Below are 121896 nucleotides of genomic sequence, written 5' to 3' on the forward strand. Positions count from 1 at the left end.
TTGTCTGCTCATGCTGGGTGAATAAGACAAGGACATGCGGAATTACTTGTTAAAACTGAGAGCAGCAAACATTTGTCTATAGTGCCACATCTGCAAAATGTAGTTGTTGCAGACATTTCTTGTTCTACAGTAATTTAGGGTTAGCAGAATCGCTTAAGCTGAACACCTGATCCACCAAACTCTTCCATACCTTTTGCTGCATAGGACTAATGATCAGAAAGCCACATGGCCTACATCACTGACTTGCCATGGCAAATTAGTTCTTTTTTACTTAGTTAGCATAGAGCAGAGGCATTTGTAGCTATGTAACAGGTTAGCGACTAGCCCCATAATTCCGGAACACAGAGACAGAACTGGATTTTGAAGTTGCCTTTAAACTGAAGGAAATCAACACGTGAATTGAGCGCTAAACCTTTGCTAAATTGATTCTGTTGATTTAATTATCTTGAGGCAGCATGACAATACAATAAAAGCTTTTAAGAGATTAAATAAATAAATAAGTACAATCATCAATATCTATTTATTTTATTAATAGTTCATATATATATTTGAAGGTTTCTTTATAAATATTGATAACTGAAATACTAATTTTACAAAATAAAAAAGTATCTTGAATAAACCTACACACATTTATTGAAGATGCTTTTTTATTTTGTAAGATTTGTATTATCACAATGATTCAGATAATTAAGAAGCAGTATAAATTAAGCAAGTGTTTAGTGTGCAATTCACATGTTTATTTCTTTCAGTTTTAGGGCAACTTAAAAACCCTGTCCTGTCCCAAAGCATTCTGGAATTATGGGGTCAGGTGGCAACCCTTATAGCATCAGGAAAGAGACTCGGAGGCAAAGAAGCTGCAGTTTAAGCGCTAACGTGCACTTTAATAAAAATAATAATAAAAGGGCACAAGGGCCAAAATAAAGGTTTAACAAAACACAAAAACATTTTTAGGCTGGGCATTCGCCTTCACTGAACAAAAATAAAATGCAAACACAGCAACAACAAAGATTCACAACACTCACCAACTCCTCTCCCCAAATAGAGCCCTGGGCTCTCCTTTTAGCACCAGTTATTCTACTGGGGGACAAACCCAAACCAGGTAACTACAGACCAATAAGCCTGACTTCTATTATATGTAAACTTATGGAAAGTATAATAAGATCCAAAATGGAAAATTTCCTATATGGTAACAGTATCCTGGGAGACAGTCAGCATGGTTTTAGGAAAGGGAGATCGTGTCTAACTAACCTGCTTGATTTTTTTGAGGATGCAACATCGACAATGGATAATTGCAAAGCATATGACATGGTTAATTTAGATTTCCAGAAAGCTTTTGACAAAGTCCCGCATAAATGATGAATTCTCAAACTGAACGCAGCAGGGATTCAAGAAAATGCATGCACATGGATTAGGGAGTGGTTAACATGTAGAAAACAGAAAGTACTGATTAGAGGAGACACCTCAAAATGGAGCAAGGTAACCAGTGGTGTACCATAGTATTGGGTCCTCTGCTCTTCCTAATCTACATTAATGAATTAGATTCTGGTATAGTAAGCAAACGTGTTAAATTTGCAGACAACACAAAAATAGGAGCAGCAGAGGTCATTCAAAATGATCTAGACAGCATTCAGAACTGGGCAGACACATGGCAAATTACATTTAATAGAGAAAAGAGTAAGGTACTGCATGCAGGTAATACAAATGTGCATTACAAATATCAATAGGAATCTATGAAAAGACCTAGGAGTGTATCTTGACTCAGAAATGTCTTCATTTAGACAGTGCGGGGAAGCTATAAAAAAGGCCAACAAAATGCTAGGATATATAGTGAAAAGTGTTGAATTCAAATCAAGGGAAGTTATGTTAAAACTTTACAATGCATTAGTAAGACCTCATCTAGAGTATTATGTTCAGTTCTGGTCACCTTGCTACAAAAAGGATATTGCTACTTTAGAAAGAATGCAAAGAAGAGCGACCAGAATTATTCCAGGTTTAAAAGGCATGTCATATGCAGACAGGCTAAAATAATTTAATCTGTTCAGTCTTGAACAAAGAAGACTACACAACGATCTGATTCAAGCTTTCAAAATTCTAAAAGGCATTGACAATGTCGACCCAAGGGACTTTTTTCGACCTGAAAAAAGAAACAAGGACCAGGGGTCACAAATGGAAATTAGATAAATGGGCTTTCAGAACAGAAAATACACAGAGAATTGTTGGAGTCTGGAACCAACTCCCCAGTAATGTTGTTGAAGCTGACACCCTGGGATCCTTCAAGAAGCTGCTTGATGAAATTCTGGGAACAATAAGCTACTAACGACCAAACAAGGAAGATGGGCCGAATGGCCTCCTCTCATTTGTAAACTTTCTTATGTTCTTATTAAGGAGCAGACACATTCTCACATGTATTTTGGCAGGGTCAGGAATTAACCCCATCCCTGTCAACCACCACCAAAACACAAAGAAAACACCAGAATATTTGCAGGCAGAACTCTTGCAGGCTACAACATACCAAACTTTGCAGAGCGCCAATTCCTCAGGTCACAGGTTCCTTTATACAGAAAAGATTATTCAATCATTCAATTTAATAACCCAGACATAGTCCCTGTCACAGTTTCCCTGAATAGGTTATAATTTCTTCAAACACATGCAAGCAGGGCCATCCTTAAGGCAAGGCAAGCAAGCCAGTCGTCTAGGGCCCCCAGCCTTCAGGGGGCCCCAAGCTTAACTGGACTGCCGCGAGATTTAATGTGTTTGTTAGGTGCACACAAAACGCTCAGGGGTACAAATCTGGGGTACCACATATAGTGCCAGCAATATAAAATTCTGGCGCCAGCAATGTTTTTTTAAGTGGTAGCAAACATGTTGCACTTTTACACAGTTATCAATTACATCTCAACAAGTCAAAAAGGTATGTGGGCAATAGTAGTCTTAAAAGATAACAATACATTGTAAAATAATGTTTCATGTTCGCATGCCTTTGCTATTTTAAAAACACATTTTGTTGATTAAAAAATGCTGATGCTTTGGTTAGATGCATTTAATCACGGATTTATGTTAAAACCAAATCAGTTGTTGTAGCTAATGTAAATCTAATCTATTATTACAATTCAATCTAGCTGAATTCACAAGCTATTGTTTCGTTCATATGTCAAACTTTTTGGGCTACTGTGGCAGGGCTGAAGAGCCCTGCACATAATTAAAGGGGGAAAGGCAAAGCCCTGCATGTAAATAAATGTATTGGTGTATTATTAGTTAAAATAATGTATTGTAAATACTGTATTGTTTTGGTTATTTAAACAGGTGATTTAATGTATTGTATGATTTGAATGTATTTAGTGTTCTTTGTTATTATTATTATTAATTTCTTAGAAGACGCCCTTATCCAGTGCGACTTACAATTGTTAGAAGATATCACATTATTTTTACATACAATTACCCATTTATAGAGTTGGGTTTTTACTGGAGCAATCTAGGAAAAGTACCTTGCTCAAGGGTACAGCAGCAGTGTCCCCCACCTGGGATTGAACCCACAACCCTCCGGTCAAGAGTCCAGAGCCCTAACCACTACTCCACACTGCTGCCCCAATTTGAATTGAATTTGAGATATCTCAAAATGACTTCCTGTCCAGTTTAAGATATCTCAAATTTAATTTGAGATATCTCGAATTGACTTCCTGTCTAGTTTGAGATATCTTGAAATGGGCCAGAAGTCCTCTCAAAACATAGAGCATTTTCACATGAAGTCAACTTGATTTTGGATTAAATGTGCCAGAGGCGGTGTTAGCAACTTGTGAGAATGTGGAAGTAGCCTTTTATTGATTTATTGTTTAAAGGGGGTTGCTATTTATGGAAGTTGCACGTGTATATAAGCATGTGGTTTTGTGTGTTGGGGGGGGGGGGGGGGGGGCACGAGTGTTTGAGAGGAGGAACATGTGTGCGAGAGGAGACAGGAAAATCAAGATCAAAAGTAAAAAGTAAACAAATGTTACGCCAGCTGGAAATGACCAGCACGGTACTTGTTGTTACTTTGTTTTGTGTTCTGCAAGACTATGTTTTTGTTTAAACCTCTGTGAGCAGTGTTTTTGTTTAAATATTGATTTGATTTTTGTCTGAATAAAAATGGTGCGCCAGAGCGCTCTTTCATCCGTATTACCTGTCTGTGTTTCTTTGTCAGCTGTCTGGTCTAGGAACGTCATCACTCGGCCAACCTATCACAACTACTCAGATCTGCTGTCTAGGGTTCTTAATATATATATATATATATATATATATATATATATATATATATATACACACACACACACACACACACTGCTAGGAGTCTTACCGTGGATGAGAGGGATGTGGCAAAATCTCCTTTTTACAAAATATTACAAATATGGGTGTAATTAGATATGGGGCAAAACTTTATTTATTTGATAATGCCCAGGGGTTCACTTGTTAACAATTTTTTGTAAAAAGTGATATTTGTTATTATTATTATTTATTTATGTATTTATTTCTACCTAGTTATTCTCCCCCGCCGAACTGTCAGAATCCATTATAGTCGGACATTACAGTATTTTTCAATAGGCCTATTTGAAGTAGACTGGAATTCTGAGTGCTTTGAAGTTGTGAATTATATAAAATGATAAAGTCTAACAAGCAAACTGAAACAAGTATTCATTAACATTTTAATATCATTAATATTATGTATCATATCTTAATTTTAATATATGTAGGTGAAGGTGCATGTGATTACATGATGCACCTATATATTAACTAAGATACGGTTGCTACTGTAGCATTAATTTGATGTTCTGGACCCTGCACTTAATCATCACCTAGGGCCCCCACATAGCCAAAGGCCAGCTCTGCATGCACGCTTTTCATGATAAATCTAACATAGTGGTACCCCATATATATTGAACTTGTTGGAGGGTAATGTAGGTCTATATGTTGGTGCTTTATGGCAGTTGAAAAAATACACATTATAGTTGTATTATTATTTAATTAAGTTATCTTCAAAAGGGTAGGGAATTGAAACTTGAGATTGGTTATTTCTATAATGATAAATTGTGTCTCACCGCAGGAGAAATTGATGGTGCACACCTGACTGACTGGTTATATTAGAAGAAATGATCACCTTCAGAATCCAATTGAATGACCTAACCAGACCTCACATAGCTATAAACAGAATTATTTAAATTCAGCCAGCTGCTGAGGTCTTCTGTGATTTTATAATTTATTACAGGAAAGAAAATTCCCTGAAAAATAAACTGACTTGGGAATATTTACGAATGTTATGATATGTTAGGTTGTCTAGGTATACGGATATGTCTATTCCATATAGTATTTATTTTATTTTTTTAAACTGGTTAAAAGAAATTTAAAAAAATGAATTGTATACACTATTGTGAAGATGAACAAATATGTATCTAAAATATACAGCCTGTTAGTAAATACATCTGAACGTCAATATATTTAAGATTTAATGTATTCATTTAGTTTATAACTTAAGTTACCTTTTTGGTGTTTCCTTTTCAAGTACGAAATGTAACTATTATCAAATGGGTATTTACCTCCTAAAGACCTGAATCCCAAATACTTTATACCAAAGCTGCTTTTTTTTGAGCCTGTGACACAGTCGTAACTCTGCCCTCGAGGAATCAAAAGTACTGCAGTCACAGATCTCTGCGCCATTTTTCCTTTCAAGACTCACCTGATTGGAGAGCCTTGTTCAGATAAGTACATTGCTGCTTATATCTGTATATATTTAGCATTTTATGTTTTTACACATTTTGTATGTGATATTTCAGCAAATTCCTGTAATAGTTTTTCTATTTACGTGTATTTGTGTGCACTACAGCCTGTCGCCTGAAGCCAATCGCTCCTTCCCAGGAACCCAGCAACATAAGTTGGCTGACTTTGTGCTGTCCCCCCAGGCTGCATAGCTCTGGCTGGAGCTTATTTTCTTTCTTGTTTTTGCAAATTAGGACCATACAAGACGTTTTATATTATTTATGTAATTGTTAAATTACTGGGTTTTTTTGAGAAAATCTTCTCATTGTGTTTTTTTCTGTCTTTCAGATAATCACGCGCAGGCCTGTCTAACGTAGTGCTTGCCCGTGTACAGTGACCAAGATACTCGCTTCTGCGTTGTTGTTGGTTTGCATTACAACCACAGTATCTCGCTGCCATTTTGGTGAACAGCTATTTTAGCATCATCGTTGCGAAGACTGTTAGTTCTTTCTAACAAGCAGGCTTCCCTCAGTCTCGTGTTGGTACTCACTCAGTGGCTTTTACAGGTGGGCATCCCTGTATGTTGCCACCCGTGGTAGCTGCAACCCGGTGGACCCATACCGAACTGGTACCAAGGTCACTGACCTGCTCCCAACCTGGAACAGAGGTTACTGCACCAGTACCCGGTGCCGAACCGAGTGGTAGCTGCGACCCTGTGGACCCGTAACAAACAGGTACCAAGGTCATCAACCCGGGTCTGATCCTGACCCAGTACCGATTCGGGACTGAGGCTACTGCACCAGTACCGACTCGGCTCCGAACCGGTACTGACACAGTGTTAAGTACACTAAACCGACCTGGTTCCAACCCAGTACCGACCTGGTCCAGAAGCCACTGGTACCAAACAAGTACAGAACCAGTACTGAAGTCACTGAAATGGTGCCGAACCGACCGGTGCCAAACTGACTGGTACCGAACCGGTGCCGAAGCCACCGAACCGGTACCGAACAGACCAGCTTTAGCAGCATTGCACATGACCGAGATACTCGCTTCGGCGTTGTTGTTGGTTTGCATTACAACCACAGTATCTCAATGCTGTTTTGGTGAACAGCTATTTTAGCATCAATGTTGCAAAGGCTGTTAGTTTATTCTAACAAGCAGGATTCCCTCAGTCTCCTGTTGCTACTGACTGAGTGGTTTTGTCAGTGGCTTTTACAGGTGGTCATCTCTGTACGTTGCCACTTTCGGTAGTTGTGACCCGGTGGACCCGTACCGAAATGCTACCGAGGTCAGACCCACTCCCGATCCAGACCTGGTACTGAACTGGGACCGAGGTTACCTCACTGGTACCCGGTGCCGAACCGAGCAGTAGCTGCAACCTGGCTAAATGTCGTGAATCCTCAAAACCTTTGATAATGGAATGGGCGGCTTCCCAGTCGACCCTTACAACACAGGCATAACACTTCTACCCCAATTATCCATCAATTTTTCATCCTACCTACTTGTTACTGGGGTTTTGAATGATAACGCACAGGACTAAGCCGAGAGGCTTAGCCTTGTAGCATTCCGGTCGTTCTGCAATCATGCCCTTGCCACGGCTTGGGTATACTCACGCTGAAATAGAAATGTAACCATTAACCTTCAAGGTCGCTGTGTCCATTATTCGCAGCAGGCTTGAAGGAAAAAAGACGCAAAAGACCTGAGACTGCAGTGCTTTTTTCCCTCGGGGGCGGGGTCACGACTGCGTCACAGGCTGAAAGAGGAGCGTTGGTATAAAGTATTCAGGATTTGGGTCTTTAGAAGGTAAATACCCATTCTGTAATGGTTACATTTCTATTTCAGGGAACCAGGGTTATAATAATAACCTAACATTTTATATCCAGTGAGGACATTTAAATTATTCTATAGGCCACTTTATGCAATCAGCTTCTGGGAGGACTCTCTACCTGTAGTGTAGTGTACCTATGAATTACTATTTGTACTACCCTGCTATCATTGGCTCCTTCAACTGGCAGTCAAACGTTAGAAAGATATAATAGGCTAAATTGCTCTGTTTTTATTAATTATTATTATTATTATTTTTAAATGACACTCTATTTAACTAGTCAATGGTAGAGGAGTCTGGTATGTGCGGCAAAGTGAGAGCACAGGCACCAGTATGTTGACAAGATCATTAAAAATAAATAATGTAAAAGTTATAAATAAAAAAATAATAATTAAAAGAGGAAACTGTAAAGTGTAGGGACCGGTGGATGTTAATTGTTTTATCCCTTGGTGGTTTGTTTAGTTTGCCTCGATCATTGATTAGTGCTCAGTCATGTCAAGGTATCCTCAATCACTTTTGAGTATGTAGCGAACAGACAATCAGAGAGTAAGATTTTTTTGGTAGGCAAGATACTTTTTTATATATTTTCTGCTCAATAAATTACAAGTTTACTGGTATGAATGTTTTTTTTTTTTTTTTTTTTTTTTTTTTTTTAAATAGAATTCATATTTGATATGAAAGTTTAAACATACAAGGGCCAAACCAGAATAAAATTTCTGTGTCTGCCTGAAAATGTGCTTAAGGACATTTTCTAAATACTCCTGTTTTGTTTCCCACCAGCCATAATATCACTTCATTAAATGTTTTTCTTTCCACTTTGTGCTAATATGGATGTCCTGGTGGTAGAGGAATAAGAAGAATCTGTTCTCTTAAGGTCTTACTGTTTTATTAAAGGCTTGCTGCCACAAATACAAGATTAAAAAAAAAAATATTAGATGCCTCTTCCAACTGTACTTTAGATAAACCAGAGATTTATAAAGCATCCTTCAGCAAACAAAATGGTTTCAACCTGTACATCTTAACAGCACAATGCAGGCAGTTCCGAGGAACTGACTCCTCTCTGCTGTCAGATCAGTTAATAGATTTATATGACATGGTTCAACATGATTTTGACATTCATTCTATGCAAACCTGGAAAAGTTTCAATCTGTAGATAATACCTAAATGCATCGGGCAAATCGCTTTCTTCAGTGTGCATGAGGCTGGTTTCCTTCATCGTTATCATCATCCTTGAGTTGAAAACAATATTGAATTATTATGGGATGAATAAGAAATTAAGGTTGGGATACATAATCCAACACATTTTACATATTTATACAGTACACTGATTGAGATGTCCTTGGGGATGTCATTTTATCAGTTACTTCTATTCATACAGGCTTTCTCATATTTTTAAGGCCCGGCTAATAGTTTGTATGCATGTGACATTTTAAAAAGAACAGAACCCCCCTCCCCCTAACTTTTGCTTTCTGCATTTTAGATGAATAACTGAATCAATACAACATATGTACCAATTCTACTGTGCTTTCTCCCTGCACTTGCCAAAGCACTTGCTTAAGCACTCCCAGCACACACATTGCATGGGAAAATTAGGGTTTAAAACCTTTAATGCACAGTGGTGATTGTTTTTAGAAGTGTCCAGATGGAGAAGATGGCTTGTGAAACAAACTGAAAACTGAATCTCTGGTCTTTTAACCAGCTGAACCACCTAGGGAGTAGCTGTCATTGCCCATTCAGTTCAGTTCACTTAACTGCCCACATCATCTCTTGCTGTGATTGACAACTAAAACGGTCTCAGTGATTTACTCAAGACGAGAGATACCATTTTACAATGCAGCTTGATTCTCTGAAGTTTAACCCTCCATGGAGAACAGAACATAAAGTCAGTTTGCAACTAAAAACAATGATATGCTGTTGGAAGTCAATTGCAATCGTTTTGCAAAACAGGATTTCACAACAAGCGTGTTTAACAGAAAACAATAGTAGCCTTCCTCCCTTTCTCACTCTTTGGGGAGATAGAGAATCTCATCCCATTGGCAGATCTGACAATCATGATATAGAGAGAGACACATTTTGTACAGTAATTAATTACTATTGAGTTGCGGCCATCTAGTCAACCAAGGCTTTCAATTTAATACAGTGATTATGAGCAAAATAGACATTACTTGTTTAACTTTCTGAAAAAATGATTTCTCGAGGCTACTAAGCGATAGGGTCCATGGATGAAGGCTCTGCCATGTGGTAATTGACAGCGACTGGAGTTGTGTGCCAGGCCGAAGGCGAGGACGCTAACGAACGTCAAGGTCAACTGCAACATGAGAGAGCCTTCATCAACGGGCACTATTGCTTTTAAAAAACAATTTCACTCATTATTTTCTTATAAAAAAATTTAAAAAACAACACCACCACCACTTTAAAATCATTTACCTTGAACTTGTAATGCTTCGTCGGGTACCTTTCCACTGAGAAAAGTTTAAAAGAAAAAAGTCCCAAAAATTTTCATAAAAGATCACACACATAATTTGAGATAAAAAATTACATTATCAAACAAATCGCTTTTTTACTTGTCAAAGCTGCTTATAAATGGTCTTTGTCTTGGTTTGTTACACCTTGTAAGAAGAGATGTAAAGTTTCTGGAGGGTCAGCAATTGCCTAAGTGCAAGGCAAAATCCTTACATCACATTATAATGTTTGCACCCAACCCATATCCCGCCCAATTCCATGCTCTTTCTTCATTTGAATGTATTTCAATATCATCTTAATGAATTAATGATGGCACAAGTGCAAATTTGATAGCGGGTGGAGAACGCCAGGTGAACATCATTCTTTACATGCGCCGCATTTTTAGTGGCTGCTAAACATGATTTACGGCAGAATTATGGGGGTTTTGCACCCACATATCACTTTGCACATATCCTTACATCACCCCCTAATATGTGTTGGTGACCATGACATTGACCTCTGACCAAATATTGCTTTTAAGGTTAAAGGATATACAGACAGACCACTTAGATTTTTCTTTCAGTAAAGTTTCCTTAGCTGTTCCAATACAAATTGACTTGTAACTGTTACAACATTGCACAGATTAATTTTCTCTATTACATGATGAAGGAAAAAAAACTTTACCCTTCATCATAATTGCAAAAAACAAAAACAAACAAACACAAAAAAAATGTAAAAAAAATAATTCATAGAACAGTAAAATCATTGTGTATTCACTACATTTTAAAACCGGTAATTACCTTTACTATCATCACATAAAGGGCAATCTAGTGGAAACACCATTGGGGGCTAGTGGGTGGTAAATCAGATATAACTGTGTAGATTTTAGTGAAGGCAGTAATGCAGTGACCCAGCAAGGGAATTTTATTTATTTATTTATTTATTATTATTTATAATATCTCCCATTACTTTTTAATCCATGAGCAACATATTAATAGCAATGATTTACTTCACTCTTGTTAGCAATGGGGATTATCAAATCTTGATCTTCATTCAGTCTGATTTCACACAATATAATATTAGGAAATTCCATTACTTGCAGGTATGGAAAAGATTAAAATTTGCTCAAAAAAAGGAGTCCCTGAGTGGCTCATCCAGTTAAAGTGCTGCCGCTGTGAGCACAGGATGAGCCACACAGCTTGGACGACAGAAGTTCACATCCAGGCTGTGCAAAGAGGCCAAACTTTTCTGGGGACCCCGAGGAGGCGTCACATTGGCTCTGATGCTCCCGGGGTGGGGGATGGGAAACCGGCAGGGACTTATTCTCCTCATCGCGCAACAGCGAACCCTACTGGCCAGACATCGAGCACATTCAGAGTGGATAAGAAGCAGGGCTGATCTCTCTCTTCCGGGATCGGTAGCCCGCCCACTTCTGCTCTGGATTGGCTTAGGCTTGTGAGATCGTAGGACGCTCATACGCCTCAGAATGTCCGTGCTATATGGAGCAATATACTTGATTTTATAAAAGAACAATTAAATGTTAGCCTTTGGTGTGAAATTTGGAGGGTGATTGCTGGGCAGCTTAAATCAATTAACACCTATCATTATTAACCTCCTATTTATTTATTTATTTTTTAATAATTTAGTCGTTGCCAGTTATTTTTTATTATTTTCTCTCCAATTTAGAATGGGCAATTATTTTTAGGCTCAGCTCACCGCTACCACCCCTGCGCTGACTCGGGAGGGCGAAGACGAACACACGCTGTCCTCCAAAGCGTGTGCCATCAGCCGACCACTTTTTTTTCACACTGCGGACTCACCACGCAGCCACCCAAGAGCTAAAGCATCGGAGGACAACGCAGCTCTCGGGCAGCTTACAGGCAAGCTTACCCTGGCCAACCTAACCCTCCCTCCCCCCGGGCGGCGCTCAGCCAATTGAGCACCGCCTCCTGGAAGCTCCCGTCCTCGGTCAGCAAAGGAATAGCCTGGACTCGAACGTGCAACATCCAGGCTATAGAGCAGATCCTGCACTCCACGTGGAGTGCCTTTACTGGATGCGCCACTCTCGAGCCCCCTTTAACCTCCTATTTAAACCCCAATCACACTCCTTCTCTGTCTAGTGCTTTCTGTACTTTAGCTAGAAAGCTTTTGCTTTCTAGCTAAAGTACAGACTGTTAATCGTGTTTCAAAACTTTGAACCATGGCTAATCCACGTCGCCTCATTCTTTCATCCAACTCTGACACATCTGATCAGGAAATAATATTTCCTACCTGCTCTCGTGATTCGCTCCATCCGGATGCAGCTTTCCCCATGGCTTCAGAGGCTCCTTTACCAGCTGCCACCCCGAATACTCAGTCTCTAGCCCAGCGACCGCATCGCTCAAAATGCCAGTCCACTTCGCAGCTCCCTTTACAGCTCCGTTATAAAGATTGGCCCATTGCCAAGCTCTTTTCGATAAGGGAATCAACATTCCAGTCGGCTTTCTCTTTTTAACATTTACTGCAAAGCAATGTCTGCGGTGCCTGTATTCCCTCTTCTCTTGCAAGTAGCAACAGGCAGATGCCCCTCCCCTGTTCCACTCTCTGCATCCAACATCCCAGAGCCAATTCAGTGTTCCACACCCTCTTTTGCAACTTACACATAACGCAGCCGACGCTTTTTCTCGCCTACAAATATCCCGCTTCCATCAACTGGTCCCTTCAGCCTCCCCATTCCCCCTAGAAACCCCACCTTTCCAGCTGCTCCTGCTCAACTGAACCAATCAATCTCCAATCTCCAACAATCTGCCCGACACTACATGGCTGCAGCTCTTACCCTAACTATTAGATCGTCTTACACCACCGGCTGGTCAACTTTTTCAACATTCTGCGCCCAAAACCACATTCAACCCATCCCCTTCAACCAAGACTGCATCTTGCCTTCATTGTTCACGCACAAGATTCTCTTCATCTGACTCACTCAACAATCAAATCCTATATGTCAGGTATCCAATACTCATACCACTTAAGGTCAGTTCCCTCTCCAATCCTCCTGTCCATACATGCAGCTCACCTAACGCTTCAATGAATCCTCAAAAGCTCACCTCCAGTCTCCACCTCTCGCTTACCCATCTCAAACGAATTCCTGCTCTCCCTAATCACGATTCTTCTAAAAGGCTGCTTTTCCCCCTTCGAGGATCTCATTATGGAAGTACTGTGCATATCTGTTTTCTTTGGCTTTCTAAGATGTTCAGAATTTACAGTTCCATCAGTTTCCAGCTTCCCCACATCTGGCATTCGTTCCCGCGCCTTCTACAGTTTCTTTCTCATCTGGCTCCGTACCTCCAAAACCGACCAACTCCTGCAAGGTCATTTCATTCAAATGATCAAAAATCAACTCTCCAATCTGCCCCTACTCCTCCATGACAAGGTATATCTCCCTCAAACAACATTTTCTTCCTTCAGACTCATTATTTATCGATTCCTCCTGCACCATTATACCTCGTTATTGGTTCGCTTCTCATCTCACCACTCTCGTGTCCAGAACCAGCCTCTCTCCCCAATCTTCTACTCCACATTCTTTTCGGATTGGAGCAGCTACCTCAGCAGCTAAAGCCAACGTTAATCTTCATTTAATCAAAAACATGCGTCATCCCCTACCAACATAACAACTAGCAAGCATGCCCGGAGTGGGGGCCACCTGACTGCCTGGGCCAGCAGAGGTTTTCCCTTTCTAGCAAGGGTATTTTTCCTCTCCACTGAGTGGCAGGTAATCACATAAGCATATCACACTAACTCTATCTGAACCTCGCCAGTTTGTTTTGTATGTCCCTTCCTTTGCAGCTGTTTCTTTTATGTTATGCACTGGCGTGACACTTGTTTGACTCACGGTGTGGGTCTCTGCGGGGAGCCAGGGGTCCATCCTTTCAGGGGGGTAAGTGCAGATCCACTCCCCCAACCTCAGGTCAACCGAGCTACCTCGCACTATGGGGTTTCTCATCGAGTGAGTCAGAGGGGACCCCCAGCCTCACTATCCTTATGCAGCTCTTGCGCTTTTTCTAGCTCACTACGTGAGGCACTACCCTTCCTTCGCTTGGGATGTGGCCTGCTTTACGCTCTCAGTGCCCGAGTCCCAGACTAACCCATCTCTCTGTTGTAGGTTCCCTGCGGGATGCCTTCCCGCTCCTGGCTTCGGAGGCCTGTGCCTCTTCTCACATGAGGGCAGCACCAGACCAGTCAGGGAACCCTTTACTATCTTTCCTTTCAGTCCTAAGTTGTTGTACTATTCCTATCGTCCCGAGAGGCGCCTCTGCCGAGCAGAGCCCTTTTATAGGTTTTCAGATCCTCAGGAACGTGACCTTCAAGCTCTGTCCTCGGCAATAGGAGAGCTCATCGTTTGGGATCTCTTTGCTATCCTAATTTCAAGCCTGGGCCTCTCTAAGCCCACACCCAATTCCAAGCTTCAGGCTTGTCACACTATCCTTGGCCTAGCTTCCTACTGCTTGATTCTGCTTCCTCTGCTCTATCCTTACAGCCCAGCGGACACCCTGTGAATTGTATATCAGCAGGTAGTATTGCAAAATTATATTGGTGTCAAATTATGATTCAGACTTCTAATAGGTCTGGTTACCTGCAAAAATCTACTATTTACTATTTCTAATGGAAGTTTATTATGATAGAGCAGTATTAGAGGGGAAGTGGGCTTTGTTTTCAGAAGGTTATAACAAGCTGTATCACCAAATAGATTGTTTTCCCCAAACAAACTTGTTTTATTAACAAATTAAATTAAGGGTTTTGAGAAACTGAATTATACAGGGCTTCTGTGGATATCATGTTGTTCAAATCCACTGTTAGAGACTAATAATAAAGTTGACCTTTAAAGGCCAAGAAGGGGGAAAAAAGGCAATTTGTTGTCAGTCTTATCCTAACTTCAGCATATGCTGTCCATAGGTGTCCGCTGAGAACAGAAACACATGTCTCGGCTGACAAGCAACGGATGTTTGCTGTCAAAGTTCCTTGACTGTGCTTAACAGGTTGTCTACAGGGAGGCTGTCCTGGCTAGGATTGGTTTGTGTCTTCTGTATTTATGGGAATGTCTGGAGACAAGTAGAGAGCATTAACATTCTCCAACTTTCTTGTCTCATTTTTGTGGCTGCCCAGGCTCCACGCATCCATGAGTTGTTAAGAAATTCATTACAGAATGTTTCTTTCATACAGAATGAGGAAGCAGAAAGAAGTTCTATTTAATTCTGGGGGGTTCTGTAATCAAGGTTAACAGAGTAAAAACAAGGAACAAAGCATAGCCTGTAAAGATCTTTTTTTTTTAAAAATAGTAACAAACTTTTCATCTGCACAGTGAAGTTGTATTTTAATATTATTATTATTTATTTCTTAGCAGACGCCCTTATCCAGGGCAACTTACAATTGTTACAAGATATCACATTATTTGTACATACAATTACCCATTTATACAGTTGGGGTTTTTTACTGGAGCAATCTAGGTAATGTACCTTGCTCAAGGGTACAGCAGCAGTGTCCCCCACCTGGGATTGAACCCACGACCCTCTGGTCAAGAGTCCAGGGCTATCAGTGTTGTCGCAGTCTAAGTGACATTCCATCCAGGAACTGGCATGTCATAAAATCACACCCAGTCAAAGTGATGAAAGATCTGTGTACCAATAGTTATTAGCAAACAGGGTAATCCAGCAAGTAAAATGGGATTTCAGCAAGAGAAAGTTTTTTTTTTTTTTTCAATATAAAGATTTTGTATAAAAAATTGATAGAGCACAGTTTGTGTTGGTGAACGGAGAGATTTTCTCATTATAGTACAAATACCTCCCTATTCAATGGCAAAATTAATTGTCTGATGCTGAAGTGTTTCATAAATTTGTTTCTTTTTTTATTAAGAAGTTTTTCCTTAAGACAGCAGTATAACATACATCTTAAATAGAAACATTTATTGTCTGGTGGTAGTGTTCTTTTTTTCCGTAAACTTACAATGAACGTGCTTAATAACAGCAAGCTGTCAGATTATCAGTCATGCAGTCTCACGTTCTCCGTGAAGAGACTGCTAAAATTAGGTGTCCGTGTCTATTTTATTTATCTATAGTACAGTAACAGTGCCCAAATTTAAATATGTACATACACCGAATAGACTGTTGTGTATTACTAAGACACTGGCAGATCTAATGAAGCCTATTAGCGTTGCTCAGGCATCTGTGTCCAATGGATCACCTGTGGGCTTCAGTGCACAAAACAATGCTAGTATGCTTCCCCATCTCACTTCCTGCAATCAGACTTGGAGAATTTCTCTTTCTGGAATACTTAAGAACATAGTAAAAAAAAAAAAAAAAGTAGGAACAAACAGAGACTCATACAGAGCACATAAATAGGTGAATAAAAAGTTAAGAAATTAATTAGGAAAATGTAGATGGCAAAAGTACACTAACTTGACCTGCTCTAGTCTGTATTACTCTCAAAGCTATTCCAAGCCTGTGGATCATTTCTCATCAAGTACCACCACACATTGCACTGTATGTGAAATGTCAAGCAGAGGTTGATTAAGTAAGCCTATGACATTTCTAATTGTGCTGCTTCTTGCAGACCAGGCTCCTGATTTAAAAAGTCACACCAATGCCAACTGTTCCTTGTTCCTGGCCATACATGTAAAAGTGGAAATGAAAAGTTAGATAAATGATGAATTCTAACAGCAGGGGAGTTCTGTTATCCTCACTGTTTTGCATTATTGTCACTGTTAGATCCACCTCCCTGTAGAGATTGCCAAGTCTGGAATCCATCCAGTTTATTCCTGCACTGTTCATTACATTGAGATGTTGCTGAAGACAGAAGTGCCTCTTGTCTTTTCAACGTTCTGCATGTCAGGTTTCACCCCCTCACAAGTAATGGCAAGCTCATTTAAGCCTCTAATTATTAATGCCCTTCCATAATGCCTTTAGCTGTCACCAACCTGTTGGATGACATTTATAAAGAGAGAGATGGTATTATTTGAAAACAGAAACTAAACTAGTCAAGTGATGGACAACAAAGATTGCATTTGTATTTTTATAAATGTTATGGGACATCTAAATACTACTAGGCAAATAAGAGCAAGGTAAAATACTTCTGGAATACTACAAGACACTTTGGGGCTGATGTAAGGATACGTACAAAGTTATCTGCGGCTGCAAAACACCCATATTGAAGCCATCATTAATCAAGTTAAATGATATTGAAATGTATTCAAATGCAGAAAAGAGCATGGAATTGGGTGGGATCTGGAATATTGAGCGGGTGCAAACATTATAAATGAAGTGTAAGGATTTTGCCTTGCACTTGCTGACCCTCCAAGAACTTCGTACCTCCTCTTACAAGGTGCAAACCATTGTAGAAGTGAATAATTAAGAGCAGTATAAAACCACACACCTATAGAGAGCTGGCATTGGCCTTAGGGTGGCTGCTAAGGTACACTTCCTGATGCAGCGACACTTGGCTGTTGTTGAGGACAGGCAGGAAAACCTTCAGAGAAGGGCAAGATGGAGAAGACATATTCAAACCCTGGGTCACTTTGTTTAGGATGCTGGAGGATGCGGTGATAAGGCGTTATCGCTTCACTCCGCAGGTCATCCTAGACCGAATAGCTGAATTTCACCTTTTCATCACCTGATTGACTGTCCTGGTAACACAGACATCACTGACTTTCTCCACTATAGAGGACCATATGGCTTTTTTGGTAGCATAACTAATGTTGGCTGAGGCCTTTTCATGTAACTCAATTTCATGCAGACGTAAGGAATCTCAGCTCCTCAGAAAACTTATTTTCTTTTCCATGCACCAAGAGGACTTTGCTGCCCTTCATCCAACATATTTTTTGTTTGGTTTGATTTTCGTGCTAATTAGCCTGATGCACAGGCGGCTCTCATTGCAACCCTCATTATCATGATTACTGCTCATTATTTGTGCGTGTTGAGTAATTTGCATTTGCTCTTAAGCTTACATAGGCCGCAGTACAAAATAATTGCCTGGCCGCTAGGAAATTTGTATTTTATAGCTGCAATTGTTTGCACTATGCCTGTGCTTACATCAGCCACTTTCAAATGGTCAAGCAGTATACATTGTATATAGACAATACAAGAAATCTAAATATCTTTGGGTTACATGAAGGCACAATACAAATATATGAAGAAAAAAATATATATATATAGATTGCAATCATATCTTCTAAGAAAAGGTTGTAAAAAAAAACAAAAACAAACAAACAAAAAAAAAACACTTAAGGTCACCTTTTTATCTTGACAAAACAACAAAGAGAACATGCAGTTGTACAGTTCCGTGCCCAAGCACACCTGAGATGAGAGCTGCTTGTAGTGGGTCTCAGTGAATCAATAAAGCTGTATAAGAACTATTGCAACCAAATGAAGGAATAAACAAATGTGGTTTTTTTTGTGTGTGTGTGTGTGTGTGTGATATTTTGCTAATACCACATTATAATTGATGTCCCGTGAATCATAGCAGTCACACTAAGAAAATGTGGTTTACTAAGATTTGCTCAATTAAAATGCATCAACCACAAACACATTTCACGATATACAAATTTGTATACAGTGCTAAATTAGCTGTAAATAAAATGCAAAACCCAGTCACTTGTGGTGTCCCTCAACAGCTACATGCTTCCCTTGGGTCACCCCATCCACCAACATAGCCTCATGTTTCACTCCTATAACGATGACACCCAGCTCTACTTAAAACTGGACCTGGAAGCCCTTCTGCCATGGTCCGGCTCCCAGCTTGCATTCAAGACATTGAGGCCTGGATGTCTGCTAATTTTCTTCATCACTAGCAAATCTGAACTCCTTTTAGTAAGCTCCAAAACTCAACTTAAGAATCTCAATATAGCTGTCCTGAACTTCGGAAACCGTCTGCCGTTGCCTTCCCCTCCACTATACGAAACCTTGGTGTACTTCTGGACAGCAACCTCTCCTTTGATGCCCACATCTCCTCCGTGGTCAAATCTTCCTTCTACCACCTTCGAAACATCTCCAAAGTCTGCCTCTACCTTTCCCTCCCGGATGCGGAGGTATTCTGTCATGCATTTGTCTCCTTTCGACTCGACTACTGCAACTCTCTCTATGGTGGTATTCCGGCACACGCCATCAACAGACTGCAGCTAGTTCAGAATGCCGCCACCAGGATCCTTACCAGATGTAAAAAATGTGAACACATCACCAGAAGTTCAGGATTACTTTCAAATTCAGCTCATTCTTGCATTTTAAGATTCTGTCATTGCTGCACAGACACAGAAAATGTGAATTGCGTGACAATGGACCATTAGTTGTATATGGTTAAAGAATATTAACTGAAATTTGATTGTGTTAAACTGAAAATGGCATCATGAAAATGATATATGCCACAGGCATATTGTGAAATCAGGCATTTGTGAAATGACTAAAAAAGTTTCAGGCATTTTCAAAATGACTGCTTTTACAGGCATGCTATTACACTGTTTGACTGATTAAAGGTTTTCAGTCATTTTGTGAAATGACTGTTTCACACAGTCATTACATGAAATGCCTAAAGGTTTCATTGCATTTCATGAAATGACTGGCGATTAAAGGTTAATGAAGAGTGAGGAGAATCTGTAATTTTTGTATAAGGATTCATTACATGAATTTCTAGAATGTTCACTGCATTCTTGTGGTTTATAATAAGAGATTATAAATCAGTGGTTCACATAACTTATTACGTTCTCACAAGTACCAGCAGAAATGGTTTGGTACTCACCAAAATAGGGGTCATTACCTAAGTCGCTGTCTAGCTCCACCTCCTCCTCCAACAGTTCAAACAATGGGATGTTAAGGCTCAGGGGTGCAAATTTGTAGCTAGATTCTAGAGCCAGGGTATCTCATTACCCAGGAGGGGGGTGGGGAGTAATGGGAAAGGTAGATTCAGCCGAGGGTTCCTTCGGCTCCACTCTGGGCGGTGGGATATGTGACAGAAATACAGCGATTCTTGGAGTAATTCAAAATCACTCATTTGAAACCTTTTTTTTTTTTAACCACTCTTTCTTATTTAACCAAGAAGCAGCAATCCATGGTTTCTGTGTGAATAATAACATGGCGAACCTGAAGAGAACAGAATTGTGCTGACAGATATGAAAAATATCAAGCTGAAAATTACATAGGCTGAATGTTCAAAATGCTTGCTGCCCAAAACAAACAAACTAACAAATAAACAAACAAACAAACACTTTATGGTGGCCCCTTTTGTTTGGCTTTTTTTTTTTTATTTTGAAATTTTATTTTGTTGTATTTTGATATTTTAATCCTTATACCGATTTGTAGAAATAGTTCAAAATAAGAACTTTTGTCATAAAACCAGGTTCTGTACCAGGACAAATGCATCCAACGTATTCAATAAATCAATTAAAACCAACAATTAAAACCCCTAATAAATGTTACAGAACCATTGGATAGAATATGGAAACTTTGGCAAATGTTAAGGAAGCCATTGCATTTTTCTCTATCAAAGTTTGAGTAAATAATGATGTAAATATTAATATCAGGGTCTTATCCGGCGCACGGTTGCTGGGTAATGAATCTTTTGTCTGATTAGCCGAAACAATCTTAAGCATTGTATATAAAGCCGTCTACTAGGTTTTTTAAACCTTCAAGGGTTTGTATTTTTTTTTTTTTTTTTAAATCAGGATACCTTTGAGCTGGATTTCAATAATCCATACCCACTTTTATCTCTCTTAGATAAAGTGCAATTGAGTTTTCAAAAAGAGCAGGATTACTTTTATCTAAAATACCAGGATACCCCATTTGGAGGATGGACTTTTTAATTATTCCACACATTTATTTTATATGACTTGTATTGTAACACTTGAATGTATTTGTATTTGCTTGCGATTGTAAGTCGCCCTGGATAAGGGTGTCTGCGAAGAAATAAGTAATAATAATAATATATACACACACACAAACAGTGCTGATTTTTGATTTTTATAAGTGGATGACTCTTAAAAACGGACCGATATGATTACTGTTGTACAGAATCAAACTTTGTATGAGAATAAGAGCTTGTTCCCTGGCTGTAGTGTAATGGGTTGACCACTAGATGTCACGAGTTCCCTCATGTATGCACGCCCACGAAAAATCCACAGCTGCTTTCCTTAACTAATTATGGATAATAGTCAATTGGTTAACTGCTTGTTAAAGTTAATGACACCTCGATAGAAATGGCTTAGCCGATAGCTTTGTGATGGAGGTATAGAGACGTAAGGAAGCAGAAGTAACAAAGAAACCAAAACTCGAGTAAGAGATCTAGTGTTTGTTCCACACGGAGTACTATTAGTTAGCGCTCCAGCTGAGAGCTAGGTTTATTTTGTTTGTTTTATTAGCGGTTGTATCGCCACTGCAGTGCAAGAAATAAAACCAACACTGGTTTAAAATTGTAAATCAAGACTCCAGCCTGATAATTTAGACTGTCCTCGGCCACTCTGTCACATTACAATTAACAAAAGCGTGCCATCAGCAGTTTAAATATAGTATACAGACATCAGTGGTGCTCAATCACTGAGGAAAATACATCAAAACAAGTCCTTGTGGGTAAACAGCATGTTATATGATCACGATTATGACTTGTTTACTCAAGGTTGCAGAATCCTATTTTACTACAGTATACTTGAGAAGCGATCGTCTCATGAGGGTGCCTAATTTAACTGCCATGCGGTGTTACGTGTAATGGCCTTTGAACTAAAAGGACAGTACGGTATTTGTCAGGACTACCACTGCATTTAAAAATCTGTGGCTTACTTATTTTGTTACAGTTTTTCATTAAACGGAGATGCAAAGCGCTGCAATCCCCTCTTCCTCACCACGCCGCGTCGTCTACATGCATATCACACAGTAACACTGCTGTACTCGGTATATATTCAATGAACGTGTATTCACTTTATTGAAACACATTTTCACTAACAGAGAACACAAAAAACATACCGGCGCAATGCAGTGTTTCCTGCATCATTGCAGTATCCACACTGCATACATGCAAGATGTGATCTAAAACAGCTTTTATTGGCTGTACACGTAATTGCACTCGATCAAGTACAGTATTACATGTAGTCAGTTTGCCCCAAAATGATTCTTATAAGCAGATTTCTTGATTCTTACAAGTAGAGTATTTTCCATTGGTTGGTATAGGAATGATTTGGTCCCAGTGGTTCAATCACTATACTTTATTAAACGGTCTGCGCTGTATATACTGTATATACTATATATATATATATATATATTATATATATATATATATATAAATTTAATATTGATATGAAACACACTATGTATATTCACACAATATTTCTCTCGTTCTTCGTGCAACAGCTTTGTTTTACATTTACAACATGATGTCCTTCACCACAAATATTTAACACAATTGGTGTATGACAGTTGTGGTAAAGATAACGTGGGGACTGTTATACATCATTAACCATGAACATCACAAAACTATTTCTGGCATTTCACAGGAGATGCTGTGTATAATCTCCTCTTTTCCGCTATGTTGTGTAAGTGTTGGCACTATCTGAAGTTTTTCACAAAGACACCCTCACTGTACCATTGTGTCTATGTGGTTTGCATACAAACTTAGTAGGCTATATGTACAAATATATCGTACATGGGTAGTTACAAAAACCTTCCTTAGAAATTAGACTAAATTAGGATGTACAAGACAATTACAAATAAAGGATTAAAAACAATGTGGTATGCAAAACTTTATTACAGTATGTGCATTTACAAAGTCTAGATTACTTTAAAATATATATATATATATCATTATCAAGTATACATTTTTTATAACAACTCATTAATTTAATTAATATATTTCAATATGTAACTTACCCTCAACCCAGTCCCAGTGACTCAGATATTTAAAAATGTGGAAAAATCACAGAACAAACAAAATATACTGTTATAATAGAAGCTATCTGGCAGTACTTTCAGTAGCAAGTACTACTTTTTCTTGGCCATAGAGGGTCGCAGGGGCAGCACTGCTTCCACCCAGCCATTGGGTTTTGAAATCATGCTCCTCCAAACTTCAATTTCCTCATCTACGGAATCCATCCAGTCCATATTTCTCCCATAGCTTTTACCTGCAATACAAAGGTAATTGATTGCTTATGTTTCAGTAACATAATGGATATTCCCGTCTTGGTGTATGCTTGTTAAAGCAAGTCACAAGAGGTCGATTCAATCCACACACCCTCTTTTTGTTCCTCCTGGAAGGGAGGATTTGTTTATTTTGTTTTCATCCATGATTCTGGATTGCCTGTGCTTGGGGGGTTTGTTGATATGAAAACATAAAACAAGTGCAGTTTATTTAAAAAATGTTTTATTTTTGTATGGTTTTTACACGTTCTCTTTAGTCTAGATACATATATGTCACTCTTGTCTTATGTAATTTTGCACACCCACCTATCCTTTCTGTACAAAATGATTTAATTCATGCTGATAGACCTTTAGTTTTCAGTTGTGCTAGGAACTATTGTGTAAAATATTTGAATTTGAAATTATGAAGCAAACTGCGAATGTTAAATATGAACACACTTCGTGACCCATCACTGACAGGCAGCAGTTTTTCCTAGCGGAAACGCAGATTTTGTTAATTATACAACCTAGCTCTTTCAGGCTCCCTAGTCAAGTTGTCTAATTATCTCATCTGTTTTAAATACCAGTATACAATATGATTTAAAAAGACAATGTGCTATCAAGGTAAATTAGTGCATTGTACATTTTGATGAATTACAATGATCACGAACAGTTTAATTTGGTGTGATAAGACAGGAAGCTACAGTACTGAAAATGTGCTTGTTATTCAAAATCTAACAGGGAGTATAGATACTGCTACAGTACATGAGTGTATAACTATAGTGAGGGTACTAACTAGCATGTTATTTAAAGTTATGAAGATGAATGTGCTCCTGGGATTATGTTTAAATGAGATGACAAATTTTAAAGAAAACTTGGGAAGGAAAAAAAATAAAAAATCGACAGTCATCGAATATTGCTGCAGTTCTGGAGAATTATAGTTGTATGCATATTAATGACCTTGAAACGTAAACCTTAACACAGCAAGTTAGTGAAAGTTTTGTACAGCTGGTATGATCAGATATTGCTTTTCTTCCTGGATTCAAAACCTTTTTGTTGGAATTAAAGCATGTGTCAAAACCCTTTAGTGACACATTGGTTTGTGATGCGTTCAAAGGTAACACCACTAATTAGGTGTGTAAGACAAATAAGGGATTAGTTAAAAAGTTTAAAATAGCAGTTGTGGCGAAAACAGAAACAGGAGAAAGAACTCCATTAAAAAGGTGACGGTTAAAAATGTCAATTTGTAACTAATTAGTACTCAATTTCACTGAAGCTTTTTTCAACTTAAGATTCACTTTTACAGTGCCAGTAGCAATGTAATTCAGTCTTATAAATAATTAATTTATTGTTCATTAAAAAACATTAGGGGCAATCTACCAAATCAATTATATAATAATAAAGAATGCTCATGAGAATACAGAAATTACTCTGGGGGGGGGGATCATTATAAAAAGCTAAAAATATAAATTCATATTAAAGAAATCTTTTCTTTAGTTAATCAGCCACTATTTTAAATCACTTACAGTATCTATGTTACGTATTCAAGCCTATTTGAAACGGGTATTCCAGAGTGCTGCCCTGTGGAACAATACACTGGGGACACAGCTGGACAAAGTGCACCGCCATAAGAAATTGAAAAATTATACCTTGGGGGTGGGGGGGAACAAAAAACAAACGAAAAAAAAACCTGAAATGTACTCCTACCTGTCCCCAGGCTGAGCCGAACCCCTCCCAGGTACTGATTTGAGAAGGTGTCATGGTCCCAGATTGTCAGCTCGCAACAGGCCTCTTTAATTTCCTCGTGCCTAAACCCATCATAAACCATAGTGTGGTTGTAAATGGGGTTCAGGCTTTTCTTGACCACCCGGGTCTTCTGCCTGCCCTTCTTACTTGTGTCGGGTAAAATGTAACTGTAAACAAAAAGATTATGGAATAAGACAAATAAAACATAGGGCAGTCAATGTAACAGCCACACATATTGGCAAGATCAAAGTAAATCATTGAGGTCAGGTCATTTCTGCTGAACACACAAACAAATGCTCCCCAGTTACAAATGCTGAAACTTTTCATATGAATGAAATTCTGTAACAAGACACTCGACAGAGACAGACTGAACTGTAGACCTGCGTAATTGGGGTTTGTTCAGCAGTTAAAGGAGGTTTATTACCATGTCCCAAGGCCCTTGGCTATTTAAACACATTCTATGAAATGTGCTTACATTTCTGGCATTGTCTCTTGTTTACTTACTGGTATTTTTATTCAACAAACATTAAGTGATGTTAGAAGACACCAGCCAAGACAGTGGTTGGTTATGAACATCTGTGCTGGCCGTTAACCCCAAATGACATAATTCCAAAGAACAGTGGTGTATAAAAAAAAGCCATAAAATAAGTTGCACTAGTATTATTTAACTTCCTGCACTATGACAAGATTATGATTTCCATTACACGAGAGTAGATGTTAAAACTTCATGCTGATTTGAACTCGGCTCTCGCCAAGATAAGCACCAACTAAGACGTAGCTTTACAGTAAACTAATGTGATCCATATGCGTCTCCATCCATTTACGTTTCCTTCCATATGATGATGTAGATATCCTTCTGTCTGGTGTTAATGGCTGAAGTGTAATGCTGGCTCCAGGGATCAGCTTATTTTGCCTCCCTGGCGCATCAGCACACACAACGGCTGCGATGCTGGCTCCGGGGATCAACCAAAGTGCGGCCTCCCCAGCGCATCAGCATGACAACCGTCTGGATTGAGCTAAGTAGGGTACATCTCTGGGGTTTTCAAGTGGGCACCTTCCATCCTCAGTGTTTCGTCGACTAGCCCACAACACCTCAAGAGGGCTCGACGGTGATTCTGGCGTCCCAGCATCACCCCCCTCCGTCCCCCACTCAACTCAGCCCAGCTTACTTACCTGTCCCCAGCCAGAATCTTTCCGTCTCAACCACAGCCAGTTGCTGCTCCTCTCTGCTGCTTCATATAAGTTCTTCACTGTGCGACGCAACTCTTGGCCACTGAATCCGACGTCTGAGAAACCGGGTTGTAGAGTGTGCCACAAATCCTCGACAACCCACTTCCACTGGGTAAACCCGAACTCTCCATCCTCGCTGTTCCGCTTCAGTGGCTAGTTGAGCATACCGCAGTTTCTTCCTCTCATACGCCTCATCTACAGCGTCCTCCCATGGCACTGTTAACTCTACCAGGTGAACAAGGCGTGCTGATCCAGACCACAAGACAATATCTGGTCGAAGGTTAGTGGTGGCAATCTCAGGTGGAAAAATAAGCCGTTGACCAACATCTGCCAGCATATTCCAGTCTCTAGCAGCTTCCAGTTGTCCTGGGCGAGGATTGGTTTTAACACCTTTTCTTGGTGGTTGCTCTCCTGGGCGGAGGAATGTTGTCTTTTGTGTGTAATGTTTTGATGGAACAGGTGGCAACTTATTGGTCATGTTACGCTTGTCTTCCAATGCTAAGGCCAAACATCGCAGCACCTGGTCATGGCGCCAAGTAAACCGTCCTTGGCTAAGAGCCACCTTACATCCTGTCAAAATGTGCCTTAATGTTGCAGGTGATGAACACAAAGGACATGAGGGATCCTCTCCTACCCAGAGGTTTAGGTTCTGTGGTGATGGGAGAACATCATATGTTGACCTGATGAGGAAACTGATCCTGCTCTGTTCCATTGACCATAGGTCTTGCCAGCCAATCTTGCGTTGTTCCACACTCTCCCATCTCATCCATTCTCCCTGTTTGGCCTGGGAAATGGCCTTTATACACCTCATCCTCTCCTCCTGCTTTTGCACCTCGTTGACTACCAGCTTCCTTCTTTGAGCTGGGGCCGCCTTGTGCCATGTAGGAGGAGTTGAACTGAAACCAAGACCCCCTCTTCCATGCTGAACTTGCCCCATGATATCACCAATTCGAAGGGCAGCCTTTGCATCTTCCACAGCTTTCTTTGCCGCCCACTTTCTTCCAGTTTTTAACACAGGTGCTGCCTCCCTTACGCATTTATCGCGTGACTCTACTAATGTCATTTCCAGTCTGACCTTGGCGCACTTAAACTCCTCGGTTAGAGCAGAGACTGGTAGCTGCAGTGTAACACCTCTTAATCTGTCCATATTAGAAGTTTTCATTTAATGTGAATTTAGCACAAGTCCTTGTGTTTAACCCTTTCCCCTCTCATTAAACTGTTGCTCACATCAGCAAAAACATAAATGCAACGGTACACGTTTGTTACCCACATCAAGCAGCACCACACAGGCGTTATGCTGTGGGCAGCATGTCATAAAACATAGGAGTCAGTGCAGTATAACCCTAAAGAGACTGCTATTAAAAGAGGTTAATTGACCTGCATATTGCCTTTGGAATAAAGCAAGCAACTGGGTTCTTACACACACTCACAGTCATTGAACATAAGACTGCGAGATCAATATTATATTAATCGTACTGGGGCTTAAATCTGCACAGAAAGGTCTTGTTCTTACCACTTTACAAATGAGTCAACACCACTGGGCCTTACGGCTTTCAGGTTTCTTGCTTCTTTCAGCCAAATATGGAGTTCCCCAGTGGCTGGCTTGGCACCATCTGCACAAATTCCATTTTATAAATTAAAACTTCAAATACTTTGAACAGTTCTGCAATCATCATTAAGTAACTTGAGAGCGCAAGCTTGTTTTTCAACCTAAAAAACCTTAAGATCATAGCAGCAATCCTGCTATATAATATAATAGTACATCTTTAATACTAGTCCTCATAATACTAATAAAAATAGTAGGTGACACAAGGGAAGCGTTTTGTAGCAAATAATCCACATGAAAGTAGTGTTTAAAGGGTCTTTAAATTCTGTAAAGCTTCTGGTGTCATGTTTATTTTTTATTAAATTACATTGTTTTCCCCCATTACCAGCAGTAAGATGTTATCCAAGACAGGCATAATAGAATGTGTATTTTCTGTGGTGTACAACTAAGGAAGAGAAATGCATCTCAAGCAGAAACTCCTGTCTGACAGGAGTTTAGAAGAATTTGTATATACTGTACCAGCCATGCATTCTAATTACATTAATGAGAAACACACCACAGTTCTTATACTATCAGCATCCAGCAATTACCTATTGATCCAGTTGGCACATACTTCAGTGCTACAGTTAATTGTCCTTTGTTGCTGGAGGTTTCTGGAGCATCAGGATTCTGAGACAATAAAACCTATGCATTAGACAAACTAATTGCAGCACTCCTCAATAGCAAATCAAGTGATCTTATGGTACAGTAAAAAAGAATCAGTTGCTAACTGTACTAAAATATGAAATAATCACACCAGGGTGACCAAAATGTAACTGGTTGACAACTTTGAACAACTGGATTTGTATGGGGGCTGTAAAGCGATTAAAACAATTAAATCTCAGTTAATCTTGTTTTTATAATTGCATATTTAATTGATACAATTACTGCATCCATCTCATAAGTTTGTTTTATTACTGATGCTATTGTATGTTGGAAAATATTTTCTATTGCTTTGGCCAGGTTACAGTATTTGCATTGTTCAGATTATTGTTATTAAATGTTATTAGTGTAGACTTAGTACAGCAAAAACAATTTGTTGGTACTTTGTTTTGTATTGCACAGCTAATGCTACTGTAGCTGTAACTGGAAGACCTTGTGTACTGTGACATGGCTGCTGAACTGTGGGGAGTTTGCGGTGTCTTGGGACAAGGGGGAGAGCGCGTTACCACAGGGTACTTCAAGCAAGTTTCATTGAGCTCTATATATTCTAATGCTGTAACTAAAAGCAACAAATCTGTGCCAAGCAAATAAAGAATATTGAATGGAGAAATCTCGTTTGGACATTGTTTATACACTTCATGAACCCGTCCGGCTCCTCTGAAGAGAACACAAACTTTACTGGCTCACACTATTATTATTATCCAAAAAACAACCCAGCATAAAAACCTTGTTTTCCCATGTCTGGATTCTCTTTATAGTGGTGGCTTGAGCTGTAAAGAGGCAGGTATTTTTCTGTGTCAGGCTTACCTTGGGCTGCAAGTTGTACCAGTTTAGATCATTAAATCTCCAGTCCCAGGTCCGCAGGTCTATTTGAACTTCTCCAAGGAAGGCATTTCGACCCAGAGAGTCATTGTGCCACACCGAGAGATGCAGAGTCCTGGTCTGAAGTTCCACTTTTGTCATTTTATACTGAAGCAGAATCAAGAAAGACCTGATGTGAATGTTTAGTATTCTAGATTTATTGTAGCTTAATGTCTTATTTTAGTATTCTCTCCCTATAAGAATTACTATTTTTCATTTTTACTGTCAAGAATTCACATAATTTGTCTAAGTCTGCAAGTCCACATAACCAAAAAAGTGACCAATTTCAGTCTTAGAGAGACATTAATCTGAAACCTGGAAGAGGGTTTAATCAGTTCAATTGAACAATTTAGAATATGGTTGGAGCAGAGCTGGAAGTTATTTTAATGATCTAAAAAACAGGTGGCAGGAGCAGGATTAATTTTGACTCAAAAAAGGTCAACTTCAACCGAGCCACTGGACTGAAAGGGCCAACTTTGCCCACCCCTGTGAAAGCAATACATTATTTTTTTTTTATATATATATATATATATATATATATATATATATATATATATATATAGAGAGAGAGAGAGAGAGAGAGAGAGAGAGAGAGAGAGAGAGAGAGAGAGAGAGAGAGAGAGAGAGAGAGAGAGAGAGAGAGAGAGAGAGAGAGAGAGAGAGAGAGAGAGAGAGAGAGAGAGAGAGAGAGAGAGAGAGAGAGAGAGAGAGAGAGAGAGAGAGAGAGAGAGAGAGGAGAGAGAGAGAAACAAGGCGCAAAGAGAGTGTAATCCTGTGGAGCACAGGACTACATTCCCCAGAAGGCAATGGGCTGAAAAGCCTTAGTTGTCAACATTTGTGGGTTAAATATGTGAATTGTTTAATTATTTTAGCAGGTTGGCCTAAATCAGCCAATTACAAGATTTAGTATGGTATAAAAACCCCCACAGTTTATGCATTGTGGGCTGCAGTGTGAAAAGCCCGGTTGTAAGAGTGTACAGCCGTAACAGGAAAAAAAAATGTGCTTGATGTGTAAAACGTATGTTCTTTTACCCTAACTCAGCAACTGGGCAGCTACTCTGCTTACCTGAAATTGTGTTTACGAAGATCATAATAATAATTAAGGCTACGATTTTGTCAGAGGCCAAGGAAATCGTGAAATTGAATAAGTCAGTGAAATCTTGGAAATGGATGTAAAAACACTTTTGGTTAGGCACTTCCTTTATTTCCTTTAAAAATGCAGTATGTCATGCAGTGAAAATACGGACATGCGATTATCTGTAAACTATTTGGTTGAACACAGATTGTATTTTACTGTAAACTCTCGGTTGTGATCTTCACACATACAGCACTTGTTAATTTATTTTTTGAAACAAAAAAAGTGGGCTTGCATCTTAAAAATAATTACTTCCATTTTATTTCTTGAAACTTTTTCCATACAACATAGTGTACCCAAGTAGTCTTTTTGATTTTTTGCAAACTACATAAAAACGAGAGGTTTATCTTTTTTGTAGTCTTTTTTCTGATCTTTGTGATGCCCCGCTTCTTGGACATGGTGCCTACCTGTGTGATTTGACTTTATTTGTTTGTTCTTATTTTTAAAAGGGGCAGTACTCTGTAGGCTACTCAGAAACAACCAATTAAAGTCTCGTTCCTGAAATGTACTAAAATTCAGTGCCAAAATCATATCAATAATATTACTACTACTACTAGGGGCACTCTCGTAAATCACCTTATACACCAAGGTAAACCAAAATATTATTGAATAAATGAAGGTAGTTTAATGTAATACAAATCATATTGTTTTACTACTCATCTCACGGTAATGCTAAGTTTCTTCTTAGTATTACTTATAATATTAAAATAATACGTGTACCACAGTAAACATGGTGCTAGCATACCGTTAGCGGTTCCTTATAGACAGGGTTCACAGTGTTTTTCTTTACTGAAGTCTTCCGCTTGCTAAGGCGGGATTTTTCAGGGTACAAATAGGTCTTCACATACCTGTATTGAAAAAGAAATGAAAACAATTATTTCCATGATGTTTAGGTGGATATATTACGATTACTCTCTGAGAAAAAGGCTTACATTTCGGGGACTATTCATGAACTTGGATATATTTCATACCAATGGTTTACTCAACAAAGCACGAACCAGAAATGTATAGTAACTCATGATGTTGCAAGTTAGGGCTATTGAAGCAGGACAGTGGGAATGATTTAAAAACAATGGTTCAGTTTCAAGTATGAAATGTAACCACTACCGAATGAGTATTTACCTCCTAAAGACCCGAATCCTGAATATTGTATACCAAAGCTGCTCTTTGAGCCTGTGACACAGTTGTGACCCTGCACCCGAGGGATAAAGGACTGCATTCACAGATCTCGGGGCCATTTTTCTTTTCAAGACTGACCTGATCGGACAGCCTTGTTCAAATAACTACACACTATCTGTGCATTTCAATTTTTTTGTGTTTTTACACAAATTACATGCAATATTAAAACGCATCGCTGTAATAGTTTCTCTATTTATGTATGTGTGTGCACTACAGCCTGTTGCTAGTTACATCCCTCTGCGGCCTTGTTCCCCGCGTCAAGCCAGCAGCTCATGACGCTCCTTCCCAGGGATCCAGCAACATAAGTCAGCTGACTTTGTGCTCTCCCCCCAGGCTGCATAGCTCTGGCTGGAACTTATTTTATTTCTTGTTTTTGCTTTTTAGCACTATGAGACGTTTTATATATTACATATGTAATTGTTCAATTACTATTTTTTTGTTGACAAAGTCTTTTCTCATCGTGCTTTTTGCTGTTTTGCAGATACTACGCGCAGGCCTGTCTGCAACGTCGTACTCGGCCCACATGCAGCAAGAGCTTTGGTTGTTCAACCCCAGTGTCCTGGTACCATTTTGGCAACAGCTTTTTAGCATCATCATTACGAAGGCTGTTAGTCCATTCTAACAAGAAGACTTCCCTCAGTCTCGTGTGTGGTACTAACTGACTGGTTTTGCCAGAGGCTTTTACAGGTCGGCATCCCTGTAAGTTGCCACCCACGGTGACTGCGAACAGGTGGACCCGTACCGAACGGTACCGAGGTCACTGACCCACTTCCGCTCCCAATGCTGTTCAGATCCGGTCCCGAACGCAGCCAAAGCCATCGAACAGGTCTGGTGCCGACAAGGTTCCGTACCAGTACCGATCCGGCCCTGAACTAGTACCGACCCAGTGTTAAATACACCGAACCGACCTGGTACTGTCCAGGTACCAACATAGTTCCAGCCCGCTACCAAGGTCACTGGTCCGGTACCAAACCGGTCCCGCTCGGGTCTTGATCCACCCGGTCGATATCTATAAGTAGATTGAGGCAGCAACTGTACAACTGTACACTGCATTGCTTGCTCATTGCATTATGTCTGGTTTCTATCCTTGAGACATGCAAGGTCAGTCTGCCTACTGAGGACAAGCACGGCAGGTGTTCCTGCCTGGGGCCAGAGCATTCCAAGGAGGCACTGGCTAAATCGCAGCTTCTGTGAGTTTTGTGCCCCTTTCTCCAAGCGCAGGCTTGAAAAAAGTTTATCCCTCGGCTCTAAGGAGTGTTCTGCGTCCGTTACTTCTGCTCAGTGCTCTTCCCCATCACCCTCTTAGAGACATGGCCGTGTCCTCACCCCACGGCTCTGCGCCAAGGAAGAGTGGATGACGCACCCAGGAAAGTAGCTCAAACAGGAAACTGTCTTCACAGTCTGCCTCTCCTCCTCCCACCCAGAAGAGGAAGATCACACGGACGAGTCTGCTGATCGCTGTTCCAGGCAAGGAGCAGATGGAAAAGATCTGGGCAGCAGTTTCCCACCAAGGAACTGTTCTCGCTGAATTACTGCAGGAATGTTCAGCGCCATCTGCCCTGCCTGTCCCCTTGAGGCCCCATGAGGCTGCAATCACAGATTGGCCACAGGAAAACATGCTGTCCATCGCCACCTCTGAGGAGAGGGGCTAACAGGAGCCGATGTTCCCATCTGAGGACGTAGTCTGACGGCATGTCCCCTGCGGTTAAGCTCTCCCTGTCAGCAGAGCTCATAATGCTAATCAAGAGGGCCACTGCAATCTTGCAAGCGCCCTGGCCTACAGCAGGTGAAACTAAAGAGTCCATTTTTGATGAGGAGCCTCCCATACCACCACCTCACCACCTCAGTTCACCTAGATTTTCTCCATGAAGTCTTCCTTGAATCATCCGGCAACAGCTGCTGTTTCCCGGTCAATGAACACCCTATATAGGGTGCATAATCCAGAAAAGCTGGGCCTGGCCCATTTTCCACCAGTTGAGGCTTCTATTGCTGCCTTAGTCCAGGCATCTAATTTGACGCTTCTATCCTCACCACAACAGCTGGATGAGCTGCGCCTGGTAAATAAAAACCTGCTCCATCTGTCCAAGCTCAACGGACAGGCTATAGGTAGAAATCTGGCTGCGCTGGTAGCCACACGCAGGCAGCTTTAGCTTTCCCTAGCTACTTATTTTACTGGGGTTCCGAGCTTTGGCTTTCCCAAGCATGTGTGCCTGATGGGGACAAAGCACAGCTGTTGTATGCCACGATCACTCAAGGGCATATGTTCCACCAAGGAGCTGGTTCACCTGCTTCCCAAGCAATCGCCTCCAGTACGTAAACCAGCGGCAAACTGGCACCCTAGGCCCCAGCAGCCTCAAAGGCCGTATCACGTGTGACCCTAAAACCTTTCTTCCCTTGCACAAGGTGCAAGGGCCTTTTTGAGTGAAAGGTGTATGCGGCAGAGATGCATAGTTCTTTGATGGAACCAGCTTAATTTCTTTTACGGTTCCCCACTGATGATGGGAATGAGAATGTAAAGATGGGAGCCTGGCAAACAAGGTTTAAGTTTTTTTGCAGGCTTTTAAAGACGGTCACTCTTTAAAGTGATGTGCAGAAATAGAACAGACCCACTTAAGCAGAACCTGACCCAAGACTGTCACTCCTACTGGAAACAAGCCGATCTGTGGGATACAAATTGAACATTTGTGAAACTGCAACAATGTTGATGTTATAATATACTTGGTACTGTATTTTAAAGGCTATAAAGCCAGCAGAAAAAAAAAATATTGGAGACAAAGGGAGAACAGGCATTGACCTAATGTTAGAAAATAGCTTGTCAGTGTGCCTTTGCTTATTAGTTCTTGGAAACTGGCCAGACTTAAGACATGAGCTTTCCTTATCGGAGCGCTGCCGGTGCCAAGGCCTTGTAACCTTGGGAGGAAAGGCAGAAATGAGGATCTTATGTAATTAACTTGCAAATTTGTTCGCAGTTGAAATTCCTTATCAGAAAAACTTTAGCTGGAAAACATATTTTTAAACTATGCACAGATGCTTTTATAAGTATTCCGATGTAACAGAAATAGAATAAAACTCTGGAGAGAATTAATGTTTGGGTAAATTGAAATTGAATATTTGAACTAACAAGTGTTTACTTGTTTTAAGGTTTTGCTGCAATAGAGAACAGAAGTATTATAAAACAGGGAAACTTAAGTCTGAAAATGAGAATTCAGTGCAAAATGTGACCTAATTAGAAACCACTGGCAAATAGGCAGCATTAGACCTTCAGACGAATTTTGGCATTCAAAGCATGATTTTGCTGGTTAGACGCTGTCTTCATTTCAAGGTTTTTGCTTCATATAAACTGTTATTTCACTAATGAGAAGTATTGCATAGTACAAGATGATGATCTTATGCTCATTACATCATTATGTTATAAAATGAATAAGAGCTTAGTGGTAGAATTACGATGTATGCTTTTTCTTATCAGCGGACCTATCAATGTGGGCAGTTTAAGTCCGGCCAAGGCATGACTTCATGCAATGGATTTGGGAAAGTGATTACAGTCAAAGATTCTTGTTAATTAAATGTAACTCCGGTTAGAAAGTGGGCCTCTGAGTCAATCTTTGGGAATAGATGCCTTGGCACAACAGTGGCTGAGGCATCTGTTATACGCCTTCCCACCACTCGACCTGTTCTCACTATATCTGGAGAAAATCAGGCAGGACCGGGCCAAGGTGCTCCTAGTAGATCTATATTGGCCCAGGAGATTCTGGTTTTCAACCCTGATGCAGCTTGAGCTGCTAGCTGAGGAGACTGCCAAGGTGCCGCAACCTGCTCAGTCAGGCACGGGGGACCTTATGGCATCCCAACCCATCGAGCCTGCAGCTCTGGGTCTGGCACATGAACGGCTGGGTCTGTCCAATAGGGTTATTGACACCCTGCAAAATGCCAGAGCAGTGTCCATGCATTCCTAGTACGGGTACAAGTGAGTGGTCTTTCAGACGTGGCGTCTGCCTCGTGGGTTAGACCCCCACGACTTGTTCCATGGCAGTAATACTGCAATTTTTGCAGGACCTATTTGACAAAGGGAAAGCCCCCTCTACATTAAAAGGTCTATCTGGCAGCTATTTCTGGCGAGGCAATTTGGCTGCCTATGAATGACATTCCTCAGCTGAACTGAAATTTTTATAATTCAAAAGCATCTTTCTTGCTTGCTTTCACCTCTGCAAAGTGGATGAGTGATGCAGGCATTCTGTATAGCGAAGGCCTGCTTAATTTTTAGAGAGGCAAGGACAAAGGTCATGCTCCGTACCAACCCAGCTTTTTTTTCTGACGACTATCTGGGCGTTCCATGTCAACCGGTCTGTTGAATTGGAGGATTTCCGTCCTCCTCCTTTCCAGTCTGATAGAGCAACAGCTCCATACACACTGCCAAGTTCAGGCCCTGGTGTACTATGTTGACAAGACGAATACAATTTGACTGCTATGAGGCAAAGTCCTGTGGTCAAGCTCTGTCTAAGCAGCAGTTGTCCAAGTGGACAGCAGACAGACAGTCAGGACTGCCTATGAGCTGGCCAACTTGCCCCCTCCAGAAAAGCTCACTGCACATTCCACCAGGGGCATGGCAACTTCATGGGCTTTATTCCAGCGTGCATCTGTCAAGGACATTTGCAATGCAACAGTGTGGGCTACTACCCATACCGTCACTAGGTTCTACAGTCAATGTCGTGGATCCTTAAAACGCTGGCTTTGGAACTAGAGTTAAGGGTGGCTTCTCAGGTCAACCCTTACAACACAGGCATAGGAGGTGAAATTTTCCGTACATTTTTTCACCCTAGCTACTTATTTTACTGGGGTTCCGGATGGTAACGCACAGGGCAGACTTTGGCTTAGGCTTGTAGCACTCCAGTCGTCGGCAATCTTGTCCTTGTGGCTGCTTTGGTACACTCACCCATTCGGTAATGGTTACATTTTGTTTTTGAAAGGATACGTTCGGTTATTATCATAACCCTGGGTTTCCTGAAATAGAAATACAACATTAACCTTCAAGGTCGCTGCATTATTATTATTATTATTATTATTTATTTCTTAGCAGACGCCCTTATCCAGGGCGACTTACAATCGTAAGCAAAAACATTTCAAGCGTTACAATACAAGTAATACAATAAGATCTTTGCATCCTTGAAGGTTAATGGTTATATTAACCTTCAAGGTTAATATAACCATACAGCAGTGTGGAGTAGTGGTTAGGGCTCTGGACTTGACCAGAGGGTCATGGGTTCAATCCCAGGTGGGGGGCGCTGCTGCTGTACCCTTGAGCAAGGTACTTTACCTTGATTGCTCAAGTAAAAACCCAACTGTATAAATGGTTAATTGTATGTAAAAAAAAATGTGATATCTTGTAACAATTGTAAGTCGCCCTGGATAAGGGAGTCTGCTAAGAAATAAATAATAATAATCCATGGATTGTAGCAGGCTTGAAAGAAATGACGCAGAGATCTGTGAGCGCAGTACTTTTCATCCCTCGGGGGCAGGGCCACGACTGCGTCACAGGCTCAAACAATATTTAGTAAATACAATATATTTTTAGTAAATACAATATATTTAGTAAATACAATATTTAGTGGTTACATTTCTATTTTAGGGTTATAATGCTGTATCTACTGATTTGAATTGAAAGTTCAACTTTCCATCCAACTAACTTTAATTTGAAACAATCTAGCTACTTTAATTAACCTGGGTCCTAGAAAGATCAAGCCTTGTCTGCTTTTAAATCGATTCTGCTGGCATGATTGGCAGGAGAATTAACAGAGCAAATGAGGCCAAACTGAGAGTTGGTGGTGCCGTCTCATTAAGATTTGAAGAACTGCAGGATTCTTCGACATAAGGAAACAATGCACACAATTTATTTTTATCTATATGTTATGAATAAATATTAAATCTGTTCAATACACACATTTAAAAATGCAATTAAAGGCTGCTGAAAGAATGCATTGTCAAAAATCTACAAAAAAAGGTAGGCGTTGAGATTACCCGGATCCAGAGTAACATACAGCAGCACCCCCCAATTAATAAAACCTGTACAGAATTTAGCTTATTAAACGTTTAGAATACATGCCTTAGTGACTGGTTTCTTAGAATTTGAATTGTGTTTGAAGATATGGACAAATGTAATTTATGAACAGGTTGGGAAATATTTCACATAGGTATAATACAATGTGTGATGTCTATGGCTTTTTGGTAATAAGGAAAGAAAAAAAAAAGCTTCAGATGATATCTTAAGCAACAGAAAAATATCGCACTACACAAATTCTACATTAAGCAACTCAGAAGCATCCCTTTAGTTCAAATCAATGTGCTTATTTTGCATTACAGGAAACTACTGGTTTACTTGTTTCTTCAGGGCATGCATACAAAAGTTTGGCTTTTTACAGAAACAGGTCTAAAAAAAAAAAGGTATCTGTCAAATTGTGGTTAATTTAGCCTCCTAATTATCAAGGTACAATTAAGTGAAGTTAGTGCCGTCCTGTCAGATCTTTGCCAACCTCAAAATACACTAGACTTGCATTAAAAACAACTTGGTCATCAATCCTGGATCTCAGCACTGAACCTCAAACCAATGTACTATCCATGATGAACTTAAAGTGCTACTAATAGCACAACAATTAAACCTACAGTATAAAACAGAATAGCTCTACCAATGCCATTGGTGTTATAAAGAGCAAACATCCAGACTTAACAGGTCTGTTGGTAAAAACAATGACTTGTGTACACCAAAAACTACTAGAAGGAATCATTCTCAAAAGCATTCAAGAGCATCCAAGAGCAAGGGTTACTGCATTAACGGCTAATAGTCACCATTAATCTTATGAAGGGATTCCAATGTCAAGATCACATTAAAAACACACACAACTACAGATGGCACTTTTGTTTTTGCTAAGACTATCTCCAAGTACTGTTCAAAAAAGGCATTTTATTTAAAAAAAAATAAAGAATTATCCATTCTAATGGCATTAGAGCAGCTATGAATTTCAATGATAAACATGCCGTTAACTTATTTGTATTGTATACAGTTTCTCAGAGGCTCAGAGTTATTTTAGACTAGAAGCACTGTTAAATTAATTTATCTATCATGAAACGCTTCAAGACAAGCTCAAGGGTGCTTGTATTAAAATTAATAACAGCTCCCTAGTACGGATTAAATGATTTATATCTCAAATTAAACGTTATGCCATATGCAGTACTAGTAGTATAATCATTGCAGTTGGTTTTTGTAAGGTGTCTTCCTGGTGATGATGGTTTAAAGTCTGTGTACATTTACATTTTATTTTAATTGCTTATGTTTTTGAAAGGATGTCACGCGAGGGAAAGGAAAAAGATGTTTGTGAATTATTTAGGGTTACTGAAGCTTATCTGATAGAGATTCAGTAAACCCATCCAACATGAAAATATAAAATTGGGATGGACAAAAACAAAGCATCCCAAAACGGGCATAATTGAAGGGAATACAATGTCAGCTTGAGTGGCTTGTAAACAGGAAGTTAAATAGCTGTGTGAAAAAGGTCATTGCTACACCCAGAGGTTAAAATCAATGTGGCAGTGAAACAGTAAATGTTCACTAGACACCACCTATAAAGGAACATTAGAGAGAATCACATAATACTCCTGTGTACCAACTATAAAGACCTTATGTCGAAGTGCGTGCTCTGTATCCCTGATATGGCCAGTAGTTACAGTAAAAGGTTTTTTTTGTTTGTTTTTTTTTTAAAAAACACAACAGTAGCAATGTAACAAGTAAGAAATAATACAGCTCAAATTATACCATCTCCATAGATCATAAACAGAAACACACACATGACCTCAATATGGCAGCCATACACCTGACTGAAGTGCTTTGCAGGTGCAATTTCTAAACATCTGTCTCATTCCGTTACCAAATAATTTGTGTTTCAGGATCGCCTTCATCAATTTTTTTTAACAGGAGTATAACACAAAAAAATGCAAAATCCCCCTGAAAGTCAGGGGCCCCTTGAACTGCTTGGGGACCTTTGCTTAGTCTGCTTATGCCTAGCGCCACCACTGTTACAAGTCATTAACTGATGGAATAACAGCCTTATTAAATTTACAATTTGGGCTTCTGAGTTTGTGGTACCAGCATATCTTCATTTTCATTGTCTTTTTGATTCAGCTGTAGCTGTATGGCTAACAAGTTCAGTGTGGGTTCCTCCACTAACTCTCAACAGGTTCAGATGATCCGATTGCAAATTGCATAATACCTTGCTCAGTATCTATTGTTTTCACCCTCAACAGGCAAACTGAAGTAATAAGTATTCCTGAGTATAGTATATTGGAGAAACTTAAACTATTTTGAATCTAAATAGATTTCACCTTTCACCAAAACCCTTCACAATGTGTTAATTCCAGGAGTTTTTGTTCACTAGATATCTACAGTATGATCCCAATTTTTAACAAAGCCTCATCCCGTTCCCATTTGCTCACGGGTCTGTTCGCTGTTTCTTCACATTTGCAATCGCCAGGTCCTGACACTGCTCCACAAGGATAACCAGTTCTCTGTTCACATCACTGTACAGCAGGGCGAACTCCACTGCTCCCTGGACACAGACGTTGCCAAAATCCCCAGCATCACTGTACAGACTCATCCAACTACCACTTAGCTGAAACACAGAAACAGTTCTGAATATGCAATAGGTCTGGAATACTTAATGAGTGTACATGAGCCACTACTTACAAAAGTTTGTAAAACACACAAAAAAAACACACACACACAAGAAAACACCACATTGTAAACAAGTGTAAAAAACAGGCTTGACAAAGCTGAATGGGACCATATATTTAATATCCTCCATATAAAATTCAGGACACACAATGCTGAGATAACTGTATATTTATTTCCACCTTCCATGATTCAGAAAGGAAAATAGCCCAAGAAGTTTGGGGATGACTGATGAGTCATTTTTGTAATTTCCCTTTATAAAAAATTAACCAAATTATTTTATTTACACACACACATATTATATATATATATATATATATTATATATTATATATAGTGCCTTGCAAAAGTATTCAGACCCCTGACCAATTCTCTCATATCACTGAATTACAAATGGTACACTGAAATTTCGTTCTGTTTGATATTTTATTTTAAAACACTGAAACTCAAAATCAATTATTGTAAGGTGACATTGGTTTATGTTGGGAAATATTTTTAAGAAAAATAAAAAAACTGAAATATCTTGCTTGCATAAGTATTCAACCCCTGTGCTGTGGAAGCTCCCAGTTTACACCGATGAAAGAAATTGCCCTAACGAGGACACAATTACCTTACCATTGGCCTCCACCTGTGAACCATTAAAGTTGCTGTCACATTTTCTGGATAAAAACCCCACTGTTGAAGGATCATTGGTCAGGCTGTGAATCTGAAGGAAAATGAAGACCAAAGAGCATTCTACAGAAGTTAGAGATAAAGTAATACAAATGCATAGATTAGGGAAAGGGTACAAAATAATATCCAAGTGTTTGGATGTCCCAGTGAGCACAGTTGGATCAATAATCAGGAAGTGGAAGCTGCATCACACCACCCAGGCACTGCCAAGAAAAGGCCATCCCTCAAAACTCAGCGCTCAAACAAGAAGGAGACTTGTGAGAGAAGCCACAGAGAGGCCAACAATCACTTTGAAGGAGCTACAGAGTTCAGTGGCTGGGAGTGGAGTAATGGTGCATCAGTCTGTATGGGAGGGTGGCAAGAAAGAAGCTGTTACTCAAAAAGTACCATCTGAAAGCACGTCTGGAGTTTGCCAGAAAGCATGAGAGTGACCCAGCTGCGATGTGGGAAAAGGTTTTGTGGTCAGATGAGACCAAGATAGAGCTTTTTGGCCAAAACTCAGAAGCGCTATGTGTGGCGCAAACCTAACACTGCCCATGCCTCAAGACACACCATCCCTACAGTGAAGTATGGTGGCGGCAGCATCATGCTGTGGGGATGCTTCTCATCAGCAGGGACTAGGCATCTTGTTAAAATTGAAGGAAGAATGGATGGAGCAAAATACAGGGAAATACTGCAAGAGAACCTGCTTCAGTCTGCTAAAAAACTGAAGCTTGGGAGGAAATTCACCTTTCAGCAGGACAATGATCCCAAGCACAAGGCCAAAGCAACATTGGAGTGGCTCAAGAACAAAAAGGTGAATGTCCTACAGTGGCCCAGTCAAAGTCCTGATCTCAATCCCACTGAGAATCTGTGGCACTATTTGAAAATTGCGGTCCACAAGCGTCGTCCAACCAACCTGAACAACCTGGAGCAAATCTGCCAAGAAGAATGGGCCAAAATCACTCCGACACTGTGTGCAAAGCTGGTACATACTTACCCCAAAAGACTTAAAGCTGTTATTGCAGTGAAAGGTGGCTCTACCAAATATTAATGTGTGGGCGTTGAATATTTATGCAAGCAAGATATTTCAGTTTTTAAACTATAACTAGCCTGGCTAAATGGCGGTTGGGAGTTCAGTTCGAAGTGACAAACAGGAAAACCAAGTGTGAGAGGTATGAAACCAGGTTCGGATGCCGGAGCAGGGCTGAAGCGAAGCTGAAGGTCTCCTCTCCTGGAGAAAGCCGCAGCTCCTCTCGCAGCAAAAAAGTAAATACATTAGGAAAGATAATAGGCGTAATAGGCCTAATATTTAGTTATAAAACAAATGCTGAATAATAAGGGAGAGACAGAAACGATGGAAGTCAGACTGAGAAGTTGTTTGTTTGAACACCGGTACTGCATTTACTGTAGAAATATTGCATGAAATCACTAGTACAGGGAATTGGGGGACATGCTGTAGGAGCGTTATATCCGACAGCCTTATAGCGAGGGAGCACTGTGTATATTATTTTTATATATATATATATATCATAAGATTTGCAGATTTGGTCTTTGCTGTCCTGAAAAATTTCAACACACAGGCAAATGGTTTCCACCGATTACTCAGCCTTACCCCAGATGCAGACAGCAAGTTTAAGGAACGGCTTCGTTTCTGAGCTGAAATATCAGATCCAAAGCTGGATACAGAACTGAGATCGTCATCACATTCCAGGTAATTATCCTGAAGATAAAAATAATTGAGAAAATTAATGCACAACAAAGAGTCAAAAACTCTAATTCCATCTTGTTTCTACACTGTTAAAGTGAGTGATTACTGATCCTTTATTTGATGCTCTGCAATCACCAAGCTTTGCACTGTAAGCAGGGTTTACTACATGTTTTTGATGTTGTGAAACCAATGACTGAAGCAAATAGCTACAATACTATTGAGTTTTATTGCTGATGTGTTTCCATGTGCAATAAAAACCAGAATGTGGAGTCTATTTCAATTACTGTACATAACTTAGTGGATACTTATGCTTGCATCAGGGTGTGCTAGTCACAAAGTACAGCTTTCGTCATTTTCCTAAAATAGATCCGAATTAATTCCAATTTGTATGCAAGGAAGACCACATTGACCCACACTCATTATGTATGTATTATTGATAGGGTTTTCATTTTGGCAAAACACTGGACTGAAAGACTTTTGGTTTATATTGTTCAGCCTAGTACTATAGTTGTCTGACAAAGCATTGTAGTACAATGAATCAAGCAAAAAAAAACAAAAAAAACACAACATACACAACTTGCCTCCAGAATTGCTGGAATTGAAGCAGAGCATGGGATTTGTAAAGGGGCACAACCTTCAGGCGAAACATCTATCACAGCAGGCTGGCTCTGAGATCCTACAAGATAAATATCAGAAGGTAGTATAGAACAAGCTCTCATAAAATGCACGTTGTTGTTGCTTCACATTGTACTAATTGAAAAACACTATGCAGTATAATGACAAATCAAAACACAGAGGATACTGTACTTGGCGTATGAAAGGAATTCGGGCCAGAGAAGTTAGTTAAGAAGACTACCGAACATCCACCACCCCTGAAATCAAAGTATAAGCTTGTAACAAATCACTTTGCACAACGGAGAAGCAGTTGCACTGTCCTCCTGAAGGAGATACTACTGGCCCTATTCCTATAACTAAATAAGTCAGCAAGAGTGACAGAGAGTAAAAGCAGGGGCATCAGGTGTCAATTTCACAAACAACTGGTTTATTGTTGTGAACAATAATGAAATATGAATGAAATAAACAAAAACAAAAAAGGTGGAAAAAAACAGGCAAGTATAAAGATGGTACAGGTAAGTTGGTAGATGGAAAACAGAAGGGCAAAAAGTAACACAAAGGAGAAATGGGTGGGCCTCAAGTAAACCCCCACACACAAACACAACACAAACACACAATTAATGCACAGACAGACAGAGCAAGATAAAAGTGAATGAAATGACCACAGATGGTAACAATAATAATAACAGTCTGGATGGTAATGGATGGTGCATGAAAGTTAGGCCTAACAAGTCCAGCAGAGCAGCAATGTAATTGAAAACCAAACAAAGTAACAAAAAGAACAAAACCAAAAAATACAGGAAACAAGGTATGAAATGAAAGTAGAAAAAATCCAAACAAAAAAGGAATGATCTCACCAACAGATAAGGAAAACCAACAAAGAGTCCAGCAATGATGGTGACTGCAGAAGGTGGAAAAAATTGAGTATGTTGAAAATGATGAGTCTATCCAGTAGTGCGGAGTTGAATGTTGAACAGTGGGAAAAAAAATCAGGAAGGTCAGGAAAAAATTGAGGCTGAACACACAAATGGTTTAATAGATCAATTAAAAAAAAATATTTCAGCAAAAAAAGGCACTTTACAGAGCGTTTAAAAGGGACCAAAAACAAAGTACACAGAAAGAGTACTTGAAACTGCAAACACAAGTCAAAAAGGAAGTTAGAAAGGCCAAGAGAGATAGAAATCAACATTGCTAAGGGGGCTAAAACCAATTCCAAAATGTTTTTCCAATATTATAACAGCAAGAGAACATTCAAAGAGGAGGTTAAATGTCTAAGAGACACAAATGGCAAAATCATAGATGAAGAAAAAAAAATAGCAAATATATTACATGATTACTTTTCACAGGTTTTTACAAAGGACACAGACAACATGCCCCACGTCGACCTGTTCCTATCCAGTTTTAAATAACTTTAGCATAACAGAGGCAGAAGTGTTAAAGGGACTAGGAGCTCTTAAAATAAACAAATCCCCTGGGCGGGATGAGATCCTCCCAATAGTACTCAAAGAAATGAAAGAAGTTATTTACAAACCGCTAACCAAGATCATGCAACAGTCTCTTGACACAGGGGTTGTACCGACAGACTGGAACATAGCAAACGTAATACCGATCCACAAAAAGGGAGCCAAAACCAAACCAAGTAACTACAGACCAATAAGCCTGACTTCTATTATATGTAAACTTATGGAAACTATAATAAGATCTAAAATTGAAAATTACCTATATGGTAACAATATCCTGGGAGAGTCAGCATGATTTTAGGAAAGGGAGATCGTGTCTAACTAACCTGATTGACTTTTTTGAGGATGCAACATTGGATTATTGCAAAGCATACAACATGGTTTATTTAGATTTCCAGAAAGCTTTTGACAAAGTCCCGCATAAAAGATTAATTCTCAAACTGAATGCAGTAGGGATTCAAGGAAATGCATGCACATGGATTAGGGAGTGGTTAACATGTAGAAAACAGAAAGTACCGATTAGAGGAGAAACCTCAAAATGGAGCAAGGTAACCAGTGGTGTACCACAGGGATCAGTATTAGGTCCTCTGCTATTCCTAATCTACATTAATGATTTAGATTCTGGTATAGTAAGCAAACTTGTTAAATTTGCAGACAACACAAAAAATAGGAGGAGTGGTAAACACTGTTGCAGCAGCAAAGGTCATTCAAAATGATCTAGACAGCATTCAGAACTGGGCAGACACATGGCAAATTAAATTTAATAGAGAAAAGTGTAAAGTATTGCATGCAAGCAATAAAAATGTGCATTATAAATATCATATGGGAGATACTGAAATTGAAGGGAACTATGAAAAAGACCTAGGAGTTTATGTTGACTCAGAAATGTCTTCATCTAGACAATGTGGGGAAGCTATAAATAAGGCCAACAAGATGCTCGGATATATTGTGAGAAGTGTTGAATTTAAATCAAGGGAAGTAATATTAAAACTTTAGTAAGACCTCACCTAGAATATTGTGTTCAGTTCTGGTCACCTTGTTACAAAAAGGATATTGCTGCTGCTCTAGAAAGAGTGCAAAGAAGAGCAACCAGAATTATCCCGGGTTTAAAAGGCATGTCGTATGCAGACAGGCTAAAAGAATTGAATCTATTCAGTCTTGAACAAAGAAGACTACGCGGCGATCTGATTCAAACATTCAAAATCCTAAAAAGTATAGACAATGTCGACCCAGGGGACTTTTTCTACCTGAAAAAAGAAACAAGGACCAGGGGTCACAAATGGAGATTAGATAAGGGCATTCAGAACAGAAAATAGGAGGCACTTTTTTCCACAGAGAATTGTGAGGGTCTGGAACCAACTCCCCAGTAATGTTGTTGAAGCTGGCACCCTGGGATCCTTCAAAAAGCTGCTTGATGAGATTCTGGGATCAATTAACTACTAACAACCAAAACGAGCAAGATGGGCTGAATGGCCTCCTCTCGTTTGTAAACTTTATGTTCTTAACAAACACTAAACAGACCTTGAAAAAGTAGCAGTGAAAACAAAAAAGAGTTTAGACAAAGTGCAGGATGCAATAAAAAAAAAATGGCTACACTGGAATTGTCTAAAGATGCCAGAGGATTCATTGAGATTAAAGTTTGTAATGCTGTAGGTTTTGATGGATTCCTCAGAGAAAGGGAGTCACCCTTCTGGCCTAATCAGCCAGCTTTAGCTTTAGTACAGGTGCTGGCTTTTAAAGGAGCTCTGAGATTGGAGGAGTGGATATTTGAATGAGCCAATGGGGAGAGAGGATAAACAGTGTGTGGTTGCAAGGAACTGTGGGATAAGTTTTAACCTGGCCAGGCTACTGACCCTAATTAATAGGGACAGGTGGGTGAGACGTACACCCACATTATGTAGCATGGGAACTGCTACAAGCTGACACATCTTTTGACAAGAAAACCTTTTTTAAAATTTGTATTGGCTTAAGTGGCTTACTAACATAGACAATGTAAAAAATAAAATCAAAGAAATGTGCTTATGTCTGCTACAGTTGCAATTCACAAAATACCCACTACAATTGCATTCATTTTGTCAAGAGGTATTTAATTCACCTAGCAAAAAGCAAGGCCAAACACTACACCGGGAATAATTTTTTCCCTCCCCCCCCCCCCCATTTAATATTCTTGTGTTCAAGGCCTTTGAAAAATAACTTGCTTGCCATTTGTTACAATGCCATTTGTCTTTTCCCACAACACAAAACCTCAATTTAAACCTTTTTTCATTTATTTGACCATTCCAAGGTTTTTCACTGGAAAAACTTACAAGTGCGTTGTATGTATTTGTATTTTTTGTGGGGGACTGGGGGAAGGATCATCTTGCATTCTTTTTTCTTTTTGTGCTGTACGTATGTATGTATGTATGTATGTATGTATGTACCACCTGGAGCCCTTTTCTATTGAGCACCATCCACACTACCTCATGCACATTGATTTATTTAAGCAAGTCTTAACGGAACACTTAAAAAGCAACAGTAAATTAGCACCAAAGTAAAATTGATTATCTGGTGGTTTAAAAACAATGTAATTTATTCAGCTTAGGGGCAATTCAATCAAACCACGTTCCCTGCAAATTAGTACTGAAACTTCCCAGCACTAACTTACCCAAAGTTGATCAATGTTAGCAATACTGGGGAACTGTGGGGAATTCAGCAGGAGTTCAAAGTACTAAATCTATAAATTATGTGGGGTTTGGGAGTGGAGGACAACAGCCAATTGGTGGGCATATTTTCTCTCCAAACCACTTCCTCCATTTGAATAGACAGAGATATCATTGACACACAATTGCTTTATCAGGGAGCTGTTGAAATAGTGATGCTACAAACCCAATGACTTTTAAACAAATATACAGTAAAATCTGTGGCAGCAACCCACTGAAGCTTCTTGAGCCCCAGCCTCTACAGGACTGAACATGCAGGCTATTTGCAGCCTTTTATACACCTGCATCTGGAGCCAAATTCAATAAATTAGTTGGACCACCAATCAAGGTCCAATGTCTCTCCATTCCACCCACACTCTCACATGGAATTTAAGCATTTTAAACAAGGCTAAAAATTAACCCTTTCCTGGGTCCAGTTAATATATGCACATTTAACCGAACATAATATGAAACATTTAAATCACAAAAATAAACAATACTGTTGATGTAGCTGGTGGAATTATGCACACTTATACTGCAGAATGTGAGTGAAGGAAAGCAAGTACCACTACAGAATAGGGTAACAAAATAAAAATCACACAAAAAAAAAACAAAAAAAAACACTGGTTTACAAGTGAGTGGTTCTTCACTCCAACACACTGTCTTGATGATAAAGCTACGGATCCAATTATGTCAACGGAATGAAAACCTATGGTAAGATAAGGCATGCAAACAAAGCAGATACCAACAAAAAAAGGGGGATTTCTCTGTACTTTAACACAAACCCACTTACCAACTTTACCAAATACATGCCAGTGTCTGTGAGACAGCAGGTTTTATTTTTCAAATAGCAACAATATGGGCATTCAGGTCTCCTTAATCCTGCTGGCAGAAGGCTTTCAGAACAGTGTGAAACTGATCTTGAAAAGGATTCAGGTTAAGCAAGCGTGGCGGCCTGAATTTCGATCTTAACCTCGTCAGTCAGGACGAGACAAGAGCCAACTCTATTTGACCAAAGAGCTCCCCCTCAACCCTCTGTGTCAACTGGACTCGGCAGGGGATGGTCACTTTAATTCAAATGCTAGGACTACTACAAAGCTGGAAAACCTCCATTATAGCCCCCTGTCGGTAACAATGCTTTTCCACTATAGCCCTCCTCTCTAGTCCATATTATATATTGCAGCGAGCGGCAAGTACACCTCAATAATAATAACTGCGGCGACTTCTGAGGAACTAAATCGAAAACAAAACATCATAACATGCTGTTGGTTTACGTCAGTGATAACTCTGTGATCCACTAATAACCATGTGGCTTCCAATATAGAATGCTTTATCTACAGTTATTGTGCAGATACAGTTTCTTACCAAAAAGATAAAGTAGGTAGCCCTTATTTAAAAATAAATTAGCAAATAACTAAAATAAAAAATAAAATAATGTGGAGCACATTAAGTAAGTGTGCTTCCTCCTTTGAAAGAAATATTACTTTGGCAGAGTTTGCAAATTCCGTTTTCACCTGCTTGGTAAAGAAATTCCACCAAATGCTTTGCTTGGATGCCATTGTTATGTATTCACAAGACAGAATTTAGTCGCAAAGAATCCCGCAGCATGAAGCACATTTAACTTTTTTTTTTTTTTTTTTACTTACTATATTTCGATGTTTCCAGTACTGAAAAAGATTACACAAGTCTACAGATCTGAAGGGACTATATCACGCACGCAGAGTCATAAATAGAACCTTGGTGTATCCAAACTTAAATCTCCCGCTCCATTCAGTGAAACAAATTACTCATGTCCACCAAGGTAAGAAGAAACCAACTCAATTTCAAAGCCTACTTACAGTAATTGAGGGCCATCTAAATCAAAAAGCTTTTGATGGATCTATAAAACTGAACCAAAAAATTCTCTCTGGTCCAAAGCAAGTACAATTTCATTGTTCAAGTCAAGTAGGGTGGACTGGTTAGAAGGTGTAGATATAAAAATGAGACTGCAAAGGTGTCATCCATTTATTGCCTTCCACTGACTTTGTGACCTGTTTAGGGGGGCTTTTTCTCTACTAGTCGGAACAGGGTGGCTAGTTGGTAATGTTATGGCCTCTATCTAAATGGATATCCTTTGCAGTGTTTCAATACTGTTGGATAAGAGATGGTGCTGTACTCGAAACATCTTACTTTACTTTCGTCTGGTGCAACACCCACCCCTCTTGCAAATTAGAACACGCACGTTATTTTGTTTGCTGAAGTTCCACTCATTTCCACAGAAAAGCTACAGTAATTCATTTAAATAGTCTGGTAATCTGAGAATTAGTGAAGCAACAAAACAGCAATAAGGAGAATGTGTCGCATAAATCTGTTAATGGAAGTTCTGGGGCAGACCTACAATTGCAATTCATTACTCTAGGTCTATGTGACATACTGTAATTGAGTGTGACTAGTTTTATCAATATATACAGCCTGGGACTTTATTTAGTAACTTACTTTCACTCCTTAGGCAATATTTTCCTTCTCAGATTGGCTAGCAACTATATTACGTATATAATATTGATGTGTGTGTGTGTGTGCCAATGTTCTAAGAGAGAAACAGAATTAATATTATGAAATTGGCAGGAAAGTTAGGATGCATGTACTGTACAAGTCCAAACATAAAAATGTGTCTAGCTGTAAAAAATGGGAATTAAACTGAGATGCAGGAAAACTGCAATTATAACAGTTATTACTGTAATACACATTCACAAAATCACCTATAAAATCATGAAGCATCTGACAAGTCTGTATCCTTTTATCACAAATGTATTTTATATTACATTGCCAGCTGGTATACAAGCACATATTAAGAAAACAAGTCCAGAATGCACCTGACCAGACAACTTCCTGCCAAATGAAAACTCGGCTCTATGTGGAACAAGAGATGGTATAGGAAAAATGTTGCTGATGTTTCAAATGACGATAAATAACCAACTTCTGATAAGATCGCTAATAGTAGTAGTAATAATAATAATAATAATAATAATAATAATAATAATAATAATAAAACTTGATAGCAAATCTAAAGCAGCTTTATTGCCAAACTACTATGAGTTTGTTTTTATTCCTAGTTGTGTAAGTTACTTGTAGATTTGCAGAGAATTTGATAACAATGAAAACTTAACTGGTAGTTAAGATTGTGCTTTATGTTAATTAACCATGAGGTTTTCAGAATGCTCTGTACTCCAACACAAGCACCTGTGTCCAAATAACTTTTCCAAATGTATCAATTTTTTTTGGCCTTACACAAAATGGTATTGTGTATATCTTAGTACTGTAGTAAATATGAAGTAATGTTTAATATCCAATTAAAATATGCTTTTTTTTTTATTAAGTTTAGTTTTGTTCTTGCACCATCATTTAAAATAGTGCCGTTCAGCTTACTGCAGGTAAAAAAAAAAAAAAAAAAAAAAAAAAACCACACACACACACACACACACACACACACCACAACAACAACAACATAAACAAGGCAGCTTACTCATCATAACCCTGTTCATGTCTGAGAAAAGCAACCAATGGATATAGATATACTGAAAAAACGTAATAAATTCAATGACAAAAGGCTTGGACAAACAGTAAAGGCCTGTACATAGCGGGCGCGATGCGATGTGCGAATGTGTCGTACAACACACCGCACCACAGCAAAAAAAAAAAAAAAAAAAAAAAAGTATTTGATATAAGCTGTTCGCACTGCCTGCGATGCAATAGGCAACACCGAAGCGATGCGAAAACATTATGATAGGTGTCTCCGCTCCTCCTGCACTAGAAGACTGGCTGTACCTCCTCTACGCTTCCCAGCCTCCAGAGCCCGCTCCTTCTCCACCCTCGCCTCGCAGTGGTGGAATGACCTTCCTACAGATGTCAGTACTGCCCAGTCCCTGACCACCTTCCGGCGCCTCCTTAAAACTCACCTCTTCAGACAGCACCTGTAGAATTCCTCTTTTCCCTCTGGACACTATCACTCATCCTTAAATGCACTTTACTTGCTCTTATCTGCTCCCTATTTTACTGCATTTAATCCTGTACTTGAGTACTGTAATCCGTCACAAGTGTTATTTAATCTGTAGTATTTTTGTATTTAATTATATCCTGATGTAACTATCACTGACACTTATCTGCTCTGTTATTGAATCGTATTTTGTCATACTTGTACTTGCTAGAACCGAAGTCATTGTATTTTATCTTGCTCTCAATTGTATTAATACTTGTACTGTGATTCTTGAAATGTATTTGTTTCCGACTAAGTCGCCCTGGATAAGGGCGTCTGCTAAGAAATAAATTTAAAAATATATATATTTTATATTTTATATATATATATATATATATATATATATATATATATATATATATATATATATATATAATACAAAAGCATAAATAAGTGTTACATATGTATTTAAAAAAAAAGAAAAAAAAAGGTAAGTAATAATGTTATAAACAAATTGTTTTTTTCTCACAATAGTACTAGAACTGCTGTTTTTTTATCTGATGAGATCAAATGCAGTAGGTCCAGGGGGAGGAAAAAAAAAAAAAAAAAAAAAAAAAAAGTATTTCAGAACGTAGTGCAACATTAAAAATTGTCCATAACTGGTCGGCAGATTGTCTTCAAAAAATGTTTTAAAGCCACTCTAATTCTACTGATAGTTGTTAAATTGGTGACAAATAAAAAATAACTGAGTGTTTGTGCGACTCATAATGGTATTGGATGCAGAGCTCCAGAAAAAATACAGGGAGAGGACGTGATATACTATACAGGGCATCGTGGTGATTGAAGTTCTGCCCGGGTGATGACATAATCTAAAAGGATAGAAAAAAACATGCATGATAAAAAAAGCCAAAAAATAACCAAACCACTAAAGACATTTACCCGCTTTAGATGATTTCAAAACAAGACAAATTTGGCAGGAAAAACTGCAAATCTGGCAGCACCGATCAAGGGGTGGGGGGAAGCCTAAAAGTCCCAACCCTCGCCCAGGACAACTGGAAGCTGCTAGAGACTGGAAAATGCTGGCAGATGTTGGTCAACGGCTTATTTTTCCACCTGAGATTGCCACCACTAACCTTCGACCAGATATTGTCTTGTGGTCTGGATCAGCACGCCTTGTTCACCTGGTAGAGTTAACGGTGCCATGGGAGGATGCTGTAGATGAGGCGTATGAGAGGAAGAAACTGTGGTATGCTCAACTAGCCACTGAAGCGGAACAGCGAGGATGGAGAGTTCGGGTTTACCCAGTGGAAGTGGGTTGTCGAGGATTTGTGGCACACTCTACAACCCGGTTTCTCAGAGACGTCGGATTCAGTGGCCAAGAGTTGCGTGGCACAGTGAAGAACTTACCTGAAGCAGCAGAGAGGAGCAGCAACTGGCTGTGGTTGAGACGGAAAGATTCTGGCTGGGGATCTCAAGCACAATAGAAAGAAAGACACGCTGATGTACAGGTAAGTAAGCTGGGCTGAGTTGAGTGGGGGATGGAGGGGGGTGATGCTGGGACGCCAGAATCACCGTCGAGCCCTCTTGAGGTGTCGTGGGCTAGTCGACGAAACACTGAGGATGGAAGGTGCCCACTTGAAAACCCCAGAGATGTACCCTACTTAGCTCAATCCAGACGGTTGTCATGCTGATGCGCTGGGGAGGCCGCACTTTGGTTGATCCCCGGAGCCAGCATCGCAGCCGTTGTGTGTGCTGATGTGCCAGGGAGGCAAAATAAGCTGATCCCTGGAGCCAGCATTACACTTCAGCCATTAACACCAGACAGAAGGATATCTACATCATCATATGGAAGGAAACGTAAATGGATGGAGACACGTATGGATCACATTAGTTTACTGTAAAGCTACGTCTTAGTTGGTGCTTATCTTGGCGAGAGCCGAGTTCAAATCAGCATGAAGTTTTAACATACACTCTCGTGTAATGGAAATCATTTATTTTGCAATTGATGATTGGGATAATCTTGCATCGAATTCAAAACTGCTACATGTGGCAGTCAATTTCCAAGGATCTGGATAAAGCTGGTGTGCACAATTCATTTACCTTTACTGAAAAGTGTTCTGAAAAGCTATTATGTATTAAACATTTTTATTAGCTGTACACAAATCAGGAGAGTCGTCCATCACATCACTCGCACCTGTTGCCAATGCTGTGAAAGGTAGTGTCACAGCGAAAGTACAATTATGTGTTCAAAACTGATTTGTGAACAAGAATACTGTAAGTATTGTGTTTTGATGTAAACCCTAGACTAGAGCCTGTTCAGTGACACTTAAGCGCTGTACAACATAAACATCTCAAATGAAATGACAGAGACAAGTAGGAAAGTCGATAAGCAGCATTGTGTTTTCATAAGAGGACACTACTCTGTATGTAGCTCGTAAAAAACATATAAAAAATATCTGATATTACAAATCATGTCATAAAAGGTTCCATAATCCCTGATGAAATTTCACTGCATAAAATAGACTATTAAAAAGGTTTCCTGTGCGATTACTCTCATTGCTTGGGAAAATGTACAACCCACCTATGAGTGGAATATGGAAATCATTATATCAATTCTCAGAAAATAACTCTGTTGCATTTTATTTGATGGTTTCTAAAGACAGCCTCGTAGAGCAGTGTAACAATTATTAGATTTCATTTATGACTCCCAATGTACATTGGTCCAAGCACATTCCAGATGGTGTTTAAAAAAAATATATGCTCACTGTTAAAAGATTATAGATACATAACAATCTAAAAATAAATAAATAATCTTTACAAATGCAGGGAAAAAGACCCCACAATGCTCACATTTGATGATTTTACATATTGGCATAATTCTGTAAAAATTATGGGACCTGTACCAACTTCACAATAATATCATGTATCAATGTTATAATTAAACATAACCACCAAAATACCAAATGTGAGCAGATTATAAATATAAATAAATATAATTATATATATATTATATATATATATATATATATATATATATACACACACATATACACACACACACATACACAGTGCCTTGCATAAATATTCACCCCCTTAGACTTTTCCACATTTTGTAGTGTTACAACCTGGAATTAAAATGGATTTAATTAGGATTTTTTTGTCACTGATCTACACAAAATAGTCCATAATGTCGAAGTGTGGAAAAAAATCTACATATTTTTCAAAATTATTTACAAATAGAGAACTGAAAAGTCTTGATTGCATAAGTATTCACCCCCTTTGCTGTGACACCCCTAAATAAGCTCTGGTGCAACCAATTGCCTTCAGAAGTCACATAATTAGTTGAATGGAGTCCACCTGTGTGCAATTAAAGTGTCACATGATCTCAGATTAAATACACCTGTTTCTGGAAGGCCCCAGAGTTTGTTAGAGAGCATATCTAAACAAACAGCATCATGAAGCTATCAAAACAAGTCCGGGATGAAGTTCGGGAGAAGCACCAATCAGGGTTGGGTTATAAAAAAATATCCCAAACTTTGAACATCCCCCGGAACACTGTTAAATCCATTATTAAAAAATGGAAAGAATATGGCACAACCGCGACTCTGCCTAGAGAAGGCCTTCCACCAAAACTCAGTTACCAGGTAAGGAGGGCATTAGTCAGAGAAGCAACCAAGATGCCAATGGTAACACTGAAGAAGCTGGAGAGATCCACAGCTGAGATGGGAGAAACCGTCCATGGGACAACTATAACCCGGACGCTCCACAAAGCTGGGCTTTATGGAAGAGTGGCTAGAAGAAAGCCATTGCTGAAAAAAACCCATATCAAATCCCGTTTGGATTTTGCCAAAAGGCATGTGGGAGACACAGCAAACATGTGGAAAAAGGTTCTCTGGTCCGATGAGACCAAAATTGAAGTTTTTGGCCTTAGCGCAAAACGCTATGTGTGGCGCAAAGCCAACACTGCTCATCACCCTGAGAACACCATCCCCACGGTGAAGCATGGTGGTGGCAGCATCATGTTATGGGGATGCTTTTCATCGGCAGGGACTGGGAAACTGGTCTGGAGGTTCACCTTCCAGCAGAACAATGACCCTAAACATACAGCCAAAGCTACACTGGAGTGGTTTAAAAACAAGAACCTGAATGTCTTAGAATGGCCCAGTCAAAGCCCAGACCTCAATTTGATTGATAATCTGTGGCAAAACTTGAAAATTGCTGTTCACCAATGGTCCCCATCCAACTTGACAGAGCTTGAGCAATTTTGCCAAGAAGAATGGGCAAATATTGCAGGATCCAGATGTGCAAAGCTGGTAGAGACTTACCCAAAAAGACTCACAGCTGTAATTGCTGCCAAAAGGTGCTTCTACCAAGTATTGACTCAGGGGGGGTGAATACTTATGCAACCAACAAATGACTTTTTTTGTTTAATTAACTTTTGTGTCACAATAAAAAATATTTTGCACCTTCAAAAGTGTTAAGTATGTTGTGTAAATCAAATGGTAAAAATCCCAATTAGATCCATTTTAATTCCAGGTTGTAACACTATAAAAATGTGGAAAAGTCCAAGGGGGGTGAATATACTTATGCAATGCACTGTATATATAAAAAGCACAATTAGTTACTGGCATTGGGAAACATTTACATTTTGATAGTTGCAAACAGAATGAAAGTTACATAACAGCTAGTGCGCATTCTCTTCTTAAGCGGACACTTTTTTTTTTTGAGGGGAGGGGGGGGTTCAAAAATTAGCGTCATTGTATCGAACTCGCAGTATAGCAATGACAGCTTTAGTAGCAAGTGATTTTGAAACAGAATTTGTTAATAAAATCAAATTTGATAATGCTTTTTGCCCTGACCCCTTTTCATTTACAGGGTTCCTGGGCCTCACAATACATTTAAATGGCAGGGCTTTTGTGCTGCTGGGGGAGCTGGTCTCCTGACCTCCCCCCCGCTTCTTCGTAGCCGGAAGCTCTCCTTTAAAGGGACACCAACCACAGCACTTCCTGCCATGAAGCAGAGCTGGCAGAGACCTCAAGTGAAGCAAAGCAGCAGGCAGCCCCAGGCGATGTGGAGCAGCAGGCAGCCCCGAGCAGAGCGGGCGTGGCATCCCCCAGCAGCGCAAGGCAGGCACCCCTGGGCGGTGATGTGCAGGCATCCCCGGGCGGTGACGTGCAGGCATCCCCGGGCGGTGAAAGACAGGGCAGCAGCGGTCCCTCGGTAGGCGACGGTAGGGAGGTGAGCCCTTGGCCATGAAGGCGGCAACAGGAGCTCCACTTCTCCCCATGATGGAGTCAGGACTAGCTGGGGTGCTGGTGTTGACCCTCTTTGCAGCCGGGCGGTTTTCCTTCATGCTCCCCTCAGCAGCATATACAAGGGCTGCCGAGGACTGCCAGTATCCTGTCCTGGTCCTTCTGGTGGTGGGGGCTGGTACGAGGCACGTCTTCATGGAAGGTTTTGGGGTACTATTCAGCACAGACATTTGCAGTTCTATTCCGTGTGCACAATTCATCCTGTAGTTTAGACGGAAGCTGTCGGGTCCTGCTGCGGACCAAAATATAACTACAGCAAATCAACAAGCCTGTATTTCTGATTTAAAAATAATAATTAGAAAAAACAGTTTCCTATGCGAGAATTTTTGCAAGTGTCTGTGCAGAACTGTGAATTCTGTAATAATCTGTGATCACAGAATTGTGGAATCCTGGTAGGATTGGTGATTAAACCTGTTCGTTTATGATTAAAAAATAGTGTACACAAAATAAAATAAAAGTAGGTGAGCAGAAAACATTCTTATTACGTACTGTGTCATATATGCTAACACTGACAATTAAATATAATTCAGTATTGAACACCTGATTTGGTATGTTTGATGTTTATAAATAAAGGTTAAATTAACGTTTGGGGAGGGGTGCCCACAATAAGGTCCTGCACCGCGGCCCATCTTCCTCTTCCTCCACCACTGGTGACGTCAGGTCAGATGCAGGAACAAAACACAAAGGCAAGGTACTGTGGTGCAAAAGACGCTGCGGAGCCATTTATTTTTAAACAACAAAAATAAAAGGTTTTAACAAAAATAAACAGATAGCAAAATAAATATTTTAAATAAAACAATCACGAACACTAAACAATATAGGTCAGGCTGGGCAATCGCCTTCCTTGTTCCTATATTTAGTTTACTTTCAGATTCTCTCCACTCGCTCTCTCTCACGCCAAAACACTCGGAACAGGGAGAGCTTCAGGCTTATACTATGGTAGAGGGGTTAACTAGCTATTATATTACCCCTCGGCCACAATCTGCATGAGTTTACTAATTACGCGCGACTGCCGGCTAATCTAACAATCAATACACAGGGGCGGAGGGGGTACCCCATTCTAAAATACAAAATAAAAACAAAACAATACATTTAAATGGCAGGGCTTTTGCCCTGCCCCCTTATCATGTACAGGGCTCCTGGCCCTGTTACAGCTTGGTTGGAATTTATTTTCTTATGTTGACATCTAATTTTGTATGTATTTTAGCATGTATGATTGTAGGCTATAAATAAATACGTTTGAAGTGCCATTTGTGTTTTGTAGTTGTTAGTTATTATACATGCGTACCATGTATGTAACATTTCATTATATATTTATTAAGCTTTTAAAATTACGATAGAACTCTCCAACAAGGACGGATTGCAAATGCACAATCGCCTGTAAAGAAACTATATTGTAATTATGCCATTTTCTAGACCAAGATTTCATGATTTACTCTTAAATTTGTATTTGTATAATTCAAATACAATCTACAGTAGTCAGTTGTCACATAATATACGTATCCAGAGTTCAGCTACAGTTGCACTGATAATTTCTTGATAGTAACATTACACTAGTTGCAAATGATGGTATATCATTTTAGCAATGCAACAAAATGTTCCGTAAGGTTACAAATGGTGAATAAATCTCATTCATAAACCACGAGTATAGAAAAGGCAAAAATATTTTCATAATTACAAATATTGAATTATCTAGGTAGTCTTACAATACTGACCTACTAGCATACCATCTGGTGCATTGGGTCTCTGAAATGATTAAACAGCAGATTGTATCAAAATGTAAGTCATGACAGGAGCCAGGGAAATGTGCACATACATTCCAGATGTTACACACGTTGAGAGCAACGTGTGTGCAATCGATGTCTCCCATTGCTTTGGGAAATCCAGCAATGTCATGAAACTCCCTTTTAATATTTTGTAGCTGCTCCTCATTAAGTGGGATACTAACATAATCGTTAACCCTCTATCAAGTCAGCCTTGACCCTTTGAAATAACCGAGAGACATACAAGGACAATGCTGCCAACACCCTTTTCGTAGGCAATTTAAGTTCCTACCGCAGTCTGTCAGAGGTCGACAATAGCTGCCCTATACAGACGCAATCGAGGTTTTTAGATCGTCATCTGGTAAATCTAAGAAATTAACCCTGGTCCTCTACTCTTTCTCTGTATTGTCGGCGTCGCAGCCGGGGTCTGTTAATCTCAGGCTTGCAGTCAAGCTCTAAAATTACATTTGCTTCTACTGCTGCTGCAACTGCTGCCACTGCCAGCCAATCCACACCGTAGTTTGTTTAGTCAATCTTTTTTTTTTTAAACACCAAAAGAACTACTGGTTTCAAGGTGAGTTATATACTTTTTAATTTTTCATTAAAACCCTCCTTTTCCAAGTGCAAATTAACTCCTGATAAATTAAGACAATTAAAACACAGGCTTCCTTTTAAATTCCCACGCAAACAAAATGAATAGTCGCAAGCAGCACTGCTCATTAAGATCAACATTTTGTAAATCAACATAATTTCTGTAAATCACATTAGTAAGATTTAATAACGAAATAGGCATAACGACCGCTTGAAAATGCCAAAATCAATGCTACATACCGATTTGTTCATTAACACTGGAGTTATCAATGACAAACCTTTGGAAATCCCCCCCCCCCCCCCCCCCCAGAGAGTCTTCACAGACTAAATAGTAAAGCCCCTTTCACACTAGAACTTCTACCTGGGCCCGGACCCGGGTTCTGGCTACCCAGATCACAATCCCGTGTAGTGTGAAACCACGTTCCTGGGTCATACCCAGGTTAACCCAGGTCCCAGCAACCTACCCCAGGATGTGGCTTGACATATCCTGAGGTTGAGCGAGACAAAATGCATGACAGCCAACACATTTTTATTGCTTGAGACACACCATGAGCCAGATTGCAGCAGGGATGAAGAAACATTTGCTCTAAACAACATTTGGGCCTATGGTTCAATCCAGAGAAGCTCGGATGGAAGTGTCAGTAACAAGCTGCTTCTGGGGCACTGATACACGTACTGTTTACTTGCATCTGTCACATAGATCAACCCTACTTTATCAAAAGCAGTGTGAAATCGCGTAGCCGACCCGCATGACACCGAGTCCTGACCTGGATAGGGCATGACTGTGAAAGGGGCTTAAGTAGCGAGGTTCCACTACAACTGAGCAGCCATTTTGAAAACAGCTTTGAAACAGACTTTAAAAGTTATAAAAAAGTTGTCAGGATGTTAACATGAAAACATTTTAACAGGTACATTATTTAAAACAGCTGTAGCAACACAAGGGGACATGTAACGCTATATTTTCCAGAACCCGCTACTTACTCTAAGGTTTTCTCAGGCAATAGAAATGTATAAATAAAGTCTTCCAGAACCTTCATGTTCTTCAATTTGTTTTGTTTTTTATATGGAAGGCAGTGAGTGTATTCCCTAGTTATTCATTTAATTACTGAAGCAAGAATCGGATGAAAGTCTGTACATGGGAATTTGGAATCCTTAAAATCAAGGGTAATATGATTAGATGCTTTGCATCCGTCCCGAGACACCAACCATGATAATGAAATCCTGATGTATGTATTTCTAAGGGCTTTGCAGAGCATGCAACATTAAGGGGATGTCTTATCAAGCATCTCAGTCATGTAGAACATAGAATATCTTAGAGAAATCATCTTGGCTGCAAGTTGAAGACAAGCATGTCCCACTGGGATTTAGCTTTAGCCATAGATGCTTATATAATAAGACAAATTGTCACAAATAAAATAATCCAAGTGTCGCTGTATATGTTAGGGATTGTAAGGATGGGGATAACTGAGGGACCACAACTATTTTAATAGCAAAATAATACAATAAATCTTCTCTGATGCTACATTGTATTAAAATATTGTTTAATATGTTTAACATGTTTAATTTTATAAATGAAATTTAAAATATTTGAAAAATAAAATATATCAGAACCAGTATATCAGAAAAAAAGTGGCTTCTTTCACCAATAATGAGAATTTGTTTGCTTACTATACGTGACCAAAATATAAAAGATTTTTCCACACGAGAGAGAATGTTTTCCTGCATAGTTCTACACAATACGGTTAAAGAAACAGACAGGGGTGGCCAATTCATATCACCCGACGCCCGGGACAACAAGATTTGTAGGACTGACAAGTTTTGCCATTATACTTTGCCCGTCAGACAAGTAGCTATTATTTATTTATTTTCCCTATGTTTGTTCTGTTGCTAGAAAGGCACGCCGGGAATATTTGTAGAGATCCACGCAAGTTTCTGAAAACCAAAATTGCGGAAGTCTAGCTCATACACAAACATTTTAAAACGTTTTTACGTGCCACCCATATTACTTCTGATTGGCTAGCTGTGGAAACTGCTGATCTTCTATTGGTTACAAAAGAAACGGTTGCCTGAGAGCTAGAGCCTCTGTTAAAACACACACTAATCTTTTAAGCAAGGTATTATTTATGTTTTTTGTAAAATAAAAGTATTTTAGTGTTGCTAACCTAGTTTGCTATTTACCATATTTACATTTTTTTATATATTTAAAACGCTGTATTACATACATACAAAGATGCACAAGCACCCTTAGATGTTTATTTTTCAGAACATAATCAATATTCTGGTCTTTTTGTGCATCTAACAAGTGGAGGTATTAATATCAAATTGAATAGGCCCTGCCACTGTTAAGATCAGTGGAATCGACCCTCTTGCTTTTTTTATGTGAAAAATGTATAGACCAGGCCGCATTTCCTTTTTCTTCCTGCTGGTTCACATGTTATATTTATGCATTTAAAAAGGTTACTCTAATATGATAAATTTGAATAGGTCTGCTGCACTCCTCCAGCAAAATCCATCACAGCATTGAAAAACTGAACACCATACAAAATGTTTTCAGAAGAGCATCTAAACGGCTTGAGGGCCTCTCCTTTTGTTTTGTTGTCTGTCCTCAGGGAGGGGGAATTCGTGTCGATACCCCCGAAAATATATGTATTTTTTTGGGGTGGGGATTTCGCTTTTTATATAGGCTACTGTATAAAATTATTGTTTTTTCATAAAAGGACATGTCTTTCCAATAGGTGACCAAGAGCAGAAACACTGAACAATCAAAAGTTGCACAGAATGATAAACAGGATTTTGATAAATAATGTTTCACATGTCTGGAACAACATTTTAAACTGTTCCCAAAATAAAAACCATTATAATTTCCAACTAAAATAAAACACTATGTCAAATTAATGGTGGATAGCAAAGCCTCATGACATTAATCATTTAAGTCATTAGTTTGCTAATAAAGTTTGTTGCTTAGTTTTCGTACAAAACACACAGGACTGAGTGCTTTCGTAGTTGCACAGTATCGATTGGCTGGTTTTGAGGCACAGCACACTGACAATGATTCAGTGGATAGTAAAATAAATTTGGTTATTCGTATTTGCTGCCCAGTAAATGTGAACTGAGCTTTCATTACAGCAAGTCTAAATGGAAACGCTGATACTTGTGCAGATTCATTTTAAATTTGATTCACAGCTGTGACTATAGCAGCTGGCATCTACCATCTGATAGAAGCCTGCTAGAGCTGGAAGCCAATTGGCTGATGGTACTGAATCGTTTTCCAATACAATTTCAAATTTAGCTTCTTATATAAAAGTATCTCACTGGCGCAAGTTCACAAAATGTAAAATTGCTTTCACTTGAACCAGTAAGATTGGTGCTGCCGTCTTATTAAACTGCATCTAAATTTGTTTAATTTATTATGACAACAAAAGTGCAAAACAAGCTGCACAAACACCCAAAGCAAGAATTTGTACAGAGAGCAAAACAATATTTTTGCCATCCCAAGACACACATAACATATTAACTGAATAAATAAGACATCACTGCTTACAGCTGATGCTGTCCACAATCCAGGACCTTGGACAATAAGGGCAAAGTAGAACCATAATTCAAGACTGTACCGGTAATCAAGTCAATGACCTTTTTTGGTATATTTTGTAGTATCTTTACACAACTTCAGAAAGAGCCTCAACATCCACATGTACTAAAAGCTTTATATAAGTCACTGGCTATTATCAAAATATGGGAAAAAGATCTAACCTTAGAAGATGGGCCAATTGATTGGGATATGATCTGGCAGAATACGTTTAATGCATCAAGAAATTCTAATTATTAGCTAATCGGCCAAGATAACCAAGCTATTGACTGCTGCTCAATTGTCATTGGGACAGTTGAGAAATGTGGGGATTGTCAGGGTGCGATGTCTACCTGTTACCTAGTTCATGTCAAATTACTCTCATGGGGTCCGGGGAGGGATGAAGGGGGCCGCCGGGGAAGGGAAAATGTGTTCACAGTTGTATGTAGAGGTGTTGTTTTGGATATGTATAAACATTAGGGCTGGGACGATGGTAGTTTTTCTACCATCGATGCATTGTTGTCTTAAAGAGGCGATGCATCATTTTTTTTTTTTTTTTTTCATAAAACGCAAAACATACGATATTTGAGAATAAACAAAATCACACGTTTTCAGATATCTGATGTAAGCACGAAAACCAAACGTTTCTGTAATTTATCTCTTTCTAAATTTTAGAGTAAAATAAACCTTAGATATTTCCTGTTCTAATATAAATCAAACGATACTCAGCGAGTTTCTCACTCAAATGGTTAAAATGATTAAAATGTTTCTTACCTAAAGATGTCTTGACTAATATATAATGTGTGTGTGTGTGTGTGTGTGTGTGTGTGTGTGTGTGTGTGTGTGTGTGTGTGTGTGTGTGTGTGTGTACGGCTTGAACATCCTCCAAACTGTTCTGAATGCATAGGTTATATTGTGCCCTGCACAGCGCACACTTGCCACGCCATTAAAAAGTGCCCCAGTATGATCGTTTACGCATAATAAAGGCATTGCTCTGCAAATGTTTTGACAGGGCACTGCGTAGCCTGGAGCAAGATTCGCTATCAGATTTTTAAATGCAGCTCCCTCCACGATGTATCGACATCCACGATCGGGTCTGTTATTTCTTTTGGCCTGACACTTTCTGGCTCGATTTGCTTTCCACAATATCATGCCACTGTAGTAGTTCCTTTTGTTTTTTAGTACTCACGTTGTCATATTTTGTTGAATGGAGCCTCCCTAAATGGTCCCGCAGGTTTGTGGTATTGCCGGAGAAGCTCAGCAAAGTTTTTCACAAATGCCGCATTTTACCTTTACATTTTGTTTTTTAGAAAAGAAAAAAACAAACAAACAAAAAAAAACATCCAAACGTCGGACGGCATTGTTAGTAATTTAAAGGAGAAAGCTTTAATCCTGTAGCAGCTATACTGGTATTTCATTGGTTTGTTCTGTTGATTCTAGAAAATGTTTGTGCGTAGACGTGTGTGGGGACGGGGTTTTGAAAGAAATAGAAAGCAAAAGGCGGGGAACTAGAGTACAGTTTTATATAATTAAATGTCATCCTAATAAAATGAATTAATGAAACGACATGTGGTTTCACCATATTCATTTTGTTTTGATCCATCGATAGTTATTGGACCGATTTGATGCATCGCCCCAGCCCTAATAAATATACAATAAAAAAAAATGCATCACAAAAAGAGCCTCAACATTATGTATGACTATTAATGTGAATTTCTAAAATACTGTTTAAGCAACAAGGACATCAACATTGGCACATGATTGATTACAGTACATGTATTGATTTATTTTTTGATTTGATTTATCTTCATGTTGTTAGGAGGAACAGATACGGTTTGCTAATACTGTTTGCTACAGTGTTTTGTGTTGTATATGGAGTGTAAGATTAATGGTTAAGAAGTGTAGTATTAGATGCATTATTTAGGGGATATTTAATTGCCACATGAGATTTACTCACAGACATTAAGTTGTGAAGATTCTATAATAGAGGCACAGAAGCAAGCAAGTAATTTTAAATGCAAGATAATTATTCCCTTACATGCAACATTGCATTCCATGCAATACCTTTCAAAAGGTAGACAAGTAAAATACCACTGGTTTCTAGATTGATTAAACCTTCCATCATACAGTAATTATCACCTCATAGCAAGCTTGTGTTCAACCTGGTTCATACTTAACAGCCGATGGCATTTCGAGTTCTTGAAATGACCCAGGAAAATACAATAAGTAATCAAGAGTACCAGCTGAGACTTGTTTATGGCTTTGCTCTCCTCAAAAGCTCAAGTGGTAAAAAAATCTAAAAGAAAAAAACTAAAATGATGAGAAGTCTGAAATGGACAACAGCATTTCTATCGAGTGCTACAATATATCCAAGTTCATTCCATACAAGGAAACTTCCATTTCTTTGTTAATATAATTTTTGATGTCAACGGAAAGCAGTTTACTGTCAGATCTGAAAACAGTACCAGCATTGCTCCTATGTTTTCAAGCTGTTTAGAGTTAGTTGAGTTTTGTTGTTTATTAAATCTGGGTTGAACATTTTACAGTGCTAGCTTCAAAACAGATACGATTATCATGTTCCTTGCATGCAGGCTATAACAATGTATCCACCTGAGCTTCTGGTGTGGTAGGGTGAGATTAAAGATTCAGGTTATGGAAGGTTGTTACCTGCATTGTGTGTGAAATAAATAAAGAATAAGAAAAAAAAAACAGAAACTCAGCACCAGACCTGTTGCAAACATCATTGAAATTCAATTTCCATGCACCATGTGCTTCAACCTGCATATGACAGTTTTTCCCCCAAACTGTGGCCAAATACAGCAATTCTCCTGGGTCAGCATCAGGCTTCAGTACGCTTTTCAGCAAATAGTTTGTTTCAGATGCACATAACTAATGAGGAGAATAATACTCTTACTTTTAGTACTGGAGAAAGTGCAGAGGATCTGAACTCTAGAGGACTAGACATCCCTCACAAGGGATCTTTGGCCCTTCTGTGCCATGCAATGGATCCATTTCCAGAATATTAACCTCGAGCACTGGTCCCACGGCTAATTTGCACAGTTTTCCTAGATACATTTCTTTACAATTTATATGAAATTTATAGGCAAAATGTGGGCATTAAGAGGAATTTAAAACAATGGATTTTGTTTTTGAAATAGTTAACATGCTATGGTATTTTCTTACTATAGTTAACATGCTAGAGGCTGTTTATAACAAAGTGCAAACTAAGGAAGACAAGACTGATTGAACATCAATAAGCTGCAGAACACAGGCCCCTGTGGGAATTGGTTTGTTTTGCGTAAATATGATCAATATGCATACACACTTAATGTGTATACTGGCTATATACCGATTATACATTTGCTTACCGAGACAGAAGCAAAATCAATCTTAATTCTGGGAGAAAAAAAACAAAACAAAAAAAAAACACACACACATCCACGTTGACACACAGAGTGATTCAGAATGTTCATAAAATCCAACATTGTATTTGAAACTTATCAGAAATACTTAGCCAGTTTCATTAGGTTGAGATTCATGTACATTTCTAAAATAGAAAAAGCAGTGCTTGTAATGTACTACATGTGCATTATCTAACTTAGCGACACATTTTCAAGAATACAAAGAAATAAAAGATTCTTTCATAACAAACGAAACAGAACACCCTCTCATTAAGCTCATTATTTATTAAACCAGTTATTGATCAGCAACATTACACTGAACAAGGAAAAAGAAATTACAGAACCGTTTTAATAAAACAATTTAAACAAGTTAAGCTTCTTGGTACTAATTAGGCTTTGAATTAAACCATCAATATTGCCTTTAGGACTGTGAAAACATCACTTATCACTCTGCTAATGACAACAGCAAAAACGCACTGTGAAGGCTGTACATCAAGAGGGCTTTGTGTATTTTGTGTTCGTGATTTTGTTTTGTTTGACCGTTTTATTTTGCTCTGTGAGCACAGCGTTTTGTGTTTAAATATTTTATTTATTTTTGTATTATTTGAATAAAACAGTTCCGCCGCGTCTTTTCTTTTGCAACTGCAATTACCTGTGTGTGTTCTTCCTGCATGTGGCCTGACGTCACGTCTCAGCCATCCTGTCACAGACCCATTTTGGATTTAAAATGTGAATTACTTTTCTGTTGTAAATCTTATGTGTATGTCTGTTTTTGACTTTTCTTAAATATATGAATTAAATAGCCTGATGGCGTTTGATAGCCAGAATCTCAAAAATGAGGAAGTTATAAACAGTTCTACCTAGAACCGCTACGTGGGTCAATTTGATCCATGCATTATAATACATGTTTATTTGTTGTTTTTTCTTCTTAATACAATGCAAGATATTCTATTTTTTGTAAATGCAGCAAACAAGACACACCCCCTCCTCCTCTAGCACGTTAGTTTTTTTTAATTTCAAGCCTTTCTTTGTTGTAGATTATAAGACAGAGATTGCTATGATTGTGGTTTTGTACAACTGCACCAAGACGCCAACTCAGTGAAAGCCTATGCTTTATTTCTCAATGTACCTGGGAGACATCAATCCTTCGTTTTGTTCCAGAAATGCAACTAGGAATATATCAGAATGAAATATTTAATCTTGATTGAAATACGGCAAGCTGCACTCAGATGCATACAGCAAACTGAAATGACAGGTAGGATAAAAATGTTGTGTGGTCCAGTGGTTAAAGAAAAGGGCTTGTAACCAGAAGGTACCCGGTTCAAATCCCACCTCAGCCACTGACTCATTGTGTGACCCTGAGCAAGTCACTTAACCTCCTTGTGCTCCGTCATTCAGGTGAGATGTAATTGTTAGTGACTCTCCAGCTGATGCATAGTTCACACACCCTAGCCTCTGTAAGTCGCCTTGGATAAAAGCATCTGCTAAATAAACAAATATGCTTTTTTCATATTACTTTAAAAAAAAAAAAATTCGGTTTTACAGGTTTGTATGTACCAGTTTACATGTGTTTTCACAATAGTGTTCAATGGAACTGCGTCTGTGTTTACAACACAGCTCCTTGGATGCAGGCACAGTCAGCTGGCAGACGCGTACGCTCCTCCATAGAGTACAATGCAGCCGTCCTATTTTCTTTTTATGTAGTATTGGAAACAATGATTTCAGTTTTATAGTTTTGTATGTACTGTAACCGGCCGCACTCTCGGTCGTTCGTTTGCCCCTATAAGACGCAGACCAAGGACACAGAAATTGATTTTTCAAGCATGGTTGCGCTATTTTTAATAAGCCACAAAACAAACAAAAAACAAAATAAACACCTAGTTCAAACGTAGAGCCTAACTTCACTTTGAACAGGTCCATGAGTAACACGCAGGACGGCTAAGCTGTTTACCTGTCAATAAAAAAAAAAACACACAGTTTTAACACAGCACTTACTTTTATATTGACTGCTCGGAAACAGAGCACACCGTCTGTCTCCTTCTACTCAGCAGTCCAGTGCAGACTAACTGCAACTCTTAAATACCCTGCACGTGGTTTTAATTTACAATTACTTCCAGGTGCAGGGGATAATTAACAATAAAAATAAATTCAATAATTAGACAAAATGTGCATACGCACATGTTTTATGCAGGGAGGATATTAACCCCCCCCCCCCCCCCCCCCGCTGTGTTACAGTACATATACCCGTTTACACCTGTAAAACAGGTATATGTACATACCCGTTTCTTTTGAAATGTATATTTAACTGTTTGTAGTAGTACGGTATATGCGCTCATTCTGAAAATAAAGCCTTTTATGTTTAATTTTCCATTTAAAATATGTTGTTTCTGCTATGTAAATGTTAGCTATGATGTTCATGAATAAAACTTTTGAGTTGTATCCAATAGGACGTCTTTCATTTTCATAACGAAGCTGTTTAAAAATATGTGGGTCAAAATGACCCATGTGGCAGTTCTAGGTAGTTCGAAAATCCGGGGGTTCTAGTACTAAGCTAGTAAATAAGTTTCAAGTTTTAAAAAGGATTTATTTAGGTATGTTGTACAAAACAGGTTTCCATGAAGATATTCCCATTTTATATATTATCTTCGATAATTTAATCACATGCCAAGATAGAAGGGTCTGTGGACATTTCCAATTTTTTTCATGCAATTAACTTTCACCAGTATAGTTTAAAATTCAATGCCTACTAAGTTAAATACATACAATACATTGTTCTTAGTTCTTTTAATGCTTCAGATTAAGAACAAATATGACCAACTGCTAACCAATAATCATGACCAGCCCGGTCTCTCTGGGAGAATTACAATCGACTAATTGGCTTGCTCCAGTGTTTAAGGCATACTGAAGATATGTGCTTCTCAGCCGTTCTATACTCCTCCACAAGTGTCATTAGTCAATGGGAAGAATTTCACAAAAACAGTATACAAATTGGGGAGTAATGCCATCAACCTTAAAATAGAATTAACCTGTACTCCAGCAAAACACTTCCCCCGTGAATGTAAGATTTATCACATTTGTTTTATTTGTGGTACAGCAGTCGCCGGCCTAGAGAACACCCCTCGGGAAGCAAGCAAAGAGTTCTTTAGCCAAAGAGTTCTCCAAGACGGAGTTGACTACCAGACATCATATAAAAATCACCAGAACGGAAAACACCAAATTGCTTGGCGACTTGTGTGTCTGATTCAGTTTTTTTTCCCCAGGAGCTGGAACAATTTCCAACTTTTTGTAGCAAGAGAAACAGTGGCGCGTTTTGCCCTTTGTTTACATGCCATTTTGTAGACATGAGGTGCACTCGTGAAAAATCAGAATACAAAATGAGGCAATGATATGACGGCAGTTCTGGAAAGATTGAATAAACCAAATTGTGGTTCTCAAAAATGTGTGTCTCAAGACACTCTCGCGATGACAAGTCACATTTGAAATGATTGAATAAACTATTTGAATTTAAGTTGGATGATGGGGAGTTATCAGGTTACAAAACAGTACTGTATCAGTTGTGAAAATTACTAGCATTGCCAAAAAAAGATGTTCTTTTAAGCAAAGTTCCTGTTCCTTTAGGCAAAGCATTTACAATGGGAACAATCTGTTTCACCACAAGGGTGTTCTCTTAGGTAACGTGTTCTCTTAAGAGGTATTCCTACATGCGGAGACTACTGTATTTCTTACTTGCTCTAGGGGTAATGTTGCAGGGGGACAGGTTAATGGTGTACTGTACCTCCGATATTCAAAAACTTAATACAAACACAAGGAGGATGAACTCTCAAATGTACTCCCTTGCGTCTGTTTTTAAGCCCTACAACATGAATCCAGAACAAAAAAACATTTTCTTCATTTTCTTCACAACAGGATTCATTATAAAATAACACAATCAGCGGTATACAAATTAAAGTTTCCCACTGCTCTACAGAAGCCAACATATTTTTCCATTATATTAAAAAGGTTACCATCTGGACTGTGCTCCCTTTCAGTGTACGTTCATCAATAATTATCCAGTCTAAGAATCAAATTACATTTTCATTTAAAAAATGTCTTTGAAAATCATTTTGGCGTGAGACCCTCCAAATATTGCACTGCACACAAGAGCAGATTCCCTTCATTTACTGGTGGAGACAGGTGTTAAAAGAGTGGCCTACAGAACTGTCCTGTGACATGAAGCAACAGTTTACAGCAGTTGAAAATCGTTGGATAAAAGATACACAAGACAAAAAAAAAAAAAATACTTTCAAGCAGGTGTATATATAAATGTATAATTACACCAGAAGAATTTCCACAACCGTAGAACTATAAATCTGATTAAAAGCAGATTTTTTTATTTCATTATTTTTTTGTTTTAGGTTTTGTTGCCGCTAATCATCTACATGCATTATGTATTGTGTATTTAAAAAAAAGACTTCAACCGACACATGCTATGACCATCAGAGTTTGATCAAAGCTTCAGCCTTCAGTGACGACAGTGAAAGCAGAGGAGCATCAACATCTGCTGCCTTGGAAAAAAAAAAAACCCCATAGAGAATCTAATTTCCTTTTGTTTAGGAGCCACAGTTTACTTTCTTTTTTGCATTCGTAAAGCTAAATTGGCTGTCAAGTGGTTCAAAATTTGACAAAATGTCTGTCAAGCTGCTTTGCATCTACATGTGATTTTTTTTTTTTTTTTTTTTTTTACTCAACTTTTAAAAGAAACATCCACTTAAACTTGGTATCATTTTGGAATTGCAGATGAGGCACTGAAAACGGCCGCCACCTTCAGGGGTTCAAACCAAAATGAATGTGTAATTTTCCACTAGTGTGGCAGGTCCATGTGACCACAATACCCAGTTAAATAGGGTTATTATTTTAAGTAGCCTAAGTTTAATAGCATTCATGGAAAAATACAGGTGTCCTTATTGATTTGAAGTGAATACAGGGATGTAAATAAAACTAAACATTCCATAGCAGTTTGATGCATTCCTGGCTTTACTAGGAGTTTAGGAAGACCCACCTGAGTCTTATCTATAAACTGTGGCTAATCAAGTTCCTAATAAAACCTGGAATGGGTGAAACTGTTATGCATTTGTTGTGTTATTTCCATCTCTGGAATATAAAGGCTCATTCCCCTTGCAGTGTTTACCCATTTTGCAATACTGTACTTGTCTCATGTCTCCAAATCAAAGCTCCATTCTACAACGCAGATGGCACTATCTATTCAATAAGAGCATCAAGCATAGACATCTGGTAGATGAAAAACTTTATACCATCCGACTCAACCTGGCGACAGACAGACAACTTCAACAGCTTTCTGAAAGCTTTCACATCCCTGGAAAGGTTACAAGAATCACAAGAGGAACTGCAGAATAAAGGAATTCTGTTCAATCTGTTTTGAGGGTTTTCCTTGAAAAGGAGAACATTTAGGTTAAACCCATTTGCTATAAATGCCCTTTTTCTGGTATTTGAAGAGATTTTTTTTTTCAGGTAGAGATATACCATGACCTTTTGAATTTGTATCAGCTCTGAACAGATATCCGTTTTATCCCACAACTGAATCCTTCTCTCTGTGGTGAAATCTGTGTCAATAATTTCCAACCTTTCCAGCAAAAAACAAACAAAAAAAAAACACAACCTTTTACCTTTGGAAGACTCTTTTCAGGACAAGTCTTTTAAATCGTATAGTAAAACAGATGTCTGGCAAGTATTATCGGCGGGATGCAGACTGGCAAAGGCTTTACAACGAGGCAGGCTGAAATGGAGTCTGAGATTCCAATGGCATCTACAATTTTATTATAATAGAAAAAGTGTTGGATTTTAACATGTTGCCCCCAGTGGATTCTTGAATAATAAATGAAAGTTCAAAGCACTGTTTCTTTTCCAGAGCCTGAGGCTAAACCTTGTGACAAGAACTGCTTGTTTTGCAGATAGAATTGGAGTGAGGATATATTATTACTTAAAACGAAAACACAGGTAAAATGGGTTATACAATTACTGTAGGATATTGGTATACACATCCTTTAGTCCCTACATTAAACCAGGATGAGCTGCTACACCAATAACTGCCAGCACTAGCCCCTACTGGGGTTTTGTATTAACTTTAATTTAAATAAAGAGAAGAGCATTCTCTTACCTTGAACTTCTGAAGGTTGTTCAGAAAGTGTTCTTGCCTCTACTTGTATGTCTGAATTTGGGTAAAAACTGCCATTCTTCATGTCTTCCAACAAAATGTGGGTTGAACCTTCAATACTTTTGTCATCAGATAGAGACGAATTACTAGGTATGTGGTGCTTCAAGGTTCTACACTGAAGGTCAGGTGTAAGTAAACTGAATGCGTCAGCTTCTGCATCCACATCAGGCAGCTCAGAAGGAAGTGAAGAGTGAAAGACACAGGGGTCTAGTTTAGGGGAAAGTTGCACCCGTTTTACATTTCGCTCTTTTTCTAATAAATGCAGAATTTGCTGGGTGTCAGACTCATTGGAGCTTGTACTTGGATTGCACTTAAACATTCCTCTGCTTCTTGGCTGCAGGTCTTCCAGGCTGTTGCACACACTTGGTGAAGCAAAGGTAGAGGGTTCAAAAGAATGTTCTACAACTTTCATATACTTTGCATCTTCCAGGTTAGAGCTATGCTTTTGGCTTTGGTTTTTCTCAAAGTCGTCATCTTCCAAGGTGGTTTCTCCTTTTCTTGGAGACCACGCAGTAAGACTGTTTAGGTTGTCCTCGCCCCGAGAACTGGGAGTATAATTTGACACATGTTCCTTTCTTGGCAGCAAATTCTCTTCCTCCTCCTCTAGCCTGTAATCTGCATCTGCGTAACATGGCTCTTCTGTAGAGAATCCTAAAGATTCTGTAGCTAAAGCATCTCTCAGGCCATGAGCTTGTCTTGGCCTTTGATTGGTCTCAATACCATCTTGTTCCATGGACTTTTCCAAAGATGCTGGAGTCGTGGTATCAAATGTCAACACTAATGACTGGGCTGCTTTTCTTTGAGACCCCTCATTGAGACAGTTTAGTAGGCCAGAATTGGGATTGTAACCAAACAAATTTTCCTTTCTTAACAGCAATTCCTGCTCCTCCTTCTCCAGTCTGTTATGTCCATGAATGTTATAAGGGTCTTCTGTAGAGATTCCAAAATATTCTGTGGATAATGCATCTCCCAGGCCATGTTCTCTTCGGTTTAGTGTCTCTGAATCTTCCACCATCTCCAGGAATGGTCCCCTTGGGGACCTGGATGAGGGTGTCTTTGCTTGCATGTCTTGTTTTTGAAACCTAGGACCAAGGAATGTTTGTGTGCTGTCAGAATCCTGTAAAAGCACCCGTGCTTCTGCCTGATCATCAGTCCCTCTTGATGGGAAAACACCATGCTTTGCCATATCTATCCTGATTAAAGACTCTAAATCACTGGTCGCTGGAAGAGATGGTGACTGAGGGGATAGTGTCTGAGCTTCATTTGATGACCTGGAACTGGGACTCCTTGCTAGTGTTTCTTGTTCTGGAAAACTAGCATCTGGGGTCTTTTGGGTACTATCGTAGTCCTGTAAAATCTCAAGTGCTTCTGCTCTGTCTAATGGGGTCTGGGTCTCTAAATCCATCGTCATTGCCATTGAGGGAGACAACATATCAATATCTCTTGAGGAACTGGAACTCATGGGTCTACTTGCTAGGATCTGTTCCTGCAATATAGGGCTTAAAAACAACATCGTAGGAGGTTCTAGGGTGCTGTCCGAGTCATGCGAGATCTCCAGTGCTTCGGTCTCATCACTTGCTCCCAAAATCTTGTTAGGTCCCATCTTGGTTACTAAAGGACTGTCAACCTCATCTAAAACCGCACTTGGCCCCAGAGACTGGATGCTTGGATCCACTGGACTAAATCTATATACGGCAGCCTGTTTTCTTGGAGACACCAGGGGGAGTTGGTCTGAAGACTCACTGGTCATCCAGTCTCCATCAGATGTATATAGCAAATGGTAGTAAACAGATGCAGCATTTCCTTTTTCCGGTACGTCATCTGAAGAAAAAAAAATTATAACAATAAATTTCATTCTGAGCAGGTCTCCTCAAAACCAATTAATACCTACACTGTACATCAATATATTTAACTGGTTTTCCTGCTCCGATTGGAAAACACCAGTTTATCACATGTAAGCATTTTTTTTTTACATCTTTAGCTTTAGTTCCTTTTCACATATTTGGATTGGTGTGTAATCTTTCTAAAGTTCAATTTGGATTAACTGCTGTATTCTGCAACACAAGCAAGAAAAGACCTCCTCATTGAGATTGCATCAAATGTAAATGGCCCTATATAAAACATAGAAGGTGGTGGTGTCGTGTCAGTAGCGTTTCAAATGCTAGAAAAGTTATTTCAATTATCTGCTGGGTCAAAAATGAAGGCTGTATTTTCTAAATTATTAATATGCCATTTAGTGTGTTGCCTTCTTGTGCCTCCTCTTGATAACTATTTTATTTATATTAGATTCAATAATTTGAACACTTTTTAAATCAACCAACATAAATCATGCTTTTACCTGCTCCAAAAAAACAATGCATTCTGCAGATCTATTATGTTTGTTTCTAATATAAAACACTGTTCTCTTTTGGAATTATTGCAATCATGTTTGCAAGTTTAGAGACCACACACAATGGGTTGCACCTATCAAATGTTTGACTAAAATGAGAAAAAAAAATACCACAGTAAAATGCTAGTATTCCAAAGGCATTAACAGAAATACAGACAGAGTGACATTTTGTCTGGCCTGATAGCACCAATATTTCCTACATTGTCTTTATACAGAAGAAAGGTTACAAACGAGAGGCCAATTCTGCCCATCTTGCTCGTTTGGTTGTTAGTAGCTTATTGATCCTAGAATCTCATCAAGAAGCTTCTTAAAGGATCCCAGGGTGTCGGCTTCAACAACATTATTGTTAGTTGGTTCCAGACTCCCAAAAATGTTGGCGCTTGTTTGTTTTTTCAGGTCGACTGTGTCCCCTGGGTCGACAGTCAATATTTTTTAGAATTTTGAATGCTTGAATCAGATCGCCTCGTAGTCGTCTTTGTTCAAGACGGAATAGATTCAATTCTTTTAGCCTTTCTACATGTGACATGCCTTTTAAACCCGGAATAATTCTGGTCGCTCTTAACTCACTCTTTCTAGAGCAGCAATATCCTTTTTGTAGCGAGGTGACCTGAACTGAACACAATATTCTAGATGAGGTCTTACTAATGCATCGTAAAGTTTTAACACTACTTCCCTTGATTTAAATTCAACACTTTTCACTATATATCCAAGCATTTTGTTGGCATTTTTTATAGCTTCCCCACATTGTCTAGATGAAGACGTTCCTGAGTCAACATAAACTTCTTGATCTTTTTCATAGATTCCTTATTCAATTTCAGTGTCTCCCATATGGTATTTATAATGGACATTTTTATTGCCTGTGGGCAGTACCTTACACTTGTCTATATTAAATGTCATTTGCCATGTGTCTGTCCAGTTCTGAATGCTGTCTAGATCATTTTGAATGATGACCTTTGCTGCTGCAACAGTGTTTGCCACTCCACAGCACACCAGACGGCAGTTCCAGGGCCGTCGCCCTAGGCAGCCGCCTCAGCGTGCTCCGCCCTATCCAGCAATTGCACCTCAGACTTCTGGGTGCTCACCACCGTACAAACCAGTTACACGCGCCACCTCCTCCCTGTCGAGGTATCAAGGTTACATCTGTGAACGACCCTCTCCAGGTTTTGGACCTCAGGCAAGAAGTGGAGAAACTACTTCTCAAACAAGCCATCCATCTCGTAGAACGCACATCTCAAGAGGGGTTCTACTCACGATACTTCCTGGAGCCAAAAAAGGACGGCGGCCTTCGCACCATCCTAGACCGGAGACACCTTAATGGGTTCTTGAGGGAGAGGTGGTTTCAGATGGTCACGCATCGCCACATCCTCCACTCTGTCCAGCCAGGTGATTAGTTTAAAAAACAGTGGACTTGAAGGATGCGTAATTTTCACATTCCTATCCATCCAGCACACAGGAAATATCTACGCTTCGCCTTCCAGGGGAGCATATTCTTCCAGGGCTGAACTACCTGGACGAGTGGTTGATCTGTTCCCAGTAGCAGGAAGGAGCAGTGGCCTACATGGCGACAGTGACAAACCATCTAGTGAGACAAGGTCTCATTCTCAACGAAGCCAAGAGTCAATACCAGTACAGAGTACAGTCTTCTTGGGTCACTTTATAGTGCACTACAGTTACACAACACTTCCTCCAAAAACAAAGCGAACGAGACAAGGCACAGTAATATAAATGTTAATCATTATCCAGTTTTAGATACTGCGATACATTTTATTTATTTATTTATTTTAAATCAATGATCTTTGGTTGCTTTTGTGCATTTTCATTTGCAAGTGAACTGTGACGTTAGGGCCTTATCGAGCACTATATTCTGCAAATTTGAATCCTGACTTTGGATACTGTTTTAATTCTGGAAACTGGTGGTGATGTTATTTTTAAATCTTTTGCTAAATTGCATTGCCCTTTACGTTGTAAGCAGTTCTGTGCATGGATAACATTTTGATGTCATGTTGCTTTTGTGTCATTAATGGGGAATTTTACATACTGCAACAATACGTACCAGATTTAAAAGTATCTACTGTATAACAGTTCACGTGTCCAGTCGTGTCTTTTGGCAAGTGATATTTTCAGAACATATCGTTGAATTAAAATACTTCTGTTGAGAATATAGTACTGTACCAACAAAACCAACTACAGTACACCTAAATGGAAGCTTACTTATTTATAAAACACAACCCTTTCAGCTATGTATTTGACATTATATATTTGTGTTCCCTGAAAAGACACATTTGTCTTTTACTGCTGTGTTATTCCCCCAACTTTTGTGGTAACAAATTTCAATGAAAGAATCAACTGAAAGAGTTGAAAGATGAAAGCCAAGGGGGGTGTGCGAAACAAAACCAGCGCAAGTTCTCAAAAACATCTGGTGTCCGTCTGCCTCCTACACCTGCATTGATCATAGCACTGAGTCCACCACTAGGGGCAAACTTCTACAATATCTATCTACAAACACACACACACACACACACACACACACAAGTGCACTCCACTTATAACGGACTCCAAGGGACAATGGAAATCAGTACTTTATAAATGAAGTACATAGTAAACACAATTCAAAATGCTCTATGTAACTGCGAACATAAGTACCATAAATATAAAACAATACAAGAAAGCTTAACTGTCAAATAATGGGAGTTTATTATTTGTACAACACACACCCCTGTGGGCCATACAATGTAATAAGTAGTACCATTTTACAAAATGTATATTTTCACTAACTAATTAAATTTGTATACGTTTAAACTGTACAACGGCTGTGTCAATGAACACAGAATAATAAAAAGTAAAGCTGTTTTTCCTGCCTGACGTCACAAATGCTGCCATGACTGTCAGTTATAAGTGGAGTGTGTGTGTGTGTGATATATATATATATATATATATATATATATATATATATATATATATATATATATATATATATATATATACACACACACATATACATATATACACACACATATACATATATACACACACACACACACACACACAGCCTGCCGTGTCAACGCCCCGGTTTGACCGATTAGTCCTACTTTAGATGCTACTTTAATTTATTATTTTGTGTTATATTTCCTGGTTTTCACTTAAATAAATAAATCATACGTATGGCTCCAATTCTGAATTTACAGCCATGGCACTGGATGCAAGTTATTGACATACTTGTTTTGCTGCATTTTACTGTACTTCGTTATGTTATTAAGTGGATCAGTAAATAAGCCAGGATTAATAGAGTTAAATAATGGTGGTACTAAGATCTGTAACTGTTTAAATCATAAAAATAGATTCAAATTAAATGTTGCATAAAATGTAATATATAGCAAAAAAAAATGTTTTACTGTCCTTTGCACTTATAGATTTTGTTTAGGAAAGCAATTCACTGTTTTGAGAGCAAAGGTTAGCTGCAAACTACCAGTTTTCCATTTTTATAATGTAAAATAAATAAAACAAAACAAAACCTATACAAGGGTGAAACATCAATACCTAACCTCTTTTCATTCCAGATTTTCAGTCTAAAGTGCATCTTACCTACTTGTGTGTACAGTATGTTAGTACAGCCAGGTATAAAAGGGTCAGGAAATTGTCAACTAAATTGCTGAAAAATAGACTAGTGGTCAATTCAAGCAACTTGATTGACAACTGAATTTTTTTTTTTTGTCAACTCCAGTTGTCAATTACTCACACACACACACAGTTTTTATTCAGTTGAAAAGAACAATCTGGCCTCAAAGTGCAGGGTGAGCTCAGGTAAAACCTTTATTGAATCACATTACACCAGCAGTTTGCTGATTGAATGTTTGTCGTCAGCTATACCTGGGGTCAGTTTAAGTGGAACAGCAGCATCAGGAGACAGGGTCATTGTGTCAGCTGGCAATTCTTCAGTATGGGACTGCTGGCTGCCTCCGGTGATGGATTTTTGGGCACTTTCAGCTAACAAGGAAAATAAAAAAATAAATAAATAAATAAATAAAAATAAATATATAAATAAATAAAAGCAGTCAACCACTTCAGCAGCAAAACTGTCACCTTGTCTGCACTGAGGTTAGTCAGTATTACGAAAGACTGTGTTCCAAGTATTAGTGTTACAGGCAGTGTCACTAAAATAAAACACATTGCTAATGAATTACTGTTTGTGAGCATGTGAAAAGAAGTATTCTCTACATACATGGTATTTTTTCCCCCGTAAAACTAAGGTTAGCATTTTGTTCTGCTTCACTTCTTTCATGCATCCATATAGCAAAACTCGATCAGACCAGTTTTATGGATGAGGAATCTTTTTCCTGGAATATTCCAGTTATATGATCTACCTTTTTTCCTTGTGGTAAAATCTCAAAAGAAGTTTAATGTGTGGTGACCAGCCCATAGTCTCAGCCAGTTACACCATCACCCTTATATACCCGAGATTAGTCTACATTGTTTTGATAAGCATGTAAAAGATGCCTTGCTTCTAGATGTCAAGCCCATTTGATAAGCTAGATAGCAGACACACTTTAAATCCATCCATCCATCCATCCATCCATCCATCCATCCATCATTAACCGCTTACTCCTCTACAGGGTCGCGGCGAGTCGGAGCCTAAACCGGCATACACAGGGCGCAAGGCGAGACTTCACCCTGGACAGGACGCCAGTCCATCGCAGGTCAACACACACACTCACTCACTCAGGGCAATTTAGAGTGACCAATCAACCTGAACAGCATGTCTTTGGACTGTGGGAGGAAACCGGAGTACCCGGAGAAAACCCACGTGAACACGGGGAGACCATGCAAACTTCACATAGACAGTACTCTAGGCCAGATTCGAAGCTAGGACCCTAGCGTTGTGAGGCAGCAGCGCTAACCACTACGCCACCGTGCCGCCCACACTTAAATCAACTATCCTATAAAAAGAAGACATTGAGGCTATTTTCTTTTTGAAGACAAAACAGGTTAATAAAAAGTTAAGGAGGTTTATCATGCACTTAACATGGCAGTAGCTAACACAATTAATTTATAAATGAAATAAGTGAATGGAAGTGTACAACAGATAAAAATTATTTTATTAACCACCACTGCAATATTGTGGAACAGATGATTTTTAGTGAACTTAAGCAGAGACTATGCTCCACTATCAACTAACTACAAATGGCTGATTCACTCATGCAATGCAAACCCTTGCTGTTGGAGTACTGATGATGTTGTTCCACTTGCCACTGACTTCTCTTCTAATTTCAGAGATCACTCACAGGTTCATTGCCTGTCAAGTACTGGATGTATTATATTCTGTATCTGTAAAAGAGGCTTCCATCTCTAGCTGCTGATACATTTGAATTTTAACGCAGTCATTTGTCCTGGGTTTTCTTCCACTCATCTCCTACAGATCCTCTGGTGACTTATGCAAATTCATCCATAACAAACACTCAATCATATCTTAGAAGTTAATACAGACAAATGTTTCAGCTAGTGTGTGTCCGTCAATTAAAAAGGACTGGAAGGTACTGAACACTTCATGAAATGAAATTAACAAAATCAAACAGAACACAACTAAAGGACATCTTGCAGGAATGAATAATGGGGAGGATTATGATGTCGATATACTGTACAGTAAATGCACTTCCTGCAATGTATCCGCTTTAACTAGCGAGTGGCCACATCAGTGCAATTTCGCAAATACAGTATATTTTGTATTTTTTAACCTTGCAAAACATTAGTCACCTTCAAATTTGAAAAATGTACTGTACATGTCTATTTTCATAATTTGGTAAGTAAAGGCTTAATAGTGCATCTTGGTTTATTTAGATGTCTTTTTTCTTAAACATTTCCATGTTCAGGATGTTGAGTTGAACGTGACAGTACTTAAATTCTCATGCATGACACAAAACAGCCATAACAAGAGCTCTCCCACGCAGTAGCATGTGTGTGTATGTAACTTGTTGGCTGCAAAAGATGGTCTTGTTTGGTGCGAGGGCTCATTGGTCTCCAAACCAACCCCCGCTTTAGTGCCAGCTACCACCTATTGAAGAGACAGCAGGACTTTGAAATCATGGAATTCCTTTTTTTTTTTTTAATATCTATTTGCCAATTTAAAAACACCCAACCCTTAGGACATTATATTAAAAAAAGCAATTACATTCCTTCAAGCCAATAAAAGTGTGTTATTTTTTAATTTACATTTCTATATGCAAAATCGTACTAATGTATCAATTTAAATGTGGAACATTGTAATCATTAAAATCAGTTACTTCTGGACAAGTAACAGCTCATTACAAATGGATAAAATCAAAAAAATATTAAAACAGAACTGTAATCAATCATAGCATGCCACCATATAACATTACATTAATTAAATTGAATGCCTGTAATTAAATAATCATTTGGACAATTGCCTTCCAAGATTAGGTGTTTATTTCTTCACTGCCTATACTCAGCCTCACGGGAGAATTTAAATGCAAATGTGGGGCTCTTGTACCATGTAAATGCATTTCACATAGTACATACATCACAAAGTTGAAGTATAAAGATAAGAATGTCTGTCAAAACCTGAATCTAATGTTGTCAAGCAATTCTGTTGCTTGCTGAAGAACAAACCTATAAAATTGACTTAGATTTCTTGAACAGCCTGTTTTGCTCATTGAATCCAAACATTTTTTCACTTTTATTATATTTTTCTACCACCACCACCAGACTATTCATGCTGAACAAACATATTCTTTTTTTTCTTCAAAACTGCATTAAGGACAAAGAGTGGCAGCGTGACTAAATGGTTTGACAAAAAGGAAGACACATTGAGTTTGGGGAAGGCTTATCAGTTGCAGGTCCCTTTTTACACTTGCAGGTCCCTTTTTACACTTGCCTGGGCTCTAAGCTGGCTTTATGTTGTTTGTTTACAAATGGTTTAAATATTCCTTGTGCAATGACAATTGATTTTCTTCTGACTGGCTACAGCCTGATGGCATACACATTAACTGTATAATATACTGTAAACTGATGAATATTATAAAATGAGTCTTATATACTCTATCCTGATTGGTCAAAACAGGTCACATGGGGGTGTGAATATTACAGCATGGGTTGAAAGTTTTCAAAAAGGGGCAAATAACTTGTAGATATCCATACACCCTAGAATGACTAACCACATTTAATATATAATTTTGAAAAAAACAGTAGCCATATTTAAATTCGCAATAAAAGATGACTGATGAGGTATATCAATTTTGATCTTTTGGGAAACCAAACCTGATGAGATTTGAGATTTTAGAGTCTGAAATCAGACACCAACACTTATTCAAGTGGTGAAAAAAAAGTAATACTGCTAGGCATCGAACACAGCTTCTGGACATAGAAAAAGAAAAAAAAGGAAAAAAAAAAATGCACAGTCCACTGCCTGGGCATCGGGTGTCCTTCTTATGCCACTGTCTGAGTATTTCAAAATGCAAATCATCTTTTGCCACTGAAAACGGTACTGCAGATCTGGCATGAATACCTCCTGTCACTATTCCGGGGTCACAAAGATCACAAAGGACGATTAAATAAATAAATAAATAAATAAATAAATATATAAATAAAATCTTCCAACACTGTGACCTCACACTGCCGCAGGTCATGCGAGAAAGGTTTGTGCAACTAAATACGGCCAAATGCGGCAAAGAAGGTCTGTGTGATGTTGCCCGAAAATCGCTTGCTGCAGCTCCACCAAGTTTTAAAGCGACTATTTTTAGGTCAGAGGCAGAAGGATATTTAATAATTACTTTGTTAATTAAAACAAGTTTTTTCGTTTTTTGTTTTATTAGTTGACCCATTTTATAAGCGCAATACGGCACTTCAGGGTGTGGGATATTCTCCAATATTAGAGTATATCCCACACCCTGAAGTGCCGTATTTCTTCTGTATTGAACCTTACTTACCATACATTTGTTTGTGCTGTTGCTTCCAGTATTCTACTGCATGCTACTAGTTGATTGATCTTATTTAAATTTTATCAATCAGTATCATTCTATATAAAAATACACAACAAAAAAGACAGGAGGCTGTTTTTCTGCAAGGTAAGACATCAAAACAGTAACCAGTCATTCTCTACATGTGTGCTGTATAAAAATGATACAAAGAGCAACATGAGAGCATTGCTGAAAGAAACCCACTAGAGTCCAATGGGTCCAATTACAAAGCAACAAGAACAAACTGTCAAGAAACATCTCTGAACTCTGCATGCAACAGACTAGTCTTTCATCAGTGCCGCTGGCAAAAAGTTTCTTACCATTAGCCAGATCCATAGGCAGCTCAAACATATTTTCATTCTTTGTCTGTAAAAATAAAGAAATCAATGAAAACCTATGTAAATTAAAAAACAAATACATGAATAAATCTGTGACAATTATTAACTGTGAAAAGCAGTGGGTTAATCCATCTAGTATGAAGAAAAGATTAGCTTACCTGTGTCAGCAGAGGTGAGGAATGTCTCTGGGCCACTGAAGAATAACTGGAACGACAAGAGAGAATGCATTACCAGTTTATCACAAAAGTTTTCAAAAGATGCACAATCATTCAACACCTGGAATTGTAGGTTATAGGCGAGAAATAGTTGCCAAAATAGCAATTTGATGGGCTCCCACAGCCATAAATCACTGTACGTCATATTTAGGGGTCTACCCAAATCCCGATTTCACGGAAATCGTGAAATTGAGGGGTCACCGCGAAATTCACCTCTTTTAAGAGCCAATGCATACCGAAGAAGTACAGAAAGGAAAAAAAAAAAGAAACCTTGTTTAAATGAACTACTGCTCAACGCAAGCGACGCAAACTATGTATCTTCTGTAGATAGACCTTTTTGAAATTATGAAAAGGTATCCGTGGCTTACCGGTACCCGTCAATTAAAAACATTATACTGCTGGAACTGTATTTTGTTCAGTACAGAAAACGTGATATGGAACAGCACTGGCTACAGCAATCTAGGATGTCTATCGAAGTCAGCACAAAAACAGGAGCGTTCCCAAAGTCACTTGCGAGCCACTGTAACACTCAAAATATTTGGAAAAACCAGGATTGGATGTTCAACTGGATGAGCCGAAGCGCAGGTATACAATACAACACAATGAGCAAGTAAGAAAAAATCATGAGGTTCTTAAAATGCTTGATTGATTCTGTTGTTTACCTTGGCAAGCAAGAACTGGCATTCAGAAGGCACTATGAAGGCACCAATTGCCTTCAGATAAATTTCTAACCAAATTTAAAATCAGGTTTTGGATAATTCAAACCAGAAAGGGATCAAAGCACAATCATATCCCCCCTCCCACATTGATGGCCACAATTCTCTATTGGAAGCAGAATCCTCAAACCAAACAAGGAAGTATTTCAAAATTACTAAAACATGGATGAACACTTAACTGTTCCCCTCCCTGTATGCATAGCAAAAGAAAATATGTACTGTACACTGTTCAATTTAAAAGTGAACACATTAAAACACATGACAATGCTGAGGAGATCCAGCTCCCTCTCATTGTTTGTCCATTAGGTTTGCTTTGCTTAAAATAATAAAATGCATCTTTTCAACTATCATATAAATTTTAGTTAATTCCCAAAGAGTGCACGCAAGTCAACCAAGTAAAGTCCGATCTTATTCTTATCCCACCATTAGAGCCCTTGAATAATTGAATAATGTGCTTGCATAATATAATAAATGGTAGATTAGACCAAATGGGCTTTGCTTTTTTTTTTTTTTTTTTTTTTTTTTTTTTTTTTTTTAAATATTTACTACCAGTTGCAAAGCTCTCTCAATTAAATATTGCAGAACGGATTGGGAATATTAATAGTAATGCAGTGTGAGGTTTGGAGAGCAAGATCAAGCTCATCCACCTGCTTCAGAAGCAAGCAGGGAATCTTCAACAAGAAACTGCTCAAAGGGAACAACATCCATCTTACTCACAAGAGGTTCAAACACCGTGAAGGAAGTAGTATCAGATGAATCTGAACTGGAATACAGCAATATGTATAGGGAATTGAATTACGTTCAAGAACTGATTATCTTCTCCAACAAATACCTCACAAAGTAAAAACCACTCCACATGCTATACAGGAACACAATAAACTATGAAGGGCAATAGGCACTGCAGAGGGACATCACTGAAACAAGTTGGAATACCTTTTTCTGGTTGAATAAACCAGGTTTCCAAGAGCATCCTAGAGCCAGAGGCTGTTCCAGCAATCATTCCCACACAGTGTTCTATAGCAAACAAAGTAAAACTAACCTTCACACCCTATTGTACTGCACGTGGTGTCAGAAAAACAGCGTTCATACACTGCAGTTAATTGGCATACAAGGTTAGATCAGACCAGGTAATTGAAGGCTAGGCAATAATAAAAAAAAAAAAGGAAACACAACAATCCTGTGGCCAAAGGTGGTGTTCTAGCCAGTTTGATTCTTGCAGCCCTGCATAGATACAAAATGTGCCGAAAAAGTATTCTTGACCCCTGCCTGAATGTTGAATGTCCCTTTGCGTATAGAGAACCCGAAAGTCATTTAAAATATTTCTGCGAGTAAGGTCATGTCAGCGAGAGGCCTACACAGACAGCCCATTCACCAAAAGAAAACAAACACCACCCAGATATCCTACTTCCAGATCACAATACAAGCCAGCTATCAAGAATTACAAGACTCATGGTACTGTCACAACACTCCCTCAGTCTGGAAGAAACAAGGTTCTTTCACCAAGAATAAGTAGAAGAATTGCCAGAAAGGTTAATAACAATCCGATTGACTGCCAAAGATATTCAAAGTGAATTGGCTGCAAGTGGGACTGGGGTTTCCATTTCAACCATAGGTCGAGTATTGCATGGTGAAGGTCTCAATGGTTGCAGGCCAAGGAAAAAGCTACTTTTAGGAAAAGGTCACAAGGACAAATCACTTAAAGTTTGCAAAACAGCATTTGAATGATGGATAGGAGTTCTGGTCAAAAGTTTTGTGGAGTGATGAAAAAAATTGCTATCTGGTCTCGCTGATAGTCGTTACATTTGGAGAAAGTCTTGTGAGGCGTACAAGGAAAAGAACACCATACCTACTGTCAAGCATGGAGGTGGTAATATCCTTCTATGAGGCTATATTTTCTCTAATGGCACAGGAAATTTAGTTCCAATACATGGTAAAATGGATTCCATAGCATACCCAAAGATAGTGGCCAATCATCTAAAACCCTCTGCTACAAAACCTGGTTTAAAGCGTAAGGGTGATGCAAAAATAAACTATTGCCCATAGCTGTACTACAGTACAAACATCAGTAAAAAATACACATACATTTCTTCTAGTATTACAACATTTTACAACTTTGAGTGTTTATAGTTATGAATGAAAGAACTAGATACTATAATAAACGTATCATTAAATCAGAAAGCATGGATATTTATAAATTACAATGTATGCAATGGAAAAAAAAAATAATCTAATTTAAAAATAGACAATACCGTCACGTGAAATACAGAATTATTATGAACCTGGAAATATGCCAAAAAGATGGTCAATGAGCTGCACAAAGTATGTTTTTCTACCAGATATGCAAAAAAAACCCAGCTACTCAATAAAAGACAAACTACTGGACATATTGTGTTCTAGTGCATTGTTCAAAGTTGTTGCCACATAAAACCATCCACTGTGCTTTAGTCATTTGGCCTGTATGCCCCTCAGTAATTAAGCTCCAGGAAGCTAAAAACAAAAGAATGTTTATGCAGAAAATCAATATTAAAAAAGAGTATACTTTAACCCTGTTTGCACAAGAAAAGGGAATTTAACACCCTTACCTTGTTATTGCAACTTAATTTTCCAACCAAAGATCGGCCCTTCTAAATGCTACCATTTTCAGTATCCCATTCATCTGAAGCAGTGAAACCAGTGATGCCTTACCTCTCAGGCAGTGGGTTTGTGGTCTGCAAAAGTGGGGTTCTTGCAGGCTCTCCAATAATCTGGACCCTCCTTCTGCCTTCAAGATTGGTGACAAAATTGCCTTGGGTGGCTTGGGAGAAAAAAAAAAAGACATCATATTAAAAAATCATATAAAAAAGTGAATTTCTGGTAGACACCACCTGTAAATCGAAATATATTGGGAGAACAGTCTGTAAAGCTTTTTAAAACGACAGTATAATATGGTCAGAGATTAAGGAGACAGTATAATAATATGGTCAGAGATTAAATAGAAGAATGTTGTAGATACAATTGTGTTTCAACTATTATTATTATTATTTATTTATTAGCAGACGCCCTTATCCAGGGCGACTTACAATCGTAAGCAAATACATTTCAAGTGTTACAATACAAGTAATACAATAAGAGCAAGAAATACAATAACTTTTGTTCAAGTGTGACAAACCACAATTCAATAATACAGCAGATAATAGTGATAGTTACATCAGGATATGATTAAATAGTGATAGTTACATCAGGATATGATTAAATACAAAATACTACAGGTTAAACACTTGGCAGATTACAGTATTCTGAAGTACAGGATTAAATGCAGTAAAATAGGGGGCAGATAAGAGCAAAATAAAGCACATTTAAATGAAGGGTGATAGTGTCCCAGGATACAAACAGAGGAGTTCTACAGGTGCTGTTTGAAGAGGGGAGTCTTAAGGAGGCGCCGGAATGTGGTCAGGGACTGGGCAGTCCTGACATCTGTAGGAAGGTTCATTCCACCACTGCGGAGCAAGGGTGGAGAAGGAGCGGGCTCTGGAGGCAGGGGAGCGTAGCGGAGGTAGAGCCAGTCTTCTAGTGCAGGCGGAGCGGAGAGGTCGAGTGGGGGTGTAGGGAGAGATGAGGGTCTGGAGGTAGCTGGGTGCAGTCTGGTCAAGGCATCTGTAGGCTAGTACAAGAGTCTTGAACTGGATGCGAGCGGTGATCGGGAGCCAGTGGAGCGAGCGGAGTAGTGGAGTAGCGTGGGCGAAGCGAGGCAGAGAGAACACCAGGTGGGCAGCAGAGTTCTGGATGAGCTATAAAGCATGTGGTCTGTATTATTGATATGGCCAGAGGTAATACGGCAACGAACAAGTACACTTACTGGACACCACTGGAAGGAGAAATTAAGGTGAGAATTCAAAACAGCGGTGTACCAAACATCAAGATATTATCTTCGTGTACCGTCTCTCTTCAGCAGTTACTTCAATGGTCATGTGACCTCAGTATAGCAGCCATATAAGGTTGGAGGCCAACGTCATGGTCACCCTGAAAATATAAAGCGACTACCTCACATGGATCTTAAGATATGTGCCTTTGACAGTGGCAGGGGTCATCGTTGCAAAAAACTGCCACAAAAAGGGTTAATTCTACTTGTACGACACCCACAACCAACCTAGGGAATCATAGAATACACACATGTACCAAGTATGAAGCCAGTATCTAAGCGTTCAGTCATCCAGAAATTCACACGACCCCAATATGTCGACCATCTTGGGTCACAAGTCAAATTAAAAGGGCACTAGTACTATTACTTTACTAAGTTCCTTATTAGTGAGTCATTGTCTTTCATTATATATAGGGCTTCTGATTTTCGGTTTTAACCAATAAAACCTGATAAAACACCCCCAATACAAAAAAAATTAAATCAGTGGATAGCCAATAAACACCAGAAAACTGTGGAAATGGTTAATAATTCATGTTGATGTTACCCTTTTCTCATTAGAAAATAAAACCTACTACAAAAATAATAATAAATACATTTCCCAGTGCTGCTGGGCAATGTCCCGCCTTCCTGACTTGTATCTATCATTGATTCGTTCTGAATACTTTAAACCCACCACAACTACTGAATGGACAGCACATTCCTACTTTTCTATTGAAAACAAGATTACAATCAGGAATGGAGGCTTGTTAGCGGGATTTAAATCTGTATTACAGTTAAGATACGGAGGATTTAAAACAGAATTGTGGCGAAATGTACAAAAATGCCTCCACACAAAAACCCCAGATGAACATGCCCATAGTGACCATAGTGATTTCGTTGTGGAAGACAGCAAAGGAAAAAAGGTACAACTTAAGTACTGTCGAGTTACTACTATACATATTTAAAAAAAAAAAAAAAAACACACCTGCTGAAGCATTTTGAAAAGTAACCGAACACTAATTTCATACAGTATATCAAAAACGAAAGCCCTGAAAAAAAATGATTTACACAAAACTCAAAACAGCTAAAAATAAGCACTGAAAAATACAATAAAAAACCAAAAAACAGAAGCCCCAATTATATACCAAGGTTGAGGTCTTCAGTTAAAACATAAAACCCCACCCTTATACTCTGCAAGTCTTGCTCTACAAGACAATTCATGTTTTACATAATTAGCCATTTGCGTCTGAAACCATACGGGCCAGTTATTTTTTTTTATTTTTTTTTATTTTTTTTACAGTAAATACTATATTATCTATAAAAATACAAAATGTCCCATATTGCTGGATTTCCCCTCAAAACATTCGACAGGGATCCAGAAAACTGCTAAACTCCCTTGTTTTGATATTTTATCATTTGATATTTTATCACACTCCGTCACACACTTTTTTTTGCTGTTTGATTTTAAATAGTTGAACTTAAGAGCTTTTCCAAAATTCACATCATTGGGAAAAAATATATATATTTAAAAAAAAAAAAAACGGTCCTATTCAAAGATTTAACTTAGATTTTATTTAAAACATGTACCCTATTAAATAGTATGAAAATAATAGTTTGCTAATTTTTGTAATAGTCAGTCAAAGAAATCTTAATAACTACAATTCCATAAAACTGTTTGTTCTTGAATTTTATAAGTTTATGTTATTAGCACTACAAATACCACCATTGAGTGTTATTAGTTATGGGTGATGTTTAATATTTTAGTGCAGTCACTGAAGTAGTACTGCATTGAAGTATGTATGAGTACCAAACACAGAATGTGGAGCTGATCAGAATGATTTGCTGTCTTTCTGGCCTGAGCAAGATTAATACCTTAGGACAGGGCTTCCCAACCCTGGTCCTGGAGACCTCATGGGTCACTGCGGCATACCAAATTTAGTCCAATTGATGTGTCAAACTAGTGGATTAAGCATGTTAAATCCACAAATCAGATTTGTGATGATCCTGTTCAAGTGGATTAATTTAGTACTGCGAAGGTAAGACTAACTTAGTACGCTTACTTGTCCTAAGCATTTACTGCTTTATTGTTTTGCAGAGGCAGCTGTATTTTTCCTCTAAAATGAAAAGTACATCAGAAAACTTAACTCTGTACATTTCTTATGTCTGTCACATTCGGGCAGTCAGATCCATGAGAATAAAGTCTCGCGCAATTATATATATGCCATACATTTTAAATAAACTTTAAAAATCATGTACCTTTGATACCCTTTTCAGTTTAACGCAATACAATTTCAGTTAATATGCTTTAACTATAAACAACTAATGGTCCACTATCACGCAATTAAACTTCTGTGCCTATGCAGCATCTTAAATGCCAGTACAGTATGACCCGCCAGTTTGAAATGAGCACGAAAAAGACATGACATTTATTTGCACTTAAATATGTTTGATGTAATAAAAATGCATTTTGTACACAGATCCCTTTATATATTTATCTGCCACTGCATTCCACATATCGGATTAGTAAAGAAGGGTTTATACGGCTATAATTTTAGGAACATAAATTTAGATATTTTATTCATCATGTAGTCAAAAACTACAAAACAATAATCACAGAAGTCTACCGGCAGCCTATAACAGTAGTACTGTGTTTCATGTTAGATTTCGAAATGTCACATTTTTTAATTTGTCAGTTTTTTGTTAAGTATATGGAAAACTACAAAGTGGTATGTAACAATTAAAAAAAGGTGTTAAATTAAGGGTCTAGTTAAGTAATGGAGAACTCTGTTGGAATGAAGACACATGGGCTCCCCAGGACCAGGGTTGGGAAGCCCTGCCTTAGGAGCTGTTGCAGAAGGTTGAAATTTAAAACAAATAGGGATGGTCAGAGTTTAACCTTGTATCCGTCCCCAGGTCAAGGAAATTCCCCTTAAATATCAAAATGTAATTAGCAAGAAGCACATACCGGGATTTGTTTTCCTCCTAAATGAAGATCTGACAACGTCAATCACACTGTAGTTCTCGCCGTAGCGGCGACATTTCATCTCATCAAACCATTCCCCAGTCATGATCTTCAATTTTCCCGGATCAAACTTCGACAGCTTCAATTGCCTGCCACACAAAAAGGGAGAAACAAAGAGTTAAGAAAAAAAGAGAGCGAGATGCTGGTGGCACAGCAAGTTGATAGATATATCTGTTTGTGACCTCACTGAAGAAGATGTATTCACCCTTTTTTGTAGAAATTCTAGAACACATCAGCATTTTCTACAATTGGAAACTGAACATTTTACAAATATGTTATTAGAACAGCTTTTTCCATATGTGTGCAATGCTCTCCTGTCATACGAAATGACAACATTAGGTCGTCCATGATTAGTGCTAACCTAGCTCTGTGAAACCAGCCATAAGGGTTACATAACTTAAGGAGGTTTGTTGAATGGGAAAGCCAAATTAGCAATTTTACAGTTATACATTTGATCAATGAAATGAAAAAGAAACACACAGGCAAACAAAACAGGCAAGTACAGATCAAGCCATCAACCAAGATGCTTATTCCTCCAAGGCAGGTTTTGTATTACGCAAATATCAACAGATTTATTGCATTTGGGAGTACACTTAGGAGATAAAATCCCCTCCAGCAAAAGATTTAAACAACTCAAGCCAGTGATTACAAAATGTCAGTTCCTTCGCATTGTTGATCAATATTACTTTTTCTACATAGATCACAATTGCAATTCAAGTGATTTATAACTAATCCCAAGAGAGTGATATCCAATGTGAAAACAACTCCCCTAGCGCTTGCATTAAAGTTTCCATTTTGGTCACTGCCATTCTGGTCTTAATGCGTGCCCTTGGGAAGGGGACTTGCAACAACACATGAACCATAGCACTTGTCGATAATTTATAAATACAAATCATGGTATTACAAGAAACAACCCTAAAGTCATTTACTGCCTGATTGTGATTTTGGCTTGGAACTTGGTTTCAGGAGACTAGGTTTCAAGCCACTGCATGGCATACAAGAGGAGACTTGGGGTTTGATACAGCAGAAGTGTCTTCATGTTACCTCAGCTTTACATCGAAGTGCGATTTATTTAGCAAAGCAGGACATCTATTCAATGCAGTGGAAATGAATCAGTCAATATAACACAGGATTACAAATTATATATTATATATATATATATATATATATATATATATATATATATATATATATATATATATATATACACACACACACACACACACACACATTTTATATCAAGCTCAGAAGACATTAAAAATCAGCTTCATGCAGTGCTGATGTTACAGTATCTGGTACAGTATTCATTCCCTTAAGAGATAAACATTCCAAGACGAATGGCAATTATACTGTTGTACCGGCATGTTTTCAAATACTAATATTCTGAGTGAGGGCAGTTATGTACAATAATTATTTTGAATGGTATGCTATAGAATAAAAATATATCCTTTAACTGTTTGACAAAGAGTAGTAAAGTCTTGCATCACATAAAACAAATCCCTTTAAAATGGCTAGCATGTAAAATTTAAAAACTAGATTTTAGGAGGTTAAAATAAATGGGGCCCCCATGATGCTGGCATGCAGCGAGAGCAGAGGGAAGTGCATTTAACACTGTCGTGTCCAGAACAGGCATGTTACGTGGTAGGATTCATCGGTTTGGGGAAAATATTAAGATGTACACACTTGTATAGAATTGAAAAGAGGAATTTTTAGAGTAAAACAATATGTTGGTAGCCATCATCATATGCAATGTCTTCTACAAAAACACAGAGCTGGGAAATCTGTGTTTCATCATGTGCAACAAGATTTGTTTTAAAAAGTGGCACGATACGTATTCCTCAAGGTTATTTAAGGATTATAGATATAGGCTCACTCAAGCCCTCTCAAGGCAGTGGGCTTTCAAAGAGATTCAGACACATTCACAAACTCATTGGATGTAAATTTATGAGATGCTTGCACTACTGCCCTTTCACTCCAGTTCAGTTTTTTTTTTGTTCTTCTCTATTGCTTATTCTCCATTTTTTGGAATGTCCAATCTAAGTGTGTCAAATTACCACTGCTTCCCCCATAACATACCTTCAAAACACAGAAGAAACAGGCGCCTATAGGCAAATGCGTATTAAAAAATCAGCTCTTATTCTGTTTCAGCATGTACAAGTAAAATATCATACTACTGGATTTCTTCAAGCTTATCAAACTGATATGGGAGTGTGACTGTTGCCTTATCAAAGTCTGGTGAATACCATTAATTCTGCAGTTGTTATATATATATATAAAACACACACACACACACACACAAGTGGGTATCTTCACTTGCACAGCTTGTCCTCAGAGGTTTCTAATCTCCTCTGAATGGCAGAGTGCACATGGCCAATCTCAAACCTCATTACGGACATACACAATCGGGTTCACAAGGTTGCACACTTATTGACTTGCATGAATGAAAACTCTTATTAATTTTATATTCATTGGAGCAGCAATTAATATGTAATACTCAAATGTTCACTGGTACAGGCAGAAATAATTAGCAAGTAGCCTAATCTCTAAAACATTGCGGTCAAATAAAACATAGCTCACCAGAAGCTAGGACTTGACTTCAAATGTAAAGCGCAGCAAGTTTGAATCCCAAGAGAAATGGGCAATAGTCAACGTATACCCATCTGCCATGTTCTAAATACAATTAATTCCTTTAAAAGGTTTTAGGATTAGGGTGATGTCCAGTAGAATTATTGTTCTTTAATTACTGAATACAACGCAGTATAACTTTTAGGCATCCTTAATGCATTGTCTAGGCGAGTGCTCTTACACATCACATTTCAGGTAGATTATTTCTAGAATGTATTTATTTTAATGCACTGTAGCAGAATCTTAACAAATCTGTATTATCAGGGTTCTAGTGATCTCTGGGGAAATAGTGTTATTGGTAGTTGATAAACACCTTTGGCAATATGCAAGACACAGCTTTAGCTCCAATGCTGCAAAACACACAGATATACAATCGGGACACCTGAGCTGTACAGTATTTGTACTACTAAAACGTAAACCTTAGTAAATCTGGCCCTAGATGCACTCCACCTCTTCAATATACCGCTTTTTATAAATACATGTATCCTCTCGCTCTCCCTCGTTTACGCAAAGGGGAGGCAAGTCAAGTCTTAGTAGGTGATCACTGGGTTTACTGGACAATACCTACTGGCAGAAATTGCTAGCAATTAAATTACCAGCCATTTTTCTAATCTACACTTGTCAATTTATTGCACGCAATACTGCTTACAATGTCACAGCAATTCAGTGATTCAAATGAAAACAGAGATGAGGACTTTAAATAATGGCTACAACATCTGCATAACAAATACCAATGTTTAACTAAAGAAAATACTGTACACATACATACATGCACATAGTTCTATTGGCCATTTATGTAATTAACTAAATATAGGGTGATTCGAAAGTAAGTTTACCATATGCGATATGGTGCGTTGATGTGAAACTTACTTTCTAATCACCCTGTATATTGTTTCATTTTCCAACTAGTGAAGTTGCATTTCAAATTGATAATATAGAGAAAGTATAAAATCCTTTGTAGCTCCCCAATCACAGATAAAAATTGTATCTGTGAAGTGTACTGTGGTTTTAGAGTACAGTATGCAGCAGGCTGTATAATTCAGTTCAATATTTGCCCTAAATGTCTTTTGATCTGTTTATAACTACCACACAAAGGAACATAAAAATAAGCAGTAGTACTATAAATTCACTTAAATACTACAGTAGCTTTATTTTTGCTTTCATTAAAAAATAAAAAAACGCATCTACTTTATCGGGGTATAGATACCTCAAAACTGAAATGTGCAGTTAGCAAAATCATTCATCACCTACGGTATTTAAAATGTTATTTTTATTCTCCACGTAACGTTTGCAACAACATTACAATGTAGTTATACAATAAAAAAAAAAAACACACACACACACAATTACAAAATGAGTACAAAAATGGTTACAATATTTTTAAACAAGCCAAATAGTCATTGACCATCTATAATAAAAAAAGATAATATGTTGCTAAAGAGTTGTGTTGAATTTTAAGGCAAGTTGACAATATAGTATATCATTTTATTTGTTATATATATATATATATATATATATATATATATATATATATATATATATATATATATATATAATATCCTGAATGTTTGCAGCCCAGGCAATTAATTACTTAAAATAAAAATCAGTGACATCTCTTCTTTCACCCTCCAGTTATCCTTGGGCGCTGCCATCTTGGAAATAATTGCCAGCAACATTGCTCCAGAGTCAGAGTCTCTACAGCCCCTTTCACACTGGCATGCTCTACCCGGGTCAGGATCCAGTGTCATGCGGGGGGTACAAGATTTCACACTGCTTTTGATAAAGCAGGGTTGACCTGGGTGCCAGACGCAAGTACAAATGCGCGTATCAATGCCCCAGAAGCAGCTTGTTGGGGACGCTTCCATCCAAGCTTCTCTGGATTGGATTGTTGGCCCAAATGTTGATTAGAGAACATGTTTCTTCATCCCCGCTGCAACTTGGCTCACGGTGTGTCTCAAATCAACAAAAATATGGCTAAACCGAGATGTTCCTTGCGGAAGTGAAACCTTCACGCAGGTGTGGCTGTTTTATTTCGCCTGCTTACGAACGTCCATCATGCATTTTGTCTCTCTCAACCCTGAGGTGGGTCACTGGGACCCGGGTACGACCTGGGTACACGGTTTCACATTGCGCAGGATTGTGACCCGGGTAGGAGTGCCAGTGTGAAAGTAGGCTAACTGAATGCAGGCACCACCTTTTAGTGCGGAAATCAATCACAGAGGTGAACACAGCTTTGGTCGAACCGTGAGTTTTTATTTTGGGTCTAGTCTGGTATGAAGGACACCAAAAAGGTCTTGCACAGAAGTAGTTTTCAAAAAACAATTTTCAAAAAACAAAACCAAAAAAAGTCTCCAGCACAGCTCTGTCCTTCTCTCCCCGGTCACAATCCCCTGTGTAGCGAATGCTGAGCCTTTTTATGTGGCTGGGCTGAAAGAGATACTTGCTAATTGCATCGGCTACAGGTTCTGGCCAACTGAGACAATGAGTAATCACCTTAATTATCATCCGTAACTATCAGCTCCTGTAGCCCAATTATCTCCTCCTGATCATGGCAGGCTGGTTCCAGAGCTGTCAGTGATCCCTCCTGTGCTGTTTGCTGGGTCCTGTCTGCCTTGCTCTAGCCCACCATGAGCGCCCCCCTGTCAGTTGGCCTGTGAGCTGATGCACCCGAGCCACAGGCCTCAGTTAAAATTATACCAATAATTATTATTTAGGCCCTTTTACACATAGCTTTGCCGCAAAATAAAATGCATTTCATCCCTCTGTGTGCATATAATGCTCAGGAATAAAACCCGAAAACCAGAAACCCTAAATATCTATTCTGGTGTATTTAAAAGCATTCGATTTTTGCATTTGAAGTCAGTCAGTGGGGTACTTCAAGGTTTATTTCAGATGGTGTTGAATTGACACAGGTAGCTGAGTTGAGGGTTGTGTCGAGTTCATAGGTCTGTGCATTGCAAGGAGCCTCGCAGCTGGCCAACATTCTTTGCAACATTCAAATTCTTATGTATTTTATATATATTATATATATATATTAAAAAAAGCTACTTACTTGCACTGTACAAAACCACACAGGTCCTACAAATTCAGAACCTCAAGGGGAACAGGCAAGTGCCCCTGTGATTTTTCATGGCTGGCTACGGCCACGATAAATATATCTATCTGGCACCCTATTTAGTGCAAAATTACTTTTTCACAGACTTGAACACAAGTTCAATACCATTCCCACCTCCACCCAATGATGTTTGTGGAATACGAGATGGTTTTTGAATGATAGAATGGAGAGATGAACTATTTAAATTTCTAAAATGAAGTACTTCAACCTGCTTCGCCCATAATAAAGTAAAGTAACTGCTGCTACTGCAACCAAGTCATTTCTCATTTTAAAATACTTATGTTTTACTTTAAATATTGGGGTAAGTTTATTTATATAGCACCTTTGATACAACAGTATATCAAAGCGCTTTAAGTCAATGAAAACAAAATTACAATAAAATGCATTAAAACATGAACATGTTACAGTAAAATGAATCACAACAAAAAACAAACAAACATAGTAGGTATGAGAGAAGAACACAACATTTTTTATAAAATGCTAGTCTAAAAATGTGAGTTTTTAATCTTGATTTCAAAATATTAAGTGATTCTGCATGTCTAATATCAGATGGTAGTTTATTTCATAATCTGGGAGCATTACAACTAAAAGCTGTCTCCTTTCCTTTTTGTCTTAATCTTTGGAAGAGACAGAAGACCAGAATCAGCTGACCTTAAAAGGGCACATAAGGACCTTTTTATTTTTATTGTGTTACATGTTCCCATGTGTTGCTACAACTGTTTACGTAAGGTGTGTGTGTTGTTTTTTTTAAAACGTTGACCACTTTTTAAACTTTTAATTTCATTCCCTGCATCAAGATGGCTTCCCATGTACCCGCATGGACCTCTCAGAACTACAATTCCCATCATCCTCCTGCTCACTGGTAAATCCATCTCAGTTAAAGTCAGAAGAGAAAAAAAATTAAAACACATTCCCAACAAGCCCAAAGAAAGTTTAACATACTACAGAGGTGTTATTATATTTATTCCAAACAGATTACAGTACTTTGGAATGTAATCTATTTAAATTGTAGCTGCCCTACATTGCACTTTTCCCAAACACACTTGGCTCTCTTGCTGATTACTAGAGGAAGATTTATATGGTGCCGAAGAAACCTAACATGCCGAAAGTGTGTCAACTACCGGCATTTGTCAGAAACACACAGTTCTTTTGCAGGAAATGCCAGAGACAATCATGATTATGAAAAAGGTTTACATATTGTACATTCATACAACTGCAATTTAGTGTTATTGCCAATAATAACAATAATAATAATAATAATAATAATATGGCTTGTTGTGAATGTTGTACACTTGACAGTGTGGCGAGACACAGATACAAGAGCTTGTTTACTATAAACTCAGGCAGAGCAGCGCAAACGCAAGAGTGACTGATGTAATGTCTGAACAAGTCTATATGACAATTATAATACAGCCAAACGCAATACATGTGCTAAATCATTATTCAATTGTCATTTAATTTCATATTTGTCCTATGACTTTTCTTTGCTTGACAGTTTTGCAATTATGCTTATTACACACACATGCTGCAACAGCAAATCTCAAGCACTGGTATTAGTGTAATTGAATAGCCCCGGGTTGCGCCAGGTTAGTAAACCAGCATTATTATTTTTTTTTTTTTTTTGTGTGATGTGCTGTTGTGTACGTGACATTACGTGTATGTTTGTGTTTTCTGACAAGCCCTGCGTTGCGTATGTGAGACAAGGGGTAGACACTTTCCTTGGTGTTTGCTTAAGTACCTCACTTCCACGATTTCCTTCACTGTTTGGAGTGGTTTGTTGAAAACTGAGCAGAAGTAGCAAACATACAGAGTCCCCTTCCAATTGAACTGAGACCACCATTTCAAGTGATCTCAGTTCACTTGGGTTTCATGCACACCCTGGTGCAACTACATGGTTCTCATGCACTTCAAAAAGGGTCAAACCAACTAGGCGTGAAAGTGCCTTAAAAGTAGAGTGGATGCAACAGGACGTGATCACGTTATCCGCTATGAGGACAGTGTGTGCGAATAGTGAATGGAGCATTTTGAAATCGATGTAAGATTATCCCAGTAATGATCACTTGCAAAAAAAAATCTATTTTGAATACAACTCTGTCCACTACACGTCTGTCATAAATTATTTAGGTATGTTTGAGTAGTTTTATGTTTGCAGAGCTCTAAAGTCACTACATATTGCAAAAGACAATGAAACCCGTCATATTAAATCATAATTTTTCAAGATTCTATAAATAACAGAATATAATGCTTTGGAATGTACAATTCACCTAGATCACATTTTTCGAAGTGGATTTTACTGTATAACAGTTTAAGACAAGCAGCCATTGCATTTCCAGACTTAGCCGGGGCGCCATGTCTGTGGCACACTCTGTTGCGGATTAACTATTTTCGAAAAACCCACACAACTTTATACTACACATAGTATAATCTTTCTGAATCCCTGTGTTCACATTATTCTGACAGGTCGGAACATTAAAAGAAAAGAGATTACATTTTTGGGGCTGGTATTTCGAAAAACCAAACCAAATCCTAAAACTCCCAAACTACATGATTGGTTAATGCTGTGTGTCCGGAAGACATTCCTCTTTGAATTATTGTCCTATCAGGTGGGGTTTGGAAGATAGGAGGGCTGGATTAAGTGGCACGCTGCGGGAGGGCAGAAGTGCCCTGCATGCAAATATGTGGCAGGGCAGAAGACAGCCCTGTGTGCAATAAGTGGGGCAGAGCAAAGCCCTACCTGTAAATAAACGCATAGTGTTTGTTTACGTAAAAAGTGTATATAAGTGTGTATATAAGTGTGTATATAAGGCCATGTGTATATAAGTGTGCCTGTTTGTGTGTTTGGGGTTGAAGAGGAGAGAGAGAGAGAGAGAGAGAGAGAGAGAGAGAGAGAGAGAGAGAGAGAGAGAGAGAGAGAGAGAGAGAGAGACGGGAGAACAAAAGCAAAGCTGAAGTAAAAACCAAAAGAAAACAATTGCTACTCATGCTGGAAGGACCAGCATGATACTTGTGGGTGGAGGTATATTCTGTGTTGCTAGATTTATTTTTGTTCAACTGGTTTATTTTTTGGCTCTGTGAGCTGTGTTTTTTTATGTCCTTTTATTTATTTTTGGTTGAATAAGCGCATCAACTGGCAGTACCTGTGTGGGTGTGTCAGCTTCCTGGTCTGGGTATGTCACCACAAAGCTGTCCTGTCACATGCGCATTCAAGTTTGTTGAAGTTTAACTCATTCTCTGCTCTGAGACGATGGCAACAGAGCAGTCTTGCTGTGACAGATCAGCTGTGTCATTGCCACGCCCTCGCCAAACTTTTACAAAAGTTCAAAGTTGGCAGAGGCGTATATAAAAAAAAAAAATATATCCAGGATGGTCACCGGATAAATAAAGAAGCTACATTTGGTGGGTAAAAAGGTTTTTTTTTTTTATTTTATTACATTTGTTTAAAAAGTTGTTTGTATGTTTTCATTTTAGGTATGTTTAAGTTATATGAAAAATGTTTACACAAATCAATTAGATTTTTTTTTTGGATAAAATCTAAAATTACGTTTGATCACCCTACCTAAAGCACGTCTAGGTACATATTGGGACAAAAGCTCTTTTAGATAAATCAGGTGCCAGGCCATAAAGGGTTTTGTAAGTCAAAGGTAGGATCATTAAATCAACTCTAAATTGTACTGGAAGTCAGTGTACAGAAGCCAGCACGGGAGTTATGTGGTCACTTTATGCAGCCAGTGTTATTTTATATCTTTAACAAGGGTTTACAGTACTCAGAACGACAGGGAGTGTAATATACAGTAAGCAAAACATTTTTTTAATTACCTTAATTTCAGGTATGTGCCTTTAAAATTACACTGGCTGCAGAAGAGGGATTGATCTTCTTGCTGTTTTTCTTTTTTTTTTTCTTTTTTTATACACAAATTAGCTTGACTTGTAAAACATCTTAAACAATGCAAGCAAGGTCTACACTGTATGGAAAAAAAAAATGTGTAGCCTACTTCACTAAAGTAAAAACAGGCTTCTGGTATTTTGAAATACCACTGCTTCAGATTATTACTAGTGCTTAATAACAGTAACATCATTTTATTTAGGGTTGGTGTTGAACTTAAGCCCATTCATGGCCCGGCAGGAATATGAATGGTCCGATTCTCTCGTCTTTTTTAAATGATTGAATGGAATTAATACAGAATAAAAACGAACCATCAACTACCTAGTCGATATTTAACTAATCATTGTTTGTAGTCTCCGCTTAACGGCTCAGCAGCATCCATTTGTCACTCGTTCCTAAGCCGATACATTAGCTATTAATACAATGCAGACCATGGATCTGTTACATTACCAATATTTATGGGCATCAAGCATTTATGGGAATAAGTCTTATTACATTTGTGAAACATCTTTTTCATAAACCAAGGTTGTGTGTCGAAAGGATGTGTTTATATTTGGGGGAAAGAGAATAAACCCCATTTCATGGGATAAAAGAAAACACTGAATAGTTCACAGGAGGCAGTTCAGTTTCCACCAAGAGACAGAAGCAGATCACCTCCAGGCTGCCTCACTGTCCCATATAGGAAGGGGCAATATATTTTCTTTTTGTAGGCTTATGGTTTAATCTAATGTTTTGTTATATTAGAGGTAAATAATAAAGACTATTAACTTTGCATCTTTGTGTGACGTGTTGTTTATACTAAACCTCTTATTTGTGCATCATTAATTTGAATTAGTTTTGCAATGGCCTTATTTTTGGAATTTGAAGCCTTGAACCCTTGATACAGGTTTCTAAATGTATCAGTTAAAAAAAAAAAAAAGTGTTGGATATTCCCACCCAATGAGGTGCCACCATTCTTGGCACAGTTCCCACACCTTATTTTTCACCACATTTCTCAGAAAATAGATCTCTTCTCCTTTAAAATCTGCAGCGTAATTAATGATTACTTTAAGCCCGTTCAGTACTTTAAGAGTCTGAGAAAGCTTGAAAAGAAGATCAGCTAGGAAATAGGGGGTATATACAGTATAACAAAGAAGCACAAACCCACTGGCCCGCCCACTTGCACTTCTCCACATTAATCTCCTTGCAACTTTATAACCCAGGGCTAACCACCATACAAAAAAAAAAAAAAGGGATTGAAAAATAAGGGCAGCCTGATCATTTCACAAAAACAGACTAATTACAGTGAATTTCACCTTATTATGCAAGGCTTTTTAGACCCTCATGCATTATTTAGCATCAGTAAAATTATTACTTATAATGTTATAGACTTCCATCGTCTTATTACTGAACACCATTTACAAAACACCCCATATATGAAATGTTAGGTTACAGCTGAAATACATACAGTTCTGATAAAGAGCAAGCTTTTTATTTTCCAACAAACTGTTAAACAGTATTGCTTCACATTACAAACATTTCATCCAATGTCTAAAAACAGCACCAACGTTGACTCATATAGCATTTGTTTGTGCTGGTTAGTGCCGTTCTAAACCAACGTTTGTGCTGCTATCCTTTTCAAGATACTGAATTAACATTAATGCCGCTATATATATTGTAACACAGCAGGGAGGGTGTTAAAATCCTCCCTGCATAAAACATGTACGTCTGCACACTTTGGTAATTGTTTTGTTAATTGCTTTCTTGTTTGCTTAATTGTGTTATTAGTTAATTATGACCTCACACACACACACACACAAATCAGTTCAAGTAAAGCTGTAGAAATTAAATATTCAGAAGTTTTCAGCACATCTTGATTTACATATTTTCAATGAGCAGATATATAGAGAAAAAGGCAAATACAGGAGGGACGAATGGTAATAATTCCGTTATTGTAGGGGTGGGGCTCAGTGACATCACTCCCCTACAAAATAATCATTAATATCTTGAAAATGATAGCGGCACAAACGTTGGTTTCAACAGCACTAACCAGCACAAACGAATGACACATATGTGGTTTAATTCCATTATTGTAGGGGGGCATGCGTAAAGTTAACCCCGCTAAAAATAATCTTTAATATCTCAAAAAAAAAAAAACAGAGGCACAAACATTAGTTTAGAACGACACTAACCAGCAAATGATACGAGTCAATGTTAGTGCTGTTTGTGGTGGGGCCAACTTCACACAGCTAAAATTACTAACATTGAGCAAGCCATTTAAAAGTCCAGAGATTTATTTATATGTAGTTCTCTGGAGATGTGTCATCTTGGCCTCTGGATTTTCCTATGAGTGACAATCGGACAGCCATTCCCACTGCATACAAAAGAGCACCATAATTATTACCCAGGCAAATACACCCCTTGATATGCACATCCATTAGTGAAAAAATTTATGGTTGCAGTAATTTGTGTAACCTTCATATACACTGTCCCCCATAATGAGTGGCATGGTTTAGATTAATGTGTGTAGCATTTCTACACTGTCTGTCCCCATAATCAGTGGCAGGAGAATTAATGATGCAATCAATGCATCACCATTAAAACAATGGCATGTACTTATTATGAACCATATGAATCCCGAAGTGAACAGAGGCTCATCAAGTCTGAGGCTTGACTGTTTCATTACATCTTGAATTGATGATCCATCTCATAATGTTATTTCAAAACTCAGTGTGCAAGCCAATTTAAAGCATGTAAAAATAATATAGCAAAAAAGGGCTATTTTGCTGTCAAATTCAGACTAAAATACAAAAAAAGTTTTAACTAATCCGTCTCCAGGAATAATTTCCTCTTTGTTAAAACTGACATTTTAAAAAGTATTGAGGCTTGCAGAATAACTCAATCATTAATAAAAATCCAACCAAACCTTTATGAAATACAAGTGAGCGAATACATTCTTCATAAGCCAAATTATCACACAAAGATGGGCTGAATGGCCTCCTCTCATTTGCAAACTTTATGTTCTTATGTTCTTGTGCTCCAGGCCAGAACAAGTATTATCAAAAGTACTTCTCAAAATATAGTATAGCAAAAAAATCTTACATTTAATGTTTGTTTTTTATTAATAGAAATATTCTACTGATCTGTAATGAATATAAAATCATGGCTACTAGCATTCAGTGAACCATTACTGCATTTATCGCAACTGGTTTAATGTTTTGTAAAGTGAAAATTTAAAAGATGGTTTGATGATTCTTAAAAGATTAATTACTTTGGTTTTAAAATGTATTTTCATATTTTGTATAAGCACCATGCTACCACCATGCTTTTCTTCTGTTCGAGATCTCTTGGTTCTTTTCTAACATGCACTTTGAGTTTCACTCATTGTGTCGCAATCAGGAAGTGATTAGATACCAGGAAAAATAAATACATAAATTAAAAATCATAGAGCACTAATCTTGGAGTATCTAATGTTCTCTTAAAATGAGGTAGTCAAGATGATGCTAATCAGTGAAACCAGTGGGTACTGTACACCCGTTTCTTCTAAAGTGTTTCATTTAAAATATGCAAAGAACCTGAAGATCTTCAGCATAAAAAAGGAGGAACCAGTGTTAATTCCAGTGATGTTAATAGGTGATCAGAAAGATCTATTATTGATATATTTTTTATTATTTAGTGCTTACCCACTTTTTTCTCCCCAATTTGGAATGTCTAATAATTTTTTCTCCTCACTGCAGCAATTCTCCACACAGCTCAACTCAGGAGATCCAGAGGTTCAGTGGGTGTCCTCTGATCCCACGACCAATCTAGCTTTTTTTTTTTTTTTTTGTTACACCCAGGAACTTGAGAGCAGATGTCAGCGAGTTACCGGCCTCCGGAGGACAAAAACATGCAGGTGTCCGTTCTGAGCACACTGGGCGCCTGTCCCCGACGGTTTTACCCAGTTCCCCTTCGGAATCCCGAGCGAAGATCTGGTTTAACTAAGCTTATTCTGCATAGCATTTCATTATTGTTCCCCTTATTCACAAATCAACAGACTTAGACTGAAGCTAAAAAGTTATGGTTTATTAATGTTTAAAACAAATACATCTATACCACACCATGCTTAGTTCTTTTAAAGATAATTAAAATGAAATACAAAGCCCCCCCCCCCCCCTCCACCTTGTTGCATGCTGTAACTGAAATTGAAATTCTCCAAGTGCACAGCATGTGAAGCTGAATTTAATATCAGATACTACTGAGCCCTAGACAACGAGGCAATGCTTTTGAAATTGTTATTTTACAATTAAAAATCACAGCATAACATAGATTATTCCCAGAATGTGATCAGCACATTCCACTGGGGTGCCACTTCCACAGATAGACGGTATTAAATTTGGGTATCTAGCATAAAAACAGCAAAGCTTTTTTTAAAAAAAAAACAAAAAAAAACCCACACACAACTCAGCAGAAGAAAAAAGCCCAAATTACATCAGTATTAGCAGCTCACACAAATATCCATCCCAGTTTGTTTACACCTGAATGGAAACCAAAAAGCCAGATGTCAGAAAGACTGCAAAATGTTATGAACAGTTCATGCTGAGGTGCTCAAACTTCACACGCAACCTTCTAAAGTATAAAGACTGGCTGATCTTCAGTAGCCTTACTCAGGACAGGAGCACCTTCGCACACAAAACATCAAAAGTGAAGAAATTTGAAACTCCAGTCATGCACCTGCAGATGTGTGCAAATTACTGTGTGGCGGAGTGTCCCGCCCCTATTTATTATTATTTGTATTTTTGTTTGCGGCGCGGGTAAAAGCGCAGCGTCTTTTATTATTATTTAAAAACCCCGTGAGGATGCATGGCTGATCAGCTACTGATTATTTAAATAGCTGACAGTCATGCATCCTTACCAAACACGTGCAGACTCTGGCCGGGGGATAATAAGATAATTACCAACTAGTTAAATCCCTCGGCCAGAGTATATAAACCAGCAGCTCTCTGCACTCGGGGTGGGGTGTTGGAGTAGAGAGTACGGGGAGCGGAGAGAAGGAATAACATTTAAAAAACAATTGCTAATACGTGCTGGATTATCCAGCACGGCACTTACTTGTTTGTTTATTTATTCGTTTGGCCCTCGTGCCCTTTTGTTTGTATTTTGTTTAAATCTTTTGTTTGTTTATTATTAAATACGCTGAGTGCTTTTGCACTCGGTTTCACCCGCCCATCCACTGTTTTGGAGTCAGTTACTTCCTGGTCCGTGACGTCATCCACCACACCACTGCGAGCCAGACTGTCACATACTGTGACAAGCAACTGACATGCTGCAGTGGCCCAAATTACAGTATCTTTCAAAGACTGGTTTTTTAGGTTACTTCCCAAAATGCTTGGCAGTTTTTTTCTCTCACAACATGTATAGTAACTCGACAGTACCTTGCACATGTAAATTGTACCTGCCTTCCTTTGCTGTCTTCCACAAAGAAATCATTATGGTCACGGGCACATTCTTCAGGAGTTTGTGTGTCTCGGCATTTCTTTACATTTCACCACAATTTGGAAATTCTGTTTTAAATTCTCACTATCTATCTAACTGTTACACATCTTTAAATCCTGCAAAAACAAGCCTTCTAATTGTAATCTCATTTAAAATCTCGCAAGCGGAGTCTCCAATAGAAATTTGTGCGACTCAGTAGTTGGGGTGGGTTTAAAGTATTCAGAAAGGAGGGACAGTGCCCCAACTGCACTGGGAAAAGTAAATTGTTTTTGTAGGAGGTTTTTTTTAGTTTTAGTAGGGTGGTCAATTGCAACTTTTAAATGCATTTAAATGCATTTGACTTAAACAAAGCAAGCTTCATAAACACAATGCTTACAGTCCGTTTGTTTAAAATAGCCGAAGCAATATTTCAAACCAAGCTGCTTATCTGCCATTGGCAATATCAAGAAAGAGTGCAACGTACTGTGACAGAGATATTAAGAAAGCAGAACCAGGGAGGCAGGGATTTCTACAGTTAAGAAAAAACCCATCAGTTGCAAGTGACGTTTGTTTTGTATTTTTTTAATTTTTGTTTTATTATTTTTAAAAGCTTTGCGTGTTGATGGTGTACAGCTAACCGCATAGCTTACACTGTGTATTTGTAGCCTAATCAATCTTGTTTCCGTTTGCTTACTTTTAAAGCAAAAAATATTCCCCGACGTTAAAGCAGTTTGCGTGTTGTTTTTTGTTAACTAACCTATTTATGGATGTGTAAATGCTTTTTCTATAGATGTTCGCAAATCCGATTTTCACATATCCGCCTATACCGCAGTCCACAGGGGGTCGGATATGTAACGTTATACTATATTTAAAGATCTTTCAGGATTTAACATACTACCGGGGGCTGTGTGGTCCAATGGTTAAAGAAAAGGGCTTGTAACCAGGAGGTCACTGGTTCAAATCGTGGCTCTCACAGACTCACTGTGTGACTCTGAGCAAGTTCCTTAACCTCCTTCTCCGTTTTTCGGGTGAGACTTTGTTAAAAATGAATCTGCAGTTGATGCATAGTTCACACACCCTAGTCTCTGTAAGGCACCTTGGATAAAGGCGTCTGCTAAATAAACAAAACATTTATTAAAAGCAGAAAAAATGCCTTGTCACATTCAAAATGTATAATTCTCTCTTGAGTTATTATACAACAAATGTTCCTAAATACTTAAATGTTTACCGGAAAAACCGTAAATGCTAAAATTGTAGAATATTTATTTTTTTATGTCAACTTTTTAAAAGACGTTCTGTTTGGCTTGAATTATCAAAACAAAATATAAAAATAACAGCAGACACATGAAATATCCCTTTCTTCTACTGAGCAATCTTTAGCAGAAATATTTCTGATCTGTGATGCAGCTGGTGTCTTTTTTGTTGAAGACATTGCAAAGTAAATGTCTGGCTCTATGGTGTGTGTCCAATCATTTACTGAAAGCAAACTAAACCAGCTGCCAGGTTCCTAAATGCAGCATAACAGGTAGTGAGTCAGTAAGGCAAACATTTGATGTATTTATTTTGAGTGATAAAAAAAAGTATATTTATACTATTTTCAAAAAAATGTGACATATTACAGGGTAATGGATATATCTAATGGAAATTGTGAAATCTGTGATTACAGTGAAAAGGAGTACAGCCTTGCCTATAACACTTAATCTGAAGTTAGAGTATCTGCAAAATAATAGTTTTCAGAAATCTGACCAAACGTCTCTGCCAGACTTATTGTCCAAACATTTGTCTAATTTTATAGCTACTGTATGTTCCATTTTAATACCAGTCAATAAAATTCAGCTGATAGGCTTTTGCAAAAATCATTTCAGTTAAATTAATCATATACTATCAGCTGTTATGATGGGCAGAATTTAAGTTCATCTCAATGTAGTTTATTCATTTAAAAAATGTATTTAATACATTGAAAATACACATCATTGGTTCTATTCATACGAGTATCAAGTTAGTACAGCACTTAAAAGTAAAAAGTAAATCGCTGTACAAACGGAATACTTTGGTTTTACAATACTCTAGGGGGCAGATACAGACAACTGATATGTTGTGTTTGCCGAGAACATCTTAAAACTACCTGCAGTCTGTCTGGAGGCGATTGATTCATTGAAATAGAAACTATCCTGCAGGCTGTCATTAAAACTGTCCTCCATACTAATTCACAGTTAGTACACTAGTTTGTTGCAATTTGACCAGTAAGTTCTGAAACCCATGACAGGGTGCAAGGCTAGTGGGAGTTTGTAAAGCTGGTAATCACATGGTAAACATCAAAAGGGAGTGCTTTATCGCCACTACTCATGTGCACCTGTTACATTGACATCATATGCCATGCATTTGGTATTGACTGCAATGTTCAAGTCATTTATTTGAATGGTTTTCAATTAGTACATGCAAGCCTAACTTTTATATAGTTCAAATGATCACATCTGCTCAATCTTTTGATATGGCATCTTCCTTCTTAAACTTTCAAATACATTAATTTAGTGAATTAGCAGAATACAATTAAATCCATCTGCATGTTCACATTAGTAGATAAGTAACACTTTCTCCCACTCAACCACTTGTTCATCTGCATTTATTTGGCATTATTTTGAGTTATGTTACACTGGAATTGTCATTTACTTCTTTAACTTCAGAATTAAATGTATTTTTGTGTGCCTTAAAAGCCTACAACTTCAAATGCATTTTAATTGATGAAACTTAGGGGACAACTGCTTTGATAAAAAATGTATTCAAATACTTGTCAACTCTTGGATAGCACTAACCAACACCGTGACCAGGATGAAAAAAAAAAAATATATATATATATATATATATATATATATATATATATATATATATATATATATATTTTTTTTGTTTTTTTTTGTTTTTTAAGTGTTTTAAAGTAAGCTTCCTGGGACCATCCCTGTAAAAACTTAGTTTGGCCCTTACCCCCAAACCTAGTCATATTGAATAAATGCATTTGTTTAACCTAACGTTAACTTGGAAGAATTTTACATTCTAGCCTAGTAGACACTTGTGCTTTCAGAGAAAAATAACATTCAGCAGCAACAGATTGCATGATTTCAATACAAAGTGCATTTTCAGTTTATCCAAACAGTGTTGGGTAAAGCACCATCTCCCACAGGATCTGCAAGTCTTCATTGAACAGCAAAGTAAAAAGTGGCAGATAAACCTGTAGTAAGACTGACAAAACTAAATAAAGTGTGCCCCTCCCAACTCCCATGAAAGTAGTACAGAGTTGACCTTTGCATAAATGCCAAAATTATTCTAGATAAGAAAAAAAAACAAAACAATCCCTCACTGTAAAAAAATTAGTAATTTTACAGAATATACTGTATGTTAGCAGAAAAAAATACTGTAATTCCAAATTTAACAGAATGAACTGTATTTTTACAAAGTAGTTATTATATTGCATTGTGGGATAGAATACACACGGCCCCTTACACTTTTACATCACGCATTGTTTACCATGATGCATTGTGGGATTGATGGGCGGAAAGTGACAACAAAAATGTGAGACGTTGTATTACGAAGGAACGAAGTGGAAAGGAGATTAGAGGACAACAGGCGACATGAAGTGAATTGAAACGCGAGCAAGATTAAAATCACATACTACAACAAGCCGCGATTAAACTCAACACTTTGACAAATAGTTTCTCTGGTTTCTAACGTGTTAAATAATCATTTGTCAAATTGCACAAATTGAGTGCTGGTGGCGGCAAAGAACGATATAGAAATATTTATGGTGGTGGTGTTGGGGGATGGGGGCGAGTAGCATAAACAAGGTTATTTCCTTTTCTGGACAAACACAGACATATCTCCTCCAACGACTGCTGCTAAGATTAGCTCTGTGATAAAATTTAAGTCAATCTGTGTTTAAAAACGTGTTAACTCAATTAAGCTGTCATAACGGTTAATGTATATATAATATAATATTATAGTTTTGTTCTGCAATAGACGTTAATTATAGTACATGACATTAAACAATTAAATAATTAATTGTGCATTTAAATATATATATATTTTTAAGTCAGGATTTAGTGGTGTATTAAAAAGTGTATGTATATACCTTTGTTACACAGGTCTTATCGATTTTTTCCCCCCAGTCTTGTTGAAACATTCTTTTCTATTGCAGTTACCTTAACATTTTATATATTTATAGTGGGAGGGTCCACTTAAAATAAATAACAACCAAGGTCTGCACAAAATTTAACTGTTGATTTTTTTTTTTTTTTTTTTTTTTTAGCAAATCTCGCCTTCCGAAGCAAAGACTGAAATGAGCTCTGGGAGTTTAATTTTATTTACCAGCCAATGAAATGCCTCAGCACTGTATATATGAAACATTGCAGGCAGCATAGAAACATGCATAATGCTCTGTTTTCTTGTGGATTTCCTAGCTGTGGTAGAAAGTTTTCAACTTTGAATTCCTTTAACAGTCACATTTCAAGAGTTCACCATGACTTGAGAGCAGAAGCATGTTGTAGTAGCCAATGCAATATATCTGTAGCTTTGTAGTGTTCCTGGGATTGTTGTTGTAAAGTATGTGAAAACTTTAAAAGAGCTTGTAGTTCACCTGAATTACCATCTGCAGGAGGTGCTAGAGGTCCTTTGTCTGTTTGAGGGCTGTAGCAGTAAGTTTAAAGTGAAATGGTCATTTACTTCCCATATATCTAGATATCATAGAGGCTGGGGTGTAACTGATTTCTTCTGCTTATCCGAGCGATGCTGTAGAACTATGGCAAGCCAAATTAACATTTAGAGATATCTCAATGCATTTCAAGATATCTTAAATTTAATTGCAGATATATCAAACTCAAATTGAATTTGAGATACCTCGAATTGACTTCCTGTCCAGTTTGAGATATCTTGAATTGACTTCCTGTCTAGTTTGGAGGTACCTCAAATTGAATTTGACATCTCAAATTGACTTCCTGTGAAAATGCTCTGTTTTGAATGGACTTCAGGCCCATTTCAAGATATCTCAAACTGGACAGGAAGACAAATTCAATTTGAGATCTCTTGATAACAGGGTTAATTTGAGATTTCTAATTGAATTTGAGACATCTCATTTAAAGCTCCAATTACAGATATCTCAAAATGGAGCTTTAAATGAGATCTCAAATTAATTTTGAGATATCTCGAATTCAATTTGAGATATCTCAAATTGACTTCCTGTCCAGTTTGAGGTATCTTGAAATGGGCCGGAAGTCCATTTTCACAGGAAGTAAATTTGAGATATCTCAAACTAGACAGGAAGTTAATTTGAGATATTGGCTTGCCATAGTTGAACAGCCTTATCTAGATATACAACAGCCCTCAGAAACTAGTAACTTAACTGTGGTGGGAGAGGAGGAAAATGACAATGGTGATTTATATACTGAAAACCTAGCCCAGTTTTATTTGAGTTTACAGGCAAAGCATCTTGTGCCAGCTTCATATATTACACACATGGTCAGTGAAATAAGAAGTCTTCTGGACATGCAACATGAGAGCACAATGAAAGTGTTGAAAGAAAGTCTCCGTGATGTACATGTCACTGACCAAATGTTAGAAAATATAGAGAAAACCATATAAGAGCAAAGTCCTGTCCAAGTGCTTCATGCCAATCATGGTGATCTTAACACTCTCACCATAAAAAAAGAGTTACATTTTACAAGACCAAATTCAGTTTTCTGGAGCCCCAACAGATTTCTTTAGGAAGGAATGACAAAGGTCAGCACAGGCACTTTCATTATATTCCTTTGAAAGAAAGCCTGAAAGTACTTCTCCAAGAAATTGACAACATGAATCAGATTTTAAATCCACTGCCTTCCAAGCCAGGTATCTTAGAAGATGTAAGTGATGGACATGCTGTTCAGGTCAATGCATTGTTTGCATCTGATCCTCATGCACTGAAAATAATGTTGTTTCCGGATGCATTTGAAGTGGCTAATCCACTGGGATCAGCAAAACAAAAACACAAAGTCCTTGCAGTCTATTACACCCTGGGAAATTTTTATCCACAGCACCGCTCAACAGTAAATCAAATTCAACTTGCCCTGCTTTGTTTGGAAAAGAACTGTAAATATTTTGGTACTGAGAAGGTTTTTAATCGCATGGTTGATGACTTACATGACATTGAGTTGAATGGCATTTCTGTAGGACATGAAACCGTTAAAGGGACTTCAGCTTGCATTGGGGGATAATCTTGGCTCACATTACATTGGAGGATTTACTGAATTTCAGTTGTAAAACAAACTTCTGTAGATATTGCTTCATTGCAAAACCTCTTCCTTCTGCAACTGAGAGGGTACCCGAAAGGAGTGTTCAGTATTTAAAAAAAACACCTAGAGGAAACTGTGAAGCTGGGGATAAAAGCTGACAGCATATTCAACAGGCTGGTGTATTACCATGTTTGTCAGCCAGGGCTGCCTCCATGTCTTGCACATGATTTATTTGAGGGTGTGGTCGACTACGACTTGTCACTATGCTTACATTTTTTAGTGACTACCAGAAAGTGGTTCTCGTATACATTGTTGAACAGCAGGATCAAGTCTTTCCCAGGGGAGAGTGCCAGTAAACCGAATGTGGTACAGAGTAAAGGAGAGAAGCTTGGGGTTCAGGCAGCTCAAAACTGGTGGCTTCTCAGGTTCTTGCTAATTTTGTTTTATGACAAAATTGCAGATGCAAAGGATGAGGTGTGGCAATTGTTACTGCTCCTCAGGGAATTTGCTGAATTTGTTTGTGCTCCAAAAATAGCAGAATCACAAGTTGCTTACATGAAAGTAATCTTAGACGAATACCTAGAACAAAGATTTGTGCTGTTCCCAAACAAAAAGCTCAGACTAAAACATCACTATCTCCTGCATTATGCAGACCCGACATTAAAACATTCCACTAACACGAACCTGGACAATGAGGTTTGAAAGTAAGCATGGCTACTTTAAAAGGTGTGTTTGTGCCTCTAAAAACTTCAAAAACATAACCAAAGTCACTAGCTGACTTAAACCTCAGGACCATCAGCTGCTATTGAAACATCTCCTTGTACCAGTATTGGATTGAGCAGGTCACCTGAGACATCAAGAACAACAACCTGTGCTCTGGACACATTTGAAATTCCATGGCACAAATGCCACCTGCGTTGATCCAGGTTATAACTGATCAAAAAAGGCCAACTCCAATGCTTAGGAAAGAAATGGTGTGTATAGTAACACTATGTAACACAATTTTTGTTCCTGGGTAGTAAGTGTTATTTCCTAATTGCTTATGCCTCAAAAGTATAGAAAATGGCTATTATTCCCCACAAACTTTGCTTTTGTGACCAGGACAGTGATATTTTGAAAATTTACCTATTTCCAATGAGAAAACGGGCGAATGTGTGTCTTTTCGTTCACATAAAGTCAGAAAAAAACATATGAATCCAAATTAACATGTATTTATACTAAAGTAATACAAAAATGACTACAAAAGATTTAGAAGCGAGTAGTTTTTCGAGATTTACGACTATACTGTAAATCACTTTCACGAATCAGCCCCCAAATGTAGTCTCCCATCATGTTCTCGTTATACTGTCCTTGGCAGCGGCGTTCAAAGTCCAGTATATCCTGGTGGAAGCGCTCGCCTTGCTCCTCCGAGTACGCTCCCATGTTCTCCTTGAATTTATCAAGATGAGCATCAAGGATATGGACTTTGAGGGACATCCTACAGCCCACTGTGCCGTAGTTCTTCACCAGAGTCTCAACCAGCTCCACATAGTTTTCGGCCTTGTGATTGCCCAGGAAGCCCCGAACCACTGCGACAAAGCTGTTCCAAGCCGCTTTCTCCTTACTAGTGAGCTTCTTGGGGAATTCATTGCACTCCAGGATCTTCTTCATCTGTGGTCCGACGAAGACACCGGCTTTGACCTTTGCCTCACACAGCTTAGGGAAGAAGTCTTGAAGGTACTTGAAGGCTGCCGACTCCTTATCTAGAGCTCTGACAAATTGTTTCATAAGGCCCAATTTGATGTGCAGCGGTGGCATCAGCACCTTCCGGGGGTCCACCAGTGGCTCCCACTTGACATTGTTCTTCCCCACAGAGAACTCGGTCCGCTGTGGCCAGTCCCGCCTGTGGTAGTGAGCCTTGGTGTCCCTGCTGTCCCAAAGGCAAAGATAGCAGGGAAACTGGGTAAAACCACCTTGGACACCCATCAGGAATGCCACCATTTGGAAGTCTCCTATGACCTTGATGCCATCTCAGAAAAATGCAGATATGCATCCACTTAGGCAGCTGGAACTAAACTTAACTGGTGGGCTTAAGGCCCCTGTATTTATACTACTATGTATATTAGTGGAAAGTTCTAGAACGTTCTAGAAGTTACTCCAAGTTTACTCAGCACTGAATCTATCTGGAATGTTCTGGAAAATAGGTACATTTCAAAATATCACTGTCCTGGTCACAAAAGCAAAGTTTGTGGGGAATAATAGCCATTTTCTATACTTTTGAGGCATAAGCAATTAGGAAATAACACTTACTACCCAGGAACCAAAAAAAAAAAAAAAAAATTGTTACATGGTGTAATCAAAGAAATGCTTGCCATACAAAGAAGACCTGGCAGAAAATCTGGAAAATAAGGAAATTCTATTTAGGTATCCGGCTTCATTTCGTGACGGGAGTGCCGACAATATTGTTGGATCTCGATATGCTTCTTTAATGTTGCAGCTGGAAAACAGAGCTGAAAATTGCAATAGGCAGGTCACAGAAAAGAAAAAAAAAAAAAAAAGAGTAAAACTCAAAAGGAAGGAGGCAGTGAGGGGAAAAAAAAACAAAGGTAAGTGTCAGTTATGGCTGTGTCCAGTGGCAGCCTGGAGATCTGCCTGCTGATGAACAGAGCAGAGTCAGCAAGAGAAACAAACAGAGCTGCAGACTGCATTTCGTGAAAAGCATCTCTCGAACACCACTGTGAAGCAGCTAATGTGCGACACTTCCTACAGTCAGCGTTTCTCAGTTAATACAGATAAAAAATGTGTTTCCACTTTAAAAGAAACATGGCCTTATTTATTTGAGGCATCACACTTCTTGGATCATTTTGAAACCCTGGTTGGCATTCCGATCCAAATGAAAATGGCTAAGAAACTTTCCAAAAAAAGGAACAATCTCAAAATTCATTCCACAAGCAAAAACAGCGGCTTCACTTCTAGAACGTCTGAGCAACCTTAACTTTGGCAACTATGACAACAGGAACACTGAATCAAAAAAATCACTGGGCTTGCTGCTTCTTTTGGCTATGTACTTGGAAGACAACCCTGCTGAGCTGGTCAGCCTCAAAGATTTTATTATTTATTCTAAGCTTGTTATATAAAGTATGTAACAATTATACTTTTCACAATTACTTTTCAGAAAATCAGGAGGAAAACAAGCTTAGAAAATCAGATGTTTACTGAAATTGATGCTTTTTTTTATTTTATTATTTTTTTTGTCATGGTTGCCGTGGATCAGATAAATCGTAAATGACCACCTGCGTTCCCCATTAATATTCAGCATCCACATAGTGCACCCCTTGCACTAGAATTTATTCAAAGGTAAGATTTGATCTGTTGCATATTGTAGGAGATAGTGTATGGATTTTGTAGGGTTTGTGGTGTACTCTACTTTATTATTTTAGGTGACATGACAATGCATTACAAATACACTCTACTAATTATTGAATGACTCAGAGACTGCTTATCCAAATGAAACTTTTTTTTTGTTTTGTTTTTTTTGTTTTTTAAACTACTTGTTATGAAATTAATGGTTAGTAGTAGTACCTGTCCGTTTATTCCACATGTAACTTTTTTTAATTTTTTTTATTTAGAAGACTTATGAAATATGACATTGTGTATTTGTGTGTATTGTCATACACGGGCACATGACAAATATATTAACTATTGAATTACTCACCAGAGATGCAGCAGGTTCCAAAATCATTGACTGGTTCTTAGTTTCTTTGATTCAATTTGACCAGAAAATGTTTACAACCTGTTTTTTCTATTATCCCTTTTTTCCCTCCTTCCTAACTTATCCTTTTTAAATCCTGGAAGCCTTCTTGGCATAAATCCGGAGCTAGGATCAAAAACAGCCCCAAACAGGGAAAGAAAAAACACAACACTCACCCCCGAATCCTGATGCTTCTTTCAGTCTTGACTCCATGGAATCTCTGAAATTGCTACACAAAGAGCGATACAGCTTTCTATTTTTCTCTGTTCCGTTCTTTACTTTGTCATTTTCAAAATCACAAAGACTGATGCAGCTGTTTTTTTTCTTTTGCTTCGCTCTTGTCTTGGTTGGTATTTTACATTTCAGTTTCACTGAAATAATACTCAACCAAAAAACATTTCATTTTGATCTTTTACAATTGTTCAAAATGTTCAAAATCACCAAATAGTTATTTTTTTCAGTCAATGTCAAAAATAGACAGATTGATTGTACCATGCAAGTCATATTTTATAATAAAGAGAAGACAATAAAGTCTTCGAAACCACAAAAGCAGTTGTTTCTCTTTGTTTGCTTACACATACGATCAGTTTCGTGCTATAGGAAAGACAGGGGAAGGCAACAGCAGAACACAGTTACTGGCAACTGTACAGATTGTTTTTCTTCAGTGCAGAATCATTGTTTAACGAATAAAACCGTATTTTCACAGACAAAGTACTGTAAATAAACATCTATTATTCCCTTAATGCTGTAATGTAAGTTTACATGATAGTTCTGTAAAATACAGAAATGTATCTTACATAAACGTTACTGGCAACTTTCTGCCAGAAAAGTTACTGTAAGTTTACAGTTTTTTTTTCTTGTTTTTTCTGTTTTTTTTAAAACAGTGTTTCTCATAACATATGAACAGAAACAAAACATGGTGTATACCAGGAACATTGAAACCCAATGGGCTACAGTTTTGCATGCTCTGAAGTCTACTATGTATCCGTTTGTATCTGTTCATGTATGCTTTTGTGAATCTCGGCCCACTGAAAAATAGCAAGTTAACTAACGGAAGGTAAATATTTACATCTGTTTTATCGGTTAGACCTACTGCTTGCAATTTTGTTGAGGGCTCCAGCCCTGTGCAGATAAAATTAACATTTATCTACCACTAATGAGCTATAATCATTCTGCAGTCTGAATTATGTTCATAATAAAAGAAGGAATGTTGCTGCCTCTCTCCTCTTTTTCTATGGACAGTGGCAACTACTATAGCAAGGCAAAGTAATTTGCACCTTCAGCAATGCAGAAGTCTGTGGCATAAGTCAATACAGAGTATGCCATTTACAGGTTTTCTTCATCTTAAGTGTAAGCAGGTACCAGTTAGTAAAAGGCTTTTGTCAGGCAGCAAGAAATACTTCTACCACATTGAGGGGGGGGGGGGGGGGGGGGTTAAGACTGTCATGAAGTGGGGATAGATACCCGATACAAAATAAACCATTAAAGAAATCTATATTCTGACATTTTTTTCTGGAGAGAGGGGCTGGGGATGGGGGGTGGTGAGAGGGTGGGTGCGGGTTGGGACGGACCCTTAGAACCCAACTCGCCTCCGCCCACGCAATATCAGCGGTCAGTAAAACAGACAATCGGGGGGGGGGGCCTCTGCAGCTCATTGGTTATTTTTGTGTTACCCACAGAACATTCATGACTCCTAACTAAACAAGTATGACAGGGTAACATCACCCGCCACTCGGTAGATTCACAATTGTAAATTTTAAACAATACAGTGTTTACCATGTAATTGTAGGCTACAGTATTCCGCCACTTTAAAATATTTATGTTTTTAATGACATTTTATACACCCGCCTTTAATAAATAAAATATTGGACATACTCTGTTGGAAATATTCTCCAACAATGAAACACTATGCCTTATATACATTGATAAAAGCTAGTCTTACCTTACGCGCCCGTTTTCCAGGTTTCTGAGTTGTGCATCTCTGTTTAAAACTTGCAAGACAGCATTTTCCTCTTCCACCGACAGGAAGCTTAGGTCCAAGGTTGTTGTTTTATCTGCTTCTGATTTCATTGTGTTAAGCCTTTTGAATCGATCTAAAAGACTGAAGAAGTTCTACCAAATTGCAAGAGCCGAAGACAAGTAACTGGTTTCCTGGAGAAATAATAAAAACAACTTTATTGCGACTATTAATACCTGACGTTTTGCATACTTTTGTTATGCTAAACTGTCAACTTGACAAACGAAAGATCAATCCGATACCAACACCTTCTTTAGAAGTTTTAAAAGTAAGCTTTACAGGTTATTCTAGTTTGCAGGAATGAAGGGAATGGTGTGTTTAGCGTTAGTATGTGACACCAATACAATTATAAGTGACTTTTTTAATGAAGAAAAAATATTAAGAACGGAACATGTATCTCTCCACTACTTAACCACGAGGTTTTAACTAATATAGTTCTATTTATCTGTTATCAAGAAAAAAAAAAGTTTATGAAATTACTTGTATTAGAATTGGGTGCCCTTCTTACATTTCAAGTAGGTGCTAACCTGACTCGGTTTGTTTTAAACGTAAAGCAAGTGTTATAATTAATATATAGTCTAATTTCCTTAATTATATCCCAGAAAAAATCATTAAAGTTGGGTAACCTGCTCCAACGAAGTGTATTTAATCTTCATTTAATATTTTTGCTTTGCTGTTGTTTAATTTCTTCTTACTGACAGTGCCAAGTTCAGTCCTGCTGTCGACTGAAAGTTTAATGTTAATTGTTTTGACGCACAAATCTGGGGCTTGTCTGTAAAGCCGTCCACTTTGCCAAATTACTAATGATTAATTTGTAATCGAGGCCAGTCTCCGCTGGCAAAAATAAAATAAACTCCAGAGAAGCGCCTTGTGTTCCAACATAACACATTACTGCGCTAATGAAACCGGTGTGGTGTGGTAACTCTAATTGTCAGTGTCTGCAAGCAACATTTATTATGTTAATTAACTGCTCATACTCCGGAAAGACCAAAGTAAAGCCAGTATTATTTTTTGTCATTTCCACTACTTGACTGTTTTGGAATATATTTATGTACATATTTGGTCTAATGTAATTGAGAACATTTGTATTAGTTTTGTTATTATTGATATAGATTTTACTGACACCTTCCAAACTATCAATAAAATCCAAAATCAAAACACTATACAGATACAACTCAATAGACACTCGTTTAAGAGCATGTTGTGTAGCTTTATTATTATTATTATTATTATTATTATTATTATTATTATTATTATTATTATTATTATTATTATTATTATGTGTTGCTGTATCCAATTTAAATTGACTTGAGGTTCACCAACCGAAATACCATAGAATGGCAAGAAAGGGTTAATGTGGAGGACAGCTAAAGGTTTAAAAAGAAAACAAATTCACTAAAGTAATAACACACATGGCTAAGAACCTGTCTTTTAGAAACTTTATAAATAGCTGTCCTAAAGGCAGACATAGAGAATAAAGTAATATTATGTTCTCCCTACTCATTCAGTCAAAGTTTGCATACTGTGACATGCAGAAAAGGAGCTATTAAGGATACTTGCAGTGCTATATAGATCGAAGACAGGTTTTTCAAGGAAGTACAAGAAGCAGTCATGTATTGAATCAGTATAGCCTACCGAATGTAGATTTTTAGGGATCTCCCTGTGACTTTACAACATTGTCACTACTAACTGTGCTAGGGCCAAATCCGACACATTTTTTAGACAAGAATAAAACAAATTGTAAAATAACATTTAACACATAAAACATTTCTCTGTCTTCATAAATACCCAGGTTTCACCATCTGCCTGTTTAGTACTGTACCTCCTATGATGAAGTGGAGAAACAAACCAGACTGTTTCTCAATCTGTCCTAGCATTATATACAATAACATAAAACCTTAAATGATGACATTATGAAAAATCGTATTTGTTTTAATTCAGTCTGTATTTCATTAAAAGAAAACATTACCAGTACATTTATTATAAAAATGAAATCCCTGATCTGTATTCTGGAATATAGAAGTACAGCATCATGCTGTTGAAAGTCACAGCAGGTACACAGCAGATCTGGGTACACAGCAGATCTGGATCACGTCTTGGGTAACGGGCTGGTTGTGGGTGCTTAGTTGGCAGGTGCTTCCATATAAGACTGTAAAAATGAATTATGTTTCATGAGGAACAGCCTCCGTTGGAAACTAAAGAAAGCAATGTGATTGGTTACTGATCAAGTTTTTATATTAATTCTCTAGAAATTTCATGCAGAGCACAAAACATTTATATCACAAAACATTTGCAACACAAAACATTTTGAATATTAAACAATTACAATATATAGAGCACAGGGCATTTCGTGGGAATTAATGACAGGCATGGGGTTAATAGCAACTTGCCCAGCCAGTCAATAATCTCTAGGAAATACCCTGTGTCTCAATTGCTATTGCTTAAATATTATCAGCATAACACATTGTAGGCATCTTCATCTGTTGTTAACATACATAAAGAAAAATCATTGGAGAGAAATAAGCCCAGGGGGATTCCTTTATATTACAGCCATATCTGATTTTGCCTTTTCAATTATCACCTTCTGTTGTCGGTCTTGAAAGTAATTTGTAAACCAATTTATAACAAGATGGGGGCAAAATTCTGTAACTCTGTTATTACAATGACATGATCTACAAAGTCATATAGCTTGCACTGATAAACCCTTATACTGTAATATGTAAGTTAAGACATTAGTAATCAATATGTTTGAATTATGCAAAGTTCTAACACCAGAGTTTGGAGTTAGGGTCATTCCATGACAAATCACTCCAAAAACGTTGGATTTTAAACCCTACCATCTCTGATTTACACCAAACTTGGTTTGTAGGGTTGTTTCAGACAACCAAGCTCAAATTTACATGTTTAGACTGATCAGGTCAAGGGGTCAATAGTTATAGAGAGGTCAAAATGTGGTTGATGGGTACCCCCATATCATTTTATTGGAAATTGCATGGCGAAAATACATTTGAAAGAAAACAAAAGGAACTTACACCGTACAAACAAAGTTTTTGACCTTTGACCTTGAGGTGAAACTCCAAAAATAATAATCTCAAAAAATTACCAAAAAAATGACAAGGTCTCAGCTTCATCTGTGGAAAATTTCAGGAAGGTAATATTTTTGGTTTGCTTTAAAAAAATCAAAACCTTACCTGCCCCCCCTCCCCCCTTCTAAGAAACCAGAATAATCTTCAGGTAACAAACATTTAATATGAATCAGATGACATGAGTAAATGAATAACACATCATCAGTGGGGAAAAAAGTCAGCACCTTTTATTCCAGGTGAGCAATTACTTTGATGTGACATGGAGATGTTACTAGCACTGCTATCATAGTGATGATGTCAAGTATGGAAGATGTTAATCAGGTTTTGCACTCAATTCAGAATTCGAGAACAATAGGAAACTCTAGTTAAATAAATTGTCCCTCAACAGCTTGTTAGGACTTCCAGGTGATAACTAATTGATGGCCTACAAACTCTGGTGGAAGACTTATTAATGTTTTGCACTCCTATGATAAGTGTAGATTTAGAACCTGGCATGGCTCTGGTGAACCCACAGCTCAGGAAGAAGATGCAGTTTTATATCAGAGAGGAAGTTCTGTTTCTGTCATGTATGCAGATACATATTGGATGGGTATGATTGAAATGTGTCTGAGGAATTTGGGGACTTTTATAATCAATTCATGCACCCTTGTGGGAAATTACAGCAGTATCGCTGGCCAGAGAAGGATTGCAAATGCTGGGTACCCCATGGCAACATTCTTTGCAGTGGTATATGCCCTCGTCTTCATCAAGAGGCTACAAGTTACAGAATCATGATCTCATTGGAGGATTTTCTAGTTCTCTATGATCTGCTTAAACTATGTTGTATTTCTGAATGTCTGTTTTCAGATGAAGCAGAGTGCACGGAAGGCTGCACTATGGACGAATTTACTGTAGTAAACACCCAAGAATCATATTTTAGTGTTAAATTGAGCATGGTCGTGGTACACTGCAGCTTTAAGACATTAACAACATTTTAAAATCTTATAGAGAGGATAGCTGGAGGCAGAACCTTGATTCACATATTACAGGTCATTACTCATCATAGATGGCAGTGATAGTATCAGGGAGCATTGGCTGCTCTAAACAAAGAACAGCCAAA

At 38.3% G+C, this 121896-nt stretch overlaps 1 protein-coding gene across 5 annotated transcripts; it reads right to left on the bottom strand.

The window, feature by feature from the left end:
- Positions 1-22775: 22775 nt before the first annotated feature.
- Positions 22776-118584, bottom strand: LOC117402554 (synaptotagmin-like protein 2). 5 transcript variants are annotated; one of them, XM_034003816.3, is made up of 17 exons: positions 118338-118584; positions 117637-117845; positions 90595-90740; positions 86438-86546; positions 82980-83025; positions 82804-82849; positions 78384-78500; positions 72071-73948; positions 43152-43255; positions 42484-42591; positions 39984-40159; positions 31072-31174; positions 29138-29299; positions 28219-28297; positions 27596-27695; positions 24814-25019; positions 22777-23111 (listed from the first exon to the last, which is right to left on the bottom strand). In XM_034003816.3, the coding sequence occupies exons 2-17, from the start codon at positions 117762-117764 to the stop codon at positions 22972-22974; spliced, it is 3648 nt and encodes a 1215-aa protein (XP_033859707.3). In that variant the 5' UTR covers positions 117765-117845; positions 118338-118584; the 3' UTR covers positions 22777-22971. The 5 variants fall into 5 exon arrangements, with proteins under 5 accessions (XP_033859710.3, XP_033859707.3, XP_033859709.3 ...); XM_034003818.3 differs by having other exon boundaries at positions 43161-43255; positions 118338-118583; XM_059024509.1 differs by lacking the exon at positions 118338-118584 and adding an exon at positions 118220-118299.
- Positions 118585-121896: the final 3312 nt, after the last annotated feature.

This window comes from Acipenser ruthenus, chromosome 5 (genome assembly GCF_902713425.1).
Source record: "Acipenser ruthenus chromosome 5, fAciRut3.2 maternal haplotype, whole genome shotgun sequence".
Lineage (NCBI taxonomy): Eukaryota > Metazoa > Chordata > Actinopteri > Acipenseriformes > Acipenseridae > Acipenser > Acipenser ruthenus.

Excerpts from the sequence above, each read along its gene's own strand:
- LOC117402554 (XM_034003816.3), bottom strand. The coding sequence starts at position 117,764 with ATGAAATCAGAAGCAGATAAAACAACAACCTTGGACCTAAGCTTCCTG. Across the intron at positions 43,256-72,070 it reads ACAACCTTCAGAAGTTCAAG|GATCTCAGAGCCAGCCTGCT; the intron begins GTAAGAGAATGC and ends TTTATCTTGTAG. Across the intron at positions 40,160-42,483 it reads ACTTGCTGTCTGCATCTGGG|CTAAGTGGTAGTTGGATGAG; the intron begins GTAAGGCTGAGT and ends TCTGTGTTTCAG.